Source organism: Danio rerio, chromosome 7, assembly GCF_052040795.2.
Source record: "Danio rerio strain M-AB ecotype USA chromosome 7, GRCz13ab, whole genome shotgun sequence".
In the NCBI taxonomy this organism is placed as follows: domain Eukaryota; kingdom Metazoa; phylum Chordata; class Actinopteri; order Cypriniformes; family Danionidae; genus Danio; species Danio rerio.
In genome coordinates, this window is record NC_141027.1 from 69,172,121 (window position 1) to 69,316,299 (window position 144,179).

Sequence of the window (144,179 nt, forward strand, 5' to 3'; positions counted from 1 at the left end):
GTTATAATTTGTTGTTACTAAAACTTAGATAAGTGACAAGATTTTTGTCATGTAGTGTAGCTCATTTAATTCACCTATACCGCATGTTTTTGGACTGAAGGAAGGGATGCAACCCACACCAATACAGGGAGAACATGCAAACTCCACAGAGAAATGCCAACTGACCCAGCCGGGTCTCCGACCAGCGACCTTCTTGCTGTGAGGCAACAGAGCTAACCACTGAGCCACTGTGACAACCTAATTTATATATATATATATATATATATATATATATATATATATATATATAGATATAGATAGATAGATAGATAGATAGATAGATAGATAGATAGATAGATAGATAGATAGATAGATAGATAGATAGATAGATAGATAGATAGATAGATAGATAGATAGATATTATTTATTTACTTAATAATTATTACTTATTTAACAGCACAGCTGAACTTTTAGCAGTCATTTCTCCAGTCTTTGCTGTCACATAATCTTTTAGAATATTCTGGTCTGGTAATAAAGAAATGCTTTTCATTCTTAATGTGAAAATGATTCTGCTGCTTAAAAAATCTGTGAAAACAGTAAAATATTTTTCCAGGATTCTCTTATAAATAGTTGAACACAACAGCGTTTATTGGAACCTTATGTAAATAAAAAACATCTTTACTGTCCCTTTTCATACTATTTAATAACTATTTAAAAAATATTAATTTGTTTCTGTAAAAAATACTGATCTCATACTATTTGTGTAGTATATGTAGAAATATGATTATGTAAAAAATAGCATTTCTTACATAAGTCAATAAACAACACCAGTAGGTGAGAAGCTAAAAAGTTCCAAACAAAAGACGCCACGTTAGTGAAAGCGTCTTGAAATGTGCTGAACTCATTCCACTCACTCAAACATGTTGTTGAAGGTTTCAGGAAGAATTCTTGGCAGGAATGGAATGGAAGCGTTGATCCAGTTTCCGCGTCTTATGACACGCCGCGCGCTTGGTTCAATCCATCCGGATCGTTCTCCTGGATTTCCTGGCGCTTCCTCCTCCTGCCCTTTAGTTACATTGTATCTCCCTTACAGAAAGGAGCGAGGGATCTAGGACTCAACTCAAGGGAAAAATGAATGAATATACTTGAAAATGGACGTGCCGGGATGTTGGATTTATCGTCTTGGAGTTTAGGAAAGGCGCATTTGACGAAAGCTTTGAGATTTAGATCCTGCGATGCCAGTTTCAAGGCAGTGTTTCCATTTCTGAACGGGATCTTTAGGAGTGTGATGGCTGCTGGCCTTCCCTTTCTCTAGTTGCTTGGATGTGTTGGAAAGTGCTCCGCTTTGGGATCATTTCTGGAATTCCGCAGGCAAATCCAGAGGCCTTTCCACCATCCTCTATGGAATGTACATAAGTATTCTCTGGATAGGGGTTTGCGTGCGGGGTAAGTGGCGCTTGGATTTAATGCATTTTCTTTTGTGTGTGTGTATAAGTGTGCGTGTGTGTGAATGTATGTATGTGTATGGTGTGTGTGTGTGTGGGTAGGGGGTGGTGTTTTATTGGTGCAGATGGAGATTGGAGGTGCTTTAGCCCGTTAGCTTAGCTCGGTTGTCATGGCTCACACATGCTTTGACCATCTTAGCGAGTCATTTCCTTAAGAGAAGCACGGACCAATGCGTTTGAACCGCGCGTTAGGTGCGGCGAATCGAACAACGAGTACCCGTTTAATCGATTACAGAAGGAATATTCGTGTATTTCTTACAAGGTGTGAGAATTAACAAGCACGTCGACTTTTAAAACAGCACTGGCTTGTTTATGCCGGAGTTGCAGTTTTCTGTGGAAGAGCTCGAGTATGTTTTGAATGTCAAAGGATGTGTGAGTATCAGCAGATTCAGAGTGAATCACTGCTTTCAAGCACAGAACTCACTCCAGAACTCCATAACAGTCACTCGTCTTCAGAGCAGCACCACACATTAACAAAAGATACCATGGTATAACAGTGGATATTTGGGCACATTACCTTGATTATGTTTTTGGCACGTGAACCATGATAATATCATGTAAATTTGAACAAGTACTTTGATATACCACTGCACAATCCCAATCCCAAAGTAGAATACAGAGTTATTAACCTTTTATTCCATATTTTGGATATACATTCTTGTTTATTGGTTAAAAAAAAAAAAGATTGAATGGTTCTTCAGGGTTTACCACTGTCTGTAGTATAGAGACCCTATGTATTTGCTTTATGATGGTAGTTATAAACTATGTAGCTAATCTACACTGTCTTTCACTTATTCTCCTAAAAATCCTTATTTATGATATTATTCAATATCTTACAATATTTTGTTTCAGCATCGATATCGCAATGTGATCATTCGCAATAGTCTTATGACAGGATGTATGCAATGTTAAGTTATTACTTGCATGTATTTTTGATGCCTGTGATTGTATAATGATTTTAAAAGCATTCCGGTATAAGAAATTGTTCCATTTGTGACCCTAATTATAATTAAGTTTATAGCTAGATAGTTTTATCATTTAAGTTACTGCACTGGATTATCGTTAGACTCGGAAAACGATAAAACACTTTATTTCAATTGTAAATTTTTTCTTGATTGTATTTATATATTGTTATGGATGCAAATATAGAAATGCACTGCAACAGAAATGTGCAAGGGGACCCCAAAAAGTTTGTAGGTTGTTTATTAGATTTTATGGAGATCCAAATAGTAAACATTAATTAATCAATTTCTGACTAAACGGGTGCATGAACATACTCACAACACATGCAAATAGAGAAACACACTGAGAATAGCACAGACAACAATGAAAATGTGTCAGGGATAGGCATGGGCCGGTATAAGATTCTGAAGGTATGATAACCTTGGAGAAAAAAATCACGGTTTCACAGTATTGTGATTACTGCTCAAAAATATATTATTTTTAAATATCTGGGTAAAAAACAAAAACTTTTTTTGCCATTGAACACAATATATTTTATTTTAAGAAACATTTAAAATAGTTTGGAGCAGAAAACATGTCAGGCTAAGTAGTTCAAATGAATCATGGACTTCTGCTCTCCACATTAGTTTCAAAAACATAGATTTCTTTACAATTTTAAATGACTATCTTTAATCTTGGACATCTTTTCTACCAGAGATACTGTTTTCATAATACAAAAAACTTGCATATACCATTAGAACGATATAGCAGAAAATTTTGGAGGTTTTAAAACCTTGACTTTTCCAAACGGCAGTATATCTTAAAAACTGTATCGTCCCATGCCTAGTCAGGGACCCCCAAAAATTGTATTGATTGTTTATTAGATTTTATGGAGATGCACTCCCACTGCAAAATCATCTAACGTAATCAATATGACATTATAAATTCTTTCCAAATAAAGATATTAAGTCTTCTGGTGAAATTGTATTTATATCGCAATAAATATCGCAGAATAAAAAAATATATAATGCAGTGTTAGATCAAATATCGTGCAGCCCTAGTGTACACTAAATCTAAAATTTCAAAGTCTTTTAAGGTAAATTGGACATTATTTGTTGTTGCAGGCACATTTAAATTTCACCACAGATTTACTTCAAATTTCCAAATTAATTTTGTCCCCTAACGTTGACATAAAATGTTGTTGTGTTGTACCATTATTTCACCATAGTTTATCATATGAACACCATTGAATTCTTGGCCATGGTGTTGACTATTCAGTCATTCAGTACCTTTAATTTTCTTTTCAGCTGAGACTTAATGTGCACTATTCAGTTTTTGTGTGATTGCGAATGAAAATTAAGTGCATTTGGCTAATTGTATCATTTTTAAAAAGACTCAATAATATCATTCACCCTCATGTGAATACCAGGATTGAAACACAGAAAAATAAAACATTTTTAGAAAGTTGAAATAAAAAAAACAGACTTTTATTATCTTTGAAAGAAGTGAAATGCAAAAACTCCATATAATACAGGTTTCAGCAGTCACTCATTTTTAGAGCCTCACCATACACTGTGACCAAAGGTACTAAGGTAATACCATGTGTTTGTGGATATGCTGCAGTGATTACATTATATGATTTTTGTATGCAAGTTACAATAATATCTTGTTTTGAGCAAGTACTTTGTTATTCCATACAAGTACTTTCTAGTACAATGTAAATGTAGTAATATAATCAAACGACCATGGTATTGACATTTTTTTATGCCATGTTTTCCCAGGGTTTCAGAAAAAAAGATTCTGCTTGGTTCATCACTTTTGATTTGCTTTATGATTATTAGCTCTGTGACTAACCAACACTGCTTTTCCTTCAATAAAAACAGTAGCATTTAGTGATATCACCTTTACTTAGAGCTAGGCCGATAAGCGATATTATATCGGATCGCGGTACAATTTATGTCAATAACAATGAGAAGCTCTGGACTTTTTTTCCTCTATATTGATCTAAGATCTAATCACACAGCAGAAATGTGCAACAATCCGCTTCTTAAGTCGTGACATATTGGTGACGTATGGAATTCTGTTTTTGGGTCCAAGCTGCTACTCATTTGTATTGAGAAAATATTTGTTTATGTACACTTTTTGGTCATATCACGCATTAAGGTGAATTTTGTATAAAATCATGGTGTACACATTTGTCTCTGGGCTTGCTGAATTACAAATACCAAAATTTTTACAAATTATTAAAAAATTATCACTTTTTGGCCATCGGATATTAGGCATGCACATGTATATCACGAGTGTGATTTTCAGAAGTATTACAGCGATTTGTAAACCTTTATTATTACCCATTGTTGAGTCTCCCCATACAGTTTGATATAGCGATTGGACCCGAAAGCTGCTTTGCGTGAAATTTCACTTAACAAGCGGATGGGAATCTAAAAGTGTGTTGATATTGCCCTACTTTAAGGACAGTTTGGGAGGGTCTTTTTACCTCCTGTTTCCCAAAATGTCTCTTATTTTCTATTTTTCTATGCTATCTTTCGACTGACCTGTCGTCCCCTGAAATGTGGGATGTTTGTGTATGGTCGGAGGGCTCCAATTTTGCTGCATGTAATAGTGTTGTGACAAAAAAAGGCTCTTCATCATATTCGAGATGTATTGAATTTTCGGCCACCCGTTGAAAATATGTTATGCCATTTAATGGACCCTCTAATTTTTGTGGCTTCAGTCATAGTTGGGGTACTCTTCTAAATGCTTTGGTCATGTGAGTATATTGGTATGTTAATATGATATGGTTATTCAGACCTACAGTACAGCCAAAGCTGAAGGAGCCTATTGTGTCTGAATGAAAATGGAGTGCATTTGTCCTCTTTAAAACACCAATATCTTGGTGTGAACAAGTACTTTAGTGTTGTAAGTATGTTGTAGGACAATATAAAGTTACAATGGAAATGTTATCATATATCAAAGTATCGTGGTGTTAATATTACATGCCATCTTTCACTTAATTTTCCAACTGGTCCTGGATTATTTAATAATTCCACTATGTTTTAATTAAGTAGAGACCAAATGTCTTACTAATCTTCATTGTCTTGTATCCATCTACATAGAAATGTTTGTACTCTTCAACTGTATAATTCCATTGTAATTTTGTATCAAAACCCAGTTATGTCATCATTTAAGTCTACATTTGAATACAATTTATTGTTACAGGTTAAATTTCACTTTCACCACCGATTTACTTCAATTCACTTTAATATTTATTTTGCATTGTTGATGTTTTTTTTAATGAATGTTGTATAATTGTACATATTAAAACAATGGCATTCTTTTTCACATCTTGGCAGTGTAAATAAATTTGTATACCAATGAGCTCTGGCTATTGAGTCATATAGTACAAGAAAAGTACTTTACAATCCAGGGAACCTATTGTCCACTAATTCAGTGTGTGTGAAAGGAAATTAAATGTATTTGTAGCATTTATAAGGAATCTGGATATAGTCTCAAATGAAGACTAACACTTGGAAAGACAAACAAAATGCACACTATATTTTTATAAGGAACCATCAGTTAGAAGGAAACCTAAACGTTGTGATCTAAGAAAGAAGTGTAATGTAATTAAAAAGACAGTCAGTCAATGTTAGACTGATCAAATAGACACCCACCGACATGCCCAAAATATGTTGAAAATCATTTAATGAGCACTTTTGCTGTGCACCTGGGGCGGTTTGACATCAGAGTTTGATTTGTTTGGCTAGTATATGAACACCGTTATCTAATCTCTGATGGCCATTTTTGAGACATACTGGAAACCACCTGAGAGGGGTAGTCTGGGGTACGGTGAGTGTGATTACCTCATAGTAGTTTGATTACTAATACATATAACTGTCATTAGGACTGCACAATATAGTGTCTAAGCATCAATATTGCAATATTCACTACGCAGAATCTATAAATTTGAGTTGTGGTTATAATTAGCCAGGAAATTGATCTGGGCACAAGAAATTATATCATTTGTAGCTTTAACAAAGATTAATTGTATTTTTAATTACAATGATGGCTTTACAGTGTTATTTTACATTTGATTACTTTGTTTGATTGCTTTATATATTTTTTAAAATCGACCTCAATACTGTAAGAATGTCCAGTAAACTATATAGCACTGTCTATTACATTTATGCTAGTAGTTTCTTTATTATACTTTATAACAAGCACACTCTCTATGCACTCCCTGTAAAATTATCACAATACAAAATTTGAATTCTTTCCTAATGGTAAAAGTTAGGGTGTGACGAGATCTTGTGTCACAATTTTTTCTCGTCGAGGTGAAAATTGTGTCTTGTGAGTTGTGATGTTAGCATGATGGAGTGTGAGGGTGAAATTAGTATTAAAAATTGGAGGCAGGATTATATTTGAAACTCTAATCAAGTGCTTTTTAATAAATAACCACTTTTTTCACCAATTATAAGCAAATATTTTGCTAATATTTGAAATTATATATCAAGACTATTTTCTGTTTATATATTAGCTAAATATAGTGATAAATAAAATATAATGTCCTTTACTTTCCTTAATTACAGTATAATAACATTCATTACAAGTCATAAAGTGTTTTTTTTTTATTTTCCATTCATATATTTCATCATTGAGGATTTCCTAGAAATAGTGTAAAAGTCTTGTCTCGTTCACATGAACCCTATTTTGTGTCTTGTCTCGTCGTGTGAATAATCGTTTTGTCACATCTCTAGCAATAGTTATGAAATCATCAAGGTATATCGCAGAAAAACAAATATTGCATTGTCGGTTTTTTCCTTTATCATGCAACATTAAATGACATGCTGCAAGAACAGGTAATATACATTTCTGCTAAACTTAAGCAGAAAACAACTTTCTTCTCACTCATTTGAACCTTTACATCATGTTCATGATAAACTCCTTTTTCACCTTGGCACTTTCAAAACAAAAGTACATTTTTTAATTCCAAAGTTCAAATTTAAGAGACCAAAGCAACATTTCTCCAATAGATTTGAATCTCCTCCCTGACTGTTGTAACCTTGCGACAGCTGTCACTGTGATGACGCAAACGTACCAGGCTTCAGATAACGCAAGCGTACCAGGCTTCAAAACCAAAAACTCGTAATATTCATAACTTTTTGATTTAGTGGCTAATTTGTATTAATTGTACGATATGCTCAGTTAGGGGTGGTGTTTGGGGGTACACCTTTTTTTTTTTACAACCCGTAAAAATGAAATCGTACGACTTTGTACACTGCAAAACATATTTGTTGGATTTACTACTTTTTTTATATAATTGGTTGCAAACAATTTATATAGTATGGTGGCCGAGAGAGACAAACGTGCTGCAATTTAAGGAAACACATGCAACTACAAAAAACGTCAGCAAATTAAGAAAACCTCTTCATTCCGTTTAACAATACAAATGCTAAAAATCATTAAAACGCAAACACATTTTTAAAAAACACACTGCATCTTCTCACAATGTAAATAAATGAATAAAACGCGCTGCATTCTCTCAGCGCAAACTATTTACAAAATGTGCTGCATTCTCTCACAACGCAAACAATTTACGAAACCTGCTGTATTTTCACACAATGCAAACAAATTATTACAACGCAATGTATTCTCTCAGCGCAATTTACGAAGTGCGCTGTATTTTCTTACAATGCAAGCAATTAATAAAATGCTGCATTTTCTAGTAATGCAAACAATTTAATAAAATGCATTGCATTCTCTCAGCACAAAAAATTTACGAAACGTGCTGCATTCTCTCACATTGCAAACAATTGACGAAATATGCTGAATTTTCTCACAAAGCAAACAAATTAATAATATGCTCTGCATTCTCTCACAAAGCAAACAATTGACCAAACGTGCTGCGATTTCTCACAATGCAAACAAATTAGTAATACGCTCTGCATTCTCTCACAACGCAAACAATTGACCAAATGTGCTGCATTTTCTCACAACGCAAACAGTTTACAAAACGTGCAGCATTTTGTCACATTGCAAGCAATTTAATTATACGCTCTGCATTCTCTCACAACGCAAACAATTTACAAAACGTGCTGCATTTTCTCACAATGATAACAAATTAATAAAACGCTGCATTCTCTCACAGTGCAAACAATTAACACAGAACACAATGGAAATGTTTCAAAGAGACCCTAAAACGTGACTGTTTAGGTTATGTTAATTTAGGCTAATAAAATACAAAAGACAAGGGAATCAGGATGTTAAAATAAACAAAAAAAAACTCCCCTTTTAAAGATCCCCTACAACTTCACTAAGCAATAGTCACGACATAGCGGTCTCCATCACGTTTTAGGGTCCTCATGATACATTTGCATTGTGTTCAGATGTTTTTGCAAGTATTGTAAGAAAATGCAGCCCGTTTTTGGAAATTGTTTGCACTGTGAGAATTCAGTGTGTTATATTTATTTATTTGCGTTGAAAAAAAAATGCAGCACGTTTTTTTTTTAATTTATTTGTTATTTAATCTTTTTTTTATTTGAATGCATTGTAACGATTGGCAGCATGTTTTCTCTCAAACAAATGGAGATCTTTTATTAATTTGCTGGCCGTTTTTTTTGTAATTGCTCGTGATTTCTCAAATTACAGCACATTAAGCTCTCTAGACCACTTTAATAAAGGATGAATTTAAACAAACTAGTTAAATTTACCATTACTAAATTTAATTTGTGTGTTTAAATTCAGCCTGTGACAATTGTTTGCACCCAGTTATCTTTAAAAAATGTGTAAATCTAATTAGTCTTTTATTTTGTGTGTGTACGAATTAGCCACTTTCCTGACGATACTCTAAATAGTTACGTTTTTCTTGCCAGATCCGGCTGTTAAAAAAATACAGACAAATTCTTCTTTCAGTAACAATAGCTTTTATCTTTAATAAAGTTGTAGAGAACTCGTGTGAAGATGAGCTGGCAGTCAGCCGGAGGGTGAATCTATTACCTGTGTCTCATACAGATTTTTTTTCTTGAGTTTTGTCTGCAGGCCAGATACTTTCCATACTTTACACTCCAAAACACTTTTGATCAGCTTTGGTCTGGATTGTGTTTTAAGTCCATATAATATGGTGCTTGTATCACAAACAAGCTTTGATATTGAAAGATCTTGTGTTAGGATAGTCCTGAGAAATCGATAGGTCTGAGCCGATGGGAGCATAGAGCTGGAAGAGAGATGTATTGCCGTTGCTGTATAATGTTTGTGAATGCTTAGAAAGATCCATACACTCGTTATGAATTTACTGTTGTGTCACGGCTCAAGCTGTGCACATCATTCGTTTCAGCATTTAAATCCCTGTTACCTTTCACAAGTGGTCGGTTGTGCACTTTTGTGAGGAGTTCTCTTTCTAATGCAGATTAATGTGATTCTTTATCTGCTTGTAAATTCTAGTTGTTTTTTGGCATTGATAGGGCTGATGTTTAGCGTTTTATTTGATGTTGTTTTTATTGGCAGTGTAAGATTAGCCACAGCGTATGCCAGAAATCCAGTCAGTTCCAGAGAACTATTATAAATCTGCTCCAAACAATATTACAGCAATTAATTAGAGTTTTCCAGCAGAAAATTGCTTAAAAAATGTGTGAATCATATCTATTATCATCACTGTATTATGTTTGTATATTGGTGCTCATTTATTGAAAAACTGGTTTGTGTTTCTTATACTTTATATCATACTTTGTATGAAATAAATATGTAAGAAAATATAAGCAGACAATTTCCTGTATTTCCAACACCATTAGAATAATTAGATTATTATAATAGTTATAATTGTTGTTCAGAAATGGTCCAAGAAACCAACATATTTATAAGAAAGCAACATAAATAATTTCAGTTTCATAGAAAAAAAGAGTGATTATCTTATCTTCTTATGCTGAGTTCACATCAGGCACAGAACGTGCGAATAAATCATGCAATTCGCTTGTAAATAGACGCGTGAAAATTTTGAGTTTTAATTCACGCGTCAAATTGACTTCATTTGCGTTAAATTCATTTCACAATAGTCCCGGATTCGGGTGATGGGCAAGGCTTCTGTCTGCTCAGTGACTCTAGCTTCATTGCTTAATGGCTAACATGGATTTTATTGAGAAAATAGTAATGTTTATGTGCTCTATGAAGGCTGAAAAACAGCTTTGATTTGTTTGGAGCCATGTCTGAGTCCACTAGGTCCATTCTAAGGTGCAACCAGCTCTGTGAGTTCATCAACTCATTCAGAAACTATACCTGCATGATGGAGGCTTTCAGCGGTGCTTCTGACTGAGCTGAACCCAGTTTGATGAACTGTTGTCATGTGTCGGCAGCAGTGTTACCAGATTGGGCGGTTTCCCACCCAATTGGGTGGTTTTGAGCACGATTGTGCGGATATAAAATGACATACTAATGAAATACTTTTAATACTTTCAATACCCGCCTCCTTTGTTCTTATAGATGACTGGGCATTTTTTTGTTGTTGTATGTTTTTGCATTTAAGCATTTTTTTTGGGCTGGAATCAGTCAGCTACATCTGGCAACACCTGGTAGGCAGTAGGATTTTCCCCGGGACCACAACAACAGGCGCTACGTCATAATAATGCCCCTACTAGCTCCTGATTGGTTAACGCAGTGCGAATGTCTGCTGAAGTTCAGATTTTCCAACTTAAAGCAATTCACCCTTGTTTTTCTGCGATATAAATACAATTTCACCAGATGACCTAAATAGCTCTATTTGGTAAGAAGTCTGGTACAGAAATGTAAAAATCAAAGGTAAAATAGCACTACATGGCATCTTCATTGTATAAATAATTCAATAAATGTTTTTTTATTAAAGTTTCAAACTACAATTCCTTGTGCCTGAATGCTTTAACTCTTTTGATATGCTCATACAGTCACATGGCTTAAAAACATGTAAATGATAAACAATTGCTCTGTTATGGTAAAAATCTCCAATGGTTCCATGTTCTGAACTGTGGCTCCTAATCAATTATAATCCCAATTTTAAATTGCAGATCCTGCAATGGGACCATTGCGGATACACAAATTGTGGTATTGCTGCTAAAATGATATATTATGCAGCCCTAATTAATATGTATTCATGTTCAGTAACAAAACCAGGTCTAACAATGTGTGAGATGTGAGATATATAGACGCCATATGTAATTTAACGCAAACTATGTTGACACCTTTTTATAAACTACTGGTAGGACTGCACTAAATTTTCGGCTGCTAAATAGTAATGGCCATCTTTCTCTTTCAGTTAAAACAGAAAATGACAAGTTTTTTGGCCAACAGAGAAAACAACCAAAAAAATGAGAGATAAAAAGGCAATTCTGCGTGTTCAGTGTTCTGCACTTTGGTTTCACTCTCTTTACAGTTTTCAGCTTAGTTCCCTCTGATTTAACTTGCTTTCGGTTTCTGCCTAGTATTTTAATTTTGGTGCATTCCAAATTCGCAGGTCCGATATGACCTGAACATATATGCAACATCATTTAAAGGGCTCCAATTTTGGCCATTTAACCATATGTAAAATACTTTTTTAGTGTCATCAGACTGAATTTCAGGTCAAACAACCCCTCAGATAATTTATTATACCTTGTTGAAAAAGTTCATTGTTGGGTCAGAAGGAATTGTAACCGCTTTTGCACCTGTGCCTTTAAATGAAAATGAGCAGTTTCTCCCTGCCAACTCAAAATATTCTCCTTGCCCACCTTTGGGACATTTCAGAAAAGGATACTCTGAGTCGGATGTCATGAATAAACACAGAAAAAAAGACTGAAAGCAACTCAGACATGATATCACAGTCAAAAATTCCACTGTAAGGTGAATGAGCCGCACACAAATGCAGTTATAATGTTTGCTGTGTTCTAACACACAAAAACACATGCTCACGTTTAACACGTTGTGCTGTTTTTGCTCATCTATTCACAGCAAATGTGACAGGATGCCCGCCAAATGGTTAAGTATTGTAGTGTACAAATAAACAGTCCAAAAAAACGTAGACTCCTGTTGTGTGATTAAAGAGTCCTCGTTTATATTCGTTATAGTGTACTTTGCTGATGTGCTGATTCCATCGATTATGAATTATGTAGTTTAAAAAGTATGGTTCAAAATGCTACAAAAAAACATTGTACCAATTAGTGCTTCTTGAAGTGCAGTTTGATCACAGAGAGTTGGAACAGATCTTTTTTCCTAGTTTCTTTGCAAATCCTGTCTTGAGGACATGTTTATACACAATACTATGGAGACATGTCAATACTTACCTTTTAATCAACAACAGTGTGTGGGGAAACCACAGTGCTTTGTCATGTAGCGCTGGGTATAAAAATGGCTTGGGTTTGGATCCTAATTAATGTTGGGAAATTTACAAAAAGAGACTTGGCGTGTTTTTATTACTCCAATTTAAATGTGGATACACTACACCTACACACATTTCTGTTCAAACGCTGATTTTGCTTGATAGATGCCCTTTAAAATGGTTGCTTGTGTGAAAATAAATCAGGAAAAAGTGTTTTGAGTATCCTTAAAGGATTAGTAGAGTTCTGTTCGCTTTCCAGAAGCAACGCATTGGTTTTCCTGTATCTCCTCTAGGACAAAATAATCATGTGTGCTAGTGAGGCTAATAAAAAAAGTAATTTAATTGAGGATATGCTTTTCACATATTTTCTAAAGACTGATTTATATTGAGATTTCTGATCCCCAAATACTCATGTCATGTTTAAGAAGCAGCATATTGAATACGCCGTCCATCTCATGGACTTTTAAAGGGATCAAACAGGATTTTTCACATGAAACCGCAGTGCACAGGTTAGCTACAGATGTTGGAAACTGACTTTGACCCCTTTGACTGTTTGTTCCAGCAGAACAGCTGCAGTCTTTAGATCTGCCCACTGTGGAAGAATGACCATCTGGGATTATGTAGAGCACGTATGGTCGTCAGATGATGGCTCGTCAATTGAAGAATCAATACAAGGTTTTGTGTCTTGTTCTCGGTGGGCTATTGTCATTTACAAGGCACAGTTACAGGGAATCCATGGCTCTGTTTTAGTAGAAGAAACTAATCTTTATATACTGACAATGTTGAGAGAGTTTAAAGGCATAGTTTGCCAAACAATGAAAGCGTACTTATCCTCATGTGGTTCCAAACCATTATGAGTTTCTTTTTTCTGTTGAACATAAATATATTTTTATGAAATCTGAAAATCTTTAACTTTGACTTGATTTGAAAAAAATAAATAAATAAATACTATTAAAGTCAATAGTTACACTCAAAAAGGTTTGTTTCAAGTGAAGGGCAGGTAAATGATATCAGAATCTTATTTTTGGGTGAACTAATCCTTTAACAAGCTTTTGGTTTAATATGATATGGCAACAACATTTTCATTATTTATGTTATCTAATTTGAGCTATTTACCATTGGTTAATTTATAACTTTTAAATAAAATTAAAATAATTTTAGCAAATAATAATGATCATTTTTAAAAACGTAACAATTTATATGATAGTATTCTAGCATTATAAAACTGTAAGTGACATTTCATTTTGGGTTACTTTATTTAGTGTAGTGGAATAAGCATAACATTTATAACATATACACTACCTGACAAAAGTCTTGTCGTCGATTTCAGTTGTAAGAGCAACAAATAATAACTTGACTTCTAGTTGATCACTTGGAAAAGTGGCAGAAGGTAAATTTAAAAAAAAAAATCATCTGTTGAACTGCATCCCAATCATCACAAATACTGCAGAAGACCTATTGGAACCTGGAATCACAAATCAGTCAAGTTTGGTACAGGAAAAATCATGGTTTGGAGTTTCATTTAGTATGGGGACATGTGAAAGATCTGTAGAGTGGATGACAACATCAACAGCCTGAGGTATCAAGACATTTGTGCTGCTCATTACACTAAACCACATCAAAGTTCCTGAAAGCAAAGAAGGTCAAGGTGCTCTAGGACTGGCCAGCTCAGTCACCAGAAATTAACTTTATTGAGCATGTCTGGGGTAAAATGGAGGAGGCATTAAAGATAAATACAAATAGTCTCGATGAACTCTGTGAGTCCTGCAAGAACGCTTTCTTTGCCATTCCAGATTACTTTTTTAATACGTATTTAAGCCATTGCAGAGATGTATGGATGCAGTCCTCCAAGCTCATGGGAGTCATACACAATATTCATTCTTTTTCTGCTGCACCATGACTTTATATTCTATACTGGACATTATTTCTGTTAAGTGACAACTTTTAAAGTCAGACCTTACTGTCTTAATTAAATAATGAAAAATCAAGGCATGATTATATTTTATTTAGCTAAAGTAAGCGTAATCTAGAGGACTTTGCCTTTCATATTAGCCACTTATTATGCCAAATGATCAACTAGAAGTCAAGTTATTATTTGTTGTTCCTAAAACGTTAATAGGCCATAAGACGTTTGTCAGGTTATATATTTTATTTAAGTAGTGGCCCTTGGAATAAAACATTATTTAAAGTATTTCATAATTGCTCTGCTTATCCCTAATAATAAAACGCACACTAGAAGCACAGTCTAATACAACAAGATGCTTAATTATAGAATAACAGAGTCTGTAATAATATTTCTCACATATAATGTTACTCTGTGGCTTTCATGGTGATAATAGACTTGTGAAAACCTATATGAAACTAAATGAAAGGCTGATATAAGCTCCAGCTTATTGAGGAAAGCGTTTCGCTCGCTGAACTGATCTGCAGTAAAGCTTGGTGAAGCATGGATAGACTAACATGAGTTAATCAGATGCTCATAGAGCTGTGCTGAGCAGTTTCTTTTTATTATTGAAAACTGAGGGTCATTTAAGTCGTTTTCTAGCCCTTGTTTTCAGCTCCGAGTCCCTCAGCACTGCAGGACAAATGCTGCAGACTTGAGTGTTAATTATTTACGCCATCAGAGGTCAAAGTGCATGCTCCTTTGACTTGTGTTGGCTTATTTGGCCCTCCTTTCACTAAGCAGAGATGACCCATGGAAAAGAATGGCTGCCTTAATTAGACATCAGGCTTTGAAAGAAGCCCAATGCCAATAGACACATGCTCCTAAACAACATATAGGTCAAAATTTACACAATTTTACAGATCAGTTTCTGTTTAGGTGTGAATAGGTCTGTGTATAAATGTTATCGTTGCTATCTGAGCCTTGCTCTTTGTGCAAAGTCGAAGATTTGTGTTTTTAGTAACATATAGACATTGGTTAAAGGGATAATACATGTAAAACTGAATCATTTTAATTTATTCACTCTTTGCTGGTTTTAAACCTGTTTGATTTTTTTTCCTCTGTTAAACTTGTCCGATCTCGAGGAAACATAACTATTTGTCAGAAAAGTGGTTGGTTGATTTCAAATTCATGTGATTTCAGTTGTTTAAAAATGCCCCGAGCCCCACCTTTAGTAGTAACCCTCATTGGGGAATAAACAGATCATACTAAAACGCATGGTTGAGATTGTACAAATACAAATTAGCCGCTAAATCAAAAAGCTACAAATTGCTGTGAGATTGTTTTGTTTGAAAACAAAAAAAGAGTATTGACTTTTGACTTCCATAATATTTGTTTTTTCTACTGTGCGAGTCAATAGCTATGTTTCCATCCACCTATTTTACTATTTTGCAAATGCGCATAAAAAAGTTGATGGAAACGCCATGATGCGCATAAATTTTGAAAATGTTCATGAAAAACTTATGCGCCTAACTGGGTAGGATAAACTTTTTATTCGTTAAGAAAAGATGCACATAAACTGCGATGGAAACACTTTTACCGCACAAACTCCAGCATGCGCATTAAAAAAGGTCATGTGATTTTGTTAAAAGAGATCATGTGATGCTTAAAATGTGTGTGAATGGACAAAACGTCAGGCTGAGCACATTATAAAACATCTGAAATGTTGTTTTGGTCATTATAAATGTCTTACCATTCCAGTATTAATGTTATTATATTATTAATGACCTCCAGAATCAAGAGCGGCTGTGCTCTGCGTCTGACACCTTCAAACGCCACTGAGCGCTCACTCCTTGTCAGGATTGTCGTCTGAGGTGCATTCATCTAGAAAAGATTGATGCAGCTTCTTCTACTGCAGCAAATGCAGTTTTTACTGTTGATATTTGGCGCCAGTTAATCAGGAAGTGACGATTTTGTTCGCTTTGACTCGTTGGATGAAAACGTGGAAAAGATGCTTTATTCGCACAACTTTTATGCGATAATCAAGTTTTGCGCATAAAGTTTATTCGCATTTTTGGATGGAAACATAGCTAATGGTTACAGGTTTTCAGCTATATTCAAAATATCTTATTTAGTGTTCAACACAATAAAATCTTTTTAATGAGTAGAATAGTTTTCAAGTGATGACAGGTTTTTCAGTGGGTGTCATCTACACTACCCAACAAATGTCTTGTTATCAATCTCTGTTGTCCACTAAATCATTTGTTGAACTGCATCCCAATCATCACAAATACTGCAGAAGACCTATTGGAGCCTACATGGTTCCAAGATTCTCAAAGAAATCAGTCAAGTTTGCTGAAGGAAAAATCATGGTTTGGGGTTACATTCAGTATGGGGCGTGCCAGAGATCTGCAGCATCAACAGCCTGAGGTCTCAATACATTTGTTCTGCTTATTACATTACAAACCACAGGAGAGGGCAAATTCTTCAGCAGGATAGCGCTCCTTCTCATACTTCAGCCTCCACATCAAAATTCCTTAAAGCAAAGAAGGTCAAGGTGCTCCAGGATTGGCCAGCCCAGTCACCAGCAAGAACATTATTGAGCATGTCGGGGATAAGAAGAAGGAGGAGGCATTGAAGATGAATCCAAAGAATCTTGATGAACTGTGGGAGTCCTGCAAGAACACTTTCTTTGGCATTCCAGATGACTTTGACAATCATAATCATTACAAGACTTTATGACAATCAGTACAAGAAAGTAGACAACATATATCATATAAAATGATTTATTATGGGCATCCCTTTCTGTTGTCAGATTTTAGAGCTGGCTCAAGAGGGATATTTTAATGTACAATATTAATGTTCAAGTATTGATTGATATTTCACTGTGCAGTGTATCATATGCAATCTTTATACTTATTAATTTTTTATGTAGTTTGACATGCATTTTGGTTGTGTGAAAAAAATCATCATCATTGTAATCAAGCCATCATCATTTTAATGTTTTAGAATTTTACAAAGTAGAGCTATTATATAGCTTATATACCCTATTATATAGCTTTTTTATCATAGCTGAATCATCAAATGCAACAGGGACAGAAATTATTTCATATATTTTCTAATTAAGAATATTAAACAAGCTAATTATGATACCAAAACCGATGCACCAAATTGGGATGAAGGGATTCACCGAATTGAATATTCTTGGACAAAAATCTAAATTCTGGATACTCACAGAACCACTTTGTAATAATAATTATTTATTATTTTTTCAAGTAATTTAATTTTGTAGGACCTTTTAAATTAAACTCCATAACCACATTTTATTGACCGTAAAAACCTGTAGAGGTGTCATTTTACTAGTGTTGCCATAACAGCACAGTAGCAGCAAGAGCAAGAACTACATAGAAATGTCCTGTCAGCACTTTATTTGACTGGACTTTTCCAGTGAGCATGTGCGGTTCATGCATAGAAGTGTATGGGTTCAGGAATGGAATATCCACAGAAAAGAATATTGAACTACTTTCAACTTTGACAGCTTAGCCTTTGCATGACTCAATGAAATGAATGGGTTTCATAGCACAGCGTTTTCCATGTCTGGTGTGAAAGCTTCTTCATACCATAAGGTACCACAGCTGGAGGGATTGGTGGACTGAACACTGCTGACCACAGCAGAAAATAATGTTTCTTTTTTGTTTTGTTTTTTTAATTTTATTATTCTAGCTTGTATTTTGTCTTGACAATGAAAAATAGAAAAACTGACAAAATTGTGAGCCAAAAGGAAAAAAAATTTCCGCCGCAGTGTTCAGTGTGCTGGTAATCATTTTCGGCAGCCAAAAATTCAGTGCATTCCTAATAGAGACCCAATTTGACATGTGCTTAGTGAGGAGACTGAAAGAGAAATGAGTACAAAGACATTTTTGTATTCTTGTGTCAAGTGCCTTAGTTTATGCATGCTATGAAACAGAGTATACTTTGTGCGTGTATGTGTTTGCGTGTGCATAAAAAGATGGAAAAAAAAAAAACAGGGTTAGGCTTATATTAGTACCTTGTTATTTCTCAGACTTTACTATAAAAACAATGTAGTATTGCACATGAAGGAAAGAACTTAGGTTTGTGGCAAAATTTTAATCGAGTGTTAATGAGTGTAATGAGATGTGCTATACAGAATGCAGGGAATATTGGCTTTCTATTGAGTTTTTAAAGTAACAGTGGTTTAGATTGCAAATTGTTGGAAAATTGTATCACGTGTGTTCTAATATTTATTTAACTGGAGTCAAGAATTCAAGAAACATCTGTGTAAACATTTAGTATAATTTGGTAGCTACTAGGGTTGTCACGATACTGAAATTCTGTACCGATCGATACAGAAATTTTAAAACAGTTATTTTCCGCGAAAATTTGAGCGTGTTCTTAAACAGCGATGTTTTGCCATTGTGTTTACCTGGTCAACAGAAATGACTGTGATTTGGCTGTGAAGGTTATCATTTCACTAAACTCACAACTTTAGCATTTTAAAGCCGCGATTCATCAGGGGATTGCATGTATATCCGCTTATAGACAAACCAGGTGATTGACTTGACTTTAAGATGCTCCAGTGTCCCTGAATCTGTGGTTACATTCAGTAAACAGCGGTGACTTAGCTGAAATTACTACATTCACGGCCAATCACAGTCATTTCTGTTGAGCAAGTGAACACCATGGCAAATCAGTGCTGTTTAAGAACATGCTCCATAGCGCACAAATGGTTGTGCTATTAAAACTTCAGTATCGATGGGTACCGAATTCCAGTATCGTGACAACCCTAGAAGGGTACAGTATTCTTATTGCTCCAAGTAACATGGCATAACAGCACTGTAAACCCAAGTGTTTTTGAATTTTTAGCTTTCCATTATTATCAAAGTAACATGAAAAGATTCATTGTCTATATTTGATGAAGATTCAATGAAATGTTCATATTTAGTGCCACATATTCATTTCCTTACTGTTGCATTTTCAGAATACAATTATAAGACGGATAATTCTTTTTTGTTTGTCTCTCCTTTAGGGCAAAATGTGGGTGACTGGGAAGTTGACATCAATACGTTGAGGATATTGTTCTCCCCGCACCCTGGCAGTCTGAGAAATCAGACTTTACTGTAACAAACCTGGGCCGCTGGCACTAAAATGTCCCTAAGTAGTGGCACTGCAGGCGGGAAAGGTGTGGACTCGAATGCGGTGGACACTTACGACAGCGGTGATGAGTGGGATATCGGGGTTGGAAATCTGATTATCGACCTTGACGCTGACCTAGAGAAGGACAAACTCGAGATGTCTGGCACTAAGGACGGAGGGGGAATGGCAGCTCCTCCTAGCGCAGTAGCGGCTCTGCCTGACAATATCAAGTTCGTTAGTCCTGTGAGTGCCCCTCAGGGCAAAGAGAGCAAATCTAAATCTAAACGCAACAAAAATTCTAAAGACAATAGCAGCAAGTCTCAAGCTGCAGATGGAGCAAAAAAGGACCATCAGGGACGGACCCAAGGGGAGGTTACTGGTGCAACAGGTAGTTCAGGAGGCGGGAACTCCGCTCCTGGCAAAGGCATCGAGAAGGGTGCCAAGGCCTCACGTGGTGTGCCGAACAGCAAAAAGGAGAAGGACGTATCGAGTGGGAAAAACAAGAAAGACAAAAATGAAAGTGGACCAGTCGCAGTTGTGGCAATTGAAAAGGATATAGTGACAAGTGCTCAAGCATTTGGAAGCACACGCAACACAGCCTTTGACAATACACAGAACGCAGACATGGCTGTGACAGAGCAACTTGGGAATAACACTCTGGAAACTGTTGGAATTGTCTCTCCGTCTATTAAATCGGAGCCAGAGGAGCTTGACGGGGAATGCAGAGCTTTGAAGAAGGTGAAAAATGAAAAGGTAAGCATGGATGGTATATTTAAACCATTTAGCAGCTAATGTAAATTGCGTTATTGGAGTATTGATAACATGGGTCAATATTAACGACCTAAACATCTGAATGCAAGTGAGTTGTTTCCTCTGTGGTAATGTTTTCTTTGCATCCTGTCTTTGGCCTTGTGTGTGCTTTTTGTGATTGCCACTTGTATTGATTGGATTGTAGAGGAAGGATTGGATGTGTGAAAGAGGTTGGAACAAATATGTGAGGCAAAATCGAGATTTAAAGACTCGTGAAAGCATGATAGCATTTGCTAATTTAAAAAAAAAACTCATGTGGAGATGTATTTTTACATCACTGAATCAGCATCATTTCGGAGACTGCTACTGTTTTCCAGAGTTTGCATTTTTAGTCGTACCTACATACATTGAGGCAGCCTTCAAAACTGAAATGATATGCGCTGGGTTTTCCACCAAGGCAACATGGGGTGCCAAAATATAATGGGGTGAACTGTTCTTTGTAATTCCGCCTAACTGCCAAAGACAGACATTCCGACACGAAACGCACATTTTCAAAGAAGAATAGCTGAGCATTATCTTTTTACAATAAACAGCTATGTTCACATGTTTCTTAAAGGGCCATGAAACCCCCCCTGTCTCAGCAGGGTGTTTTCACACCTCTAGTTTGAAAAAATTTAGGAAAGGGGGGGAGTCCTGCTTTGTTTAGGTGGGAGTATTGATTGACGAAAGAGGGAAGGGTTTGCATGAAAAGGGGAGTTCCAGTATGCGCACAACATCCGATTTTCTCTGCAGCAACACAAACACAGGCGCAGGGGAGATATACAGTGACATCAGTGGACATTAGTAATTGAATAGACAGAATAGATAGGCAGTGGACATCAGTAATAAAATTATTTGCCTTAATCTGAATAAGCCTTCATCAAGATGATTAAGGTGTTTACTTTTGCTTTTTGAATGTTCTTTTTTTTATAATCCCATTTTACATGTGACAGCACATAATACAATTAACATCATCACATCACTACGCTATCCACATTTTCTCCAGTGTTTTATGTAATTTCGGATTTTTCATTGTTACTTTGACAACTTTAACTGCAGTTTGGCACTTTCACTTTTATTCAGAAACATTTCATGCTTGCCCCCTGTGACAAACGAGATATTGGATTCAAGGAACTGCTGGAAGAGTGTAGTTTTAATGAAATTTGATACCACATGCCGTATGGGAGAAAAAAAACCCCACAGCATTTCTCGGTAGGTGCAGAGAACAGCATGAAATAGCCATGGGCCGGTATAAGATTCTGACGGTATGATAACCTTGGATAAAAATATCATGGTTTAACGGTATTGTGCTCTTTGCACTAAAATATATTCTTTAAAAAATCTGTGTAAAAAACACTTTTTTCCTCTTTGAAAACAATATATTTTATTTTTTGAAAGATTTATAATATTTTGGAGCAGTAAACATGTCAAGCTAAATAATTCAAATGAATGATTGACTTTTGCTGTCTTCATTTGTATCAGCAACACAGATTTCTATACAATTTAAAAATGGCTGGAAATACTGTTGTCCTAAAAAACAAATATAAAAAATTAAAAAATCTTATACACACCTTAAGAACGGTATTACAGAACATTTTGGCAGTTTTAAAACCCTTGACTTTTCCAAACTGCGGTATACCTTGGAAACAGTTTTTGTCCCATGCCTAGTGTGAAACAGTGTTGTGTGCGTGTATAGACTATTCAGTCACAAAAAGTGGTGAAAATCAAACACGGAAAAAATCCTACACTATGGTAATAGTTTGATTAAGGTGCTTACATGTTTACATTCAGAGAGTTGCATTTACAGTGGATCTTTTAGCCCATATTACTGTAGTGATATCAAAATACCGTAAACTTAGTAACTAAATCATTTTGACTAAGGTATGGCTGACGATACTAACTAACTTTGCCATCTGAATAAATATTAACAAAGACTTTGAGGGTACACTAAATCCATAGAGACAGGACAATCAACACCAACTGGAACCGCGTCTTTCTTTAAAAGGAGACGAGTAGCAAATCTGGATTTCACCATTTACAGATGCGAAAAGCTCTTGGGTAAAAAATGTTCCTTACAAACGTATTTTTGTCGCATGTTAGCAGACGACTGTAATCCACAAATGTGGCTCCTCTCTCATTTCAGGGAACTAGAAACAAAATCTTCATTGTGGCACATTTGTAAACACAACACTGACGACCCATGCATGTCTCCGAACAAGGCATCTTTTTGCACTTGTTTTAATTACGGTTGGCAACACGACATGACATCTCTCTGCCGTCTGAACACTGTAACATGTAAAAACTCTCTTCGAAGCTATTATGCATTAGGGCTGCTCGATTATGGGAAAAATCATAATCACGATTATTTTGGTCATAATTGTAATCACGATTATCAGTCAAAGTCAAAATTATTCACCCTTCTGTGAATTTTTTTTCATTTATAATTATTTCACAAATGATGTTTAACAGAGGAATTTTTTTACAGTATTTCCTATAATATTTTTTTTCTTCTGAAAAAAGTCTTGTTTGTTTTATTTTGGCTAGAATAAAAGCAGGTTTAAATATTTTGAAACCTATAGCTCAATATTATTATTCCCTTTAAGCAATATATATTTTTGATTGTCTGCAGAAGAAATTACTGTTATATAATGACTTGCCTAATTACCCTAATAAAGCCTTTGAATCGCACTTAGAATTTGATTGTTTGTATTTAAAAAAAAATATTGTGTCTAATATTATTATACTTTCATCATAGCAAAGATAAAATAAATCAGTTATTAGAAATGAGTGATTAAAACTATTATGTTTAGAAATATATTGAAAAAAAAAATATTTTTATTAAACAGAAATTGGGGAGGAAAAGGGTTGCTAATATTCAGGAGGGCTAATAATTCTGACTTCAACTGCATACATACAGTTATTTTTCTCTCTGCAAAGGAAAGAGAAATAGATACAATAGAATAAAAATATGAAACAAACTGTGCTTTAAGCATCTTCACTGTAAGAAAAACACTTTAGCTACAAAAGTCTTCAGTCAAGAGCAGAGAGGAATTTTCTCGTTTTAATAATAATGATAAAAACAGGCGGCAGTAGGAATTGCGCGCTGTTACTTTAATGGTTTCGCTTTCACATGTCTTTTGATTCTCAACTCGTTTGTTTATTACAAAATGAGGGTAATTATGAATAATCAATAAACACTGTGTTTTGACACCTATTTGATCTTTAAGCGCTCACGTTAAGATGACTTCTGCTCGTCACAGTGTGCGAATGAAACCAAGTGCTGTTACGTAGAATGAGACCAAGTGCAAGTTACGTAGATCTGCTAGCAATGCTTCTGACTGTGTCTGCGCGCCACACACACACACATACACATAAGCATGCTGTCTTTCGCACTTTTAGGAGCAACAAGTGAGTACAACTGGAAAGGGGGCGGTAAATAATGGAATAATTGTTTATCTTGATTAATGGTTTTTCATAATCGAGCCAAAATCAAAATCTGATTTTCGATTAATTGCACAGCCCTAAAACATATTATGCTATTTTTATGCTTTAATACAGTGGTTCTCAAACTGTGGTACGCACTTCCTTTAGTGGTACACGGAGGAATGAAATATGTCATGTACAGGCTACACACATTTAAAAATGTATAAAAATGATGGATATAATATGCCATATATGACACATAGCCTATATTTTTGAGGTAATTGCCACATTTTTTTTTAACTGTGCAGAGTTGTAGCTGCTTTATTGGGCCTACTACACTACTGTATTTCAATACTGCTCATTTTGGTGGTACTTGGAGAGACTATTTTTTTCTGAGGTGGTACTTGATGAAAAATGTTTGAGAACCACTGCTTTAATAGAATTAAAAACTCGCATACAGCACCTTTAAGCAATATTAACTGAATTATGCTAAGATTATTAAATTACTATGATTTTATTAATCATTGCTTCCATCACAGCCTATGAATAGAGGGAGATTTAGGGCTGTTTAACTGTCCATGTTACTTAATCCCTGGAGGCCAAGATGTGGTTGGGGGGTAGGAAAAGAGTTCAGACCCCGCTTACTCCACAGGCCTGAACTAGCTTTGGGGGAAGGGTGGAAGAAGGTCATTTAACTGCTTGTATGCAAGCTTTTAATCAGAACAGAACTGCTTCTGTGCTTCGGGGGATCATTAAAATTGGGAAGGAAATTCCAATTAAAGCTTTAAATCCAGTTTCTGATCTTAAGTAGATAAGTGATGGCGGTGTTTGTTTGTCAACATTGGCCTTTTGTCTGTAGGAAATGAAACGGCGTAACTTACATGCTAAAAGAACAAATACAGATTATCATATTAATTTCAGGGTGATGTTTGCTACTGTTATGCCTCGTTACGCAGATCTGCTAGCAATGATAGTCCAGTGATATCACCAACTTCTGGATATGGTTGTAGGCAATTTTAAAATCACTCTCTTTATTTCTTTGTCTTGTCAATGGCGTGCAGTGACGAGTTAAGTCTGTGGCAGATTAGGTCTGCAAACATTATTTTAGATAGCAAGAGCAAATGTTGTATCGACGACCCAAATGCTTTAAATCAAAGCCAAATCCTGCACTTCCCCCAGATTTCCATGGTACGCAATCTTCTTGGAAAGATATCAGTACAAAATGGATCTTGCTTCCTGATGATTGTTTGAATTCACATGACTGTGATCCCCTCGGGTCAAGTGGATATTATACAGTTTTAACATTTAAAACTTGAAGTAGAATTTAATTGTGTTCATAAATACTACTGATTCTTCACACTCTTTAAATATGAAGCATTTTTCACATTTTATCTTGTGGGAGTTGATTTCACTCTGGCATTAAATGCTTTGGATTCCTTGAAGTTTTACTCAGATGCATTTAGTATATTTTAGGCTTTGTTTTCACCTGGTACTAAGATGTGTTTGGTTGATTGGAGCTTGATGAAGTTCAGATAACGAGACATGTAATATTTTACACTTGACTGTTTCTATTGTCAGCTTTTAACCAGTTTTCTGATTTATTTTAGGGGAAGACCAGTAGGGCATGAATATAGACTTTTAATATCAAGGCAAATGGAGAAAATAATACAGAGAGCAGTAGCTTTTGTTTCTGTTTCCGGTAATCGCTATTAAACTACATTGAATGCTGTGGGTTTTTCACTTTCATACCAACTTGCGAATTCAAACAGTGAAGTTTTAATATTGTCTGGCTAATCCACTTCTGCAACTTTTTACATAATATTGCTCGTAAAACTTTGACGTTCTCTTCTGAAGGTCATATTTATGAGTTACCAAGTATGCAAGTATGATGTGGTAAAATATGATAGGGGTGTTAAAGTTGCTTTATTCAAATGCAAGACGGTGATGTATCTTTGGTAAATAGAATTCAACACAATTTCTAACCATGCTGAATCAGTTTATTGTAAAGGTGCTTTAAATGTAATGACAAAACATAATTTTTTCTAAATACAAATTTTTTATTGAAAAATAACCAAAAACTCATTTTTTGACCATATTTATTGTCAGATTGATTCATCCATTGTATCTAATTTCTCACGGGCAAGCCTCAATCTTGGAAACTTATGGCTTAAAGAGAATTGTTTACTAATTGTGATTATGACTGCATTCATTTGCGTTCAAATAGTAAATGCACTTGACAAGACTTGAATGTGGTCAAAATTGGACAATCGCCAAATGTTGTGCAACTGTATTAAGCATCATCCATTTGTGATTGTATCAATAAAAACACTTCTTAATTACAGGTGTAAACAGGGCCTTGTGTATAGCAACTTTTAATTTTTGTATCTACGAATTACATGAAACTGGAGGAAATGTTAAATAGCGCAATGACGTTAATCGGTCTATATGCTATAACATGTAAAACGGGATCATGAAAGGAACATTCATAAAACACCTTAATCATATTATTGTCTTATTCGGATTATTTCGATTACTGATGTCCATGTAAACGTTGTCGCTTAAAGTGTCAGATGATGTCGCATGCTGTCAAAGACAGTGCATTCCTCTACCTTTAAGTTGACTCTTTGTGCCTCAAATGTTTCTTAAGTTTGATGTGTTTCCCCCTTACAATCAACTTTTGTAAAAGCATCTGCTACACGTTGCTGTGTCATTATGATTGCTCGTAAAATATAGCCATACTTTAGAATACTTAGTGACTTAGAACTTAATGAATCTGAAGGGAGTTGCTCACCAGATGCATTGTATAGTGCGTGTTGCCTTCTCTAAATTGCTTAGAAATCAATAAACACCTAACCCCAATGTCCATATCCCTCAAAGTTATTTAGAATTAAATGTTTAGAGATAGTGTGGCACAGCGCCTACCTATGTGTGCCTTTGATGTACCCCTTAAAGCTTTGTACATCATTGTTACAGCTCCAGTGGCACCAAAATTAGATACTGAAATTCATATACTGATTTGGTCGGGTGTATTTTGGTACCCAACCCTACTTGGCAGGACTGGAAGATTAATCGTAGGCAATTTTCTATGTGCATATTGTCAGTAAAGCCAGTTCTAGTATACCAGTGGTATCCGCGTCCAGTTGGAGCAGAGTTTACTACACAGAATCATAGTTCACTGATAACCTAAGTTCAATCAGCTGTTTGCGAAGCTATTTCCCGAATTTCTCCCGTATTTTCAGTCTTTCTCTGAAGGGTGGCAGTTAACATCAAAGAGCCAATCCTCCCTATACGCAACCCATACCGCCAAACCACCAGGGGCCGCTCCTTGCTCTTCAATGTGAATCTGTTCTGTGCTTTCGCTTTATTTAGGCATAAAAACACTTTAAAATAAATATAAAAATGGCAGGATTCCCTTTCCTTTTCATTACAGGTGCCGTCGCCCCTCCTATGCAATCCTCAAAACAGTCATATAGCGGTGCATGACTGCCAGCTGACACGCTCCATAGTGATAAAAAGACGCTGTTTCCCCAACGGATTCTGTAAACGTGATTGGAAGCGAAGCATAAGTCTGGGTTTTGGGTACATGTTTGAATAGACATATGCACATAATAATAATAAAAACAACATATCTACATATATATAAGGGATGTCCCTTATTATGGTGGGCATATGCCTTATTTTCACATCCCAATGTTGACTGGTATGACAATAACATAAGGTGAGTTTTCTCTAGACTCACCTCATATCTTCAGTCAAGTGTTTGAAATAAATCCTTCTGAGAGATTATTCCTTAATCATTTGTTAATTAGTTCCATAGTCATGTGTTAATTAGACATTTCCCGGGTTTCTGTGTGAGCGCCCACTGGCTTTCAGCGGAGATTTACTGCAGATCACACTGTGCTTTCCTGATAACGTGCATGGCAATCGTTATTATTAAAAAATGGATTGAAAAAAAAAACAGTTTTGTTTTGGCTCAAAATGAAACACATGAGGAGATTCAATTAAAAATTCAAGATGGCAAAGTTCCGCAGTTAAACCAGCGGTAGAGATGAGAAACAAAGCATGTTGCGTTTCTTTCAGCTTTGTACATGGCGATTGCTAGTATGTCTAGATGGGTGTAAAAGCCAGCAGTAAGGGGTGGGGGAAGGGAGCGCGGCGAGCTCACACTGCTAATTCAGCTCATGAAAGGCTTGAGCAGTGAGAGCAGCTGTCCTCCATTGTCAGCCAGCAAATTTCCAGCATGCCTCATTTCACCTCTCAATGTGAGCAGAGAGAAAGCTAGAGGGCAGAACAGAGGGGGATAAACAAACAGAGACCGACAAATGAGGGAAGGAATGAATAAATGAGAGAAACTGTTGAATGCCTCAAATTGCCGCAGTGCTTCTAAAACGGAGGTTGGAAAGATCATGTGCTAAATGCCAGTGGTGAAGTCTGCTCGTAGCTTTGCGAGGGGTTGGAAGGTGCTCTGCTGAGGATATGCTGTGGAAAAAAGGCCACTCGTGGGCCAGAGGAAGAAGAAGGGGGGAACAAATGACCTGGCTAAATGAAAGGAGGGGAGGGGTGTTGCATTGTAAGTGGATAAAGTTTTTAACTTCCTACACACTAAGGAGCTTGTCAGCGCTCCCACAGTTCCACTGAGGCGAAAGAGGACTGGGGAAGAAATCAGGGCTGCTTCACAGTTCACAAACTTGCAGTACTAACAGTACAAGGTATTAAATGGATCATGCTAACACCATTTTAAATCATACTATAATGGCCAAAATATGTAAGGATGGGTATTTGTTTGTTCGGAAAGTAAGCTAAACTACATATTCAAGAAGTTGGGCTTCCTTAAAATAAAAATGAGGTAGCTGGGTGATTACATGGACCCAACAATGGCGCCATTCTTCAAGAAAATTATTGGATTTTCAATTCCAAAAAACAGTGTTGTTGTGTAAACAGGCAAAACAAAACATAACTTTGCAATATTCGGCTGAAAATGTTGTAATGTACGCAGCCCTTTAAAATTCTAGACCTAGCTTTGTTAGAGCATGGTTCATTGCTTTGTGCCATATTGGATTGTAACGGTGCCATGGTTTGCTGTATATTTTAAAATGGTGCTTCCTGAGTTGTTGTTCCCTCATCTTGTTGTACACATTGGAGATGATTCTCTGTAAAGCAATAGTATTCAGAAACTAGTCTAGTTTCACCCTTTTGGTACCACACTGTTGTGCTAAAAAAGTGATACCGCATGGTCTTTGTTTTACCCATAACTAAATCATAAACAAATAAAGATAAGGTACACACAAAATACCACCTGTCAATCACTTTTTCCGCAGGAGGTTGGTTAGTAAAAAAGGTGCAAAACCAACAGTATCTCAGGTTTTCACTGACATTACTAAACACGTGTAAAAGTGAAAGACCTAAGCAGTGTACTGATGCTGTGACACGTTAACTGATAAATTCAAAAGAGCGAAGAGTTGTTAGAGACCAGATAAATTAAATATCACATTCAACAACTATAGTGAGAGGTGATACAGTGGTACATCCTTTATAAACTGTCCGACGTGCACTACTCTCTGGAGCTTAGATGAGCACATGACTGTGTGTGTGTGTGTGTGTGTGTGTGGTCATGCAATGTGCGTTTTCAGCGGACAGAGGGCTGTTCAGAAATGCTAAGTAAAACACGCTGTGGATGTATTACGTTTTCGTTCTAAAATGCCATTTTAATACTAAAACATATTAGTGTAAACACGGCCTAAGTGTGTATTTTTCGCGAGCAGGTTTGCGACGAGGGTGGGGCAAAGGATCGGCGATACTCGCCCAGCATCGTGTTGTCTATTGGCCATTTGCGATTGGACGATGACATCGTCTATCACCTCAAACCTAATACAAACAGAGAGGGTAAATTCTTCAGCAGGATAGCGCTCCTCATACTGCAGCCTTCACATCAAAGTTCTTGAAAGCAAAATGCCAGCCCAGTCACCAGACATGTCTATAGTAAGATGAAGACAGTGAAGATGAAGATAAAGAATCTTGAGAACTCTGGGAGTCCTGCATTAACAATTTCTTTGCCATTTCAGATGACTTTATTAATATGCTATTTGAGTCATTGCAGAAATGTATGGATGCAGTCCTCCAAGCTCATGGGAGTCATACACAATATTCATTCTTTTTACACTGCACCATGACTTTATATACTGTACTGGACATTATTTCTGTTAAATGACAAGACTTTTGTCTAATAAAAGTCAGACCTTACTGTCCTAATTAAAAAATTTAAATCAAGACATGATCATATTTTATTTTGGTAAAATAAGTGCAATCTTGAGGCTGTTGCATTTTATATAAGCCACTTCTGATAGCAGATGATCAACTAGAAGTTAAAGTACTATTTGTTGTTCCTAAAACTTGGATAGACAAGACTGTCGACGAGTAGTGTAGTGTTTGCTATTGTGGTTATAGTACAGTACTGTTCGGAACCTTACTGCTCAATAGTAGTGAACCATAAAACTGAAAAGAGTGTATTAGTGTTGTCACGATACAGAAATTTTTGGTATTAATTAGTAATGAAATTTGAAAAACGTCCATTTCCCACAAACATTTGAGCACTGTTGTGTTCGTACTTAAACACTGGTATTGGTTATTGTTTTAAAAATCTCAGTACCGATTGGTACCAAAAATCCAGTATTGTGACAACACAATGTGCATTGAAATTTGGTACTGAATAACAGGACTTCTTCAATACTCTGGTAATGAGGCAATTTGAGGCAAACTCAAAATCCTGCTCTACTCTCATACTGTGTTGAACTACTTTTATCATTATGAATATATTCACATATTAAAATTGCTCCAGTAAGATTTGAATTGCCATTTTGAATTCTTTGGCTATTCCTATGCACTTATTCGCTAAACGAAATGGCCAACAAGAGTTCTCTCTTTCTCTCTCACTGAGACAGCATCTAATTCAGCATGCTTGATCAGCCCAAAAGGCAGACCGTTCAGAACACAGCACAAAAACTAAGCTGACAGATGCTCAATGATTGTCTGATGTAGGCCGACGGCCGACCTTCCACTTGGTGCGTCAGTGCATGTAAGGATCACAAAATTTATGCAGTGTGAATATTAAAGAAATTGGTTGGAAACGAGTATTCACTATTAAATAAAAAACTATCCAGCATGAATGTTAATAAATAGAAAAAAGTTGTCCTTCTTTCACATCTAGATTCCCATTTGTCACAGTTACAAGAGTTGAAAGAGAAACTCGTTGAACAAAGGATTGTGAACATTACCACCCTGAAGTGAACTTTGAAAAATCCTTCAAGCAGTTTATCATCGCTGAATCTTTTGGCAAACAATGCATTACGTTTGAGATACACTAATACTTCTTGGGATGGTTGTTTAGGATGAATTGGGAGGCAGTTTAGTTCATTTTAGACATTTGATCTGATCATTCGAACAGCTCTCATTTTACACATGAGGGTGGTGACACGCAGTGATTGGTTGTAATCTTTGTAGAGAACGTTATGTAATCTGTAGCATGTGCAGTGCATTGTTTTGCTGAAATGAAGAATTATTTAGCCTTCTCTTTTAGTGAAAACAGCTGTTGTATAATGTAACCCATTGTTGTGGGGGTGGCATTGGACCATCATGAATCTCTTTATAATGGCAGTCCTTTCATTTTGACAAGCACAATACTTCAAGCCTTTGGGCTGCTATGAAAAGTGGAACATTATTGTTTGATCAAGAAAATCACAAGAACTCATTCATATGCCTTTCTTGTACCGCAGAATGTGTAAAGAGCTGCCATTCAGGGTTGCTTAGTCTTGTGGTGTGTTTAACATCTTTGTGCACTGGCATTGTGTGTCGAGTTACTCTTGCTCTAATGAGGTTAGTGTCACTGGAAAGATCCTTTTAAGAAGATTAGAGGGTATTGTTGAAGATTTCAGTGACAGAATGATTTAGGATTGCTTTGTGCGGGAGACAATCCGGGCTGCGTCATGTGCTGCTTTACTTCTGAATTTACAAATAAATGATCATTGGCATTTGAATGTTTCTTCTGGTACTAGTCTCTTTTTAAAAACTGTATGGTTTTATGACAAGCGTATGTTAACAGGAAGCATTGTTGGAGAGAGAGAGAAGGGGATGAGATTGGGAAAGGTCCGCAAGTCTGAACTCTTATACTTTTGCATCAAGCACACGCGTATGATGCGGCAAAGCCTTTGCACGGTTGCATAGCCCTTGCCGTGGCTACCGTTGACGAGTTCCTCTCAAAAAATCTAAATATACATTGCAATAATGCGTAGCACAAGCTCTGTGATTGGCCAGTATGGTAGCGATGACAAGCGTGGGCAGTGCTGAGAGCCACAAGCCCGATAAAGCAAGTGTTAAATAGTGTCGAGTTCCCTGAAGGGGAACTTGTTTTGGGTTCACCTTATGATTAAAGTTGTTGCACGTCTGCAGGTTCCTGCCTCTGAATGAGTGAGTTTGAGCTACTTGTAGTGTTGAGAGAAAAAAAAAAAACACTCGTGAAGAAACTCTATACAGAGGAACATAAAAACTTACTTCCAGCTAGCGTTCCAGAAGTGTTATTGCAGAGCAACACAAGCAGCCCGCACAAGTTTAAATGCACAACTACGTAAAGACCGGTGCCATGGGTCACGCCGATCACTCAACGCAGTTAATCATCCTTAACTCAGGATGCCCACAGTGCAGTAGTGATATGCATGTCGGTGCAGACTAGTTCTGGTACTAGTTAAATCTTAATCTGAAATATAGGTGTATTTAAGTGTAATTGTTCTGACTGGCTCAATTGTGACCTTCTTAATTTGAAACAAATCTCAGAAAAGACTTATGTTTTTACTCGTATGCAAACATACAACATGGCTCTCAGCACCACCCACGCTCATCACAGGTACCAAGTTAACCAATCACAGAGCTTGCGCTAAGCGTCATTTTGATGTATAGTTACGTTTTTTGAGAGGTACGCATCCGTGTCGGCATCAGCCATGGCGAGGGCTATGCGGACCATGCGCGCGCTCTTGACGCAGAACTACTAATCAACCTTACATTTTAGCAGGAAATTGACCTTTTTAATTTCAGTACCTATTGGTAACGAAATTCAGTATTTTGAAAACCCTAATGTTTGCACCATCTGCGGTTTGGTTAATGCTGCAACAAACCAGCCTTTGCATGGTACAATGTAATGAATGGGTTTCATAGCACTCTAAAAAGAATGCAATGCAGAACAGCATAACCCTTTTTTTGGGCTCTTATTTTCAGGCGTTTTTCTCTTTCGGCCAAAAACTTTGATGTCTTGCTAATTATTTGGTGTTATTTAAAAAAAAAAAAAGTTTAATGTTGTCATAGAGGTGACGCGGTGGTACAATGGGTAGCATGTTTGCTTCACAGCAAGAGGGACGCTGGTTCGAGCCTCGGCTAGGTCAGTTGACATTTCGTTGTGGAGTTTGCATTTTCTCCCCGTGTTCGTGTGGGTTTTTCTGGATGCTACGGTTTCCCCCACAGTCCAAAAATCCTTAACTTAGGATGCCCACAGTGCAGTTTCAGTCCAAAGACGTGTGGTACAGGTGAATTGGACATGCTAAAATTGATCGTAGTGTATGTGTGTGAATGAATGTGTATGGAGTTTTCCCATTGATGGGTTGTGGCTGGAAGGGCATCCGCTGCATAAAACATATGCTGGATAAGTTGGCGGTTCATTCCACTGTGGCAACCCCAGAATAATAAAGGGAATAAGCCAAAAAGAAAATTAATGAATGTTGTCATTGACTCTACTACAAACTACATATCACCCTAATCAAAATCATAAAACAATGTGAGCATTTTGGCAATTGCTGACATTTGGCCCCTTCGTTGATTTCCGTTCAAAGATTTGCAAGCTGTATTACATCGGTTTGAAAAGGAAACCTTTCATTTCACTCGTGTGCTTTTATTATAATAATTTCAAATATGTTTTTCACTTCTCACATTCATCCTCTGTTTATTTCACTATTTCACACCCTCTCGTCAGGGGATCTCCTGAATGAATTGAGCACGTTCAGAAACACTAAAGCTGCCTCAGAGCTGAATTGTAGTGTTTTTCCCCCTTCGCTGCACATCTCAGCTACTCATTACATCATGTAATGGTATGGATGGTTTATGTTGAGGAAACGTGCTGTGCAATATGTTTTGCTGCTTGAGGGGTGCAAAGTGCATATGTGAGATGAAAGGCTCATATTCCCATACTCCCATACTCCCATGTTCCCATAATCAGTGTCAGCCTCAGCCATGACCACAGTTCAGGGTGCCACCCTTCCCTCTGCTGGAAGCACAGAACTCATCCACAGAATTCTCCCAAACAATCTGTCTTCTGTAAAACATATTTCTGTGAGCAACTCAAAGGTTTAAAGGGGTTTGCACTCAAAATGAAAATTCAGACATCAAAAATTGGGCTTGCAAAATTGCTAGCCAAATGTTCCAGAGCTATTGTGTCTTCCATTCATGCGAAAATTATAATTCAATACCTCTGCATTTTCTCACTGATATATTAAGGTAATTTTGGTATATGTAATTCCTGTGAATCAGGGAGTTACTATCAATATGTAGGGTATTGGGCCTGCTTTGTTACTTGTTGAGTGATCAAAGGTGTCAGGTGTCACCAGTGAACAAGTGCCCGCATCCTCCACTAAAACTACTGGGAAACCAACAGTTTTGACCCAAAAATGACAAGTCTGCCAGATGAAGAAGACCCCAAGTCAAATATTCAATCAAAGAAAGTTTAGTGTAGATGCGACTGGTGGTGCTGCTGATATTGTGGCTCTAAAACCACTTGTTGATAAGAAAGTAGGGGAGCCACACTAGGAACAATTACTGCCACAAATAATGTTCCTGTCAGTTTAATTGCTTAGTTCTGCATAATTCTGTGCAGCAATAGCAAAAAAGTAAGCAGATTCTTTTGGCAAAAACGAGTAGGCTGCAGTTCATTACGTAAATTAAGTAAACATATAAAAACAAACCTTTTACAAGTTTAGAATGATGACAATTGCTGGATGCCTAAAATGATTGCGTATTTAGATTTTGCACTATAATGAGAGCATCTACACTCTAAAACCCAACAGTCAACTTTATCTAATAAAATAAGTGTAGTTAACACAAAATTGTCTGAAAGTTAATTCTACTCATTTGAAAAGAATTTTAAACTCTCAGACATCATTATTTTAACTTAAATGGAGCAAGTTCACAGTACTCGTATAGATTATTTTTTTTACCCAAACGGTTTGTAGCAATCGGTTTCTTCTAATGGTTTGAGTTGCCTTGACTTATTGGGTTTTACAGTACTCAGTTGGTTTGATTTCTCTTAATTTATTGTGTTTTACTGTGCTCAGATTGCTTTATTTACTCAAATGGATTAAGTTCAAAATACTAATTAGGATTAAATTTTGAACTTAAATGGTTTGTTGAAATCAGTTTTATCTAACGGGTTGAGTTACCTCCTTGGGTTTTACAGAGTTGGTCTGCATGATAGATTAATCAAAAACTATGATTATCATGCACATCTTGTCAGTTATGCACGGTTTTGTGATCAGTAGGCATCCTCCGAAGCCTAGAGGGTGCGGAAACTCCAAAGACATCAAAAAACGTTTATTAAAAATGTATAATTCTGCTAAAGATATAAATGTAAGATTCTGATGGTATGATGTCCTTGGATAGAAATTTCACAATTTTACAGTATTTTCATCCCTGCTTTAACATGCATTCTTTTGAAGTGTCTAGATAAACAACAAAATAAACTTTTTTTTCCCCTGTGAACACAATATATTTCATTTTAAGACTTTTGAAAAAGTAAACATGTTGGGTCAAAAATTAATTATTGACTTCTGCTTCATTATTTACAAAATCACAAGTTTTATTACAATTTAAAATGGCATCTTTGAATATCTTTCCAGCTGGAAATACTGTTAAACTTAAAACAAAATGTAAAAATAAAACTTACATATACGGTAGGAACATTATAGCAAAAAAATTTGGCAGTTTTAAAACCTTTTTTAAACCGCGATTATACCTTGAAAACGGTTATCGTCCCAAGCCTAGTTGTAGTTTCAGTTTAAGTATTCCATTTAAATTATGAATGACTTGACATAGCCTGCAAGGCCCATTGGACATATAGGCCTATGATGGTTGTAGTGAATGCAATTATAACATTTTTATTTTTTATTAAGTATTTATTAAGTAAATGTTTGTAATTAATGAAGAAATCAATTTAGATGACGAGTGAACAAACATAGAAGCTTTACCCAACCCGTTACATGTTCAGAAACCAATCCCTGGCTCATGCACATTAAGCAAACATATGCTTTCATGAAAAAAAAAATGTAATGCTGATTTTGTTGGTTTATACCTATGTGAGAATAAACATTACATCTATCTTGTAGGGGGGAAAAAAGCATCTTTCTGTGAACATTTAGATGGATATATATTTTGGGTGTATATACTTTAAATAAAGGTACAGAAATCGTACTAATTTGATTCAGAACTAAAAAACAAAATAAACTATTTTTTTTTTAACGAATAAGCAAATTTTTGGATTTATTTTTTTCTCACTATTGTTTATGTTGATAATTGAAATCTTTGTATGATTTTTTTCTGATCCTGTAACAGAAGAAACCGCGTCTACAATAGATCACTGGCTATGTTTCTATCCAAAGATCCGAAATAAATTTATGTGCAAAACTGGAATCGCATATATGATGTGCAAATGAAGAAACCGTTCCATCCAATAATTAAAAATAAAACAAAATGTCACTTCCTGATTAACCTGTCACCAAATATAAGCAGTAGAAACGGAATTTGCTGCTGTAAAAGCTGCGTGAATCTTTTCTTCATTTAATAAATGACTTGCGCATCAGAAGACGATGCTGACACACAATAAATGCATAATGGCATTCAAAGGCGTGAGACACAGAGCACAGATGCTCTTGACCATAATATGGAGGTAATTAATAATACTATAACACTAATACTGAAATGTTTAAGGCATTTTAGAATGACCAAAACAACAGTTCAGATGGTTTACAGTGTGCTCAGCCTGCTGATTTGTCCATTCTCGCACATTTTTATCATCACATGATCTTTCATAACAAAATCGCCTGACTTTTTTAATGCACACACTGGAATTTGTTTGGTAAAAGTGATTTCATTGTAGTTTATGTGCATCTTTTCTTATTGAATAAGAAGTTTATCCTACTCGGTTATGTGCGCAAGTTTTTTTATGCGTTTCCATCAAGCATTTTTTTATGCGCATATCCAGAATGAGAATAAAAATAGGTGGAGAGAAACTGCTATAGTCAGATATGTAACCACTACAAAGATGCTGCCAAAAAGGATCCAATGTTCCTGTAGCTTAAACAAGTTAAACTTGCATGGAAGCTTTTTAATTCTATGTAATTGATGTAATTGTTTTTAATTAAATGGAAAAAATGTCATATGTACCGTCAAAAATATGTGAAGCCTACATTTAATTATGTAAATAATTTTGTGTTTGTGTTTTAATTTTGTGTGAAATTACAGAAGAAGAAAAGAACATGTACTTTTAGAATAAAATGAGGTGCTAATAGAAATATTCAATAATTCATTCATTTTCCTTTGGCTTAGTCTCTGTTTTAGAGGACACCACAGCGGAATGAACCGCCAACTATTCCAGCATATACCTTATGCAGCAGGTGCCCTACCAGCCACAACCCAGTATTTTAGCTTGCCCAATTCACTAACACTAACAATTCACCAACACAGGGAGAATATGCAAGCTCCACACAGAAATGCCAACTGGCCCAGTCGGGACCCCAGCATCCTTCTTGCTGCGAGGTGACAGTACTAACTACTGAGCCACTGTGTTAATAATAGAGCTACATTTATTGTTTGTATTTGTATTAGTGTTATGTTTATTGTATTCTCACCTCTAAAGCTTCAGAAACATTCAGGCTGCTAACAGTTTATGGGCTTTTCTCCAACACTCTTGAGCTTGGCTTCATCATAAGAGTCAATAAATATCCAATCAAATGAGGTGAAATCAGAGGACATGCCCATTATGTTTACAGCGTCTGGCCAGAACCAGTTTTCTGCCATTCTATCAGCCCGTGTCAATCTGTATCCAGGCTGCAGTGATGCATATGCGCTGATAAGAATATTTTGCGTGTAAATCACGCTCAACTGTTTAGTCACTGAGTGTTGTACCTGACTGCAGCTGACAGATGATGTTTTAATATGCCTAGAGTCAGTTTGTTTTTCCTCACGTCGTGCGCCTTTCTGTACTCAGCAGAAGGTTACGCTGATTACTGCAGAAGTTATTAATGAATTACTCGCCCTTCCCCCTGGTCTTTAAAAGCGGACGTCTGCACAGTGTTTTCAGCATTAATTGTGTCTCCAACTGCGACCTTCTCAGATTTCATTTGTGGTGTTGTGATTGATGTTTAAGCTTATTTAACCCTTAATTTTAGTTGATCTTATTGAACCCTTATATAGGATGTTCTTTAGTTGACAGAGTTAGCAGAGTTAGCAGAGTTAGTTTTGCATTTTTTAAAAGAGATTTAATTTCAATACTGTTTTATGCTATAAAAGTTCAAGGTTCCACACACAAATCCAAGTTAACTTAAATGTTTTCACAAATTGAAGTAGGCTGGACATAAAACAGTTAAGTTGTTCCAAAATAAACCTTAGGAATTGTGTTGTTTCAACTCATTTTAAATAAGTATTTTGAACAAGCAGAAGAAGTCATTTCAGTTTAGTTTTAGTTGGTTTTGTTAATAGTTTTATTATATTTTTATTACTTAAACTATACATTTCTAACTAAAACGTGACAAATCATGAAGTTTTGAAAATTTGATTTGTTTTTTATTATTTTATTATCAAGGAAAATACAAAAAAAACTACATAGCCCTGTGTTAAAGGGTTTAACCCTCACCCAAGTTAAAACATAACTGGTTTAAAGTTGAATGTTTGCACATCTAACAGCTAAATATTGTGCAAATATCTTAGAAATAAAACAATAAAGCAATTGGTTGAACAAACACTGAATTAAAAGCCATAAAAACATAATGAGTACAATAAAAAATGTATAAACAATTCTTCGTATTAAACTTATGTACACTAAAAAATGCTTGGGACCACACAATCGATTTGTTTTGGGACAACATGGAGGAATTAAGTCAACTTAGTTGTTTTTTTATTATTATTATTATTATTTAAGTGTATTAAATGTAAAACAATTATTTAACTATTAATTCTCGGGATGCTATTTGAACCGTGCCCAGGCACGTTTCCCGGTTCATTTGACAAGTGTGAGTGCTTCGAATTGGGCCAAGGCGTGATTCAGTTGGCCAGCCCAGTTGGAAGAGGTGTACCAGTGAAGAGTGTGGTTTGGTTGGGCTTTGAGGCAGTACTTGTAGTGTGAATGCAAAGCGCACACGAGCCCGAAACTAAAGACGCAACGACACTTTTAGGGGACTGTTTCATATGGTTTTATTCTTACTTTCCAATGAAAGCAAACTGTCATAGTTTATTAAAGACGCAAAAACTTGACTGCATGACAGCTGCACCTTCAGCAAACATTCTAATACGTACAGCAGAAGGACTGTTATGACAATTTATAAGCATCAAAAGTGGTGAATCTTATCAGCAAAATATTTGACTGCGTGTCACTGCATCACAGACAACTAAAACTATAAAAAATATAACTAAAGCAATGTCCACTGTGCTGAACGAGCACTTCTCTTGCTGTTAAACTGAGCAGCCTTATCATCGATGACGTAAGTGGCTAAGTTTCGGAAGGCAGAATAAAGGGGATTTGCAGGCCGTTAGGGGAGAGGGGAGGGCAAAATGTGCTTAGTAAGAGTACATCCATAGATTATGTATATTGAACAAATAGCAAACATCATTTTTTTGGTTGTAGTTAAACAAAGTTAGTTAAAACCCATGTTTTGTTTATATAGAAAAGATTTCTATTTTTATTGCTCTTTGCTGACATGTTTGACTGTAAGGGCGCCATCTACATGTGTTATTTTAAACAGCCGTAAATCAGATTTTCTGCCACATAACGAATGCCTATTAATTCTGAAAATAATTAATTATTTTTGATTATTACTTTATTTCAACTTAATTTTAGTAACTTTTGTTGGTTTTGTTTTCTTTTAGTTTTTCGTTTATTGTAAACTTTGTACTTTTTCAGTTTAACAATTTTTACTTTTAAAACCAATAGTTTTAGTTTTCGTTTACTAAAAGAACATTGGTTATCTGAATGCAAGTTTCCTTTCGTGTATTTTAACATTTTATAACAAAGATTATAAGAGATGCATACATTGAGTGAACTGTCCCTTTATTATATTTGCTTGTTTGTATTGAATTTTACATCCATACATGCCCCATTTAAAAGGGTTTAATCCAACAGATGATAGTGCAGATGATGCGGATAAGAATATTGATCTGAAGCATGCGTGTCTGGTGCTTTATTATAGCTCATCTGTTGTGCTCATTCCAATAACTGCCATTATTGATTAGGCTAGGCAACATGAATAGATTGTTTTGAGCATAAAAGCAAGATTTCTAATGATTGCTTGCCATTTATCTTCATCAAAATATGCTAATCTATGTTTTGTGTTGTTTTTTAATAATGTTTTTGTATTGGTTGTCTGTATTGGCGAAACTAATAAACTGTATATTATGGTTGGATTGTTTTTTGTTTCCATTTTGAGCATAAAAGAATTATTAACGTTAATAGCTGCATATAGCTGTGTAATTGGCTGTGTAATATTGCTGTTTGAAAATTTAAAATATATCTGTAACATTACAAAGCAACATTAAAAAGTCCCTTGCGTTTATTCTGTTAGCACTATTTCTGAATTCACTCAAATTCCTTGATTGTAGTTCTGGTTTTCTTCAGATAAGGTTTAACCCATGTCTGACCATAGACTTTCTGTGCACATGCTCTACATCTGTTTTCTAATAATGCTATATCAGAAGTTTAAACTGACAATGCCTTAAACTAACACTAGGCATAGGCTGGTCTACGTTTCTGATAGTATGATAACCTTGGATAAAAATATCATCACAGTTTCACGGTATTGTGATTACTGCTTTAAAATATATTCCTTTTAAATATCTGGGTAAAAAACAAAACCCCTTTCCCCTTTGGACCCAATATATTTTATTTTAAGAAACATTTAAACTATTTTGGAGCAGTAAACATGTCAAGCTAAATAATTTAAAATAATCATTGACTTTTGTCGTCTTTATTTATTTGTAAGATTTCTTTACACTTTAAAATTGCTTTTTGGATACCTTTTTTGCTGGAGATACTGTTGACCTAAAAAAAGAAAAAAGAAAACATAGGAACAGTAAAGCAGACTATTTAGGCGGTTTTAAAACCTTGACTTTTTCAAACCGCGGTATATCTTGAAAAACAGTTATCATCCCATGCCTAATGAACACATAGGCTATGCAATATGACGATATCTATCATATGGACAAAATAAAAAGTCTATCATTTCATACTATCGTTTATTTGTAGTGTCGCAAAATACATTGTTTACAGAAATACTTTTTCAAAATTTATATAAGCACAATATTATACTTGTTGGTAACAACCAAAGAAATCCATATATGCAAAAAAACAAATCTAATTAGTTTACAAATTAAGTTATGTTTAATAAAATGAAATAACACAGGATAAAATACATGAAGAAAGGAAGGTGTAGAAAGGCAGTGAAAGCCCAGACAGCAGCTATAATCACTCAGTAGTTCTTCGGCAACCCTCTGCACTATTTCATCTAGGTTTTTTTCCAGCTGTGGTGGCAGGTCTTTTACACACATCTTCCAACTACCTATATGCAAGAAGTTGGTTAATTACGAAATGTCACAGGGTTACATTTATTTTACATTATCATTTCGTTATCTAGTCGTTTATATAACGAGTATGTCTCCAACATTTATTAGATTTGCAAGAAATATTTATGAATGGCTCCCATTAAAAGAGATTGTCCAATGGCTCCAAGGCTCTAATGGAGCCAATGGCTTCAAGGCCTACAGAACTGGATTGATGCATCATGAAGTAAAGTGAAACAGCCTTAAACTCCAGCAAGATTAAATAATTGTATGCAGAACCATAGACCTTTATCTATAAGTAAAGCATAATTATAGAAACTGTGTTCTTGAAGTGAGTTTCGTCATGTTATCTATTACAACTGAAAGCTATGTTGTTTGCACAGTCCTGTCAGGCACTCTCGTCGTCAGTCAGTCAGCATCTAAAATCTTAAAGGGTCACGAAACACCAAAACACATTTTTTGAGCTGTTGACAGTCGTATATGTGTCCCACACTGCTAAAAACACTATTAGGACACCTATATTTCACTAAAAAGTGTAAATTGGTTGTTTTTGCGTTGTTTCAAGCAAATTCGTACTTCCGGTTTGAAACAAATTTTTGAAGCTGCGTCACGGTCATAACATAATAGCGTGTATTCCAGCGTGCAGACTGGACGTCTGTGCCAGAGTGTGTTTTATTACGTCTTGCAGTGTGATGCATTAATGCATGAGTAAGGCTTGGTTCAAACCAATCAGCGCGCTCCATTGTGCAACTTCATTAATATTCATTACTGTCAGAGTGTAGACGGCAGAGACGCCACATTGTATTGGCAAAACAAGCGTGAAGTGTTGCTTTTATAGTTTGCTGCTGTTAAGTTTTGTTTTCATTTTCTCTCTGTGAGAGCGCAGCTGGCGTCACGTGTGGATTAACAGTGTATGCGACGCGCGACAACAATAACTTACGTGTCTAAGGAGGAACATTGTTTACCTGAGAGCTGTTCTCATCTGCAAACGCTGAGATCCGGATTCGCTTGTAGTCTCCTCTAAAAAACGATGCGGCTCTAGTTGCTGTGGATTGTCCTGTCTTTACAGATTTGGTAAGTGAGCGACCAGTGCTCTTTGTTTATTCAGTTGTATTTTATTCGTATCAAACAAACTATTGCACCGAGTATACACAAGTTAGCACTAACAGTTACAACCAAACTATAACCTCGTGTTGGATTTTGTGACCGGAATAACACACGCGGCTTTCTGATGCTACCTGCCGTGTGCATCTAAGTTTCTGGGAAATGCTGAGGTTTTTTTTCTCTCATTCGCCTTGCGGTATCAAACATTGCATGAAAAATACACGCTTAGAGCAGTTCCTCGAATCAAATATCATGTTTGTCGGGAGGGACATGAATGAATTCCCTGAATGAAAGAGCCAAACTGCAGTTAAAGTCCACCATTTAATAATTTGGCAAATAATTCGACTACAGATGTCCATGTAAACATAGACACATTGTCCGCTGTGGTTGTGTGTTTTGACTCTGAAATTCAACGCGCCCAAATAGACACTCCCATACCATGCCTCTTTTCTTCCTCCGACACTCCCCCCTAAACAGAGCTGGACACGCCCACTTTTCTGACTTTTTCCAAAGTAGAGGTGTGAAAACACCCTGCTGAAACGAGGGGGTTTCATGGCCCTTTAAAGGGTTAAACAAATAATGCACAGCACTACTATGATTACAGAAAGGTTTGCTTAATTATAATTGACTTACCTTTTAACAAGTTTTGATTCAACTATAACTCGCTTAAAAATAACAGAAACGCTCTCTGCCCTTCCTCATTGTAAATGAATATCAGCTGCTTCAGTCCAACATCTACATTAGCTGGATGATGAAGATGAAAGCAGGGTGGACATTTCAGCAAGACAATGATCCAAAACACAGCCAAGGAAACTCCCACATGCTTTCAGAGAAAGAAAACCAAGCTGTCGAATGGCCCAGCCAATCACTTGACCTGAATCCAAAAGAAAATACAAATCAAAGATCAGATTTGATAGATGAGACCCACCGAACCATGAAGATAGATTAAATAGTTTTTCCCCCACTGTGAATGTAGCCATTAAATGTAAAATGTACCTCAGAGAATCTAGATAAAATTAAAACTTCACCCTAAGTGCTAGGATTCTTCAAAATCTCCAAACACAAGATTCACAATTCTTAGTTGTACAATCAAACTGCCTTCTTTGGTGGTGTGAAGTCCTGTAGGCTGTGTGAATTATGTACAACTGCTGGCGTCTCATGCTCTTGAATATATTTTGCATGACATTGGTGTGTTTTCCCTCCATCCCTTCTACTGTTTTCTTTTTACAACTATATTTCACTATATGGATTTTAAGGCTATATTAACGTACATCTTTTGACATTGATACTTCAACTGAAACGTTTGTGAAGTGATTTTGTGTGGCCGTTGACCTGATAGTCATTGTGTCATTGAGTCATTGTGTTTGAATGGAGCCATATTGGATCTCTTTCAATGAACGTGGCATAGATCACTGTTAAAGATATTAGTCTACTAGCTGTGTTTCAGGGTGAATAGCTTGGAGGCCAACATTGTTTTTTTTTTTTCCTGAAGTATTTCTTGGCTTTGGCTTGGCAGTATTTCATAACCACTCTTAACCCAAAATACTGTTTGTCTGTCTCTAAACGTAAGTTTCAAGCGTTCAAGAATGCATGGTACAGTTTTATTCAATGAAATCTAAAGTTTCACCACTCTTGAGTTGATGGCTTGGGTGTTTTTTGACACATCTTGTCGCGAGATGTGATCCCTGTGGGAATGCCCCGTAGTGAAACTTTGCACTGTTTTCATTGCCATGGAAGCATAACAAATTGTAGATCATGTGACAACGTTTTTATGGAGTGTTCATTGTAAAGTATATCTAATGCAATAGAGTTTTACTGAGTTTTACAACTATTTTTCTGAAGTATTTTTTTTTTCACAATAGTATAAATTACGTTTCAATGTGTATTTGATTTACTCTGTTTTCAATTGTGCCAAAGTTCTTTAATCAGGTCTTTAAAATAATTCTACTATCTGTCTTTCCACTTTCTTGCTTGGTTGCACCAACTTGCAGCGTTTGTGTGCACTTCTCTAAAAATGTAACTACATGTCGCATGTTTGCACTATGAAGATGATTGAAAGCTGCACCAGGGATGCATTGAGACGGCATATTTTCTATTACAATAAAATTATTACTTTAAAATATTTGTGTACAGACAATTCAAGAAATGTACTGTTAAATATTGTTTACAGGATATACAAGAGTTATTTTATTTAGAATATATTTGCTTTTGTCTACTTTTAATATGAAAAACGTTGAAAAAAATTGTTTTGTTTTCAAAAGTTATTTATTTGTGACTGTTTGCTTTAGGCAATGTGCGTTTTAATTTCAGTTATTTAACAAAGATATTTAATAAGTAATCATGGATCGTAGATAGTGTGTTTCCTTCAATTATTTTTAAATCAAGTAATGCACCCTTCATTCAAAAATCTTTCACTTGTAATATGTAAGCATATTTACTGTACAAAAAGTATCAGTGAACTATGAGGGCAAAAAAATTGAATAAATTAATAAAAGATTGTTAATTAACCGCAATAGAGTTAAAATGTATAACTAGTCGAGATATCGATTTAGGCCAAATCGCACAGCCCTAACCTTGCATTTTTATTGACCATTTTGGCTATATGTAAAGATCGACTGTGACTAAAACTTTCAACACACATTAATTTTTATTAGAATTGTATGATTTCGACATTTTATAATCCTTTTATAATCCTTTTTAAATCTACAATTCACTTTTTCGTTGGCTTGCATTTAAAGCTAGATACTGTCAATTTTTTGGAGGCGTCAATAAATTGCTTCACTATAGTAATGTCATTTTACTTGGTTTTAAACCTAAAAATTTCAACATATTTACTTTAAACTGCATAATAATCATTTAATAATCCATATCTTTATCATTATATAGAATCCACAAAGCTTTTTCATGTGTGTCAATGTGATCAATTCGGAAAATGAAAATACATTCATGTGTTAAAAAATAAACTTTGACATTCTGTAAATTAAACAACTGGTGAAAGTAGAAGTAAAAGAAGTGAATTGATTTTGATTGGTTAACAGAGTACATGATTAATCCATAAACCTATGGTCATATTTATAAATGTGGAGTACGCACAAAATGGTAGTGGAACTGTGCATACACAACTTACCATGCAAAGTTTGTGATCTATAAAAAAAACTTGATTAGAGAATATGCGCAGCTGTAAATAAACACATAAGTAAACTAGACCAATCGATACTGAAAATTTAAAAACACCCATTTCCTGCTAACATGAAAGCTAGACTAAAAAATATGGTTGCTCAGACCCTCCTTATCATTTACATTTACATTTAGTCATTTTGTAGACACTTTTATCCAAAGCGTCTTACAAATGAGGACAAGGAAGCGATTTACACAACTATAAGAGCAACAATGAATAAGTGCTGTAGGCAAGTTTTAGGTATGTAAAGTGTAAGACGCAGAACATTAGTATTTTAAAAAAAAAATTTCTGTAATACAGTTAGCGGTGGAGCCAGAGAGGCAATTGCAGATTAGGAAGGAAAGTGTAGACTAAATAGTTGAGTTTTTAGTCGTTTCTTGTAGACAGCGAGTGACTTTGCCGTTCTGATGCAGTTAGAGAGTTCATTCCACCAACTGGGCAGATTGAATGCGAGAGTTCGGGAAAGTGATTTCTTCTCTCTTTGGGATGGAACCACGAGGTGATGTTCATTCACAGATCACAGGTTTTTGGAGGGCACATAAATCTGCAGAAGTGAGAGCAGATAAGAAGGAGCAAAGCCAGAAGTTGCTTTGTAGGCAAACATCAGAGCCTTGAATTTGATGCGAGCAGCAACTGGCTGCCAGTGCAGACGGATGAGTAGCGGAGTGACATGTTCTTTTGGGTTCATTAAAGTCCACTCGTGCTGCTGCGTTCTGAAGTCTGGAGAGAACAAGAGCTTGAACAAGGAGTTGAGCTGCATGTTCAGATAGGAAGGGTCGGACCTTTCTGATGTTATCAGTTTTAACCATTGTGTAAATGAATTTGCGCCACCTCTGACACTTTAACGTCACCTCAGATGTGCTTCTGTGCAGGCCCGGATTGGCTAATCGGGAGCACTGGGAGAATTAGCGGTGGGCCGGTCCGTTTTCCATTTTTTGCTGCTTGCACTTGCCGTTGCACTTTTTTCATTTTTTTATTTATTTGACCATAGCCACACTATTTTTATTTATTATTTTGCCACAGCCCCGCTCTTTATATTTATTTTCTCGCAGCCCCGTGAGCAAAATGCAGCCCCCAGGTTTATGATGATGTTACTATCATTCCTCCAAAAAAAGCGGCACCTTGGTGAATATTAATTAATATTAAAGAATATTACACCTGCTCAATGAAAATCAGATGATTCACTACATTAATAAATCTGATATAACTTGATCAGAAATCTAAAAAGGGGAGAAGAAGAGTAGACATCAATAGCAGCAGATAACAGTGCAATTATACTTATTTTTCATCCTGAACACATCTACTTAACAGGGCCTACTTGATCTTGTGGTTAGCACGTTGCGTTATGACGCCACCACTCCAAGTTCAAACATCACCAGCTTAAGAATTTTTTTTTTTTTTTTTTTTTTTACTGTTAAGACATATAATACTGTTTGGGTTACTTATGTAGAGGTACACATTTTTTGTGTATGTGTGTGTGTGTGTGTGTGTGACGACCATTACAAAGGACTGGATATCTATAAAGAATTAATGTTCTCATATTATGAAAAACATTTGAAGTTCTAAAGTAGCTGTGTCCTTGAAAAAAACGTGTTAGTGTCATTACAAACTGATGCTAAATTGTGTTAAACAACAGCCCTAAATGTTGTGACACAATTTCAAGAATGTGAAATATAGACAGGCTGTCGTTCACAACTGCATTCCAACAAAGAAAATATTTTCAGCTTCACTATCATTTATCTTGTTTAAAGTCTCCCTTCAACAAATACCAGTATGTGATATAAACATGGCCTAGTGTACAAAATCCCAACACAGGTGGTATAGTAAAACACTAATCTTCTTAACCCCGGCTGTTTTGCGTGACACATATAATAATGTCTTGTGAGCAGAATGAAGGTTTGTGCGTGTGCGGGTGGGTTTATCTTTATAATCACCAGCCAGCATGTTTTGTTCACTAGACCGAAGTTCAGCTCAGAGTTCAGAGAATTGTGGAAAGCTGTTCCTCCACTCAGTCTGTATATATGTTGTATCTGTTCGACGGAGTACCACCCACATAGAGTCTTTCCTCTGTTTAGAGGAAGCAGCAGAATGCATTACTTCCATAAATAGTTGGCTTGTGGTTCTCCAGGGAAATCTAGCAGCATGAAAAACAACTTGTCTCGTGAGTGGGTATATAAAACATTGTTTTGGTTTTGTCATTGTGTACTGTTGTACACCAGACGTTTATAAGGCACACAAGAGTAAACATCTTATTATAACAATCAAATTCCAGCATTCTTAAATCATACTTTGACTTGCCATAGTTAAAGTTCACTACAACACAACTGAGCTCATAAACCGAACATTTTCTCTGAGAATTGTTGGTAAATTCAGACCACATCTCAGCGCTGGATTGCTTTTAAAGGCATTTTGTGCATATAATGGTTTATAAAATTATGTTTTATACGTTTTTGAGAGTACTTTATTTTGTTCATTTTATGGCTAGGATTTTCACCCATCTTGAACATTTTTAGACAACTTGAGTACATGCTATAAAATCTAGTTCTTCTAGAGCTGAAGTTGTTTGCTGTGGAAATATTGGTCTGATGTTAAAGACTGTGGCATAGTTCCTGATAACATAATATTGTAAAATAATAATAATTTTTAGTATGCAGTATTTAGTAACCGTCTTTCAGATGAGATGTTAAACCTGAGGTCCTGACTCTGTGGTCATTAAAAATCCCAGGATGTCCTTCGTAAAAAAGGAGTTTTAACCCTGGCATCCTGGCCAAATTTGCCCACTCTGTCCATCATGGCCTCCTAACCATCCCCATATCACTCTGTCTCCTCTCCACCAATCAGCTGGTTTGTGGTGTGCACTCGGGTGCAGTATGGCAGCCGTCATTTCCTCCCCAAAAAATGTGTAAAGAGCTTTAAGTGTCCAGAAAAGCGCTATATAAATGTGAGGAATTATTATAAAATAAAACAAAAATTAATAAAATAAAAATAGTCAATCGACATAAAAATCTTTGTAAAAACTTCTACAGTTGTAGTGTAACCAATTGGTTAAAGTTGTTAAATGTTCTCATACTTATTTATAACTATTACATTTGTTCCACCAATTTGAATTTTGGCTAGGGAATTGTGCAATATACAGTCACTTGCATGCAAAATTCAATATTTCTGCATGGTGCCACCTTGGCCAAAAACACTGCATGTCAAATTTTGAGTCAGTTAAGCTGCTTTCATGTTGTTCTTTTTTACATTTTAGTACCACAATTGTGGTCAAACCATGCTACTTTTTATAATGACGTCAGATCAAGCTCGTACATACACTTTCTGAGTGTGGGGATGATGTCTCATACCATACAAGAGTTGTTGTGACTATTGTAAAAGCAGCCCTGGCCATTTTTGACATTTGGTTGTCCCGTGGCAAACCTAGATGGGAAAAGTCTACTTTTTTCATAACTTTTGAAATTCAGACTCTGGGATCTGACTATGGCAATTTGGTTCAGATTTGTAAAAAATCTAGGACTAGTTAGCAAACCTAAGTTGTTGAAAACACACAAAATTGGAAAATTTTTCCAATTATCTGTTTTGGGCAGCTGTAGCCCTACTAGGGTAGTCACAATACTGGAATTTGATACCAATCAGTACAAAAATTTTAAAAACATCCATTTCCCTCGAACATTTGGGCACTCTGGGCACATTCCTAAACACCGCTGATTCGCTGCTGTTTTCATATGCTCATCATAAATCACAAATTAGCCGTGAAGGTCATCAGTTCACCAAACTCACCGCTGTTTTCTGCGTGTAACAACAGATACAGTGACACTGGAGCATTTTAAAGCCACGATTCATTAGCGGATCGCTTGTATGTCACCTTTATAGATAAACAGGCTGATCGACGTGACTTTGAAACGCTTCAGTGTCCCTGTGTCTGTGGTTACACTCAGTAAACAACGGTGATTTTGGTGAGACAATGACCTTCAGTGCCAATCACAGTCATTTATGTTGAGCGTGAGAATACAATAGCAAATTAGTGCTGTTTAAGAACGTGCTCAACATCGCTTAAATGTTCACAGGAAATGGATGTTTTTTTAAAGAGCCCATATTATACATGAAATAGGGTCATATCTTGGTTGTAAGGGTCTCCAACAACAGTCTAATATGCATGCAAGGTCAAAAAACACTTTCATGGTCTTGTAATCTGCATTTACTTTTACCTAATTATCCCAGCGACTCCTGTATGAATCGTCCAGTGATTCATTTGTTCCCAAACCCCTCCTTAGCGCGAAGCTAATCTGCGCTGATTGGACCGATGACAGCCTGTTGCGATTGGTCGACTGCCTTCAGTCAGATAGTGAAATGCCAAACAGCTAATCAGCAATATAAAAGTAATCACAGTTGGGTCAATGTAAATACAGACGATGGACTTGAAAATTCAGACGACTAACTATTTTATTGAGCAAAAACTGTCGAGGAGATCTCATAGCTTGTCTCACTCTGCTCTTTTCACAGACACAAACACACACACTTTGCCCTCGTCCGCGCACACACACGATGAAGTATTCTTTGTAGCATGTAGTTTGCAGAAGTTTCCAGTAGTTTCCAACTGCTTGGTTATAATGCTGAGGTTTCATCTTTGGGTAGAGACTCGATGATCTCCATCTGCAGTGTGACTTCAATCAATCGGCATGTTTGTGTGCGTGTGTGCGTGTGTGTGTGTGTGTGTGTGTGTGTGTGTGTGTGTGTGTGTGTGTCTGGGTTTCTGCGTCAGAGGGCGGGGCCTCTGGTTTGAAATCTGCGCGTGCACGTGAATAACTTGGTTTCGTTCGTACGTCATGGCGAAACACCTAATGACTCGGTATCAAGGCGACTCGTTTGAAGCACTATGAGTCGACTCTTTTATAGATGAATCAACCGTTTTAAACACAATACTCTTACAGATTTAAGCCTTAGCTGGATACTTCACTTCACTTAGAGCTGTGTTACACACTACATGGAGGGGAATTTTCAAAAACCCATAATATGGGCTCTTTAATGTTTAGTACCGATTGTTATCGAATTCCAGCATCTTGACAACCCTAAGCCCTACCATGAGGTCGATCAAGGTGAGCTTTGGTGACTTGGCAAAGTCGATACTACCATCTGACAATGTTTCAAGTCTACTTGATCACATTTACACATTTACAAAAGTGACCTTTGTATTTTCTAACAATTACAGGAGGGTTTCACCGCTACACTTGAACCCTATAAAGGATCATAACAATGGACATTTGGGAAAATGTCTTATAAATAGACTTGTTTTTCTCAAGGATTGTGGGCCAAAGTTCTAGCTCATGTTGTTGGAGTGTTGGATGTTGATTCTGGCAGCCAGCAGCGAGTCGTGTTGCGCTTTTGCATTTGTTGTGAAAAGGTGTATGACGGAGCCGAGTGCTAGAGACGCTGTGCTTCTGAGCTGCTTATCTGGATTTCCTCTCAGCCCAGCCTTTTCCAGAAAGGGTGACCTTGACAAGAATGTGGATTATTATTGTAATAGATACCGTTGTTAGTGAATGACTAGTCACACCAGGAGGTAGTATTATGGAGGAGGGGAAAGAATTTGCTATTCTGCCCCCCTCCCCCATGTCTCTCTTACTCTTTATCACTCTCACTCTCTGATCTGTTACACATTATTAGTTCTTGGCTTGACATCTGGATCTTTTTTTTCTTCTTCTTCTTCTTCTTCTTCTTCTTTCAGCCCTTTTTTGCATTTAAGAAAAGAAAGCAAGATGTGGTTTGACAGCACTCAAAGCAACATGAAATTAGCTGGATCTCCTGCGTCTCGAACAAGCAAGCTGAATTTGTGTTCACAGAAAACGTTCGCTAGCTGACAAGATTGCTCATCATTAAAGCCGTGTGTGCTGTCAGTTATTCTAAAAGACCTGAAAGGTACCACATCATCAAACATCTAGCATGAGCCATGGTGCTTTCAGCAACGAATCTTCTGGGCTTTGTAGCTGCGTTTTATTATTTATAATTATTTATTTATGTGGTAATGCATTTTTCATATGGGTCAATTAATGTAGAAGCTGGTACTTCTACTGAAGAGTGGTAGGGGTCTGCAGAAAATTTGTGAAATGTAGAACTGCCCTAGAAACAGCTTGACCATGTGAATCTCTTTGCTAATTCCTAAGTATGTGGACATTGTCAGTACTGGTATTTAGTTTTTATTGCATGTGGTTGACAGCGGTGGATGTCATTCTTTTACAGTGGAAAAAAATCAAACCACTCTGACACCAGTCTTGCTATGCGTGTTAATGCATTATCATACTGATACACAGAACCACCTTTAGGATACAGTGTTTAAACTGTTGTCTGGACATGGTTCTCAAGAATGGTTCAGTAGTTCTTGGCAGTGACTTGCCCATCTAGCACAAGTAATGGGCCTAGGGAATGCCATAGTATTGTAGCCCAAACCTTTACTGATCAAACTCATGCTTTACTCTGGGCATGCAAGAGTTTGGGTGGTACGCTTGTTTGGCAAGGTTATTATAGTTATCAAAAACAAACGAAAAAACGTAAACAAAAATTTACCATTTTTGTTAACTGAATTAAAAATAAAAATTATTTATTTTTTATTTTTTTACTAGAACTAACTGAAACTGTATGGTGTACTTACAAAACTAACTACAACTAACTAAAATTATAGTAAAAACTTAATTTTCATCTATATGAATGTATTTAATACATACTGTAAGTCTTATAGAAGTAAATCTATTTACTTTTGCGCTGCCGGTGTTTGACCCGTACGGCACTTCAGAGTATGTAATCCTGATGCCATTGGCCAGATCCAGTCAGTCTTCGCTGTCGTGACCCGCCACAAAAACAATGAGAAGACATGACAGCAGCATGGTGACAGGATTAAATATGACCCGAGCAGACAAGTAAAAGTATTAATTTAGCACATTTGTGCCTGATAATTGGTTTTATTTCTGTATTTGTAATCACAATCATGAACGAATCGTTCTTTTTTTTACCGGATATTCTAAGTGAACCGGATAACTAGTTCACTAAATCGAACTGAAACATTTGAAACAACTTTCGTCTCCAGTAAGCACTTATCCAGAAACGACTTACATTTGAACATGCCCGATACCCACCTCTGTCTCAAAATAAACCAATACTGAGTTATTCAGTTATTAGAACAGTACACTGAGATCAGATTTGAGAATCTATGAACCGATAATACTGCAAATGCGTGATTCAGCAGGTGAACCGAACACAAACAGTACATGACAGCCTGCCGTGACTGAACTAAACTTGAACAACTGCAGTGTGGGTAAACCGAGGGCTAGTTTTATGTTTTATGTCGTAATGTTATTTAAATGAGTTAATCACATTTCAGTTGTGTTGCAAAAATTCATCGTAAAAAACTTTTTTAGATCATGGTGAAGTTTTAACTGACTGATATTATGATTGCTGACTACATATTTTGGATTTGCTAAGTCTAAACATGGGAGAATTGTCACAAAGTTCCAATTTGCGTTAAAGTTCTGAACTTCACATCGCTACTGTGTATCTAATCTCAAAAGCAGCCTTGCGCACATATTGTACTGTACTTAGTGCATCTTGTGGGCTGTTGTATTTGACTTGGATGGGTAGATGGTGTTAATGCATCCCCTGCATACATGCTTCAAAAAATGTTTCTTTGGTTGAGTGTTTATTATACAATATTTATTCTGATGATTTTCAACCTTGCACCTAACAAATATTCTTATTTACAAAAGAAATAAGATAACACTTTATTTTGATAGTTCATTTGAGAATTAGCAGACTGTCAGCTTAATTTCTGTTGATATTGCTTATTCAAGAGAGATATAACTGACTATAAGAACCTTTTGAAATGCATACACAAACTTGTAGTAACCCCAACCTAACAGTCTACTTATAATCTAATGAGAATTAGTTGGCATGTAGATGCGATTTAACCTAAATTCAACAAACGGTTCATTAAATTAAGTGTGACCAAAAAAAAAAAAACTGACACTGAAACTAAAAACTAAACTAAAATAAAAACTAAACTAAAACTAAGCAATTTCAAAATAAAGAAACGAATAAAAACTAGTAAATCTATCTTTAAAAACTAAACCAAATGAACTGAATTTGGAAACAAAAAGTCAAAACGAAATCAAAACTAAAAGTAATGAAAAATCCACAACTATTATAACCTTGTTCTTTGGGGCTTCTCCACACCGTAACTCTCCCGGACATGGGAAAGACAGTGGAGGTGGACTCATCAGAGAATAATACATGTTTCACATTGTCCACAACCCAAGATTTTTGCTGCTCGTACCATTTAAACCAATGTTTGGCATTGGCACAAGTGACTAAAGCTTTGGCTTTAGCAGCCCAGCCATGTATACTGCAGTGAGTTGGGCAGCTGTGGTTTTATGTTTTAATCAAATGCCTTGTTTCTAGCTTGTTAGCATCTTCAGATACATCTCTTGTGACCACTTTTTTGTCATTTTGACTTGGATCCCTTCCCTCTTATTTCATCACATTTTACATTGGTCACTTTGGTAGGACCATTCATAGGGTGTCCTAATAAGTGAATGAAACCATGTTATGCTACTTACTAGTGAACAGAAAAACAAACAAATTATTAAAAGTTTTCATTGATAATCTGTAGTGATGTGCTGGCTGTCATATTTAGATATGCATACTGAGAACTATTTTTTTTAAAAAACTGTACAAAATTAAGTCAATACCAAACCACTGATAAGCTTCAGGACAAATGGTACTGTATTTTGACTGCTTTGGCTCCATATACTTGGGTGATAATAGTAAACTAGAATCTGCTGCTTATTATATTACACTTCAGAATGATATCATCACTTGATCAATGAAATGTGTGTGTTCATTTTGTTTGTCATAACTATAAACAGTCTTTAGAATTTTAAATGTTTTTTTTATTTTCTATTCTTACTAATCATTAAAGGCTAATATATGACAATAATTGATAATTTTGAGACAGTAATTAGCAAAATGTTCAAGTTTTGGTTAAAGGGTATTGTTTACATCTCTCCAAAATGGCTGACTGGTGACATGTAACAAAAGCATTCTTTTATTTGTGTGTTTGGTTACCATATGAGGACCTTGTTTTGTTGCACTTTATCTCAGCATTCATAATAATAAGATTTTGGGTCACTAGGCAGAGAGTAGGTGTTTTTATATGCCTGTTCGAATGCATGTGCGTTAACACTATTAAAACAATTTGATTGAATGCGTTTGACAACCCCTGAAAGTAAACAAGCTCAATCCTTTAAGACCCTATTTACACAAATATTAAGAGGCATCCACTTGTGATCAGATCGACAACACATCTAAATAACAAGCATAAACAAGGCCAAATATAATACATATTCGGCTTAACGAAAACTTGCATCGATAAAACTGTAGACGAATTTTATCCTCCTAAAGCAGTACAAATAACTATTAGTGCAGCAACTTGTAGTGAATTCATCCCTCTTATTAATAATCATGTTCCGTCTAAAAAATCATCATCTGTAATGCTTTATCTTACTTAATCATAATGAAATTCCAAAGGCACATTTTAGAAGATTAGTTCAAAATCATTTGCTCTGCTTCTGAGAAACCAGTTTCTTCATTGCTGGCTGTTCTCTTAGGCATCCATTTTCTCCAGCAGCAGCAGCTATGAGGAATGCAGGTCGCCACTCTCGCTCAGCTCAGGGGCCTTCCCTCTTCCCCTTCAGCCTCCCACAGGCCCGTAAACAATACTGGGCATGAGCCCAAGCTAACCAGCTGCATGGAGGAGGCCAAATGAGGCAGGGTGGGAGATGGTAAGACACGACCCAGCCATGTTGAGAGAACAGCACTCAAAACACCTGCTGTGCAGAAGCCAGTCCACTAACTAACCACATTTATAAAGCAGAAGGTGCACTGCAAGCAAATGCTGTCTGTGGCTGTTTGTGGTAGTAATCGTCGATTGTTGGGGATTGGATTGGTATTATTTAGATCATTTTAGTGTATTCGAATATATTGGCATTGTTGCATAAACACTGAAACTTGGATTTGAATTTTATGTAATTACTGCTACAGTCAGTAGGGATGTAACAATTCAATCAACTCATTATTTCATGATTACCTAAATTTGCTAAAAGAGTTAAGACAATCTAGAAACAAATAAGCACACTTTTATTGCTTTCAAATGCTGCACATTAATTTGTAAAATAAAAATATATTGTTTAGGGGTGAGAGAAAATGAAAAGTTTGATTTTAAAATGCTATAAATTCATTTGGATTATTTTGAGTAAAACAGCTTTTTTCTTTATCAAGAAAATGGCACGAAACCACTATTATCCATTTCAAACTTTCACATATAGCATATGTTTTTTTTTTTTATAATTGCATTAAAAAGTAAAAGCCGATTTAGATGTTCAAAGATTTATTTAAAAAAAAAACAATTTTATTTTCCCCCAAAATACTATAAATCTGACACTTTTTTCCAAACTGCAATAAATGTAAAACGCACACAAAGCAAGTTCATCCACAGCCTCTGAGACAGCCTCTGAACTTACAAAATTCATATCTTATATACAGGCACAGGACTAAAATTCAGTCATTTAGTTAACTATGTTATATTACCAAAAAGTTTAATAGTATCAATCAAACAAAACTGTCATAATATTCACTCTGTACAGTAAGATTCACATATTGTAATATAAATGGTATATTACTTGGTAGGGTTTGGCGATGTCGACCAATTTGGCATTGTACGATGGCTGATATAAAACATCGTGATGGGCATCGGCATCGTCGTCATTGGCGCGGTGAATTAATTATGAATAATTAATTAATTCATAACATATTAATTATTTGTAGCCTACCGTTTTAACTACCTGATCCGCATGGTCTTTGTTTTACCCATAACCAAATCATAAATGAATAAAAATAAGTCACATACACAATTGCCACCTGTCAATCACTTTTTCCACAGGACTCGTGAATAGGCGTAAATAGGCAGAGTGATCTGTGTCGTAGAGCTGCACAATTAATCGAAAAGAGATCGCGATTTCGATTCGACCCCCTAGACGATCTTAATTCAGCATTTCTACGATTCTGTCAATCATATTTTCAAGTTCAGGAGAGAAGAAAAGGCGGCCGCACGAGTCTTTTCATTGTTTCACATACGTCGCTCAGTGACATGGACACCTCTAAATGATGTTGAGTGAGTCACATACTGTATTTATGAGGTATAATTCACCTAAAATTTCATTTTTGTCTTCCTATAATGTTTTCGGGGCCAGGAAATCACTTGTGACGTGAGCTGCTGACCGTGAGCTGTTATCACAGAGAGAGCGCGTGCTTTACTTAATGATAGAAGCGCGTGCGTCTACTTTAGTGAATAGAACCTGCATGTGCAGTGAACAGGTAATACTGTTGTAAATAATATTCAGTTTGTGGTACAGAGTGATCGTTTGAGAGTCGCACGCGAAGTATACACAAGCACTTAACAGTCAAAATGAAACCGAAAGTGTGCACATCATTAAAATAATCTTATCGCAATTTAGAGTTATGATTATGACAAGCATTTGTCGTTATTTCTTTCATAAGGAACAGAGTTGTGCAAGAAAATAATTGTTTACAGTGTTAGTATAGCTACTCTAGCCTTTATTGTTGAATATAATCTGATAATGACAAATGTCTGATTTTACCAGTGAATAAAATAGTCTAATAATGTTGTCAATGACAGATTGCAAGCATATATCTCAAACATAATAATTCAACATCAGAATTAATATAAGTAGAATAGAACTATTAATTGAAACCAGTAGACCTACACATAATATTATTATCGATGATGTTTGTTTTTACCATACCTTTATTTTACATCTACAGAATCGTGAGAAAATCGTGATCTTTATTTTTAGCAAAAAAACAAAAAAAATAACGATTCTCATTTTAGCCAGAATCGTGCAGCTTTACTGTGTCGTTATAATTGCGTCGACAAACTTGGTTGGTAAAAAAGGTGAACAACCAACAGGAACCGGCCAACAGTATCTAAGGTTTTCGCTAAAATTACTAAGTACAAGCGTGAAAGAGGAAGATTGAACCAGTCTACTGACTCGTTGACTTCCTTGACAGCGGGTCAAGGAAGTCAACGGGTCAGTAGACTGGTTCAATCTGTAGACTGGTTCTGGTTCAATGTCTCGAGCGCATGACAGTGTGTGTGTGTGGAAGTGTGAAAGGAGGGCGGCTCAGAAATGCTAATCGCCAGTGTGGATGTGGATTGTTTTCGTTCTAAAATGTCATTTATAAACTAAGACTTAGTAAGACTAGTGTAAACGGGGGCTGGGTGTGTATTTTTTGAGAGCTGAAGATTGTGATGCTGGCTCAGCATCGTGGTATCTGTTGGCCATCGGCGATGGACGATGGCATCAACTATCGGCCCAACCTCAATACGATCTTCGGTGTTTGTTTGTGGCCTGATTCTGTATTCAGATTAGATCGTAGTGCTGTGCTTCTCGTCTGGCTTTAGAATCACTAAACAACCTAGACAGGGTGGCATTAACATGATGCATGGACACTGATTACAACAGAATTGTATGTCACCATTACAGCAAAATAAGTGGAGGCTTGCGGCTTGTGTTCTGCAAATGCAGACAGTGAATGAAAGTGAACTACTGCACAATCTTGCCAATGAATGAAGCATTGTGTACTGCTTTGTTTTAATGATAGTTCTCTGTGGATCTAAACTAAAAGCAATTCCAATATAATTTGCAAATATGTTATTTTATATACAGTTAAAGAGGTCAGAATTATTAGCCCTCCTGTTAATTTTTTTCACCAATTTCTGTTCACCGTAGAAAGATATTATTAACACATTTCTAAACATAATAGTTGTAATAACTCATTTCTAATAACTGATTTATTTTATCTTTGCCATGATGACAGTAAATACTATTTTACTAGATATTTTTCAAGACACTTCTATAAAGCTTAAAGTGATATTTAAAGGCTTAACTAGGTTAATTAGGTTAAGTAGGCAGGTTAGGGTAATTAAGCTAGTCATTGTATAACGAGGGTTTGTTCTGTAGACTATCGAAATAAAATATAGCTTAAGGGGGCTAATCATTTTGACCTTAAATGTTTTTTAAAAAAACTAAAAACTGATTTTATTCTAGTCACTATAAAACAAATAAGACTTTCTCCAGAAGAAAAAATATTATCAGACATACTGTGAAAATTTCCTTGCTCCTTTAAACATTATTTGGGAAATGTTTTAAAAAGGGGAAAAAAAATCAAAAAGGGGCTAATAGTTCTGACTTCAACTATATACTTTGTTATAGTATAATAAACTTTTTTTTTTTAATTATAACTGTTTGAGGCTTAAACGTCCTAAACATAATCTTGAACTTTGTTAATGAACTGATTTATTTTTAACATGGCCATACTGTCATACATTAATTTCAATGTTAACTAAAAGCATAGAAACTCAAATTCTGGAAAAAATGTAGAGTTCGAAGGATGTATTTGCAAACCCAATTAAATGTAGGTCAAGAATCATTTTGGAATTGCATCATGACTCTCAAAATTGGATCTAATCAAGAAGTCCCTAAAGGTCCTCCCCCATATATTTTGTCAAATAACACCACTTAAAAGTCTTCATATCACTGTCATCTCCAGCATCTACAATTGATATAAATCATATTAAGACAATGAGAGCAAACCAAAAGCATGATAAATTGTGTGTCGCACTAGGGCAGAAATAAGCAGTAAATTTTATATCACAATTAGGGTTGTAACAATATACCGGTATGACGGTTTACCACGATTTGAACGTGCACGATTATCATACCATGAACAATTGCATATCAACGGTTTTAACCTTTAACGGTTTTCTGTCTCCTTAAAGACCGAGACAGCCGCCCGCGGCTAAAAATAAGTTTAATAAGTCTTAAATGTTTAATAACTTTTGATCCGCTGATCCGATTCATACAATTCAAAGATTGGCATAAAGAAGAGAATCTCAGCTTTCCAGTGCTGTATCACATAACATTCGCGGACTTTCAGAGGCTCCGGAATCAGTGCGGTTACGTCATCAACATTTGACAACGCTGATTTGACAAAGAAACGCTCGTCACTGTGTCTCCGGACAAATCAGACATGATACATTGATGCATTGTCCCTCCTCCATGCCCAGATTGGTTCAAACTCGCTATATCACAACCAATAAGCATAGGTTTCGCTTTTGTTTGTGGACCAAGCTTTTTGAACAACACGGAATGAGAGATAGGCATACATTTATGCGCGGCTAAATAAAACGCAAAAAAAAAAAGTTTTGCATGAAATAATTCTCATACTAAGTACTTTTGCATGCACAGCAGCACAGAAACATGACAAAACAGTGACACAGCAAAGACGAACTGCTGCTCTCGCTGTTTTCAAAAGACGCAAATGAAGATGCAGCTGTTTGTCTGCATTGCAGACAACCACATCCAAATCCATATCGATAGACAACCATATCCATGCTGGCACATAAAACCTAAGGATGTTCCATATTGAATCTAGTTTCGTTATGTAACTATTTATAGTATAGTAAATATTTATATCTATTTTTTACTGAGGATGTGCACCATGTTTATTTGGACTTTATTTGGACTTTGACACATTATTTATTATTTTCTTATTTTTATTTGTTCATTGTAAGTGGTGTTGTTTATAGTAACTAAAAATATATTATTTGGAAAAAGTCAAATTTGCTTCACTGTTCTATTATTTTGTAACATTTGTAACATACCGTATACCGCGAAACCGTCAAACCGTGGTATTGTTTTAGACGATTATCATACCGTGAAAAATTCATACCGTTACAACCCTAATCACAATATGTTTATTAATTTTGGTCGCTACGATATCAGAAAAACTACCAAGACTACCTATTATGTCTGGTCATTGTCTGAAAAACCCAAGAATACGAAACCTCCTCCTATAAAACTATAATATTTTATAAATAAAAACTGTCCAAAATTAATGAATGCTCTCTTTGTATTTATCCTTCATAAAAACAAGAAATGTAAAATAAACAGTCAGTCTCACCATTCTTTAACGTTATACTCTAACATAGACTGATTATTCTTAGACTGAAATAACTAATAGAATGCTTCAGCCAGGATAAAAAGAGAATAGAATGAACAAATGAAGACTAACCAATAACATAAACACATGGACTTCTCTTTTTAGAGATAGTGCTGATGTTTCAGAGACAACTTTTACAGTACCTCATCTTCTGACTAAAAAGTACAGACTTTTGTTCCAATCAGTAATGAAAAATGGTAGATTGCAGCATTTCTTAATTACTTATCGAAGGCTGTTGAGTGGCTTCTTAAAGATTGCTAATTGGCTTTCGTGTTTCTAGTTCAGCCGAAATGTGATTTGTCCAAATGTGTCTTTCACATCAGATGCAGAAACCAATTCAAACCTATTCATTTCAATGGCTGTTTGAAGCTTCGCCAACCAAAGTGCAAATGTGCCATGGTCAAATTTCAAAACTGTGCTACTTTTGCAGCTGCACTTCGTGATGTTTATCTATGCATTTAGTGTCCTGCATGAAAGAGCCTTATGAAGACTGGAGAGTTAAAAGACGGCATCATTTAGAATATCTATCTATGAGCAAATGTATATGATGAGATTGTGTTTGGAAGACAAACAAAGATCTCTAAGGGGTTTGGAATGATATGAGGCTGAGCGAACATGTTATTATGTCTCTTTTTAAATCATCTGAAATTTTCTAATGAATATTTTTTTTTATGCAAATAGTTATTATACATGTTAAATGGTTTAAATATTTTAAATTAAACTTAAATTGTGACCATTTGTGTCTGTCAGATTGTGCTAGTATGTGATGGCAATTAATTGAATTATTGGTTCAGTCGATTTATTCAAAACCGCTGATTCATTCAGGACTGAACTAAATGACTGTTCTTATGAATGGCTTAATAGATTATTGATCAAGTTTTTTATTTAATTAAAAAAACTGATTTGTTCATTAACAAAGCTATGATTCTAGCTATGATGTTGAAAGCTACTTCATTCAGAAAATCCATCTATAAGCAGATGTATACAATGAGATTGACTTGCCTATGGAGGATGAGGGAGCTCTCGGATTTCATCCTTTATTTGTGTTCCGAAGATGAACAAATGTCTCTAAGGGGGTTGGAATGACATGAGGGTGAACTAACACCTTTTTTTGTCCACTTTCGATTAATTTTCAGGATTTTACAGGTGGATGGTGTATATCAGTGTGTATGTAAAGGCTTTTTATGATCAGTTTTTTTTTTAATTTTGCAAATTAAGTCCTCAGAGTTTACACATGAAACAGAACGCAACATAAAGAGCAGAAGCTTTTGTGTACTACACCAAATGCTGTTTGTTTGTCCTAGAATCAGGACTAAAAAGAGGACATTGTGCTTTTAATGTGTTTTTTGCTTTCAAACTGAACTGTTCAGATGGCATAGTTTAAATCCCATCGGGCTAGTGTGCTTCAACAACACATTCAGTAATGTTTAGGCATTTGGTCAGCACTTTGAAAGATTTGTGGTTGTTTAAATGCATTTGACCACATTATGGAAGCTGTCCGGGTGAATGTGATATGACTTGAAGTGATCAAAGTGGACAAGCTCAAAACATTTCACACCCTGTTTACCAGGTGTAAACAGGGCTTTTGACCCAGTATGAATTCTAATCCATTGTGACGTTTGAAGAAAGTAATCATTTTTAATACCAAAAATAGGTCTTTGACCTCTTTTTTTTTCATTTTTATATGGAGGTGTGATCCTTTATAGATATGTTAACACTGGGAAAACAATCTTTGTTTAATTTTACCTTGCCAAAAAAAAAAAAAAAAAAATTTCCTGAGCAATTCCTAGCCATTGCCCTCATTTCCTCCAAACTGTCCAAGTGTATCAGTTTTTAAACCAACAGCCTTCCAACGTAAAAGCCTTTATTTTCCCCTCGCCATCTAGTTCCAAGAACAAAAAGGACATATGAAAGCATGCTGATCGACAACATACTGTTTTGGGTGCTTGAAATAAGCCTAAGCTCTGTTGATCAGCGTAGGTCATCTGTTATCTTGGAAAGAGCAGAAGCAGTTAAGTAAAGCTGACAGATTACTGCCTCAGAGCCACAGTCCAGCTGCTATCAGAGCAGAGCAGTTGAATTCAGTCGAGGTTTGGTTTAACCGACTCTGTGCTTCATGTTTTTGTGTGATTACTTTGTGCAGGGCAGTTTCACACCAGAGGCCATTTGACATCTTTCTACATTTTTTGGTTTTTGTGCAAGCTGTTTGGTGAAACATGTGTAGATGTACTATTAGGGGCTCGCTGGTTTTCATTAGGGTTTCGCTGATCTTGATTTTTCTGATTCAGGGTTCAAATGGGCTGATTCCAAATGCTGTCAAGTCGAGAAAGGTACTAAAGTTATGTGAAGCAGATGTTAATGGGCTCTGTTATAGGCTGAAACATTTGCTGTTTTTTAAAATTAGAGGCAAGCACACTTTAATCATAATTCAAACAAAGGCAATATAATCATTTGCACGGACAATTAATAATTTAAATATTTTGCATAATTAATAAAAAAAAAACCTGAAGAACACAGTGGTCTCACTTTAGCTTTTTGAAATGACGCCGCATAAATCAGACTATACAAACAAATACAGGTTGAATGAAAATGAGATCAAATTTTTTTCAGTAAATGGCACTTGCAATGTAGCATTTCCTAAATTAGGACTGAAAACAAAGCAAGAGTACTCTAATTTTTGCAATGACAAAAAGTCCAGACAAGAAATAATTTTATGTTGCTTTAACTTATCTTAATAAGTTAATCAGGTTTCATCTGTTGTTGTTGTTACAAAACTAAAATTCAGTCGGTACTGACATTTTAAAAATGTCCATTTTCTGCGATTATTTGATCGCTGTTGAGCACATTCTTACCGTACGTTCACACCGAAAGCGGCGACAGCGTCAAAGTAGCCGGAAGTCATTCATTTTCAATGAGAACCGGCGGCGATAGGCGATGATAAGCGGCGAGGAGCAGCGCGGCGCGCCTTCGCCGGCGTGAGCGTCGAGGAGAGTTGAAATGAAGTCAACTTTATGGTAATGAGCTATGACGCGGTTCGGCGGCAAGCAATCAGAATAAAGACGTCCACCGCTTGATAGCAGTTCAGAGAACACAGACCTGTGAACTTTGGTTCCGACCACAGTTGTTCCCAAGGGTTTGATTATTGCGGTCGCCGGATTTCCAATTATTTAAAATGTTTTCTTACAGGAACATACATTAAATAAGTTACTGGCGAGTTACTGATGTTCATCAATGTTATATAAATTTATCTTTAAAAAGCGGGAATCTCCCGCGATGTGACAGTACAAAACAGTACTGCTGCTTCAGGATATTTCAGACATATGGACACATATTGGATAAATAGAGCAAAGCCACACCACATGCAACTTGATCTTCCATTGTTATATGAATTTGATAAGAAGTGCGCAACATTTTCACGCTAAAAACATGTCTTATGCAGGAATGTAACTGATAATGCTGCAACGGCTCCTTTAAGTATGAGATCAATGTAGCGAGTTTTGACGCTCTCGCCGCCGAAGCTGAAGGCAGAGAGCGTTGTCGCCAGGGCTAGAGCGACCTTGGATGCTCTCGCCGCTTTCGGTGTGAACGTACGGTTAGACAGCGCTGATTTGCCATTGTGTTCACTTGCTCAACAGAAATGACTGTTATTTTTCTGTGAAGTTCATCAAATCACTGTTTACTGAGTGTAACCACATGTACAGGGACACTGGAGCATTTCAAAGTCAAGTTAATCAGCTGGTGGATATATGTGCAGTCTGCTGATGAATCGCAGCTTTAATACGCTCCAGTGTCCCTGTATCTTTGGTTACACTCGTTAAACAGTGTTGGGTTTAGTGAACTGATGCCCTTCACGGCCAATCACAGTCATTTCTGTTGAGCACATGAGCACAATGGCAAATCAGCACTGTTTAAGAACTTGCTTGACAGTCTTCAAATATTAGCGGGAAATGGACTTTTTTTTAATTTTCAGTATCGATTGATACCAAATTCTAGTATCTTGACTACCCTGGTTTCAACTAAATATTTTAGGATATACGAAGTTTAACTTGATATTTTTTGTCAGTTTGATTGATGTAAGTTGAGATGACTAGAATAGTTAATTTGATTCAACTAAAGGTGTGGCAACCCTTCATGCATACTAATCTTCAATGCATCACCTTTCATCTGAAATTCTCTAATAAATATTTATGTTTCTATTATTTTTATTGTAAATAGTTATTATACATGTTAAATGGTTGAAATATTTAAAATTAAACTTAGATTGTGACCATTTGTGCCTGTTAGATCGTGCCAGTATGTGATGGCAATTCATTGAATTATTAGTCGATTCATTCAAAACCGCTGATTCATTAAGGACTGAACTAAATGACTGTCTTTATGAGTGGCTTAATAGATCATTGATTCACTTTTATTCATTAAAAACACTGATTTGTTCATTAACAATGCCATGATTGCAGCTATGACTTTAAAACATGTGAAGCAACTAGTGAGAAGCTTTCTTTCCACAACTCTTTTGACTTCTGAGCACTGAACAGTTAAGCGTGTATTTTTGTTGTCTAGCATTGAGTGAATCCCTAATAAATATGAATGAAGGAGGTCTTATTTTACTATTTAAAACATGTTAAAGGTTTACATTTTGGTTGCCCGAAGACACAGTAACCCCAGGAGATCAGGCTGCTAACTTTACGATCTCTGAAAAGTCTAGACCATTCACAGATCATACCCTGTGGAAACAAACAGATAACTTGTGTCCCTAAATGATTCACAAGTGACTATTGCAGACCTAACCTAACTCACAAAGTAATCTGTAAGCTTTCTCTTCTTTCACAATACCAGTAAAATATAAAATGATGAAGTTCAGACAGGAAAAAAGGGGTTTTATGGCTGGTTTATTCATCTCTAGTCTTCAAAATACACAAATAAAAAATGAAACATCATTTAGGATTAGTTTTTATGTTGTTTTTTTATTATTAACATCAAAATACTTGTAAGAATTCTTAATTTTAAAGTGATTAACTCTATCAGCATGCATTTATTATTATTTTTTACATGTTCTTGCTAAAAATGTCAAATAAAATCAGAGTGTTTTTCCTTTATTACTCAGCAGTCTGTTTAAAGTAAAAATGTAATCTGTAGCAATCGTAATCCTACAACACCAGCAGCACACAAACTAACAGAACAATTCACCGGTATACAAGGTCATTATGTTTACTACAAAGCTGAGAAAGTTAGTTGCACCAGTGTGATCAACAGAATGGAGTGAGTCTAGAGCTCTGCTAGGGCTGTGAGATTAACCGAAGGTGATTTTCATGCCAATTTTGTCAGTAAAACTGATTTTAGTAAACCTCCAGCACATGCTTTCAGATGGAGCAGCATTTAATATGCAGGTGTAGTACTCTTATAAGCCACACAAAAATTGATTTCTAAACAGAAAAGAGAAAAAAGTGTCCTCTGTTAATGACAGCTGGTTGTGTGTAGCTTCTCATGAAACTATTGCTGTGTGTAATAAATGTTGCATTAGAAATGACCACATATATGATCATTCACAGAAACTCACAGTATGGCAATTGCAGCTTGGCTCAATCGTGTTTTCGCCCAGCACTAAGCCTTGCTTTAGTGTCTTTTTTTATTATAATGTTATAATATAAAACTGCATGTAATATTTATAACTGCATCTTTTTCCATTAATAAAACCAGCTTAATTTGATAAAATGCAACTTTTTTCTTTTGGCCTAATTTGTGGTCCTTTGTGAAGCTGAGCAATTTTATTGAATTATTGATTTCCTGGAACTTTTGACCGATTCAAGAATTTGATTTAATTTTAAATCAGAATAGTCATCTTAACTTCACTGCAACATGATCTAAATAAACATTCTTAGTACCAAAACCAGCTTGAAATAAGCCCGTGCTAAGCCTGTTCCAATAATCCTGAGCCTGTGTGTTTCAAGTTAAATCTTGCAACCCAAAGTTTTTTTCTTGTTACATTGCCTTTTTGTTTCCAATGCAGCAACAACAATCAATTCTTAGCCACAAACCCTGAATATGTTCGCAACAAATATGAAGTTTAGTTCATTGGCATCTAAGTTTAAAAATCTATAATGTTGTTTGGTATATTTAAGGCCATGTCCACACTAATACGTTTTTTTAAATTATTTTTTAAAAGCTTCCACCTTCTGTCCATATAAAGATGACTTTTTAGACACATTTTAGTCACGACACCATTATGTAATTAATTAAGTTAGCTTTGTGAATAACGTTGCCAAGCAGATATTTTGAATGTGGTCCATTTGGACAGCTTTATGAAAGATTAATGTCAGTTTGAACATGCTCCATATTGCCTCTCTTCAATGTTTACTGTGAGCAGTTGTTCAGCGGAAGCACATCACAGTTGCAACATTTTGCCACAACTTTTCTAGGCGTCGGCTAATATAAGATTTTGACGGTATGATAACCTTGGATAAAAATATCGCTGCATCACGGTATTGTAATTACCACTCCAAAATAAGTAATTTTTTAATGTCTGGGTTAATATAATAAATTATAATAATGCATTTTATTTAAATGCGTCTTTCTTGACACTCAAGGTCACCGTACAAAAAAGCAAGGGCAGTCAGTTCACACAAAAACACAATAGAAAAGTTAATAGAATACAATACAATTTAAAAAAAAAGTGCAGTTAAGTTAAAGAGAGTAGGCTGTTTTAAACAGATCTGTTTATATTTAAATTGTGAAAGAAAGTTTAAATTTCGGAGATCAGGAGGAAGAGAATTCCAAGCAATAATGGTGTAACAGAAAACTTTGGCGCTTTTATTACCAAACCGCGGTTTCCTTGAAAACAGTTATCTGCCAATGCCTAAATGTTTCAAAGAGACAGAAAGTAAATTAACGGCAGGCGAATATGACCAAGTAAAAAAGCACATTATATCTGTACGCGTGCACAGTACATGACAGAAAGAATTGAAAATTAAAGTGTGGACATGGAGTGTTTATTTGGATTAGTGTAAATATAGCCTAATGTGCCTGTTTACACAGTGGCTGGTTGTTGCTTTTGATGAGTCATTTCATATTAGAATTTTTTTTCCAAAATAATTTTTCTTATTCATGTTCAGCTCAAAGTAAACAGGGACACAACAACGATAAACCCTAGTGATTTAGCATCAAAGTTTAAAATCGTATCCAACATAATCCTAGTGTTGACTCAGGTACTATCAATCATTCGCCTGTTTTGTGGAATTAAAACGCTGTTCGGTACATTTAATTGGCCTGTTTACAAAATGGCTGGTTGTTGCTTTTGATGAGCCACTTCATGATATTGATTTATTTTCCTCCCACATAAGTTTTGTAATTCAGGTTTAGCTTAAAGTAAACAGGGTCACAACAACAAAGATAAAGTCTAGTTCTTTGGCATCAAAGTTTGGAAACGTATTTGAGATTCTTCTCATGTTGACTCGTATACTATAAACGGTTGGTCTTTTTTTTCCAGAAATGAAACACTGTTAGATGCATCTAATTTACCTGTTTTCACTCTGGCTGTTTGCTTTCGATGAGCAACTTCTACATATTGATTCTTTTTTTTCTTTCATTAAATTTTCAAACTCTGGTTCATCTCAAAGTAAACAAACCAGGTGTGAAAACAGCTTGAGATATTCAGGCGGATCTGCAGAGGTTTGCGGTTGAGATTGATGGGTCAAGGACGTCACAGAGCCCATCATGCATGCGTGCTGATTGCCTGTTTATTAGGCTCCATCGATTCCATCTCCACATCTCGCCCTCAGGCGCTGCTATCATTCTCAGATTGATTCGTGCTGTTTTTGTGTGTGAAGTCGTAAAAGGCAATTGTTTTATTCTCCCCTATTAGTTTTTTTGTAGCATGTCTTATGGGGAATGCAGAGTCTGTCCTCTCAGCAACAGGCAAATAAGCGCCATCAGGCTCTACAGGCTTTCCATCCTGCTCCTCCTCTTCATCATTTATAAAAATCACTTCCATATTTGTGACTCTAACTACAAGGTTAAGCATCAGTGAACTAGATGCAAAGGAGGGGCGATTATTATTTTTTAATTAGGCAAGAATAAATCTTTTGCTGCTATAAATTGTCCGCTGTTGGTCGGCTTTTGAATCTTGTCAGGAATGTAGAAATGCTATTTATTAAAGCAATAACTGGTTTAACGTGTTTGCTGTTTGTTCAGACTACTTATTTTAAATGAGCTGAAACAGCACAATTTTTGAGCTTTTTTAGGACAACTTAATTGTTTCATGTTCAATCCACTTAAATTTGGTGCAGTGATGGGTTTGCGTCTTTAATAATCTACGACAGTTTGCATTTAAGAAACAGTAAAAATTATTAATAAATGCATATGAAACAGTCCTGCTTAAGTCACGTCTCATCTTCAGTTTCATGTTCAGGCACGCTTTGCTATCACACTACAAGCATACCATGCCAAAGCCCAAGTGAACTGTGCTCAGGCACACCTCTTCCAAATCGGCCAGGGACGGCCAACTGAACCATGCCTGAGCCTGATTCAGAGCACTTGCACTTCTCAAACGATCTGGGAAACGGGCCTGGGCACAGTTCGGATAGCATATTGTGAATGCGCCCTAAGGCACTCGGCCTGCGGCCTCAAGTCAGCGCACGCCTCCCACCAGTGCTGATATGCAGCAATATCGCACTGCTACTCATGTGATATTGCTCATATATATATTAAACGAATGAAAGCACAGATGAAAACAAAACAAAAAAAAGATTATATTATCTAATGTAAACTTAATCGTTTTTACAAATTTAACTGGATTTAACATAAAACAATTGAATTGTCGTCCCCAAAAAATGTAAAAAATGTGTTGTTTCATTTTAAAACAGTAGTTTAAACAAGCAGCAAAAGTAATTTTCTGAGTGTAAGTAAATGTGTAAATTGAGTGTAAATATATGTAGAAACAGGGCATTCTGACTCTATCTTGGAAGGGTGATGATAGAATCTTATCTCATTGTTTGTAAAGATGTCGGTGCGAGACCTCAGGATGATTCTGTTTTTAGAGCCTGTTTGTTTAGTGCATCTCCACAGACGGCTGCAGATTAAGCTGTTTCATCTGGCAACCGCTGCGAAGATTCGTCGTCTCTCCTGTGGCCTGCTTCGCCTTTTTCCTGGCTTAGTGAAGTTATTGGTTTCTCTGCGAGTGAAATAGAGTTGAGCTTTGAACTCTTAAGTATGCATGGCTTCTGCCTGCTTCTGCATTCCTTAGTACTGAGTGTACTTCTACTCTTGTGGAACTGGCTCGTAGTTTGTTCTCTGATATTTGAAAGTGGTGGGACTGCACAATATATCGTTTCAGCATCGATACTGCAGCGTGCAAATCTGCAATATGTGTAGTCATTGCAAGGTTGAACTCTAATCTAATAGTGTGACTTCTTTTTATTTGGATGGGTTGTTTGTGGCAGATTTCAATAGGCCTGTCACAATAATTAATATATAGACTTATGGAACAGCACATGGACATGACCTCAATCATTTTATATATCACCCATACATAAACCAATTATAGAAACATTTTAGCTGATTGCGCAATCTTTCTGTCTCTATTTGAGATGTCAGTGTCAGTAAGGTTAATAAAACACTAGTATTTAAAGTATACATTTTTATAGTACAATTTCTTGTGGGTATCTGATGATTGAAAATAGATCTGGTAGTAGATATTGCAGCTTCTGTTTGTTATCTTGCACTTCTTTTGTTAACATTATTAACATATTTATTTGTTTGGGATATGTGTTTTCCCATTCTGATTCCAATGGCTCATTATTAAATTATTAAAATACCTGTAATTAAATATAGTTTTATTCTATTAAAAATAAAATATGATAGATGACAATAATATTATATATATATATATATATATATATATATATATATATATATATATATATATATATATATATATATATATATATATATATATATATATAAAATAATTACAATAATATTGTTTATCGCAATAAATTTCGGTTCAATATATTGTACAACAAAAAATAGGTATCGTGACAGGCCTAGTTTTTAAGCGAATATAAACCATTTGTGCACAAGAAATGTTAGAGTTTACCACTTTAACTAATTTTAATGGTGTTTATTCACACTACAAAAATGACTTTTGCTACTTGTTTAAACTACCTATTTAAAATGAGTTAATACAATTTGTATGTTTTTTTGGGACAACTTAATTTAATTATATTCAATCCACTTCAATTGAACATAGAAACGGTAGAAACGGTTATATTAGTTTAATAGATTTGTGTTGGGGCTAAATGAAGGAACTGTGTTGAACCCAGCATTTTTTACAGTGTTTACAAGAAAGACTATAGAGTGTTATTTTACATTTAGATTATTGCGTTTTTAACTCCAGCGAAAAATATATAGCGCTGTTTATCTCAATTTTATCTTTATTCTATTTCTTTAATCTGTGCTTTAATTAGTTTATTGAAGTTTATTACTTTTATAAATTAAAATTCTGAATTCTTTCCAAATAGTCATCTTGTGAAATTCTATTCATATTGCATATATATATATATATATATATATATATATATATATATATATATATATATATATATATATATATAGCAGAAAAACAAAATATCGCAATGTCAGTTTTTTTCCAAAATGCGCATGAACTCATTGCTCCTCATTGTAAAGGTTTATGAGATCTTATAACCTGATGTAAGGTGGAACGGTTTCACTGGTTATTGCTTTAGTTTTTGACATGTAACAAATAAGCTGACACTTGTTTATAATGTATGAAATACACAATACATTTTCTAATTTATTTATTAGCTAAAACCTATTTTGTTGGTCAAAATTTGCAGAAATTGGCACCTAAATTGTGGAACTCTTTACTCTCTGATATTCACAATGCAGAATCCCTGATTATTTTTAAATAATTTTCTTATAAGGGTAGCTTTTATTGGATTTTATTTTTATTTGATGTTTATATCTAGAACTATTATTATTATTCTATGTCTTTTAAATAATTTTGCATTATTACATATTTTCTTTGCCTACAATTTTTAATGTATCTTTAAACGTTGCACATTTTATATGTCTGTTAAGTCCTTTGAGATGCTACTTTTAATACTTTTAATATTAAAAAAAAGTTTATTATTATGATTAAAAGTATTTGCCCTGTGAAATAAAATATTTCTTAAATATATTTCCCAAGTGTTGTTTTATGGAAAGAAGATCTTTTTCAACATATTTATTAACATAATATAACTAATTTCTAGTTTATTTTGTCTTTGAAATGATGACAGTACATAATATTTTTAAAATATTTTGTAATATGCAAAAAATTAAAAACAAATCAAAGACTTGTTTTTGTTGCGCGCGTACTGAAGAGCGTTGTTGTCGCGCGCGTTCTGATCAGCTGTGTTGTCGCGCGTACTCAAGAGCGGTGTTGTTGCGCGCCTACTGAAGGGCGGGACCGAGGGTGTGCCGCGTCGCGGGGGCACTTTTGATCATTTTGGAAGGGCACTTTCTATCCAAGACTTAAGAAGGGCATGTGCACTGCACAGGTTGAGCCCTATGTGTGCACGTGCCTGCACAGGAGTGACTTCGACTGTACATAGGATTTTAATTAGGCTAAAACTATTAAAAAAAAACATTATTGCAACTCCAAACTATATACTCAGAGGTAATAAAAAGATTTTTTAGACAGTGTTGCCAAATTCCTTCTATAAAAAGTTGTTAAAGCGTAGTTAAGAATTTGCTACATGTTGGTAGATGATGTCATGTGCTAAATAGCATATTCATTACATCATGTTGTTTCGGCCTTTTCAATCTGTTCCAACCCACTGGTCTAACAAATCACCATAATCATAGAGTAAAGGGATAGTTCACATACATGCACTTAAACAGAAATAAAATTCTGTTACTCTTTAATTGTTTTAAACCTTTTATTAGTTTCTTTTTTTTTTTTGTTGTCTTGAGCACAAAATAATATTTTTTAAAAGCCTATGACTATTAACTTTCATAATAAAAGATACTGATGAAGTCAATGGTTATAAGTTTTTAAAATATATTCAGCTTTTCTGCTTTCTTCATAATATTTTCTTTTGTTTCATACAGAAGAAACTCAAGGTTTGAAACTACTTGAAAGTGAGTAAATAGTAAGAACACTTATTTTTAGTGAACTATCCTTTTATAATAGTGTCTTTACTACATGACAAGCTTTGGTCTTTCGGATTTGTGATTTAGTTTTATTTGCTAACCGAATGCTTTCATTTTAGCCATCGAAAATGTTATTGTAGATCTTTTAATACCACACAATTCTACATGTATTTAATAATTATACAGTGCTCAGCATATATGAGCACACCCCTCACAAATCTCTCTTTTAAATTCATATTTATAATAGGAAGCTATCTAATATTATATTTGTACCTATACATTAGATTAGTCAGTACTGAAGCAAAACCTGGGGCTTATCTAACAAAATAACTTTCGATAACGGCCCCAAAACTAGTGCACTCATTTTTTTATGTAATATAAAAATATTAAATACAAATTTAAAAGAGTGAAAAATCAAGAGAAGCAAAAATATGGAAATATTTAGTTGAAATTTTGTAGTTTGTAATTTTGATTTTGCAATATTTTGGTTGTATTTAATTGTATTATCTTTCAGTTTTTAAATATGTTTGGTGACTAAAATATTATTTTAATAAATATATCTATTTAATAAATCAGTTTTGTTTTAATGCACCAAAATACATTGTCTATATTCACAGAGAAATTGATAAAAATATTCATTTTCAAAATAGGGTGTACTCGATTATGCTGAGCACTGTATGTGTATTATCATTGTTTAGAAGTTTTCAAAAACCAACCCATTAATCAGACAGTTTTTGAACATTTAAAATTAGTACCTCTCAGTAGCTCTGTCTGCAAATCTTTTTTCTCTCTCTCTTCTAGAATCATTAGCTAATCTTAATTGCAGTCATTTAATCAGTCAAACATCAATATAAAATCTTCAGTAGTCAACGGCTACTTGGTGTTACGAAGTTCAGCGGATGCATTTTGGCTCGCAGTCAGCATAAACTTTTCCTTACACTGCAGTTTGTTTTGGTCAGCAACCATCATTTAAACACCAAGGCACTGTTTGAAGTGTGAAACTAGCAATCAAATAAACTAATATTACCTCTTACGAGTGACTTACGAAAACTCTTTGTTAAAATACTTTAAACATACAGTTGAAGGCAAAATTATTAGCCCCTTTTTTCATTCTTTTTCAATTATTTCCCAAATGATGTTTAACAGAGCATCAGTTATTTCTTATAATAGTTTTTTCTTTTGGAGAAAGTCTTATTTGTTTTATTTCGGCTAGAATAAAAGCAGTTTTTCAATTTTCTAAGAATTTTTTTTTTATCGTATACAGAACAAACCACTGTTATACAAAAGCTTGCCTAATTAACCTAATTATTGCAGTTTAAGCTGAATACTAGTATCTTGAACAATATCTGGTAAAATATTTTGTACTGTCATCATGGCAAAGAGCAAAGATATCAATTATTAGAAATCATTTGTTAAAACTATTATGTTTAGAAACGCATTGTAAAAATCTTTCTGTTAAGCAGAAATAGTTGAAATATCCAGGGGGGGCTAATAATTTAGGAGGGCTAATAATTCTGACTTTTACTGTACCTACATGATAACAGGATAACCTACATGCAAATCCTCTGGCTAATTCTTTCCTCAAAAGTGCTCCTTGTAAATATGCCTGTTTCCAAATCGACTGAGATGAAATAAAAAACTTGAATGACTCCCAATCAGATTAAAGGTTTATGAGCATAAAAGACGATTTGCGAATGGACTTTCTAAGGCCGAGACTGCAAAAGAAAAAGAGTTTCTGGGTATTTTCTTCAGTCTCTTTCATTTCTTCGGTCTCCTTTCAGGCTGCGTTGATGCTTTGCGTGTGTATTGAAAGCATCTGTGCTTAACAAAGATGACTGACATTTGGGCAAGATTTGGAAATCGCTCTCAATTCGCATCTCAGGAAAAGATTAGGATGAAGAACTGGAATTTTTTATTTAATCTGTTGGCCTTCATTTTTTCCTACCCTTCTCTGAATGCTGTGACAGTTGTTTTCTGCCAAGGATCTGCTGGCAGTGCATTGGGTTTGGAGCACTTGGCATCAAAACCATTTGAACTTTTTTTTTTATTTTTTATCTAACTATACACAACGCAACAAGATTGTAGCGACACGCAATTTGGCTGTCCACACTAAACGTGACTTGACATAAAAGAAATATTTAAATACCAGCCAATTATTTAAATATCAGCCATGGCACCTTCAATGAAATGGTAAAGATTATAATCAAATTAATAAATATCAATTAATTAAGTGATCGGTGTACTTTGCTGCTTGTTCCAACTATTTATGTAAAATGAGTTTAAACAACACAATTCTCAAGTTGTTTTGTGATGACCTAATAGTTTTTATGTTGAATCAACTTAAATTTGTAAACTATTAGGTTAGCTTACTTGATTTGTGTGAAAAAGTTGTGTAGAACCCAGCAATTTTTACAGTGTTTGTAATGTGTCAGTTCTGACTTTCATTTTTAAACAGTTTTCTAGTGTTGCAACCTCCTGGCTCAATAATGAAGTTACAAAACCAAATAAAGATCCAAGCCATGAAATCAGATCCAGTTAAATATATATTTAATCAAAAATTTATTGAAATGATACATAAATGTAAAGAAAAGAAACAAAAACTCCAAACCTCTTTATCCAAACTCATATCACAAGCAAAACTCCGCACCTGGTTCAAATGCTATCTTGGCAAAACACTGCACCTGTTTAAGACACTTTGTTTTCGATATCTGAAGTGAAATTTGCTGCTTCTTTCAGCAGTATGGTGATAAGTGTCACATAAAACGGTGTTCAAACTCCCATTGGTAGCATTTGACACTGCACTGTAAAACCCAACAGTCAACTCTATCAAATGAAATGAGTGTAGTTAACTCGGAATTTACTGAAAGCTAATTCTACTCATTTGAAAAGAGTTTTGAGCTCAGAGTTATTAAATACCTCATTACTTCAGCTTAAACAGAGTAAGTTCACAGTATTCATATAGATTAGTTTCTTAACTAATCTATAATCTGGTTTGAGTTCTTTTGATTGATTGGGTTTTACTGTGCTCAAATTGCTTCGTTTACTCAAATAGATTGAGTTCACAGTACTTAGAATTAGAATTAGTTTTTAAACTTAAATGGTTTGTTGCAATCGGTTTCCTCAAATGGATTGAGTTACTTTAACTTTTTGGGCTCTACAGTGTGCATAAATCCATAATCAGTACCTGAGGTTGATCATTGTCATTGTGGTTTATGCTGGTTTTCTGCGGCAATGTCGCATAAATAGAAACCCTAAAAAATAAAATAGAAAATAGAAATTTTGTCCATCACCAGTGCAGATAGACAAAAAAAAAAGGAGACAAAAACTCCTTTTAACATGGAAAAAGATTTTTTTATTGGACGTCTAGTTAGGATATGGTGGTAAAGTTCACTGCAAAAAATTCCTTCAAGTTGTTCCAACACAAATTGATTAAGTTAACTTATTTGATTTGTGTTGGCACAAGTTGTAGGAGTTGTGTGAAACCCTGCATTTTTTACAGTATGTGATTTCATTTTAAAATCTTTGCTAGTTACTTTATTTTCAAGCTCTAAGGTGAACTTTCTGCTGCTACATTCAGTAGTATGCAATAAATGTCATGTAAAATGTTGTTCAAGCTCACGTTGTTAGCATTTGACACTGCATTAAGGCCATAATGAAGTTGATCATTGTCGTTGTGTATGCTGGTGTTCTGCTGTGATGTCGCAGAAATAGAACGTCTTTCTAAAAATAGAAAATAGAAAGTCTTTTTAAAATAGTGTCAAGGCTCACTGTAAAATTCCTTCAAGTTGTCCCAACACAAAACAATTAGGTTAACTTAATTGATTTGTGTTGGCATAACATGTAGGAATTGTGTGAAACCCAGCATTTTTTTTTTTCAAGATGTGAAGTGAATTGTCTGCTACTGCTTTTAAGTAGTATGCCAATAAATGTCACGTAAAATGGTGTTCAAACTTCTATTGGTAGCATTTAACACCGAATTAAGCCCATAATCAGTACCTGAGGTTGATCATTGTCATTGTTGTTTATGCTGGTGTTTTGCTGTGATGTCGCAGAAATAAAAAGCCTTCCTAAAATATAAATTTTGTGCTTCGAAAGTGCAGATGGTTAAGACAAAAACCTATTTTAACATGGAAAAATATACCTTTTATTGCACGTCTACTTAGGACATGGTGTTAAGGCTCACTTTAAAAAATGCAGGGTTCCACACAATTCATTCAAGTTATCCCAACACAAAACAGTTAGGTTAACTTATTGTGTGTAACCCTGCCTTTTTCACTGTGTGGGATTTTATTGCTAGTTATTTTATTTCCAAGATCTGAAGTGAATTGTCTGCTGCTGCTTTTATAGTATGGTAATAAATAGAGGTGTGAACCTACACTGGTCTCACGGTTCGGTTCGGTTATGATTATCATGCCTTCGATTTGGTTCAATACGATATCACGATGCATTGACGATGCCTTCCATATACAGTGTTATATGTTAGGGGGGAGCCTATAACAAGCTGTCTGTATAAACACACAGACACACAGTACCACACTGTCTCTCATTCAAACACATACACAAACATAGACAGCACCAAAGAAACAAACACACACGCACGCGCACACTCACACACTTAAGCCCTCGCAACAGGGAGAGCTTGCGATGAGCGGAGCAGAAAATCGAAAAAAAAAACGAAAAAAAGAAGCTCTTTTGCGACGGTTCCTTACTGAGAGCAGCTCTCAGCGCGAGCTCTCCCGGCTAAACACATATTTGCGAGGGATTAAACGGAGCGTTGCTCGTAATGTCAAGCGAAAAAAAGAAAGACAGCTGTGAAACAAAACCAGCTTTGTCTTTTTGTAGGAAACACACTTTACATCTTTTTAGGGTAAGAGGTTTTTGAGTTATTGCCGTCTATAACTGAATGTGTGTCAGGAATATCGAAAACAAAACCAACTGAACCGCGCTCCTTTCTGGCACCCCCCTGGATATACAGCACCCTTAGCATTTGCCTATGGTGCCTATTCCACGGACCGGCCCTGAGTTGGCTGAGTGTTGTAAATACCGGCGCTCACCACCCTCACGACAGAGCGCATAGTAGATAAATGACGTCACTACATAATAACCGGTTATGATTATTACTGAACCGATACCAAATTGTCCGCGTCTGCATCGCGATGAACCAAAGAAACAATTAATTTTGACACCCCTAGTAATAAATGTCACATTAAATGGTGTTCGAACTCCCATTGATAGCATTTGACACTGCATAAAGTCCATTATCAGTATTTGAGGGTGATCATTGTCGTTGTTTATGCTGGTGCTCTGTTGCGACGTCATAGAAATAGAAAGCCTTTTCAAAATAGACATTTTGTGGATCACCAGTATGGATGATTAGGACAATCTTCTTTTAAAAACTATTTTTTTGCGCATTTAGTTAGGACACAGTGTTAAGGCTGAATGTTAACTTAATCGATTTGTGATGTCAAGACATGGAAAAACATAGATTTTATTGTTCGGCAAGTTAAGACACTGTGTTAAGACCCACTGTAAAAAAATGTAGGGTTCCACACAATTTCTTTAAGTTGTACCAACACAAATCGATTAAGTTAGCTTAACTAATTAAAGTGGACAGAACATAATAATTTGAACAAGTAATATTTTGAATGTGTTATGCACTCGATGCACTCATTATTGGTCACTATTAAAAGTAATAAATGTGAGTCCGTTCAGATCTTGTGAGGTAATGGCTTGATGAATGAGGTACGTTGGATATTAGGGCTGTAAGTGTATTTGAACGTCCTGCAGTCTGTGTGTTTTCTGGGAGAGCTGACAGCTGGATGTTTGCTCGTCTGTTGTGTCAGCGCACCAGCTAGCACTCTGGCGAGTCACGCATAATCATAAATCAGCAGGCGGTTGAGATGACATGAGCTTCTCTCACTGGTGTGATGTTTCATGCAGGAGGTAAAAACAGTCATGGAGCTTTTGAACCTGTTATCATCTCAATCACAAGTGATAACAGGCCATTAGGCGCAAGTCGAACATGCTTTGCTATTTTTCACATCGACTTTCTCCCGAGGGTATGGCATTTAGAAGTTGGAACTGTTTGTTTGTTTGTTTTTTAACGTCAAGTGTGATCTCACCCCACATTCATTAAGTGTTACATTATATTCTATTTCATATATAGCACTATAATTTTAGAAAATACATTACTGTTCGGAGTTTGTAAGTATTTTGAATATGCTCTCCAGCACTGTAGTAATGTGAGTACAGATGTGAAAAATTATAAGTTAAAAAAACTTATTTTTTGAATATGGATTAAAATGTATTAATGTAAACAGAAATTTCATCAATAATTTAAAATGAGGATTTACATTAGGAGCATTTCCAGCCTGATCTCATGAGGAAACGTAAGTATTTTACGTTTTGTCAGTTTAGTGGCTATTTCGTACGATGTTCAGTCGTATGAAAATGTACGATTTTAAAAAGGAGGCATGGCACCCAACCCTGCTCCTAAACCAACACAATCTCACGGCAATTCGTAACTTTTTCATTTAGTGGCTAATTCGTATGAATTCGTACGATCTAATTCGTACAATTTAGTATGATTTGCTTATCCCCCAATGACGGTTGGGGTTAGGGGTGGGGTCAGGTGCCACGCCTCCTTTTTAAAATCGTACCATTTCGTACGACTAAACTCGTACGAATTCGTACGAATTAGCCACTAAACTGGCAAAACATAAAATACTTACATTTTCTCGTGAGATCAGGCTGCCTAAACCCAAGTGTCATTGGGGGATGAGCAAATCCTACTATTTGTTCGAATGAGATTGTATGACTTCGTACGAATTAGCCACTAAATCAAAAAGTTACGGATTGCCGTGAGATTGTGTTGGCGTTTCATATTAATAAAGATTTTCAAACAACATTTTTTAGAAATTCATGCATTTTCTCAGGATTCTTCGAAAAAAGTAAAAGAAAAATAAATGTATATTTAAAAAAAATTAAATATACTAAATTAAATTAAATTAAATATACTATTAAATTTACTAAATTTTACCTTTAATAATTTATCGATTTATTTTATGGTTTTATACAGACTTAATGAAACAACCAAATTCTAAACTAAAAGCGATCTTCAAATGCAGTCAAAAATCTAGTTTATCTAATCTAATAAATATCTAATAAATCTAATTTAAATCTGAAAAAGGTATTTAAATGTTACATTTTAGTTCATTTTAGCTTTAACTAGGGCTGTGCGATTTGGGGAAAAAATGTAATTGCGTTTTTTTTTTGTTTTGTTTTTTACAGATATTGTGATTTCGATTTGATTTGCCATTCAATTCTTTGGTTAAGCTTCAGCTCAATCACACATGCTTTTTTAGGTGCCGGTTGTTGTATTTCCTAGTGCTGGCAACAATTCTGTGACAGCTCTTACAAATTACTTGTTTTTGCTTGGTGTCTGTGACTTTGAATCCAAAGTATCCCCATTTTACCGATGTGCTGTTTTTCTTTTATATGAATTTGTCTATTAAAGCTTCTGAAGCGGCAGATGCCATCATCCCACTTGTCCGCACTTTCCTGTTTGTTTGTTTGTTGTTTTTTGTGGGTGTTTATCATGTTCGGTTGTGCAATTCTAATTGGGCAGAACAAAAGTGTGCTCACTCTATTGTCACACACATTTGCTCTGTGTGGGGGAAATTAAATACTATAGATTTCATAACGGAGCCTCTTATGATTAGCTAATCTCAACATTTCAAATCGCGATTGCAATTCTATTTCAATTAAATGCACAGCCCTAGTTTTAACTGCATTAAAAGTGCAACAAATATGTCTAATTCTTTACTTGAAGGGGTGTTCATGAGACTTTTTTATGAAACCTTTATAATTATGACAAGACATGCCATGAATGTAAATGAGATTTTATGCATCCTTATGACAATTGTTAAGAAGTGTCATTTCCTTTGTTATGTCATTTTAAATGCAAAGATGTCATTATGACAACAGTTATAACAACAGCCTTTGGTGAGAAGGTGAGAAGCAGTAAAGTTCATTTTACACTCAACTTATACTCCTGAAATGACCTGAAATGTGTTGATGAATAATTGTGCAGCCATATTTAAACAAGCTGGCTGGTCTAGTCTGAAATATCCCAATCCCTAACAGCAAACATACTGCTAGAGCATTTTCATTTCATTTTGCTGGTATTTATGATACTAATAATATCAGATTTGGAGTAACCCTAGTTGTAAGTGTGAGTTGGACTTGATTTCTTTTGGATGCTTTCTCTTGTTGGGAGTTTACAATTCAATTTGAAACACGTCAAGTTCAATGTAGTCACAGAAGCTTCTCTGTTGTTGCTTAGTCAAGGTTTATTTAGGTCTTCAGCTTTTCTAAAGTAAACCACTCAATATAATTACAATCATGTAATATTCCATCTCCATTTTCATTTGTGTGCCAATGTTTACTCTTCCACATGCCAGTGGTGGCACACATGCCCTAAGCCAGGGGTGTCCAACCCTGTTCCTGTAGAGCCACCTTCCTGCAGATTTCAGTTGCTACTCATATAAAACACACCTGAACCAATTAATTAGGACCTGAACACTACGTGATAATTACAGGCAGGTGTGTTTGATATGGGTTGCAACTGAAATCTGCAAGAAGGTGGCTCTCCAGGAACAGGGTTGGCCACCCCTGCCCTAATCTATCTATATTAGGAGTAGGTCAGTATAAGATTCTGATGGTATTATGACCTTCGATAAAAAATATTACAGTGTTATTTTAGATCAGTAGTTACATGTTCTTTTTTTTTTAAATGTCTGACTTTTTCGCCATTGAATACATTTTATTTTAAGAAACTATTCTTAAAAAATATTTTGGAACAGTAAACATGTCAGGCTAAATCATTGACTTCTGCTCTCTTTATTAGTTTCAAAAACACAGATTTTGAAAGGCATCTTTGGATAACTTCCTTTTCTTTGGATGTAAAGTAAGCCACTAGGGCTGTCACAATATCTATTTTTGCTGGGCGATATATTGCACCCAAATTAATTGCGATAAGCAATGTTATTGCCACTCTATAACTTATATCACTAATAAAAAAATAAATTTTTACAAAATAATCGTGTAATAATTCAGGTGCACTGTTTAAAAGGATGTTTTAATTTTAAGAATATTTAGACGTTTGAAATTGAAGCATGAAAAAAATATCTTAAAACAATCAGGCAGATTCTGACACAGGACTGTTTGTTAAATTTTGCAGCATATTATTTAAATGCTTTTTTTTCCAAGGGTGTTTAACGGCTGCATCTCTTTAGCTAAATAATGGTACCTGTCTGTGAGTGAGTTTTGTTTCTAACACTTCAGGAAACGCTAGCTGACAGTAGGTGCTTATGTTCCTCTGTGATTTCTTCGCTGGTGTTTTGTATTTTTCTGAACACTACCTTGATGTACAAGTGGCTCATTTTGAGGCTGGAATTGGCAAACATGCAATAACTTTAATTCTAAGGTAAACACAAAACAAAACTTTCCCTCTGGAGCTCCTTCTCGGGACTCCACACTTGTAAACCCTCAATGCATCGGGCTCGCTCGGCTCACAGAGCTTGTGCTATGCGTGTGCAATGTGTTAGTTGTTGCAATGTGTTCGTTTTTTTGAGAGGTACGTGTCAGCGTTCCCGACAGCCATGGCGAGGACTGTGCCTCCTTTTTCATTCAGCTTAAAGCCAAAATGTTCCCACACTGGAACTGAAGTCTGTGACTTTGAAACAAAGTCCATCGCGACTTGTTTATCCTAGCTTACTGTCAAAACACGAATCAATGGGTTCGCGGCTTGCCTTCTTCACCTCCACTATCCATTCCCTCTCGCTCTCTGTCTGTGTGTGTGCGCGCACGTAGCATGCGTAGAGATGCTGCATAAGCCCTGCCTTCAACACAAAGCAGAATGCAGTGCGGTTGACAACTTACATTATGTAGCCTAATCATCATCATCCTTAATTTCATTATATAAAATAGACAATATATCGCGCCTCCAAAATTAACTGCCCTCATTTTCATATCACGCAATAAGTCAATATTTTGACTATCGTGACAGGCCTATAAGACACTGCACTGTTCAGGTCTGTAACATGCTTGGATGTTGATGCATCTGTCTTCAAAATGTGTCCTGAATCGTGGACTAAATAAACTAAACTTCTCTACCATGACGACCATATAACAGAAAATGTTAGCGATTTTTAAACAATTCTTGACTTTTCCAAACCATGTTTGTCTGTTTTGGGGTCTGTCAGGATCACACGTAGCTAATTCTTAAGACTGATTTATACTTCTGCATCAAAAGCATGCATATGGTCCGGCAGAGCCTACACGTGTCGTATAGCCCATGCTGTAGCCGTCGCTGACATGCACCTCACAAAAAAAGTTAACTACATGTCACAACAACGCATAGCGCAAGCTCTGTGATTGGTCGACTTGGTAGCCGTGATGAGTGTGAGTGGGACAGAGCCGCACGAACCTGTTGGAGCTAGTTTTACAAGTGTCAAGTCTTGTGAAGGAGCTACATATGGAAACTTTTGTTTTGTGTTTACCTTATGATTAAAGTTGTTGCACGTCCGCTGACGCCTGCCCTAAAATGAGCTAGTTTGAGCCATTTGTACATTAAGTTAGTGTTCAGAAAAAACAAAACACCAGCAAAGAAACTTGACACCGAGAAATATAAAATCTTAGGCCCCGTTTACACTAGTGCGTTTTAGTTTTAAAACGGCGTTGTAGAATGAAAACGATCCGCGTCCACACTCGCGTTTTACCCAGCGTTTCTGAACTGCTCTCCGTCCACACCAAAACGCTGAAAACGCACATCACGTGACCACACACACACTCTCGGGCAAGCGCTCCAGCATTTCTACCCAGATGAGAGCTCTGCTTGTCGGACTGCTCATCAAGCATCTCCCGCTGGATCTAATCTCACTATATTTGCTAAACGTGATATTTCATTCATGTTGTTGTCTTTATCTAACGACATAGGCCAATTCCCTGACTTTGGTCATTGGAATCTACTAAGTTACTTCACGGGTAACATGTTTTGGTTAAGCGCAAAGATAAGTTAATGATTAATCCAGGTACATTGACTGATCGCTTGCCTTTATTTCTTACAATGTATAAACTTATTGTATGTTATACTTTTATAATTATCGATTATTAAAACTGATATTCAGCAAAAGAGAGGGTGCGTTTCGTATTGTCACTGAAATTGAAAGAAGGCAGTTGTTATCGGCTCCGTTTTGTTATAAATATCCACACAGTGAAGATGACGCTCATATATGCCTCAACATTTCTGCTGTCTGTTAAGTTTTCTAATATTAAAAAGAAAATAGGCAGTTCCTTAAATCATGTTTACATTTTATTGTTGAGAAAGTGAAACAACGTAGCCAAGGTGATGTGAATGAAGTTATAAAGTACACTGTTCCCTTTGAAGATTTACGCGTGTCCTCGGTATGTTTTCCATATCAAACTGAGAAGGGGGAGACTGCAGCCTTGATCAAACTTGCGAAGTCTTAACTTACAAGAAGAGGATGCGAGACTGAACTGTGTGTGGGCTACTTAATATTGAGGAAAAGCCCCAATCAGATAGGCGAACGTTTGCAGCCCCGCCTCCGTTTTCAGATGTCTCCGTCTTTCCCCATCCACACTGAGACGGAGCAGCAGCGTTTTAGAATGAAAACGGCCTCTCCAGCGTTTTCAAAAAGCTCCGTTTTCGGCGCTCGAGAACTCCGGCGTAGTGTAGACGGATGGCGTAACCGTAGCAAAACTTATACGTTTTCAAACTAAAACGCACTAGTGTAAACGGGGCCTTACTGCCATCTAGCATTTTGGATGTGTTATTGCAGAGCAACACAAACAGCATGCAGAAGTATAAATGCACGGCAACATGCAAGGCATGCACCGTGGGTCACACCGATAACTCGACGCAATAGTATAACCCAGGCTTTACTAAATTACTGCTACTCATTTACCTGACTGGTGTCTATCCTGGTCCTAGACTGTAGGTAGGGTCAATTAGAGCGCCTGAACCCTCAGCTCCAGCCCTTTAATGAAATAAAGGAGCCTGTGTTCAGCCGGTGAGATGATGATGATGTGGTGTCAGTGAGCATGCTGTGTGGGCTCTGTTCCCCCTGAAGTGAGCCTTAAGTAGCTCAAAGCATCTACGGCTCTTAATGAGGTCCGCCATCCAGCAGGGTGCAGGTCAGGTCCTCTCTCTGTAACAACCTTCATAAAACACAGTCTAGCTCAAGGCCATGTGCAGCTTTTCTCCAGGTGTCATTCATTTCCTGTCTTAATGCACCAGCACTCATCTTCCTTGTTTTGTCTCTCTTGTGGTTTCAGATGGAGTCTCCGGTCTCCACCCCAGCTCCTCCTCCGCTTCACCTCCTTGCCTCTATGGGGAACAGTGACATTGCATCTCCGTGTGAGCAGCTTATGGTGCGCACACGCTCAGTGGCGGTTAATACTTCTGATGTGGCCCTGTCCACAGAACCAGAGTGCCTGGGACCCTGTGAACCAGGCACCAGCGTCAACCTGGAGGGCATCGTGTGGCAAGAAACTGAAGACGGTAAGAAAACTGATTATATCAAGTGTTGATTAGCCAAGTTGTGATTGATCTTTTGACAAAGTGAGACTCCTAATAGCAAGTAGGGGTGTCAAAATTGATTGATTCTTTGGTTCAGTGAGAGATCATAACTGAATGTTACATACTGTCATTTATCTGGTGTGCTATGCCGCAGTAGTATACTATGGCGAAGAAAACTTAAAACTAGGGTTGTTCCAATACCCTTTGATTCCTTCCCGATACCAATTACGATACCTAAACTCAAGGTATCGGCTAATACCTGACCCATATTTGACTGTGTATCTGTAGATTATTAGTGCATCTGTGGTTATTACGTACTGACATCATATATCTGCTGCACTACGTTGCAGCATCATATTTTGGCAAAGCATAAATAAAGCTAGGGTTGTAATAATACCCTTTTTCTATTCCCGATACATATACCTGAGCTCAAGGTATCGACCGATACCAAGTACCAAACCGAGACCTGAGTGTTTATCTGTGAAAACAGTTGTATACACTACTAGCCCGTTATAAATTGACATAAATATTTGATGGTGTGCTTTAGACTTGCTCATTAATAAAACAACATAAATTATGTCATAATTTGAACAATGGAGACATTTAAATCATTGGTTACAGAAAATCTGGAAAAGCTATGCTGATTGTTGTGGTATGTTCTAACTATTTTGCAGACTTGGCTCAAAATTATTTACTTTTTGAAATAATTTGCAGTTAAGATATGTAGTTTACACTAAAAAGTCGGATTACTAAACTGCCATGGGGAAATAAGTTCTTCCTCAGGGCTTACTGTAGAGCAAAAACACAAATACTTTGGTTCAGTAAGAGATCGTAACTGTTTATTACATACTGACGTCATTTATCTGGTGAGCTATGTAGCATACTATGGGAAAGCATACTTAAAACTAGAGTTGTTACCTTTTTTTTCCCTTCCCAATACCGATACCTGAGCTCAAGGTATCAGCCGAGTGTGTATCTGTAGAAACAGTTGTGTACACTACTAGCCCTCTATAAACTGATAGAATTAATTGATGGTGTGCTTCAGACGTATCCATTAATTTAACATGACATAAATTCAAACCACAATTTGAACAATGGAAACAATGAAATGATTGGATACAGAAAATCAGAAAAATATATAACGATTTTTGTGTTATATTCAGACAATTTTTGCTGACTTGACTGATAATTTAATTATTTAACTATTAAAAATTATTTACTTTTTGAATTGATTTGCAGATTGGATATCTAGTTTACACCAACAAAAATCTGATTACTAAATTACCTTGAAAAAAGGTCTTCCTCAGAGCTTACTGTAAAGCAAAACAATACAAAAACACAAGAGATCATAAGAGATCATAACTGGTTATTATTTTGTACTGATGTCTTTAAACTAGTGCGCTAATGTCACAGGAGCATACTATGGCTAAGCATACTTAAAACTAGGGTTGTTCTGATACCCTTTTTCCCTTCCTGATACTGATTCTGATACTTGTGCTTAGAGTATCGGCCGATAACGAGTATCGAACCGATACCTGTGCATGTATCTGTAGAAACAGTTGCGTACACTACTATCTCTGTATGAATTGACAGAATTAATTTACGGTGTGCTTCAGACTTATCCATTAATATAACTTGACAATTCTACCACAATTTGAACAATGGAAACATTTAGATGATTGGTTACAGAAAATATGGAAAATCAATAACAATTTTTGTGTTATTTTCCAACTATTTTGCAGACTTAACTAAAAATAATTTACTTTTTGAAACAATTAGCAGTTTAGATATTTAGTTTACACACAAAAAAATCTGATTACTAAATTGCCCTGGGGAAATAAGTCCTTCCTCACAGTGAACTGCAGAACGCAGTACCTATTTCTCAACACAAAATGACAAAAACAAGATACTGTTATTTTGTATGCATACAAAAATGTAACTTCTTCAGATCAAAACATTATTAAAAATACATTCATTTTAATTATGAAACTGCTTATGTTCAGTTGCATTAGGCCAGATATTTATAGAATCATGTAACACCTTTTTTTCCATGCTCAGTTTAATTATTTATTTTTTATGCATATGAGCTTGTCAGTTCATTTTAAAAAGAAAGCTGTGAAGAAGCCAATTAAGAGTAGCAAAAGCTGAAACTGTTGACTCATAAGTCAAGGTGTCATTCACAAAAATAGATGCTTAAATGTCTTTTTATTTTCAGCCTTCATGGTAAGCATTTCTGACAGCACAATATATATTCCCATTAAATCAACAAAATAGCTTCCATGTGCAACTGACTCACGTTCCAGTACCACTTACACAGCAGGCATAAGCTAAAATCAATCATAACGACATTTTAGAGTTAGTTTTCCCCTATACATAAACTGTATACAAAAAAACTAGAATAAACACCTTTAAAAATAACAGAGAAGCAAAGGCACAGATTTCTTGAAGTGATTGCAATTTAATTGGTAGATTTTTATTTGTAAAACATCAAATAATTGCCTTACATAAATAAGCTTGTAAAGCCCTCTCATTCGGTTAGATTTCAAGAGTAATTATAGGAGTAATCCTCATGGTACACGCATATCAAAATAATCGTTTGTTCCTGCCCTATTTTACATACTCTCTTCCTGAATGCCCCCAGGGATCAATAAAGCACCTCTATCTATATATCATAGTTGAAAACACCTGCTTCCTAATGATTTCAGACCCACCACGCATAGTGGCTTATACTTGCCAATTAATGTATTTTCATTAGATTTGTCCAGATTCTGTTGTTTAAATTTATTTATTTATTTCTCAACTATTCATAGCCCACTGCAGAAGCATCGTGTGCACTGCTCTCTACTAGCCCCAGTCTTGATCAGGAGTGCAATGGTTCAAACTAGAGCTGCACGATTCTGGCTAAAATGAGAATCGCAATTTATTTGCTTAAAATAAAGATCACGATTCTGTAGATGTAAAATAAAGGTATGGTAAACACAAACATATGGCACAACATCGATAATAATGTGTAGGTCTACTGGTTTCTATAAATAATTCTATTCTACTTATAATAATTCTGATGTTGAATTATTATGTTTGAGATATATGCTTGCAATCTGTCATATTAGACAATTTTATTCACTGGTAAAATCAGACATTTGCCATTATCAGATTATATTCAACAATATATAGGCTAGAGTAGTTATACTGATACTGTAAACATTTATTTTCATGCACAACTGTGGGTTCGCTATGAAAGAAAAAACATATCAAATGCTTATCGTAATCATAACTCTAAAATGCGATTTGATCATTTAAATGATGTGCACACTTTCGGTTTAATTTTGACTGCTGTTCATACTTCCTGCACGGCTCCCAAACGATCATGCTGTTCCACTAACTGAATATTATTTACAACTGTATTACCTGTTACTCACAACATATGCAGGTTCTGTTCCCTAAAGTACACGTGCGCGCGCGTGCCTTTTTGGCTCGCCGTCAGCAGCTCACGTCACGTGTGATTTCCCGGCCGCGAAAACATCATTATATGAAGACAAAAATGACATTTTTAGGTGAATTATACCTTGTAAATACAGTATGTGACTTACTCAACATCATTTGGAGGTGTCAATGTCACTGAGCAACGTATGTGAAACAATGAAAAGACTCGTGCGCCCACCTTTTTTTCTCTCCTGAACTTGAAAATATGATTGACAGAATCGTAGAAATGCAGAATTAAGTTCGTCTAGGGAGTCGAATCGAGATCGCGATCTTTTAACGATTAATTGTGCAGCTCTAGTTCAAACTACTCACGGTTTTATAGTATTTGGGTTAAGGCTTATTTATACTTCTGCATCGAGTGATCGGTGTTACTCACAGCGCATACATAGCGCGTAGTCAAGCATTTATACTTCTGTGTTTTGCTTGTGTTGCTCTGCCTGTATGAAAGGCTAGCTGATAGCGGGTTTTTATTGAGTATTGAATTTGTTGAGTTTCTTTGCAAGTGTTTTTAATGCTACCTTATGGCACAAGTAGCTCAAACTTTCACATTTAGCTTTAATCATAAAGTAAATCTGGAGCTCCTCCACAGGACTCGACACTTGCTTTTTGTCCATGCTTCTCAGCTCCACTCACACTATTCAACGCTACCAATCCAACCAATTACTGAGCTTGCATTACAGCCACATCGAAGGATATGTGACCACACGAAGGCTGTGCTGGATCAAATGTGTGCACTCTATGCAGTAGTATAAAAGTTGTTTATTCTTCTTTATCAAGGCATCAGCATGACCCATGGCGCCTGCCTTGCATATAGCCGTGCATTTACACATCTGCGTGTTGCTTTGCAATAACACTTCCAAAACGCTAACTGGCCAAAGGTTTTTATGTTTATCTGTGTCGAGTTTTTTCTAAACTCTACCCTAATGTATAAGTAAGTAAACTCGCTCATTCAGAGGCGGGAATCGGCTGGCAAACAACAACTTAAATTATAAAGTAAACGCAAAGCAAAAGTCTTCATCTGGAGCTCCTTTACAGGACTCGAGACTTGTTCAACACTTGTGCCAACGGTTTTGCTCCTTGTGCATGCTTCTCAGCTCTGCCCACACTTGTCAATGCCAAGCCAACCAATCACTGAGCTTGCATTACGTTTCGTCAGCCACGTCGAAGGGTATGTGACCATGCAACGGCTGTGCTGGATCAACCATGTGCACTCGACACAGAAGTATAAGAGCTGATTTATACTTTTTGCGTCGAGTGATCGCTAAAAAACCACAGCACCTGCTTTGTGTAGCTGTGCATTTATACTTCTGCGTGCTGTTTTTGTTGCTCTGCAATAACACTTCTGAAACGCTAGTTGGCGGTGTCCAGTTTCTTTGCGGGTGTTTTGATTTTTCGGAACGCTACCTTAATGTACAAGTAGCTAAAATTCGCTCATTCAGTGGCAGGAACTTGCTCAAATGCAACAACTTTAATCATAAGGTAAACCCAAAACAAAAGTTTCCATCTGTAGCTCCTGCATGGGACTCAACACTTGTTAAACACTCTCATTATGCGACGAAGGTTGTTTCAGACAATCTGTGTACACTCAATCCAGAAGTATAAATCGGTCTTTACTTGCCATGCTGAACTAATAAAGCCTCATTCTTATTACAAGTAACTCACAGCGACAAAATGACAAGTGTCCGTTTATTTCAATGGAGAGTGAGCAACAGCGACTGTTGATGATCAGGCGACACGACAAAGTTGAGAATTCTTCAACTTTATGCAAATGAAGAGCGACTTTCTTGAGCGACAGCCAATAAGAGCACCAGTAGAGCTGTATTCCCCCTGCTGTAGATCTACACAGACCTGCATTTACACCCAGAGCAACAGGCAGCTAGTGTCACTGCTAGTGTGAATGGGGCATCAGAAACTCAACAAACCGACATGTGAGAAAGCTTGATGTCAGCAACAGATTACCATAGTAAGAAGTGCTTGGCCAGTTCTTCACGTTCAGTGCCTGTAAAAGATAATCGGAAGGGTACAAAGGCGGAACTTTTTTTCATTTGTTGCAGTTGTTTTTCTGATGAAACCAATATTAATAATGGATATTTTGGACCATGGATCACAGTGCGCACCAAACCGTGGGAAGAGGACAGGACGGTTTAATTTTTTTAATTATTTTTGTTGAGAACTGTTCCACCCCTAGTTTTGATTGTCAAAAAATCTTTTTCAAATCTCTAAATAAGAGCATATCTAGGCTATGGGTAGGCATTGGAGTGTGTGCCGCCCACTCTCTGCCTGCTGCCATCCTCCCAGTGCTGCCGCATAAAGGGCTGCCTCATCAACATTCAATGCGCATTGGCTGTCTAAGTGTTTTCTATTCCTCTTGCCATGGGCATACTGTGTCTGATTCACCCTGTTCCTCTGTGGCCACTATTATGTGTGTGTGTGTGTGTGTGTGTGTGTGTGTGTTTCTGACATGGAGAGAGAGAACGCAGTTGAAGGGTCAAGTGGGAGAGAAAACCAAGACCGTTTGTGAGGCCATTCACAGCCCTGACCAACTGGTGCCATGCTTCCACAACATCAGCTAGTAGGACTGGTCCCAAACACAAGGCTCCAATCATCTGCTCGTTCACTTGAGAGAGGGAGCCATTGATGTGCAGGTGTTAAACACACGCTCCCTCCTTCTGTTTGGGATGCGAGAGCTGGTTCCACTGGTGTACATCTCTGCTTTTTGATGTGTTATTTTTTCTCATGGTGGTGTTGGGCAGATCTGGATCATGGTGACACTTTGTGTGGGAGGAGAGTAGAGCAGCAAGATCCCGTGGCAGAGAACACATCTCTCAAACACTTTGAGATGTTTTTCCGCTGTGCTGCACTCTCTTTGAGACACCGCAGACAGTCCGCCCACACTTCTCATAAGGATGACTTCCTATGTCCTAACACTGTCAGTGTGCCAATGTTTATTTTGGTTCTGAATCTTTAACGCCGGGGTGATCGGCAGGGTTGAGATCAAAGTCTAATCAAACACACTATCATGAAGGCTTCGGAGGTTTGTTAAAAGCTACGGAAAGACCTCCTAGAGGTGGTGGATCTCTGTTAAGTCTAGCTGAGACTGAGTAATTGTAGCTGAGAGATTGTAGCTTGTCAGACTGTATAGACAGGATTCCCATATCACACTGTAAGATCTCAGTTGTAATAATGTCAATCTGAAAGCACCAAAACAACTGACACCCAAGAAAACTCACCTGGAGTTTGACTTCATCCATCTTTCGCATATTTAGTAGCGTTCTGAAATGATACCTCAGGGCAAACATAAAAATCTGCAACAGTAATTTTTCAATAAATGTTTTGACATTTCCAGCACTGGTTCGACGTTGTCGCACTGATTGCATCATCAGATTCGACATCCCCATTGGTTCTTGGTTTGACGCTCATTGTAGTTGAAGTCACACTGTAGGAAAGCGCCTACAATCTTCTGACACTGCCAGAACTTAATTGGACGAAAAATCGCAATGGTAATTTCGCTGCTGTTGTTGAACATGTCAAAAAAACAATCAAAGACCACAGATTTCAGCCTAGTATTACAGGAATCTTTTAGGATTTTCCAAATTTGTCTTAGACAACCAAAATCGAGGCTCGGTGTGTGAGGGAAAAAATATCAGTTGATCATAAATCTTTCTTTAGCAATTCTGAGTTGATTCGCAAATGTTTTGAATTGAATCTGCATTCAAATTAGATTGTGATAAGCGTTGACATGCACAATTATGCAAGACCTTCATAATGCTGCAGAATTCGCTTAATTAGGACAAAAATGGACAAACTAAAGAAATTTTAAACAGTGGCCCGGTACTGCGCTTCATAAGCGGTGTCTGCTTTCAAATACCTGCTGCACCACAGAGCAAAACCTCGATTCGTCATAGATGCAGTGCTTCTCGACTATTATGCAACTGGCTATAGAATCACAACAGAGTGCATAACATGACGAATAACTTGATGCGTAGACATTGAATAAAGCAGAATTGTTTGTAACTCGCGACTTGTTCTTGTTCAAATGCACACAGTAAAAACTTGAATGAAAAAGGCAAGACAAAGTTTTGAGTCATACAAAGTTATAGAAAGTTTATTATTATTTTAAGTCAGTTTGATGTAAGTTGAGATGACCAGAAAAGTTTATTTCATTCAACTTAAAAATTGAAGGCAGCAAGAATTAAGGAAAGTGTTACAATGAAGGAAGCATTGTTAAAGCTTGGTGGTTCTGAACTAAAAGCAATTCTAACAGAAATTTTGATACCATTTTTATATGAACATTTCTGCTTTGAAAACATTTTTGTAAAAGGCTATCGATGGTATTAAAACTTCCGATTCAGTTGCCTATGGGAAAAATGATTAGGAATAGTAAACGGAAGAAAACGGTCAAACTAATTGCTTTACAAACAAGCGTGTCTGTGACTTTACAGATAAAGCAGAATAATATAATGAGAAAATATCATTTTGCAACATCAAGCAGACTAACAAGCTGTTTTGAATATCTAAAAATGAATAGAAGTAAATGAGACTGGAAATCCCGAGCTTCGGCCCACTCGTACACAAAGAATAAGGTCAATAAACAAACTAAAAAAAGTAATGGTTTCTTTTTGGAATAAGAATTTTTTTTAATATAATTTCTCTTTGTTATCTGGCATTTCAGTGTTACATTCTGAGCTTATAGCTTTGAACTTGAATAACTCAGTTAATAAAATACAGTTGTTGTTTTTTTAAGATGCCAGTACTTTTATACCAATTATTGAATTGCAATCTCAAACAACAGTATAAATTCTGGTTAACATACAAAGTTGCAAAGATGTATTTTCACAGTCAACGAAATAGGAAAAATTGTAGTTTAGGAAACATTTTAGAATTGAATTGACTTGAAGTGTCAAAAGATTCCCACACCTACTGTTGGTTAGTTCCAGTTATGGGAAGTTCATATTTATGGGTTTTAAAGTTTAAAGTCAGAATATCAGGTCAAATAATGCCGGTTAACTAAGATGGCCAAGTAGCTTCTCTGCATGCAATTCAGCTATGTGTTTAAATTCTACTGTTTTAAATCTGTATAAGTGATTTTACTTTGGTTTTAGTTTTAAAATTCCTTTAATACAGACTTGATTCATTCAACTTTGAAACTGTAAAATCCTATGAATTTCCCGCCCATAATTAAGATTTAGCAAAACATCAATTTCTGTTTTTCTTGTAACTGTTTTTAGTTTGTTTTTGACATGAATGTTGTATAAAACCTGGATTGAGCACCCTTACATCTAGGATGTAGTTTATTTTACACCCGTTTTAACAAATGATTGTAAGAAAATTGTTATGTTGCCTGTAGAACTGCTTGAGCAATAAATTAGTGCTTTTGGGTGCACATTCTTAATCCCATTATTACTAATAGGCTGACATTGCACTTGGGTCATATAAATGCATTAACCTGCTTTCCTTCATCAGAGTAACGTCTCAAATGTCTCATGCATAAATTGATTGTCATTCATCTCAGTTAGATTTTTGCCCTTTACACTGATTTCATTCTGCATGTAAACACATTAACCTGCTTACTGCCAGTTTATTGAAGAGCGCATATATGATATGTGACAGGAACACGTACTTACTGCTGATTTAAGCAAATCCAGATAGACCAAATATTCTGTCAAGGGAAGAGAAAAAGTACTGCAAACATGAATATTTCTTGCACCAAAGAAGTATAACAAGGTGTTCTCATCTTGTTCAGCAGAAGTAGAACTGGTTCAATCTAAAATCAAAATGTGACATCTTGAGAGGATAATATACGATCCGTTTAGACTTTTCCTAGGTGAAAACCAACATATATGAAATACTAAATTAATGTAAACACAGTGAGCATGTTTGCATGAACCCCAATAATCCGATTTTAATACGATTAACACAATAGATTAAGAGTCTACCATGTAAACAGTCATTTTTTGATGGCCTTTATACGATTAAAGTCATAATCAAACCAAACAAAAATTGAATTGAGACATGTGGAGTATGCCGATTTTAGTTGTATTATTGAAGTGCACTGCAAAGATTTTCGCCGCATATTGCGACAGCATAGTCTATAGACACACGGCTGGTTAACACTATTTTCTGTACCTACTGAGTCAGTAAAGGACCACAGACACCTGCATAATGCAATGCCGAGTTTTTTTTCCCCCATACGTCATGCGTGGCTAAATTCCATTAAAACTACACTCTTCCAGCAGTTCATACTCGCATCCAATAACTCGTTTGTCATGTGGGCATGCATGAAAATGACCTGAATGGAAGTGAAAATGCCAAACTGCAGTTAAAGTCGACAAATTAATAATGAAACACCCGAAATTAGATGAAACTCTGGAGGAAACGTGGATAGCATGGTGACGCAATTAAGTTAATCAAATTATGTGATCTAACATGTAAAACGAGATCATGAAAGGAACATTTAAAAAGCAAATCATGAAAACACCGGAATCATTTAGATAATCATTTATTGTCTTATTCAGATTAAGGCTAATAATTCGATTTCTGTGACTTGTAACGCAGAGATACCAATTAGCATGTGAACAGGGTCAACAGTTTTCTTAATTAATTTAGTTATTTCTGAACTTATTTTAGTTATCAACATATTGATATGAATGTTTAATTTTTTTATTATAAGGAAGAAATGGAATTGTAGTCATTTGCGTGTTTTCCTTTTCATTTTCTGGCATAGCTAATTTACAGGTGCTATAGGTGATTGCCAAAATGCTAATCGTTAGCATAATAGCTTTGAAAACAGTCCCTCCCTGCCGTCCAAAGTCACACCTCCTGAAATCCCGAATGCGCACATTAAAGATAACAACTAGACAACTCAATAGATCATGTCATTTGCCAGTTATCTTTGTAGTACTTTATAATTTTACAATTCTGAATGAAAAACTGTATTATATCTAGCACGTTTTCAGTTGTGTAGCAAACAAAACTAATGTGCAATATTTCATGCATGCCAGAATTGCTGGTCTCAGTCTCTCATGCGCATTGTCCTAAAGCGACTACTGTTTGCTTATTTGTTGGCGGCAGGAATAACACTTATTACTAAGCTATGCTTGCATGCTATTTGAGGCTGAATATTCAGAGTAGCATGATAAACAATATAGGGAGCGCATCACAGGTTGTGATTGTTCAAAAATGAACCAATGTGATAAGAATATAAAACCAACTTCACCTCAATAAAGCAGGCTAGGTGGAATAGCATTCTTATGTTTTGTTTTTAAACTAAATAAAAATCTACATTATCGATTCTGTAAAAGGTCCCTTATGAAACTGAAATATTCACATCAATCTATCGGAAGATTGCAGTGGCTGAACAACACTTCTGTGCATGTAACCCATTCGTAAACAACACAACCTACATCAGCTTTGCCTGACTAAAATAGTTTTAAAACATGACATTATCTGTCTAACAGAAATACTTCAGCCCTGGTGTCATCCTTCCTCCAGCGTGCAAACATAACTCCAATACTGATTCAGGATTTTAAAAAGTTTTGATTCAGCATTTGATTTTACTGCTGTCACTCTCTTGTGTACACATGAATATGGCGCACGTGCAAACAGTTGATCTGCATGAATGGTGTGCGCAGATGCACAAATGTACATTTGTCGACAGACAGTTTGGGCTACTTATCAGAATTATGAGAATTGTCGGCCCGACAAATTTTAATTGGATGAACATTTTTTAGTCTTATGCCTTACCCAAAGTAAAAATACATATAAACTCATTTACTTTAATTAGTACTATTGGAATGTGAAGAAACTTTCAATCAGCACAACAAAAACGGTTTCTAAAGACAATCACCTACTGGAACTTTTATATTAGTTTTTTAAATGATTGTTAAATAATGTTTCCTGTAGGACTATTAATGCAAACCAAAAGGCTAAAGCAATGCTTTGGAAAATGTTTTTTTATGAAAGAAGGAAATCTCCACTGTGAATAAGTACATTTGTGTTCCATTCATATATCTGTGAGTGTTTCTTTTTATGCTGTTTCTGGTTTGACTTTAGTAAGTTACTAAATTAAAGAGTCAGGATTCTGAAAAGAGTCTTTATAGCACAAGTTCTCTGATGTTTTAGTGATATATAATTTTCATTAGCATTTTTTTAATCATTGTTTCTTATAAACTAGTAGAATACATAATTAACATTCCTCAATATGCCTCTGTGTCATCTTGGCATTCAATACATTGTCTTACTGACACTGCATTGCATGACTTGTCACATCCACTAAGGATGCATACCTTAGATTTAAGCCAAAAATAAGGTATCCCGTAGGAGAGCATTATTTAGAGTGGCATTTGTGTCAGGAGCACAACTAGTAAAACAACAAATGTTGCCAAGGAAGCTCGCTAGGCTTTAAAACGATCATCCATCTTCCATGACTTACTGCAGATCAAGTTGTTGCTGAGTCGCAATGTCCTCTCCTGACTTCCTCGAATAAACAGTGCCGTGCATTATTTCAGCCAAAGCCCAGTGTGGAAATCTTATCTCGTGTGCTGCAACCTTTTATTTGCGGACAGACATATTGACTTGCTCATGTTTCAGCCCAATGCGTGAATCCCAGAATGGCAGGAGGTTAAGGGCAGACAGCTCTCGGTTCATGATGAAACAGTCAGAGGCAGATTGGAGCAATATTTCTAGGCATCACTCTGACACAAATCCCCTCTGCAGGACGCTGGAAGCGAACCAGGGTCGTGTTGGTGTGGCATCCACTCTCACAAGCCATGCATGCTGATGCCTCCAAATGTCAGCCCTAAATCTTCTGAAAGTTTATTGCTCTTGAAGTAGAGCCCAGAAAGCCCTCGCCCACAGACTATGAAAGGCTCGGTGCCAGCAAACACAACCATGCCAGACAGCAAGGCTCATATGCCAGTATCCTGATTCAACCCTCTTTCCAGGGCCACTTCAACAAGCTGTTGGATCAATGTGTGATTTTATTGCCAGAATTACCTGTTTAAGTAAAACATAGTTGATTGTGTCATTACCGTTTCTGTTTTCATTTGTGAACTTGGCTCGTCCTGGATTCCACCACGAGGTCAATGAAGTGTTTGCGTTTAATGTAAAAATCAGTCAAGCCTGCCTTTCAGAGTTTTTAGATTCTTGTTCTTTTAAAGAATCCATGAATTCCTTCCTTGAGGTTGTGTTAATGTTTCTTTTTCTGGTGTAATTTCCATCATCAAATCAAGAGAGAAAGGATTTATCACTGGACCAAAAATATGTTTCATTGTGAACCATGTTAGTTTTGCTAATTTAGTTTTTTAATCGTTAATTGCTTAAGGCTGGTTTATACTTCTGCGTCAAGTGTCCGCTGTAACCCATGGCACATGCAACGTGCGTAGCTGTGGATTTATACTTCAGCGAGCTTTCTCTGTTGGTCTGCATTAACACTTCCAAAACGCTAGTTGGCAGTGAGGTGTAAATGTTTCTCTGTGTCGAGTTTTTTCGCTGGTGTTTTGCTTTTCCTGAACACTTCCTGAATGTACAAGTGGCTCAAACTCACTCATTTTGAGGCAGGAACCGGCGGACGTGAACTTTAACTATGAGGTAAACACAAAACAAAACTTTCCATCCGGAGCTCTTTCACAGGACTCCACACTTGTAAACAATCACTCCATCGGGGTTGCGCCATTCGCATGGCTCTCGGTCTCGCCCAGACTCATCAGCGATACCAAGCCGACCAATCACAGAGCTTGCACTACGCGCCGTTGCAACGTGTAGTTACATTGTTTGAGAGGCGCACGTCAGCAACGCCGACGGCCACAGCATAGGGCTATGCGTCAACGCTGTAGCATACGTGTGCGTTTGACACAGAAGTATAAATCAGCCTTTAGGGACTATTTACACAGAACATGATCTTTGCATATAAAAACACAAGAAGCAACACTCAGGAATGGTTTTAATAAAAAGTGCGGAGTACTCCAAAAAGGTATCAGCAACTTAGCAACTGTTAACAGAAACTTGACACAGCCACATCACCCTGCAGCACAAGATACTAAGCAGGGCTGAGCCTGATCAGTACCCGGATGGTAGACCACATGGGAAAACTAGGTTGCTGTTGGAAATGGTGTTAGTGAGGACAGCAGGTGTTGCACAACCTGTGTGAGTCCTAATGCTTCAGTAAAGTGAAGGGGACACCATACTGTCAGTGAGAGCTGTCTTTCGGATGAGACGTTAAGCTGTAATCTTGACTCTCTGTGGTCATAAAAAAAAAATCCATGGCACCTGTTGTAAAGAGTAGAGGTGTAACCCCGATGTCCTGGCCAAATTCCCTCTATCGGCTCTTACTCATCATGCCATCCCAATCATCCCCATCCACCGAATTGGCTCTATCACTGTGGTGTGAAGAGACCACCCTAATGCTTGTGAAGTGCTTTGGATGTATGGCCATAGACATTAAATGCACTATATAAATACACAATACTTACTACTTACTTACTTGCAACACTTCCCCTCTGAGTTCGTCTGATTAGTCCACTGCATTGGAATTGACACTGTTTAACAGTTGAAGTTGTTTTAACTTAACACAGCATATACATAATTCCATTGGATCAATGCAAAAGTAGTGCATTGTAATGGAAAATCACATTTTGTGTGAGCCCTTAGATCGTCTTTACTGGTTCAAGCTGGTTTTCCTGCCTGTCAAGCTAAAAGTGCTGAAAATCAAGCAGGGTGGAAGCCTTTAGTGTAGCATTCAAAGTCCAATGTAGCAGGTTTTAATGGGGTGTAAGAGTGCAGCAGTGCACATGCTAAGCTTCTGTTTGCTCCACTCTGACTTCGGAAGGGCAATGAAGGTGAAATGCTGGCCATTTAGCCTCATTTAGCCTGGGTTCAGACAGGTGGCCAGAGGACCACTAATGACTGCAAGTGAAATAGGAAGGGGCCCCACTAATGTGCTCTTCAACTGACCTCCATTGACATTTTTCAAAGGAACAGTCATGATTTCAGCTCTCGCATTCAAATGCCCACTCGGTGAAGTTTGGCTTGGTGGAAAACTGACAAAGGCTTTTTTTGTCAGTAAATAAAAACATTAAAAAGCAATGTTTTACCAAATATTGAATTTTTTATGTTTACATAAACATTTAGATGGTTATATGAAAGTCTGACTGAAGCTATGTCAAGGTTACACAACATTATGCAGTCTCTCCTGAGCGGTTAAGGTCATACATTTGTAATGTAATATGGATTTTGCTTGCTATTGTGGTAGTGAAAAATCTTAGAAACATCCAGCACTTACCTGTCCAAGATTCTGTAGCAAAGCCTATGAATCACTGCCAGACACAAGCATTTTCATTTGCTTCAGCTGTTTTCACACAATTGCAAAACCATTTGCAGAGGCGGCTCACAGCACTGCAAAGTCAGATGGAGGACACCATCAAACAATTTTCCTCCCAGAAACGACACACTCTGCTTCTTACAGCTTTTAGCTGGTGCAATCATGAAGTACACCATAAAAATAGCAGCAATTCTTTGAGAGTGCTGGCCTTAGAGAACCTCCATATTAACTGTGTAAATGGAAATTGTGACTTCTGCTAGGAATGAAATGGATGTGCAGACAAATTAATGTGCTCCCAATCAGCAAAGGTTGTCATAACTATATAGTGTAACTTTGAATGAAACCTCTAAACAAAATAGAGATAAACCCAAATTATTATTAAGGGTCCTTTTTGTTTTTATTCTTTTAAAGGAATGCTGGTAGTCAATGTTACTTGGCGGAACAAAACATATGTCGGAACACTGTTGGATTGTACCCGTCATGACTGGGCTCCTCCAAGGTATGTAAAATGTTTTGAGTTCTTGTTTCTGATTGTCAGTATTCCTCCTTTCCTCCCACACCACTCTCTCATACTCCCTCTGGAATAGCAGTAAACCAGGTGCATCTCAACATAACCGTTACACACGAGGTACAGAATTAAAAAGAGACACCATCAGGTGATAAGTCTAGAATGAATTGATTTATAATTAGAATATTCAGATTTATTTATTTGTTGTTGATTAGTGACCTTATATTATTCACAATAATGTATTAGTGCAGGGGTGGCCAATCCTGTTCCTGGAGATCTACCTTCCTGCAGATTTCAGTTGCTACCCATATCAAACACACCTGAACCAATTAATTAGGACCTGAACACCTCGTGATAATTACAGGCAGGTGTGTTTGATATGGGTTGCAACTGAAATCTGCAGGAAGGTGGCTCTCCAGGAACAGGGTTGGCCACCCCTGTATTAGTGGAATTAAATGTTAAAATGTTAGTAGTTCTGTATTGGCTTTGTAGTTAGTAGTTTCCGATATTAGTAACAAATCTGCACTTACTGTTAGTTATTTCACAGTTTAGACTAACTAAAAATGTTCTTTACATATTACAGTCTAATATATTTACACAAATTACATTTATCTTCCTTATTTTCCATTAAGGTTTTGTGAATCTCCCACAAGTGACCTAGAAATGAGAAATGGACGTGGCCGAGGTAAAAGAATGCGACCCAATAGCAACACCCCAGTCAACGAGAACAGCAACTCGTCTGATAACAAGGGCAGCAACAACAGCAAGACAAGAGCAAGTTCCAATAGCAAGGGTCGGCGTGGAAGCCAAAACTCCTCTGAGCGCAGAACTCCCCCCAATAGCAACACAGAAGACATAAAAGCCAGTCCATCCTCAGCCAGTAAGCGCAAAAGCAAGCCTGCATCAGACATGGAGCCCAACTCCAGCTCAGAGGATTCTAAAGGCAACAAACGTATGCGCACAAATTCAAATGGTGGAATGACCTCCTCTGCACTCCCAATTCCCATCATCAAAACGGAGTCCCTTCCTCCTCCTTTAGACCGTACCTGTCCCTCACCAGTACTGATTGATTGCCCACATCCTAACTGTAACAAGAAGTACAAGCACATCAATGGGCTGAAGTATCATCAAGCTCGTGCTCATAATGATGACGATGTTAAGTTGGACATGGATGGAGACAGTGAATATGGGGAAGAATCTTCTCTCCACCCTGAGCCAGGAAGTTGCAATGGAGCTTCGATTACGCAGAAAGGCTCTCTTTCCCCAGCAAGATCTGTCACACCTAAAGGAAGAGGATTTGATGCTCAAAGTCCATCTCCTTCTCCTGGAAAGTTTGGCTCCAAGTCAAAGAAAAAGAATGGTGACACTGAAGCAGACGTTTGCAGCACATCCATGGAAGTTTGTGAGGACGGACCTTGTGTCACTGCGGATGAGGCTAGCAATGATGGAATGGAGGACAGAAAGTCCAAAAAGCCAAACAGCAATGTGAAGTCTGAGAAGATGTCCCAGAAGAACATGAAATCCTCCAGGAACATGGCTCCATCAATCCCTTCTCAGCAGATGTACTCTCTACAGCCAACATCATTCAGTGGTGGAAGCCCCAACCACCCTCCTGTTATGGCCAATATGCTGCAAGGCATACCCAAGAGTCCCCAACTGAAAGGCATACAGTCAAAGTTAGGTGCACCAGGGGACTCATCGCCAATTAATCCAGCTTTGAGCAGCTCCAAGGATAAAAAGAAAAAGGACAAGAAAAAGAAAGATTTGGCCAAGGATGCAGACAGTCCTAAGCTCCCAGGGAAAAGTGGGAAAACTGAAGAGGGGAAAAGTCCATACTCTGAGTCCTCTGACCCAGGAAACAGGAGTGAGGGTCATCTCAATGGCTCCTCAGACCCTCATCAAAGCCGCCTTGCTAGCATGAAAGCAGAGGCAGATAAAATATACAGTTTCACAGATAATGCTCCCAGTCCATCTATTGGGGTAGCCAGTCGTGTGGATAGCAGTGGACAGCCTCTCACTCCCCTGCATGTTGTCACCCAGAATGGGGCTGATAGCTCCTCTGTGAAAACAAACAGCCCTGCATACTCTGACATATCTGATGCCGGAGAGGATGGTGAAGGCAAGGTAGAAGGAGTCAAAGTCAAGACAGAAGATCAGTCAAGCAGGGACGGTGCCAAGAAAGCACTCTTTCCCTCTCAGGCATCCTCTAAGGAATCTTCATATTATCCTGGCTATGACAACTACTACTCTCCCAGTTACTCTCACCCTAGCCCCGGTGGTGCCACTGCAGGTGGACCTCTACCGGATGGGCAAGCTGTGAAACTAAAGAAGGAAGAGGAGCAAGAATTGGTGGAGGAGAAGGTGAAAGTGGACATGCAGGATGAGCGCAAAGCTGAGGTTGCCTCAAGTCAGCCGCACCAACAGCAGCAAGCCTCTGTCATTCAGCAACGATCCAATATGTACATGCAGCCACTTTACTACAACCAGTACTACGTTCCCCAATATGGATACCCTGACCAGGTTTATCATAACCACCTCATGAACACTAATCCAACCTACAGGCAGCAGTATGAGGAAAGGCAGAGACTTATGGCTGAGCAGCATAGGTCTGCTGAAAAGAAGCCAGATTCAGGTTTAAAGGACAGGGAATCCTCTCTAAAGGAGGACTGGAAACAGAAGGGGCCTGTTCCTCCAGGCCTAACAAAAGCCCCCAGCCTTTCAGACCTAGGAAAGCCACAGGCCCCTGGCAAACAGAGAGACACTTCCTCTGAAGCTGCCAAGTCAGTCATCATCCCTAAAGGGGAGGAGACCAAGCTGCAGCCACAGCAGGCCGAGGGGCTTAAAATGAAGCTCAGTGAAGCTGGCCATCATGGAAAGGATGACTCAAAGGCAAGTGTGGAGTCTGCCAGGCTGGGTATGGAGCAAGCCATGTGGTATAGACAGGTGAGGCAAATATTTGATTCTTAAGGTAAAAGCCTGTACAGTTAACATGCTGGAGGGATAATTCACTCACGAATGAAAAATTACTCATTTTTCAGACCTTCATGTTGTAATGGAGGGTGTTCAAAAGGACCAAAACAAGTGCACTTAAAGTCTTATTTATAATGCAAGACTCATTGGTCTTTGTGTGTTATTGTGACCATTTAAATTAAATTAAAGATCACATATTTCAGAGTTTTAAACTGATTTATCATCTCTCAAAATCAGTTTTATCATCTCTGTTACTTCTTTGTTTCAGTACCCTGACAGTCAGAGACCACCAGATGACGACCGAGATCGGGAACGGGAGCGGGACAGAAAAGGCAAAGAGGAGAGGTCTAGGCAGAAAGACAGTAGCTCCAAAGAAGATAATAAAGATGTAGTTGATGTTTCGTGTCCTCCGAGCATTGAGGACCAGCGAAGTGGAGGGAAAGATCCCCGGCCCAATCCCCACATACCTTTCGGCTCCCCTTTGGCACAGCACCAACCCTACCTGCATTACATGCATGGATATCCTTTTGGGCAAAGCTATGATCCCAACCATCCTGGATACAGAGGCATGTCCTCCATGATGAACTATCCGGGTAAGACAAACAACAATCTCTAAATGGTGACTTGTATCAATGAAAATGAACATTGTTTACCTGTTCCTGAACTTCATGCTTTTTATTATTGGTGTATGGTTTGGCCAGTAACATACTGTATGCAAGTACAAAATTTGGATTGCTTGGAAGACACATTTTGAGTATGCAGTCTCAACCTCTGTACTCAAGATGTCAGTAAAGTTACTTTAAAGTATGAGTGCTGTTAAGCCTAAAGTATTATTATTTAGGTTACTAACAACAGTTTCACCTCTCATAGTTGACCCAATGCCCACTATATTGCCCCTTGTGGCAAATTGAGAGTACAACACATATTTGCATTTCGTAAAACATTTTTAACATATTTTGGAACAATGAAATGCAAAATCAACTTGATTAAGTGAAAGCGTTGGCATTCCTGCAACCTGCATAAAGTATGTTTGGGGCCTTAATGTGCATTTTAAGCGCATAATGGCAGTAGAAACACACTATGGTCTCCTTATCTTTAGGGTCCTATCTGCCAGCGGGATACCCTTTTTCGCCTTATGGCAGTAAAATGATCAGTGGAGAAGAGGGAGAGAAATCTCGCTCAAGCCCCACAGTCAGCAGCAAGTCGGCTTCAGAGTCCAAAGCACTGGACATATTACACCAACACGCCAATCAGTACAAGAGCAAATCGCCCACCGTTGCTGACAAGCCCTCCCATGAAAGGGAGCGAGGACTAGGTGACCGAGAGCGGGAAAGAGAAAGAGATCGAGAGAGGGAGCGAGAAATCGATAGACCTCGATCATCTCCCTCCCAACGCATAATGGCACCCCACCACCACCTAGGCTATCCCCTTGTAGCCGGGCAGTACGATCTGTCTTATGCCACAGGTCAGCAGTTTAGTACTCTTTCACAGTAACTTCAAATGAAAAGATTAGCACTGAGCTAAACTTACAATCTGTTGGACAACAGTATCTATGATTAAATGAATTGTTATATATTTTTAATGGTATAGAATATGTTTATGTAGGTGTATAGTGTATTTTGGCCTTGTGTTAAAAGGATTTTTTTTTCATAAGGTTTTTTTTAATTAGGCTCATTTTAAAACTCACCTCGAGTTAAACAGTTGAGTTTAACCCTTTTTTGATCTATTCATCTGATCTCCGGATCTGGTGAGGACACTTTTAGCTATAGCATAGATCTTTACACCAAAATGAGTTCCTAAACATATTGGCCTACAAAATGACAACTTTTCAATTTCTTTAGTCTAAGTAAATGATGCAACTACAAAAGTGTCAAGCTTTAAATAGAAAATTTTTTTAAACTTAAGACATTTTTGTGTGCTGTCTAATCTTATTTAATGATTTATGCTAAGCTAAGCTAAGCTAAAAGTGCTTCTACCAGACCTGAAGATCAACTGACTGGATTTAAAAAGAGTTAAAGTCAACTGTTTAATTCTAGGGCACTTCGAAAGAAGTGTTCTTTTAATAATGGTGTTAATAGAAGTTCTGTATCACACTGATGAAATGTATTTAAAATATATTCAGTAAGGAGATGGCTAATGTTAACCATGCATTTCTTAATGAAATTTAAATGCTTCATCTGAAGTGTTTAGGGTGGGAAAAAAAGCAACAAATTATTGCTGCTATAAAACTATGTCAATTCCACAAGGAAACGCTGAGAGTAAACAACATCTTTACTGAATGTTCCCTTAATTGCAGGCCTTTCATCGTCAGCGATTGTTGCCAGTCAGCAAGCCTCAGCCCCTTCCCTGTACCCACCAGCACGGAGGTGAGAATGGTAAGACAAACAAAGATCAAGCAATGTCATAAAGAGGGTTGAATTGTGGTCAAACAAAGAGTACATTACACAAATTGCTGTAAATGATAGCATCGGTATGTCCCCATTTCAGCATATAATGTGTAACTTAAAAGCTTTTTATTGTTCCATTTGCTCTGAGGCCTTGCAGTTTAAAGATTCTGTAGACCTCAGGCTGTTTTAGGGGATTATGACTGGTATGAACTCCTAGATTAAGGCTAGTGTTTTGAGGACAGTAGTTCTTTCCAGGATCGTTTTGGCAAATGAGGCCTATACTGGCCTCTGGTGGACAAACTTTGTATAGCATTAAGAAGACGAAGATTTCTCTGTTAAAGTCAGGGGTGTCCAAACTCAGTCCTGGAGGGCCAGTGTCCTGCACAGTTTAGCTCCAACTTCCTTCAACACACCTACCTGGAAGATTAACACTTAGAAAGAACTTGATTAGCCTTTTCAAGTGCGTCTAATTGGGGTTGAAACTAAAATATGCAGGGCACCAGCCCTCCAGGACCAAGTTTGGGCACCACTGGGTTAAGGCATGGTCATAATAAATATAGCACAATAGCTATAAAATAATAAATACATTTATTAATTTAAATAAATACATTTTTAATTAAATAAAATAAATTAATAGATATGTTTATTTAAATTAAATAAATGTTTACTTAATATTTTTTAAATAACTATTAACATGATTTATTATTAATCATATACAATTGTCACTCTATAAATTAAATTATAATTCTTAACTGTAAAGATGCCTTTCGTAGATGAGAATGGGGCATACGGTATCTATATTTGAAGATGTGTGGCATCTAAAATGTATGAACACCCCTTCTCTAACCAGTTGTTTCTTGTGTTTTCTTTCTGCCTTTAGGGAAACCTGATTGTCTCGCCGTTCTTTACAAATAATCATGTGACTGGATCACATGGGGAAGTATATGGAGCTCATTTAGACATCAGTTGAATGGTGTTTCTATATTTTTAGTTCTTCTGCCGGAATGTGTGGCAGATTGATGTTTTCCTAGTATCTGTACCTCGTACCCCACTATAGACTGTGAGACCAGGTTCAAAGCCATCCCGCCCTGCTCAAAGCCCAGCTGGCCACTGAACTAAGCCTGTGAACCGGTGCGAAATGATCGAAAAAGCAAAGGACTTGTCATTCCGCTCACCCGACACAGGATGGAGGCCAGACAAGAGGCAAGGACTCGAGGGGACACATAAGAACACAAAGACTGAAAATAGTTTTATCACACTGAGATAACTAAAGTTGTTTCCCTTTTTTTATTTTAGTCTGCATCCTCACTTGAAAACCAATCAAACGACAACAGAAACAAAAAGATTTTTGAATTGTACTCCACAAGTGAAAGCTGCGGATAATAATCTAGCATTGTCTCATATCTCCGTCTTTCTGCCAGTGGTTCCTAAACGGTTCTCACTGCCACATGCCTCAAGACTGCTATTTTTTCCTTTTATATGACTCCTTTCTCTAGCATCATTGGTTCCGTGTAGCAAAAAACGATCAATCGTACATTCGATAAGTTATAGCACTCAGCTTAAGATGCATACTAAGTTTTCCTAACGCTAAGCCACACCATCAAACTAGCATATCGAAGAAATCATCCTGTATCAGTTTAAAAAATTTCGCGACTGCTTTCAGCGAGACATTTCATATTGCGAAATCTAATTTTAGCGAGCACTGTGTTGCCAGTTTTTCTCCAAAACATCACTGGCGGAGGTCCGTTTACTCCAGGGAACCTTTCTTAGATTTCACTTGGTTATCCTTCAACTCGAATCCAAACATCCTCCTTACCTCATCACTAACAGAATTTCCCATTTATTACTATGGTTCTTGAAAAAAAAAAGTGGATGTTCGTTAACGTGGCAAGGTATAGTAAGTTGTTTTAGCCAGACGCTTACGTGGTGGCCGTTCTGCTACAGCGGTTATGGGGTGCGTGACACCAGAGGCCCAGTAGTTTTGTTCTAATTGTTCTGAAGTTCTTGCATGGGGCCGCTCTATCCCTGAACACTTATCGTGAAAGTGTCGTGATAATCTCCAGCGTGTTTTTCTGAAACCAAGTGAGCGTTTGACCCCCAAAACATGCTTTCATAGCCCATCATGCTCTGTGTATTTCACGTGTCGTTCAGCATGGTGTATACTATAGCACTAGAAATGTGACTTTGAACAGTGTCTCCTCAGGCAACGCAAACTTCGGGTTTGCACCAAACGCTGTCGATATTCTTGGTTGCGCACACTATGTGATGTCTGTATATGATGTACAGAAGGGACTGTTTTAAACTGCAATCAAGAAACCATCCGATTACGTAGATGTTTTGTTTGGGAATCTGTCACTAGGGTGTTTTTTTTTTCTTCTTCTCCTCCATAGCTTTTAATTGGCTTGCTGTCACAATGCTTGCTGTTTTTTTTTTTTAAACATTCGATATGTCTGTGAAACTTTTCGAAGAGTCTCTCAATCCAAAACTGGTTGCAGCTCTCAGTGGATCTCAGGCAGTTTGCTTTCTGCTGAAAATGCTGTTTTTTTTGGGTCATGTTTTCACACTAAGTGATTCAAGCTGGTGGATTTTAACAGGCTCTGTTGGAACGAGAAGGACAGACAGGTGTTCTGGGGATTACGTTGACTCATCCGCTCCCTCTCATGCCTAAAGTCGCAACGAAAAACGCAAACTACAGGAGTGAAGCACTATGGTACACCGAATACTGAGAGAAAGAGGGTTTTTACATTACACGTCTGAATTCATCGGTATGCCATTTGATTTTAGGGCTCGTGGGGATGCTCAGACAACTCTTTGGAACACATCATGGTTTTTTATTTGTAAGTTATGAAAGATTTTCAGTAAAGGTCGTGAAAGTTGTCTGTGCGTTTAGTTTCAAATGGTGCTCCGTCAACACACTTTGATTTGATTTGGAAAGAGGATGCAGTGCACTCTTGCATGCTTTTGCGTCATTTTCACTGCAGACTACCAACCCTTTCCTGTCGCGCTTCATCCCAAGCGTCTCTCGAAAGACAATTTATTATCACCAAGTGTCAGGCCCCGGTACTTAAAGAATGTTTACATTTTTTTTAATGGCTTTGTTTGGAATATTTTTGGCTGTATCACCCAATTCCTCCTGTTCTCTCTCGGACTGTTCTCTTATGTAAAGTGTACATTACCACGTTTCTTTTTTTTATACAATACTGTAACTTGCCTTTGTACATTTAGGCAAAAAAAAATAAATCTTTTTATGAGACAATCACATCTTTCCTTGCTTCGCTCTGTTTGTTTCCATTTTAGTCATCTGTTGTCTTTTTAAAGGGATAGTTTACCCAGAAATGTAAATTCTCTGATCTTTTACTCATTCTTCATTTGTTCCAAACCTGTTTGAGTTTGTGGTAACACTTTATTTTAATTGTGCCTATTGCACATTATGTTGACTACATGCTAATTACTTCTCATTTAAGTATTAGTAGACTGTCTACATAATATGATACTGCTCCTTCAACAGACATTTATCTGACTCTAGGAAAATTTGCAAGCACATTTTAACTTACACTAAAGGCTAGTTTATATTTCTGTGTCAAGCCCATGCATGTTGTTTTGGCGCAGCCTTCACGCGGTCGCAGAGCCCTCGATATAGCTGACGCCAACGATAAAGCGCACATTTCAAAAAACTATGTGTCGGAACGACGCATAGCACAAGCTCTGTGAATGGTCAGCTTGGTAGCTGTGCTTAGTGTGGGCAGTGCTGAGAGTCGTGAGCCCAATGGAGCGAGTGCTTACAAGTGTCGAGTCTGTGAAGGAGCTCCAGATGTTTTGTATTTACCTTATTAGCGCCAGACAGAATCTGCGGACAGATTTTTGCGCAGAATATTGTAAAATATGTGGATTTATTCTGAATGATTTTGGGTGTATTGTAACTAAAAACTTTATGTTGAATAAAAGATGATACATTTAACTTTTATTTAATGTTTGCAATACAAATCCTATTAGATCCATTTATTTGGCAAATAAAGCAAGTCTCCCATGTAATAAATCTCTATATACTGTATCTACTAAGACACAGAATTGTTTCTTTACTAACTGTATTGTAAGTAAATCGTATGAACATTTTTATATTAGTCAGTAATATTCCTGAAATTAGTTTAAAAGCTAAATAAATATAAATTTACACACAACTGAATAAATAGACTCAATGATGGGCTGAAAGTCTGCAGCTGTCTGCGTGCACAGTTTTCGTGTGGGCCTACTTACTGTACGATTGAAGTTGTTGCACATCTACCGGTTCTCACCAATGTTGCCAACTATTTTCAATGAAAAGATGCTAAGCTCTGCCTGGAACGTCACTAAATATCACCAGATTGTCAAACGTCAATTAGCATATTACACTTTATTTATGCATGTCAGCAGGGCTTAATTTATGCTGGAACACATCGGATCTGGATCCGGCACCTAATTTTACCGATCCCCCTCCTCAACCCACTTCACTGTCGTCCACCACACCCCCCACCCAGCCCGCTCCCCACTTTCGTGCGCCATCCTCGGGTATGCCGGATCCCTTACCTTAATCTGTTCCAGGAATTGTGACCTCGCAATTCACAAATTAAGCACTGCATGTCAGTTTAACTACATTTATTGCTTTTTGAATACAGTAAATCCGTATAGATGTGTAGTGGATTTGCAGTAATCTCTCAGACATAATAAACTCAGAGTTAAACTTCAAGTTTTGAAACTGTTTCACTAAAATATAAGAATAAAAACAAACGACTCACGAAGAAACTTGTTACAAAGGAGCATAACACAACCTACTGCCAGCTAATGTTTCAGAAGTGCAGAGCAACACAAACAGCACGCTGAAGTATAAATGCACGGTTATGTGCCAGGCAGGTGTGCCGTGGGTCACTCCAATCATTCGATGCAGAAGTAAAAACCAGACTTTACCCTAACCCCAACCTAACAGTCCACTTATAATCTGATGAGAATAAGTTGGCATGTAGATGCAATGTAACTGAAATTTAACAAAATGCATTAAAGGGACCATCAAAATGAGGGCTGTGCAATAAATCGAAAATCCAATTTCGATTTTGGATTTTAACGATTATGATAAAGCATTAATCAAAATAAATGATTATTGCATCATATACCGCCGCTTTTCCAGTTGTACACATTTGTTGCTCTTAAAAGCATGCGGTCAGAAGCATGCGGTCAGCATTCGTTCTCATTCGCACACTGAGATAAGCAGAGAGCACACATCTAAAGTCATTTTAACGTGAGCACTTTAATGGTCAAATAGAAGTCAAAACATGGTGTTTAGTGATTATTCATATTAACACTCATTTGTGTAATAAACAAACGAGTTGAGAATCAAAAGACATGTGAAAGAGAAATCATTAAAGTGACAGCACACAATGTTCCTGCTGCCACCTGTTTCCATCATTATTAACCAAACAACAAAAGGAGAAAATCCCTCTCTGCTCTTGACTGAAGACTTTTGTAGCTAAAGTGTTTTTCTTACTGTGAAGATGCTTAAAGCACAGTTTGTTTATTATTTTTATTCTGTTGTATTTATTTCCCTTTCCTTTGCAGAGTGAAAAATAACTGTATCCAGTTAAAGTCAGAATTATTAGCCCTCCTGAATATTAGCAGCCCTTTACCCCAATTTCTGTTTAATGGAAAGTTTTTTTCAACTTATTTCTGAACACAATAGTTTTAATCACTCATTTCTAATAAATCATTTCTTTTGTCCTTGCTATGATGACAGTACATAATATTTTACTAGATATTTTTCAAACTACAAGCATTTAGATTCAAAGTGCGATTCAAAGGCTTAATTAGGGTAATTAGGCAAGTCATTATATAACAGTTTCTTCTGCAGACAATCAAAATATATTGCTTAAGTGGGCTAATAATATTGACCTTAAAATAGGATTCAAAATATTTAAACCTGCTTTTATTCTAGCCAAAAATAAATAAATAAATAAATAAGCCTTTCTCCAGAAGAAAAAATATTAGAGGAAATACTGCAAAAATTCCTTGCTCTGTTAAAGATCATTTGGGAAATATTTATTTAAAAAAAAGTTCTCAGGGGCGCTAATAATTTTGACTTCAATTGATAATTGTTTTGAAAAATCGTGATTACAATTATGACCAAAATAACCGTGATTATGATTTTTCTCAAAATCGAGCAGCTCTAATCAAAATAAAGTGATACAGAGTTTCTCTCTTTTGTTAAACACAATGGAAACTATTTTGAAGAGTGTTGAAAACCTGTAACTATTGACTTCTATAGTATTTATGTTTCAAACTATGGAAGTCAATGGTTACATGTTTACATCATTCTTCATAATATCTTCTTTTGTGTTCAAAAAACTCAAAGTTCTGAAACCTTTTGGTAGAATTTTCAACTTTGAGTGAACTATCCCTTTAATAAAAAACACTGTAAGATCAATTTACACCACTAGAGGACACTCACTCCCATTGTGCCACCGATTTCTTACCACATTCGTTTACTTTATTCCCTTTCTACACCATTTTATGATTTCTAAAAATGATTTTATTAAAAACCCATTTATGAATTAACCAAATTTACAGCCAATTCAACACAGATTGTACAAGCACTTTCATATTTATCAAATTCATATAAGGATTCCTATTTATCAAATTAATTTCCATGGTATATCCAAACAATGTTCTGCTATTTCAAAGATTTCCCTAATGGTGGCATTAGAAATCAATAATATGGCCTCAAAGAATTGCTCTAAATATGCCAGATGCCGTACGGTGAAATATGTTGGATGCATGAAAATTCCAGATTCCTAGCATTTTAATTCACTTCCCTTATTGCTCTCTAATTCTGTTAGGCAGTCATATGAATGCCTGGAAGGGTAATTGTTCTCAATCACTCGAGTATTCGCACAGTAAGAGCTTATGTGAAGGTCTTTGTGTGCAACAAAAGGGTCTTTTTATGTGCATAGTGATGGAGCGGCGGAGATTATGCGGGGATGTTTTTGTGGAGTGTAAATGTAAAATCTGATTATCGCTGCTCTGAGAAGGGGGAGGGTTGCGATGGAGGCAGGGAGATGCTGAGGCAATGACTTTTCCTCTGATATCCTGCAAGGGCATGGAAGTACACTTTTCCTCTCGCTGCTTAGCAAGTCTGCATCGGACATCTGGGATTTAATGGGATGCACTATATACGCTGCCAGTTCTGAGGCTCCTTCAGCGGAGGGGCCCGAGCTAAAGAGACGCCCCCATGGTTACAGCAGCAGGACCTCTCGCACCCGTGTCCGGTGAGGCTACAATGCGTTGATCACATGCTAAGTCGAGAGTGGTGGGGGTTTTTTCATCAGTTAACAACTCAAATGTGATATAGTGTGTGTGTGTGTGTGTGTTTGCTGGGCACTTACAGATGTGTCTTTAATGTGCAATTGTAAAGGGACACACACACACACACACAAAAAATACATTTTGAAGGCAATTAACCAAGGTGTTGATAGTAAATACTGACTCTAATAGTTGGAAAAATGCAATGGAAGTCAATGGTTTCCATAAGCTTAGCATTTTTCACAATGCTTTGTTTTAACACAAACTGCAGTACTTTATTGTAAATACTATCGTGATTTTGAACCATTACTATAGTAAAGTGTATAATACTGTATACATTATATTTGCAACTCTGTTAATGAATGCTACATAACATACTAGTATTAAATGCAGTTGTAGTAGTAAACACTGACTCTAATGGTTGGAAAAATGCAATGGAAGTCAATGGCTACCATCAGCTTAGCATTTTTAATTCTTTTTTTATTTAAACACAAACCCCAGTACTTTATTGTAAATACTATTTTGATTTTGAACCATTTCTATAGTAAAGTATTATACTGTTTGTGTGTGCGAGCGTACGTATGAATTTATATATATATATAGTTATTAAATATATATATATATATATATATATATATATATATATATATATATATATAAAATGGTATTTGCAACTCCGTTAATGAATGCTACATATAATACTCGTATTAACTGCAGTTAACTTAAATTCTGTAGTGTAATTTACTTTTTGCTTCAGTAAACTGTAGTGTATTGTGGTAGTAAACACTGACTAATGGTTGGGAAATGCAATGGAAGTCAATGGTTACTATCAGCTTAGCATTTTTCACATTCTGAACTATTACTATAGTAATGTGAATTAAACTCTAGATATTATGGCATTTGGAACTGTTAATGAATGCTACAGAGAATGTAAGTATTAATTGCAGTTAATTAAAAAATACTGTAGTACAGTTTAGTATTTGCTTCAGTAAAAGGTGTGTTGTAGTATAATAGTATACACAACATAGTTGAAGTCAGAATTATTAGCCGCCCTTTGTTTTTTTTTTCTTTTTTTTTTCTCTTTTAAATGTTTCCAAAATGATATTTAACTGAGCAAGGACATTTTCACAATATTTCTGATTATATTTTTTCTTCTGGAGAAAGTCTTATTTGTTTTATTTCAGCTAGAATAAAAACAGTTTTTAATTTTTTAGACACTATTTTAAGGATAAAATTATTAGCCCCTTTAAGCTATTTATTTTCTCGATAGCCTACTGAACAAATCATCGTTATACAATAACTTTCCTAATTACCCTAACCTGCCTTGTTAACTTAATTAAACTAGTTAAGCCTTTAAATTTCACTTTAAGCTGTATAGAAGTGTCTTGAAAAATATCTAGTCAAATGTTATTTACTGTCATCATGTCAAAGATAAAATAAATCAGTTATTAGAAATTAGTAATTAAAACTATTATGTTTAGAAATGTGTTGAAAAAAATCTTCTCTTTGTTGAACAGTAATAGGGTACTAAAATAAACAAGGGGCCTAATAATTCAGACTTCAACTGTATGTTTTGTGTTCAGCAATCCTTCAGAGGTTTGTAATGTGCAGTTGAGTGAATTATGACAGTCTTTCATTCTTGGGTGATCTAGAATTAGTTTAAGCTATTAAAAACATGCTTTTTAAATTTTATTTCTGTTAATCACCAAACTCCAAATATATACTTTTATTCAGACCGGATGCACTTTAAAATAATTCATTTGAAGTCATTTAATGTTACAAAAGTTTCTAATTCAAAGATGTACTGTTGTTTTTCACTTTCTTTTTAAATTATGATAAATATTGATTTTAGGCCACACTGTATTATTTTATCTATCTATCTATCTATCTATCTATCTATCTATCTATCTATCTATCTATCTATCTATCTATTATCTATCTATCTATCTATCTATCTATCTATCTATCTATCTATCTATCTATCTATCTATCTATCTATCTATCTATATATGTATATATATATATATATATATATATATATATATATATATATATATATATATAGTATTTTTCATTTTTGTGAAATGTATTTACATTTTGCTGTTTAATTAGTTTCAACATACCAATATCAAATTAAAATCAAGCTGGTAATGTATTTTCAGCAACCATTGTGATTATGAATAACTAAATGAATGCACAATTGAAATTTAAAAATGTTGCTCTTAAAATACTGATATTTTCCTCATTGCGGTACACTTTAAAACTGCCCCTTAATTTTTAAGCAAGATATTATTTTTCATACACTGCTACATAACCCTGTAAACAAATAGCCTATGTGTAGCTTAAAAGTGATTGAACTTATAAAACGAACTATAAGGAGCCAAACGAATGTTTATTAGGTTTCTCCACAGTGTCTTTCAGTCTGTGTAATGTGTGTGCGTTGATACTGAAGAGTAAATCCAGCGAGAGTTGCCGGAGCTTCTTAATAACACGAGTCGCTAATGCTGCTGACGCTTCAACCCTCATAAGACATGACACCATAACGCTCACTGTCACACTGATGACCCTTTACATTCATAAACAAGTACTCTATGCCCAAGGACTGTAATAACGCCGGTAATAATGCCGCTGTTTTTACACTGACTCACCTCTATGGGACACGTTGAGCGAGGCTTTGGATATTTCCTGTCAGCCAGGTATGTGTCTCAACTCACTGTAATGGCGACGTGTTGACGTCTTACCATTTAGAGTTCAAATTAATGAATGCAAGGTTATTTTGGTGCTTTGAAAGGATTAAATTGTTGTTTAGTCGGATAATATAGATTATTTTTTAGTAAGTGTGATATACTGTGATGGAGTTTGATTGGTTATTTATTTGGTTAATGATAAATTTGCAGTGCATTGACTTATTACAGTACAGATAAATAGCATAATGCTTACATTTTTTTTTCACACGTCTAAAGCCATTGTAAAATAGATATGTTTTTTTTATATACAGCAAGTAAATGATTACTTGGCAGAAACCGTTTAGATTGATATTATTGTCAGTATTTAATATTAAAGATGATTTATTTCAGAATTGTATTATATCCTCCAACATTGCATAAACCAAATCACTAGAAAAATTACATTTTGGTAAGTTTACCACAATATGAACCTTTAATTTTTTTTATTAACCATAATTTTACAACTAATATAAAACAACCCATATATATTTTAGCAAAAGCACTAGTACTTTATGATAAATACTGTATGTTTTTTTTTATCAATACTATAGTAAAGTGCATTGTACTGTATATATTATTAGTATTTGCAACTCTCTTAATGAAAGCTACAGAGAATACTAGTATTAGCTGCAGTTTATACTGTAGTATATTTCAGTATTTGCTTCAGCAAACTGTCTATTGTAGTATAATATAACCTATACTTGTAGAATATTGGATAATTGGATATTGGATAATAATTGGATTTGTTCATATTATTATAGTTGTGTTGCCATAGCAACTATAAACAAATATAATAAAATTGTTGTTCAGTTGGAAAATATAGATTGGATTTAGTTTTATATGGCATTTCATTGGTTATTTAATTGCATGATGATACATTTTCAGTGCATTGACATATTGTATTACACGAATAGCCTAAATTTACATTGTATTTCCCAAGTCTAAAACTGTTGTAAAATAAAGGACATTGTACAATAAATGTTAATTGTATATGCAGAGTTACATAAACATCACACTCGCAATTTACTTTGTGTGTTTAGATGGGTATTATTATAGATAATAATGATATAATAATACTTAATTTCACAATTGTAGGCTATATTGCATTAAATTCTCCACCATTGCATAAGCTAAATAAAAAATCAAAAAAATGACATTATAATGATTTTAACACAATAAGAACCTTTACAAAAAATGTACAATCATTTTACAACTAATACAAAACAATTGACATTTTTAAACAAAAGCCGTAGTACTTTATTGTAAATACTATAGTAGTTTTGAGCCATTACTTTAGTAAAGTGTATTATACGGAATATATTATGGTATTTGCAACTCTGTTTATGAATGCTACTAAAAATACTAGTTTTAACTGCAGTTAACTTATACATACTGTCGTATAATTTAGAATTTGCTTCAGTAAATGGTAGTCTATTGTGGTATAATATACTCTATATTTGTAGAAATGTACAGTATTGGGTTATTTGGTAATACTGTTGTTGTTGTGTTGCCAGAGTAGCTATAGAATTGCCACAAAAGATTAATAGAAATGTTTTACTATAGTATGGTTTACAAACACACACTAAAATATTCACTATAGTATTTTTCATGTGGGAAAATACTACAACTACTAGGGCTGTATGAAACTGGAAAACACTGACATTGCGATATTTTATTTTGCTGCGATTTATATTGCAATATGAATACAGTTTTGAAAGAGGACTTGAATGGCTCTAGTTGGAATAAAATGATTAAATTTGATTGGAATAATCTTGTAGAGGAATGAATCAAAGAAATTGCAATAATAAATAAGGTAGAGCAAAGATAAGTAGTCAGATATTCAGGTACAGTAATACTATATGATACGATATTATCATAATACTTTGCCCACGATAAAGGTCAATATCAGCGATATATCACATGAAAACCATCCACAATATAGCATGATATTTGTAAATGAAGAGGGGAAATGCATTAAAAAGTTATAAGATGTATTTCTTTTATTAACAGCGCATATAGAACTGCAACATTGATATATGTTCGATCCACCATTATGAGAAGCACCACCTCATGCATATCGCTATTTTGTCCTGCCCCATTATTGAATAATCAAACGTAATGTAAAATGTAAACATTGTGCAGCCTTAACAACTACCATGTTTTTTTCTACCATATGGTAATTTTAATAACAATCGATGTGCAACTAAATTATTAAATAATCATTTGTTTAAGTTTTTACTGTGAGCATGTATATCAAGCTGTGCTAAACTGTTGTAACCACAAATTTTGAATTTATTCACTTTGAATTTGTTTCCTATGCTTATTTCTTTAAATATCTACTTTGCTGTAAATATAGATCAAATTGTAAAACAAATATAATTAACAAGTTAACACACACTCCGTATGAACTCAACAAAGCGTTCTAGAAGTTTATTAATGGAAAGGGCAGTGGAGCAGGTCCTCAGAGCTAAGACTGAGTTAAGACGGTTATGTAGGTCGCTTACAGGGAGAATCCACTGAGTCCACAAAAACTGACAACAATGTGCCACCATATCTGATGTACTTGAGATATGAGAGCTTCCGGAGTAAAATACACACGTTAGCATACTGTAAAAAAAGTACCTATTACATTAAAAAACTGTAATATACTTGACTATTTGCCATTGGATGACAATGTTTTTGTGCACTCAAAATAGTCCTATATAAGCTGAAATATAATGTTATTTTTTAAAATCACAATGTTGTTGATATATAATCAGTGGTGGAAAAAGTACTGAAAAATCATACTCAAGTAAAAGTACTACTTGCCTAAAAACGTAGTGCAAATAGAGTAAAAGTATCTGTTATAAATATTACTTAAAGTATGAGTAAAAAGTAGACCTTTCAAAAGTACTCAAGAGTAGTGAGTAGTGAGTATTACATTGTGAAAAACTGGTGTGTTTACATGCGATTTGTGCAGGGATGTGTAAACGAAACATTCTGTAGTGCATTTAGTGATCTTCCTACTGTATATTCAATTATTACTTCCATCCTTCTTTTCTTTCTTCCTTGCTTCCATTGTTTGTTCGTTCTGTCCTACATTAATTCATTTATCTGTTTGTTTGGTCCAAGTGTCAACCTCCCGCTCTCCCTCGGGAGGCCAATACAGAAGTAACTGAAACTGCAATTCATCGATATTCCGCTAGTCCTGGCTCCATAATAGAGCAATTATCATTTGAGCCCACTGTTAAAGTGGCCAACTTTACAGCAGAAAAAAAGGTGTTTACAGCCTGGTACAAAGAACGATTTTGGTTCATAAAGCTAATATCACCCTCCATGACAACTGTGAGGGGGGTGAATTTTTTTTTAGAACTCATCAGTTTCCTTTATATTAGGTTATATTAAGTTTGCATAATTAAGGGCGTGGCCACTTGATTGACAGCTAGGTCTCGCTGTCGCCGTCACTTCACCTCAGCCGACTCCGGCAGATTAGCCACTGATTTCGGCATATTCATAATATTTTTGTTTTGTTTTATGTGGCTTTACACACTCAGTTGCCTTTTTGGATTATTTCCTACAATTATCAGATGATATGGGATGCTGTGTGCACTTAATTGTGCTCACAAACCATTCACGTGGCCTTCGTTTCCCATGTGAGTAACATTAAAGTTATATACTTGTATACCATCACTTTTAATGCATTTGTTTTATTTAAGATCATTTATCATGTATAATGTTCTTTAGAGCTGTAATGCACTGCAAAATTTGACAGATTGATTAGATGTGGACTGTAGAACAGTCATCTGAAGTGTTATTATACAGTGTTATGCTAGATTTCATCAATAGTCTTGCATTTACTAACACAGACTATATCTGAAGTGTTTGGAACTAATTCTTGTTTTCCTCCTGTAGGAAAACATCATTAGAACAATACTTAGCGGCTCAGTGTTACAGCAGTGTTTTTAAAAGACTAAACACTATTATTATAGAGTACAGCCAAGCACATGTGGTCACAATACAAACGAGTCGCAGGTGATAAAGTATTAAGCGTTTTCCCAAAGTAAAGTGTGTCTAAGCCAGGTCCAAAGCAAAATGCCAGCAGGTGTCTGTAGCTCCGCTCACTCTCCACCTCTTTGCCCTTGTTTGGGATCCCGCCGTGAGTGCGATGACGCGCGAACAAAATGGCGACGGTTGGCCGCGCCTACTTGTGGCTTCGTTTGCGCTCTTCAAAAACCTATGGGTAACGTCACGGATACTACGTCCATATATTTTACAATCTGTGGTTCGGTCCTTCTTTCATTCTTTTAATTCTTCCTTCATTCCTCCCTTCATTCATTCACTTATTCATTCATTAGTTTGTTCATATTTTTGTTCCCTTCTTCATTTGGTCCTTTGTTCAGTCATTCATTCATTGGTTCGTTCTTTCCTTCCTTCCCTTCTTACTTCCTTAGTTTGTTTAGTCCTTCCTTGAATGCTTTCATTCATTTGTTTGTTCATTCACTCACTTGTTCGTTCACTCATTCGTGCCTTTCTTCCTTCCTTAGTTTGTTCAGCCCTTCCTTGAATCCTTCCTTAATTGGTTCCTTCCTCCATTCCTCTCTTCATTAATTCGCTTATTCATTTATCTGTTCATTCATATTTTTGTTCCTTTGTTCGCTCCTTCCTTCCTTCCTTCCTTGATGTGCGCGTTTTCGGTTTCATTTTCACTGCCAAGTGAGGTTCATACTTCCTTTGCGGCTCACAAACGATTGCTCTATGCCACAAACTGAACATTTACAAATTTTTTTCCTGTTAATAAAGGCCGCGAATACATCATTACATGAAGACATGAAGAAATTACCTTTTTGAGTGAATTGTATTTTATAAAAACAGTATGTTACTCTTTCAACACCATTTAAAGGTGTCCACGTTACTGAGCAACATATATAAAACAATGTGAAAACTTGTGCCTTTATGCTTCTCTCCTTGAAAATATGATTGGCAAAAGCAAAGAATCGGACTTAAGAAAATGGATTAAGATCGTCTAGTGTGTTGAATCGAGATCGCAATCTTTTTTCGATTAATCATGCATCGATTAATCATTTTTTTTATATATTTATTAACGTGAACAAACAATAAACATTTATTACAGTATTTATTACAGTAAGTAGTGTAACAGATCATGAATCTCACGTTTCGGATCACATAATGTTTTTTGAGTCACTTATCGAACCATTTTTTGGATTAGCCAAAAAGGGGAGGAGACAAATGTAATTTGCTTTTAATTTATTACACAAACAGCACTGCAAGACGCTTTTGGTTTTAACAAACAGAACTTAGAACCTGTAATTGTATTCAAAACAAAATAAAGAAATAATCAGCCGAATAAAACTAAATTGTGAAATATTTTGTGAAATACTGTGAAAAATTCACTATTACTGTTATTGAAAAAATGTAGAAATCTAACATTTTTACAAACTATATTTATTTTTAGTCTCATTTTTAATAAATGATTCAGTTATTTACTCATAAATCTTCATGTTTGATTGCTAGATGGATAATTTTTGAATAATTATTCAGTGGCATATTTTGATGGCTAATTGTCGCCACCTATTAATTAAATAATGTAATTGCTGCCTAAAACTTTCACAACTTTTTACAACTTCTTTTTAACGTTATCAAATATGACAGTGTATATCATATCTAAACTAAGCTGTTATCACAGTACTTCTGTGTTATTTAACTGTTTGTAACTTCATAACTAATTCAAAAGACTAAAGACTCGATCACTTAGGGATAATGAACATATGCAAATCACCATCAGTTATAATTTATGTTGGGTTAGTCATGCAGCTTACATTAAACACATGCAGGATGCAGGCTAAACAAGTAGTGACAGAAAACACCTTTAATAACCTAAGAAACCCACCATATTACAAATAACCTACAAATAACTTCTTCAGTCATCTTTATATTTTACAGGAAAGCCTACATGCTTTCATACATGTGATTTGAATGATGCGAGAGACCTTTAATTAGGATTAATCTACCAGTAAAAAAAATATATTATTAATTTGTGGGCCATTTGTCTTCCGAACCATGGGTTGTGATCTGTTTGAATCACTGATTAACCATAATATATTATTATTCAGCTGATTATTTCATCATTTTATTTTTAATAAAATGACAGCTTTTAAGTTTTGTTTGTTAAAACCAAAAGTGCAGAACTGTCTACATTTGTCTCCCCCCTTTTTTTCTTGATCTGAAAAATGGTCTGATCTTTGACTAAAAACCATTGTGTGATCCGAACAGTGAGATTCGTGATCTGTTACACCACTTATAAATACTGTAATTAATGTATTGTTCATTGTTTGTTTATTTACTATATATAGTATTTATTTACCTTGAGGAACATCAGTTAAAAGTTGTTCTTTATTCATGTAAACTAACTGCTATCGATCACAACTCTGGATTTTAATAATACATTCGTAAATGTTGAGCTTATGATTAAACGATGGACGAGATGTTTCATACTTAGTTAATACATTAACATAACATTATAACTAATAGTCCTTTATTACAACTAATGGTCCTAACGGTGTTACTTTTTTAAGAGTGTTTCAGCAAGTCAAAACGAAACAAAGAATTGTTATCTGTGTTTAATCTCTTATTTAATCATGTTGTGACTGCTGTTAGCATAAACCACCACGCAGGTGTTTTCCAACAGAATTAAGCCTATACCTGCATGTCCTCTCACGATACAGTCTGGTCACAATAAGTGCATAATGCGGTGTGAATGCCTTGCAAAGCCTCCATCAGAAAGCTCTCTCTTGTGTGTGTAAGCGCCTGGGGTGCTAGTCCAGCCTGCAGATGTACATGAGAAAGGGCCCATTAGCCTCCTGCAGTACAGCTGCCTCTCTGTTATTGCAGTAAAGCCCCTGAGGGCCCTTTACACAAATACAGCCAACCTCCTGTCACTGCACACGCCAAAACCATTAACACCAACACTTTATAGCAGCTCTTTTCTTTATGAGATTTTCTCAAATATTTCACTTTCTGCAGCTATGTTTGTATGGGCTGTTACACTTGACTGATGTACAGTACAACATTCATGACATATTATAAAAAAGCAGTGTTGTAAATCCAACATTGGGTTATTTTTTTCAATTGAAGTCTGTGATATTTACAGTGTTTATTTTGCTAGCACACATTGTTATTCTTTAGGTGAACTATTCATGTGTGCAAGTTAAAGGTCCCATGAAATTAAAATACATTTTTTTTAGATCTTAGTTTCAGGCTGTTAGTTTAAAGGATGTCTATTAGCTGGTCTGCTCCAAAACAGTGACAACATTTGCATCTAGAAACTGATATAAACATCCAAAGCTTGGAGTTTGTCACTTTCGCCTAAATCAATCAATTTTTACATTACCTCGTACTTCAGTTTCATATCAAATCTTGACCAATCAAATGCTCTCTAGTATCTGCCATGCCCGCCCCCTTTTATGATGCTTCTCATTTGTTTTTCATTTGATGTGCTTGAGCTCAACCACTCTCACTGGCAGAGCTGTAACAAAATCAAAAGGCTCTCTGCTGTTTTTCAAAAGAAAAGGAACTGCTTTGGCTCAATCCCAATTCTATTTTTGTACCCCTACCCCATCCCCTTAGCCCTTGAAACAGAGTGTGACGGGGAAGGGCTTCACAATTTACCCCTAAGACTTGGGACAGCACTACAGCACCTGCACACGTCATCATATGTCATTGCGATCTCTTCAAATGAGATCAGACGATCGTGACTGCTGTAGTGATTCCAGTTGTGTTATTTTTTGGTATTTATATTCAGGAAATCACTGAAGGCATATATTATGTGATCATAACGATCTAATATGGCAATAAGATCGTAACTGTTCTGTGCATTTACACAGTGGCCATATTCATCTATGTAAACAAACTAAAAATAACATTTACATTTTGGCAGACACGGTAAAAAGCTCATTCCCAGCCACTAGAGCTTTCTGACAGAGTATTTAAGTGTCATCGAGTGTCAGAATGTTGTGGGACTGCTGTACAGGAGCACATGATTATGAATTATAGATAGCGAAATTTATCGCTTTTTATTTTAGCGTTTTTTTTAAGCATGACGGTAAAACAAGTACGCAGTTATGAATATATTAAAACATGTGCTTGTTTGTCATAAAAATTTGTAATGACAAAGAAATACAAATTTTTGGATCTCCTGACATTTGGGTGCAACTGCTGCCAATGTGGCTGATGTATTCTGGGAAATTTTCTTACCCCTTGGTTTCAAGTGTGGTCCTGAAAAATCTCTGTTCGAAGGGCTATCTACCCCTTCCCCTAAGCCCTACGCCTTCCAGCTAAAGAGAATTGGGACACCTCTACCCCTTCACGTGAACACGCAAAATGAGGGGTAAGGGGAAGGGATAAGGGGTAGAATTAGTATTGGGCATTTATGTCCCGCTCTCTTTTTCATTTTTCAGATTATTTCAGCCCTTGAATAAAAAATGCACATTTCAAAGCACTTCATGGTACCTTTAACCACTAGAATTACTATAGCATTAAATTGTTAGCACGTCTCTTTTTGTGTTTTGTCCTTTGGAAGTCCAAATATTGAAACAGAACACACTCTGTGAAAATAGCAGCATTTGGATAGCATTTTAGCTTTCTCTGCTATACCATTACGGCATCTCTGACCACGCCCCGTTGCTGTGCGGGTTGTATGCGCATTGGGAATGATCGTAACCTGAAGTGTTTGTGGTCTCACTAGCCCGATGTTTTTTTTTTTTTTTTTGTAGCTGAAACACCCTTAAAAACCCCAAATTACATTCGCTGTAGGCTTTGCTGAGCTAACTCTGTAAAAGCAAATGTCTCCCTTTGCATTGAACTTTGAGCATATTACATTCAGAGATGCTGTTTATGTTGACACAGCTACATTACACATCATCAACTAAAGTTTAAAATATGATATCATAGTGGACCACCCCTTTAAGCTTAGAATGGCATCATATTTTATGAAGTCTTTCCCGTAAAAATATAATAATTTGGTAATACAGCCTCTAAATCTATACAAGATAATAAGTTGCTCACAAAGAAACGCACCTCACTTTCATTTTCACCTTCACAAGCAGGAGAGCAAGTTTTTTCACAGAGCTGAAAATGTTATTTTGAAAGACATGTCTGAAGTGCTATGGTAATTAAAGATAGACAAACTCATACTGTAGTTCAGGTGTCTCAAACTTGTTCCGGGAGTGCCGGTGTCCTGTAGATTTTAGCTCCAACTCTAATTAAACGCACTTGAACCAGCTAATCTAGGTCTTCCTAGGTATACTTGAAACACAAAAGTGTGTTGCGGCAAGTTGGAGCTAAACACTGCAGGGACACCGGCCCTCCAGGACCAGGATGGTGACCTCTGCTGTGGTTCAACACAAAAATTTAGCTAAATAAATTTTTAAGTAGTTCTATAGGCAAGTCTTGCATTACAGTTCCATATAATTAGCTGAATGATTTTCTAATCATTCAGCCTAAATCTAATTAAAATAAAACAAGGCTTTGCATGAGATGTGCAAGAAACTAGTACATGCATGAACTCTCTACAAAAGACTCATCACAGAAACCTAAAAAATGTCTTGAAATAAAACATCTGAGCAATGTTGTTAGGTGCGGAAGCATAACTTTAGCATAAGCACAATAATTCTGAGCAATTGAATTATTAGGAAATAATGCATAACCACCTCTGATGTGCATTAGTTTCTAGCAATTTAACAGTTCGTCATCAATAATTTCTCACTTGAATGAATTAAATTCAAGTTTATTATATATACATATATAATTTCAAAACAGCTGGATTCTACTTTATAATTTTCATCATCATATGACAGAATAATTTTCATATTTCGGTGAACTATCTTTTGATTTTTCATAGTGTTGACATTTCACCTGGCTGGGCAATATATGACTGAGTATTATCAGCATTACAGTAAAAATATGTAATATTTAAAAAAAAAAAAGTATCTGTTTTGTTTTATATATCATATATCATGGCTTAAGAGCAAACATATACAGTTAAAGTCAAAATGATTCACCCTCCTGTAAATTTATGTTTCTTTTCAAATATTTCTCAATTCATGTTTAACAGAGCAAGGATTTTTTTAAACTGTATTTTTCTGGAGAAAGTCTTACTTGTTTTATTTTGGCTAAAATAAAAACAATCACATTTTTATAGCCATATTAAGGTTAATATTATTAGCCCCTTTAACCATTTTTCTACAGCAGTGGTTCCCAAAGTGGGGGTCGTAGGACAATGAGGGGGGTCACTTAGTGATTTTCAAAAAACATTTTTTAAACTATTAGAATTTGCATATTTTATCCATAACCTACAAAAGAAAAATAGTAGTTAATAGTTACCTTAAAAAACAACATGCAAATAAAAAGCCATAGGCCTTTCGATTTTTTTGTGAGCCATAGGGTGATTATGTTATATTAAAGATACAGCACATTGATTTTATGGCACCAGGTTAAACTCTCTGACACCTTTACGGCACTTACGTACATTAAAACAAAATACAGGCCACAACTGAACATGGAGGATGGTCTCTGAGTGGAGTTTTTCAAAATTAAATGATGAATAGGCTTGGGCCTATGTTGTGTGCGGTGTGTAAGGTTTATATAGTTATGACCACCTCACAGGATATTGGGGGGTGTGAGTCACTGGCATTGTAAGTTTGGGAACCCCTGGTCTACAGAATAAACCATTGTTTTACAATGACCTGCCTAATTACCCTAACTTGACTAATTAACCTAGTTAAGCCTTTAAATTGCACTTTAAGCTGAACACTAGTATCTAGAACAATATCTAGTAAAATATTACGTACTGTCATCATGGCAACGATAAAAGTAATCAGTTATTAGAAATTACCTAATAAAACTATTATGCTTAGAAATGTGTTGACAAAAACTTCTCTCCATTAAACAGAAATTGGGGAAAATATATACAAGAAGGCTAATAATTCAGCTGGGCTAATAATTTTAACTTCAACTATCACCTTTGTTCTGTGGAAATATTGTCATCAATGTTGTTGCCAGGTAGCAAATAAATACACATTGTGTCTTTAAGAGAGGCTTGTGTTGCTGTAGGTCAAAGTTGATTTGGCTAAATGGATTAGCAGTTATCCTGTGATGCTGAAGCCTGGTAAATGCGCTCTAATGATGAGGGAAAGAAGGAGGGCACTGGTTATTGTTATTGTTAATTTATTGTCCATTCGAGGCTGAAAATCGGTATTAGTCTCGCTTTACATACAACAAAACATTCTCATATCACAATGCATATACTTAAAAATATTGACCTCACCTAAGAACATTACAATCCTATTTTATTCAAAAGATTAAGTGTGTATGGCACAAAGATTTGTTTGAAGGTTGCTTTAATTGCCTTCACTGACCTGTAACGGCATCCAGATGGCACAAACATAAAGGCCTGGTTTTGAGAGTGCCTTACATCATCACATATGAACCATCACATATGTTAACCTTCAACATTCAAGGCAGGTTTATCATTATTGGAGGAATATAATAGATATAGAACAGTTTATACAATGAAACTGGAGCTCAAGGACGATCTCTCACCACAATCACTAAACAGGTGTCATTGATGTGTACATGAAGACAATCGAGTGTTGACATGATTCTCTACATTTACACATTAGTGACACCTCTTTAGAGATTTGCCCTGCAGTGGAAACAAGATGAAAAGAAAGGCTTTCCCTAATAGTTAGTCAGAAATACAGTACATCTAAGGACGTTTATCATCAGTTAAAAAAAAAAGATACACCATAACATCACACTTTCTTTGAGATTTTGTTCGATATTGTTAAACTTGATAAGCCTCGTACTATTAACACAAGACACACACAATTGTAATAAATGAAGCTTTATTAACACATGAATAGGCAAGGGTAACTAACAGCTACTAAATGGACCATGCAGTTGTGATGACTTACTCTGAGTTATCTTGAGGAAAGATAAACTTGAGTCTAATTAAGTTTGCATGTTCTCCCTGCATTCGTGTGGGTTTCCTCTGGGTGCTTCGGTTTCCCTCACAGTCCAAAGACATGCAGTACAGGTGCTTTGGGTAGGCTAAATTGTTCGTATTGCACGAGTGTGAATGAGTGTGAATTTGTAGATGTTTCCCAGAGATGGGTTGCGGCCAGAAGGGCATCCGCTGCGTAAATACGTGCTGGATAAGTTGGCGGTTCATTCCGCTGTGGCAACCCCAGATTAATAAAGGGAATAAGCCGAAAAGAAATTGAAATACCAAATTCATGTAACACCATGAAGATCCATTCTGGAACATGTGGAGAACTGGATCCTTAAAGTTGAGGGTTATAAAGTCTTGAGAAATCTGGACAATCTGGAACACACAGATGTGGATTTCAGAAAAGTTACTGAAGGTGAAGTTGCAGGTCGATCTTACAAGGAACACTGATTTACATGTTGTCAGGAAATTGGATTTGTACAAATTCTTATGATTTTATTTGTATAAAACGTGCCATTTTTATAAGGAACCGCACTCCTAAAGCTATCAGTCAAATTGTACTCAAATGTACAAATGAGATCATAAACAATTCATAGGAATTTGTAACTAAATAAAAAATAAAATAAATTTACAAAATGTTGGGAGATTGCATTGGAAGTTCTTGAAGATAGTAGGAATTTTGTTGCTTTCCAAACCCCTGTCTTGCAGACTTTCAGGGGTGCTCAACTCTCTGTACAACCTTAACAACACAACAGTGACAGTCTGTATCAGAAGGAACACTCTTTTTGTAAGGAGGGATTTGCAGAAATTGGGGCTTTCAGATCCTGCATTGCGATTGGATAACACCAACAGTAATGCTTTTAACTGTAGATTCTACAGGACATTGTTAACAGTGTAGGCTAGTAATGTTTACAACATTAAGAAATAAAGTAGTCAAAAACATGCTAAAAGCCAAAGCAAATTTTCTCCTGACAATAATAGAAAATGCAAACAATCTGGAACCAACTGAAAAAAATGTATCCGCTTGTTAAGTGTGACATGTCGCGAAGCGGCTTCCAGGTATTCAACTGAATGGGGAAACTCATGAAATGGTAATAATAAACGTTTACAAAGCAATTTAATGCTTTCGAAAATCACGATCGCAGTATATTTGTCCATGCTAATATCCGATGGCCAGAAAGTGATTAATTTTTTTATAAATTGTTACATTTTTGGTATTTGTTATGCAGCAAGCCCAGAGATTATTGTATACACTATGATTTTATATAATATTAACTTTAATGTGTGATAGGAATAAAACGTGATCATAAATGAATGATTTCTACACCCAAATAAATGGTGGCTTGGACCCGGAAACAGTATTACATACATCACAAACACGTCACCACTTAACAAGCGGATAGGACTGAATGAACACACACACACACACACACACACACACACACACACACACACACACACACACACACACAAAACTTTTATATTATATAATATAATATACGTTTTTATTATCATATACAGTACTCATATTATAAGATGATATTATAAGATGATTTGCAGATGTGTCAGTAATTTCTTTATTAATTGTGAATCAATTGTAACCTGTTGTTTTCTATTTAAAATTTTTATATTTCTAAAAAAAATAGCTCAGAGCCAAGTTTCAGCATAGACAATGTCACCGAATTTGAGGTCTTACATAAAGTAAGGTCCTTCTTATTAAATAGGTGTGCATAAAGGTTATTAAAAGCTTTATTAAAGATGAACTATCTGTGATCCAACTCAAGTTTAAAACACAGAGGGTTTCCATACCTTGCACTCAGGCCTCTTCTGGTTTCTGTCCTGTGTGCATTAGCACAAAGCCTGCAGGAGATCTGCTAGTTAGGCGATTTGGAGCACATCAGCAGCGTGTATGCTCGATACAGAAGTGTGCTTTAAGTCTCAGGAGTGCATTAAGCTGCAGATCAAATGCTGTGACCTTCAAAAACAGGAAACGGTCCGTCTGCACACAGAGATGACTCAAACCTAATGAACCTCCCCAATTAAATATAACAAGCGCAAAAATAGGTCGGGACAACACGCGGCGATAATGGTGACCGTAATTCAGTCTTCTCAGCAGCAGCGGTGCTCCATTTATCACACCTTTTAAATTGAACTCCATAAATAGCGTGTGTTTTTATTTATTTTTTGCTGAGGTTAAAGGCTGAATGTTGATGTTTGCTCATTATGAGTGTGTGTGACACGTTTTAATGTGTGTGTTTGTTTACATTGCAGGCCTAAGAGCATGAGTGATCATCAGGATCAGGCTGAAGATGTCGGGCTCCTGACGCCTCATGATCAGTCGGAGCCCTCGAAGGACGATGACATGCATTTCAGGCAAGTTCTTACGTGACTGTATAAGTACACTAAGCTTCATCGTTATATAATCAATAGATAAACTGTTTTAGTAGTTTATGCAAGAACAAAATAAACAGACAGTTCACTCAAAAATGAAATTGGTAACTTTATAATACCTACACACAATGAATCATTAAATAAGCATTAGCAAATAGTTAATTCATTATTTGTTAAGCATTAATAGATGTTAGTAAGCAGTTTTTAACCACAGCTACAAATGCTGTATTCTTGACTTTGAAGCACGTGTGTAATGCACTTAATGATTGTGTTTTCATACTTTCTTCATGATTCAGTTTTCATTACTAAATAAAAAATTGCATTGTTTACAAACCAGTTGTTTACAATGGTATTTTTAAGGTCATTCAGAATGTGTATTTAAATAACTAATAAACTATTCAAATTAGCATTTATATATGTTATTAATCAGGCATATATTAATAGTATGTTAATAAATGCTTTATTTACTTAACTTCAACTAGTTTTCTGACCAAATCTAATGAGGAGTTTATGCTTTGTAAATCCCTTATAAATGGTAATTAAAGGCTCATATGACACATATCACTCATTCTTGTTGCCATAGTTATAAACTGCTAACTTCTATTAATATATAGTTAATGCTTAACAAATAATAAATTAACTATTTGCTAATACTTTATTGATGGTTCATAATGTGTGATTGGAAAGTGTTGCCTGAAAATGTGAGGTCTGGGTGCAGACCTAGTGCAGTGCAATCTGGGCTGCATCCAATGCTTTTTAATGGGCTCACCTTTCCCAACACCTAACCCTACCCGTCACAGTGATGTCACTAGCTCCATTTGAGTGCATTGTGTCTGACATTGCATCGCAGTCTCAGCTTGCATCAGAAAGGCTGCATCCAGATACTGTTGGATAATGTAATTATCCTCTGGTTCCAAACACTTATGAGTTTCATTCTTCTGTTGAACACAAAACTAGATATTTAAAACAACTGAAAACCTGTAACCATTGACTTCCATTGTATGAAAAACAAATATTATGGAAGTTAAAGGTTCTAGGTTTCCAGAAGTCATTTAACATAAAGGTTTGGAACAAGTGCTGAAATTTTTGTTTGAACTTTTCATTTAAGTCTGCAATTCAAGTTCAGGCAGAGACAAGTTGTCTTTGGTTTTGGAAAGCGGATCAGTTAGTAAATTATCAGATTAGTCTGTTTGTCATATAGATGTCTGGACCACATCTATATGTTTACATTAGGGCTGTTGAATGATTAATATGAATTGATTGCATTATTCTCAATCATGGTCTTTGATTAATCTCGATTAATAGCAAATTTAAAAATATATAATTCAACTGCCAATTCGCAGTTGACAAAAAAATAATGCTTCTTAACATCTATTAATTTCCAAACTGGGGCGAGGCAGTGGTGCAGTAGGTAGTGCTGTTGCCTCACAGCAAGAAGGTCTCTGGGTCGTTGCTTCGAGCCTCGGCTCAGTTGAGGTTTCTGTGTGGAGTTTGCATGTTCTCCCTGCGTTCGCGTGGGTTTCCTCCGGGTGCTCCGGTTTCCCCCACAGTCCAAAGACATGCGGTACAGGTGAATTGGGTAAGCTAAATTGTCCGTGGTGTATGAGTGTGTGTGTGTGTGTGTGAATGAGTGTGTGGATGTTTCCCAGAGATGGGTTACGGCTGGAAGGGCATCTGCTGCGTAAAAACTTGCTGGATAAGTTGGCGGTTCATTCCGCTGTGGCGACCCCGGATTAATAAAGGGGCTAAACCGACAAGAAAATGAATAAATGAATGAACATCTATTAATGTAGAGTCAATGCTTAACAAATAATAAGTTCACTATTTGCTCATGCTTTATAAATGATTTATAGTGTGTTATTATGAAGTGTTGCCTGAAAATGTACTTGTCCTCAAGTGGTTCCAAACACTTATGAGTTCTGTTCTTCTGTTGAACACAAAACTAGATATTTTGATAAAAGTTGAAAGCCTGTAACCATCGACTTCTATAGTATGAAAAACAAATACTATGGAAGTTAATGGTTACAGGTTTCCAGCATTTATTCAACTCATAAAGGTTTGGAACAAGGGCTGAAATTGTTATGACTACTATAACTTTAAGTCAGTAATTCAGGTTCAGGCAGAGACAAGTTGTCTTTGGTTTTGGAAAGCCAGTTAGTTTTTGAAATTCTCAGATTTTTTGTTTGAATGTCTGGACCACATCTATATGTTTACATTAGGGCTGTCGAATGATTTATATGTATTGATTGCATTATTCTCAATCATGGTCTCTGATTAATCTCGATTAATAGCAAATTTAAAATAAATGATTTAACTGCAAATTCGCAGTGTTGTCAAAAAAAGCTTACTAACGTCTATTAATGTAGAGTTAATGCTTAACAAATAATAACTTCACTATTTGCTAATGCTTTATAAATGATTTATTGTGTGTTATTATGAAGTGTTGCCTGAAAATGTACATGTCCTCAAGTGGTTCCAAACACTTATGAGTTCCGTTCTTCTGTTAAAATAACAAAACTAGATATTTTGATGAAAGTTGAAAGCCTGTAACTATCGACTTCCATAGTATGAAAAACAAATACTATGGAAGTTAATGGTTACAGGTTTCCAGCATTTATTAAACTTATAAAGATTTGGAACAAGTGATTACATTTTTTTGTGTGTGAACTATCCCAGCAATTCTGCATCTCAAGTTCTGGCTGAAAAGCAGATCAGTTTTTGAAATTCTCAGAGACTTGCAATATTTCTCAAATCACCTTTCTTCATCATTCAGATTTTTGGTTTAAATGTCAGCAGGTTGTCTATACCTCATCTATATCTTTAAATTAGGGCTGTCGATTGATTTAAAGCAATTGAATGCATTAATCACATTCATGGTTTGTGATTTCTCGATTGATAGCTAATTTAAAATATATGATTCTGCTGCACATTCGCAGTGTTGACATGAGGAAATGCATGACAATCTAGTTTAAGGAAGCAGATCTACAAGTTGTATTATCTTATAATTGTTATAATGGATTGTTTTTCTCTTGTTTTAAAAGTGAATAATCGATTAGCTGCACTATTAGCAGAGGTAGTTTTTGGTTACGTACTAAAGTCCAGTGGTCTGCAATGAGCAATGAAAGTACCTTCTGCAAACTGACTCACCTTTTTAGTTTTTTTCAGTTTCATACATTAACGTATTCTTGTATCAGTAGATTGCCTTGATGGTAACTGGTACGGTCCTCAACAATGTTGATGCCTCTGCAATCTGTGGCGATCCATGTAGTGATGGAAGGAGTTTGCTTTGCAGTTGTTGTTTTTTTGTTGACAGGCTTGCGCTGCTGCAGTCATCTAGTGTCCTTTTGACGTGCACAGCTTGTTGATGCTGTCTCGGCACTCGCATTTTGCTAACATCTGCAAAATAGTACTTTAAACTTGTGCTTCAGTAGAAGGACAGTTCATCACTACAGTTAGTTTACTCAACTTTGGTTAAATGCAACCTACCATCTTGAAGCTTTTTAGAACAATTCTGACTGTTCAGCACACATGTCTTGATTCAATTCAATTCAATTCATCTTTATTTATATAGCGCTTTTACAATGTAGATTGTGTCAAAGCAGCTTCAGATAAAAGATCATAGTGAATTGAAACTGTTCAGTTCAGCTTAGATTAGTTCAGTTCAGTGTTTTAATATTCACTGCTGAGAGTCCAAACACTGAAGAGTAATCCATCGATGTGCAGTTCTACAAGTCCCAAACTATGCAAGCCAGTGGCTAAAGCGCTGAGGAAAAAAAAAACTTCACCAACTGGCAAAAATGAAGGATAAAAAACCTTGAGAGAAACCAGGCTCAGTTAGTCACGACCATTTCTTTTACGGCCAAACTTATTGTGCAAAGCTGCAGTCTAGGCCATGGATTTATAGATTTATTCAAGTTCAGAGATATAACTCATTTATCTCAGGAGTTTTCCCAAATAAAACGGTGAAAGTAAACAAACATGAAACTCTTTATTAATCAATAAACACACTAAGGCTGTTTTTTTTTTTGCTAAAATTCATATTAAAATCTTTTTTAATTTGTACTGTGCAATGTATATTTGTAAAGCTTTATGCATAGTGTATATATTGTTAAAAAGGGAAAAACAATAACTCGTTGTATGAATGCTGTAATGTTTAAATAAAATTCCATTAAAAACACATGAGGGTCACTTGACCTCAGGAAAAACGCATGCATCTCATATCTCAGGGGACGCATTCTCTGTTCTCGCGGTCTCGTATATGTCATCATAATATCCAGCACACAATAAATAATATGGTTGTGATGAAGGTCAAATCTTATCAAGAGTTTCAAACTGTTTCAAACATTGAGTTGCTGTCATTTGATTGGCTGATTTGGCAATACGCAGTTTAACAGATGCTCCTTGTCACATGAAAAATGACTATATCAGGGCTTGCTATAAATGTGTGTTTAATGTTGAATGCAAAAGTGAAAGCATGCTAAAATATTAACGAGTGCTGTTTACCCATTAACAGAAATTACAATCTGATAAATTTTGCATATTTTAAACGTATTAAATTTTGTATTAGGCCTATTGTTTTTTTCATTTCTTCACTGACACCTGGAAAGAAAGATTATAATGCATGCATTCTATAGCTAATGTTTTTTTTTTTTTTTTTTTTTTAATAGATTGATTAATTCAAAAGATAGATATTTACAAAATTTGACATCTGAAATGAGGCTGTGTATGAGAAATGCTGACCTCTCTGATATATATTTAGTGAAAAAATTAAAGTGCACATTTACACACACACACACACACACACACACACACACACACACACACACACACACATACACAATTTTTTGAACACAAATTAAGTTTCATCTCAATTAGTGCTGTCGCTTCACAGCAAGAAGGTCGCTGATTCGAGCCTCAGCTGGTTCAGTTGGCTTTTCTGTGTGGAGTTTGCATGTTCTCCCTGCGTTCGCATGGGTTTCCCCTGGGTGCTCCGGTTTCCCCCGCATTCCAAAGACATGTGGATCAGGTGAATTGGATAAGCTAAATTGTCCGTAGTGTATGAGTGTGAATGAGTGTGTGTGGATGTTTCCCAGAGATGGGTTGCGGCTGGAAGGGCATCCACCATGTAAAAACGTACTGGATAAATTGGTGGTTTATTCTGCTGTGGCAACCCCAGATTAATAAAGGGACTAAGCCAACAAGAAAATGAATTAATGAATAATATTATAGTCCCATCAAGAAAAATATATAACTTTTTAAAAGGATAAGACTACACTGAATATGTGCTGTGTCTGAATTTGTGGTTTTGTTAGTTAGTTGTTCCTAATGTTTTTCATACATTTAGAAATAAGTTTCCGTTTCAGTACAATACAATAATGGTATCGATACTGCCTCGATACTAATACTATAGTCGATTCTACCTATATGCAAAGGAAATCTGCTGCGTAGAGCCCCCAAACCCCCACTTGCTATCGAAGAAAATACAATGACACTAATGCTTTAACTTTATTTTCATTTTTTACTTCATTTTTATTTTATTTTTGGCTTCCAGCTGTTATGAAAAAAATATGATTATGAAAAATATGATTATGATTAAATACGTATGAAAATTAAAGCCTGATCTCACAAGAAAACGAATTCGTACGAGTTCAGTCGTAAGAAAATGTACGATTTTAAAAAGGAGGCGTGGCACCTAACCCCACCCCTAAACCCAACCGTCATTGGGGGATACGCAAATCGTACTAAAATGTACGAATTAGATTGTACGAATATGTACGAATTAGCCACTAAATTAAATAGTTACGAATTGCTGTGAGATTGTGTTGAAAAATTACCCTGTTGTGTTCCTTTAACAGGATAGTTTTAGAAAAATAGATAATTTAATCACTATTTACTCTCCCTCTAATAGTTCAACCCATTATGACTTTCTTTCTTCTGTTGAACACAAAAGAAGATATTTTGAAGAAAGCTGCAACCCTGTAACAGTAACCTCCAAAGTAAACAAATTCCTTCACAACATGTTCTTTTGTGTATTTTCATTTTGAATATGATCCCAATTAAATCATTATACTCCAAACTCAGCTAATGTTTTATACAGAGAGGGATTTTTAGACCTGTATATGTAAATGTGCTTTAGCTTTACAAAATGCTAACCACTATTTATATCAGATGGATGCAACTTAATCTTGGTAAAGCTTTTTTTAGACAAACACACCAAGGAAGTACTGTAGGTGGTTTTGATATCGTCATTGCTATAAAGTCTTTTTGCTTTGAGGTGTAGCTGTTGTGTCTTTAAGTGCATTTTACTATATATAGAAGTAGCCTGACCTACTTTCTTATTCATGAGTGTGAAACAAAAACCTATGGACAAACGAAAGTACAGACATATTATACTTGTGCAAACAAAGTTATTGCGTTTTGCTGTTGCCTGACCTCTTAGCTAAATTAAAATCTTCTACCTAAATTAAATAATATGTTATTGTATTTTATTATTTTCAAAATTACAGCAGTGCTATAATTTAAGTGGCATAAATTGCATATTTTTGCATTTTGGATTTGTTATTTGGTGAATTTAGTTCATGTCATATAATCAAAGCATTGTTTTTCAAAAATTGTTCTTGCTCACAGTGAATGTTCTAAATGTTTGCTATTACTAGTGGCTTATTACATGTTGGCTATTCATTCCTTATGGTTCCACTTTATATTAAGTGTCCTTAATTACTATGTACTTGCATTAAAAATAGATACAATGTACTTACTGTGTTCCTAATGTATTTCAGAACACTTGTGGTGCTTTTGAGTTGGGATAGAGGCTGGGTTATGGACAGGTTTGGTGGTATCGGTAGATTTAAGGGTGGGTAAAGGTGTAAGGGATAGTCAACAGTATATTTACAAATGTAATTACATAAGTTAAATGCAGATGTAATTACATACAGGTATTTGATCTAGCATACGTACACAATAAATACATGTATTTACACAATAAGTACATTGTAACAAACTATTAATTTCTGTGTAAGTACATATTAGTTAAGGCCACTAAATAAAAAGTGGGACCGTACTTATATTATTCCACATCCCTAATCCTACCCTATATATAAACCAAAAACTATTAATAACTATTAATAAGCATAAAGTTAAGAGTTTATCGAGGTTTTAGTGATAGACAATTACTCATAGGCATGAACAATCTCATTCCAAGCAACAACTAACATTAAAAAGGTATAAATCAAGTACATTAAACACTTTGTATGTCTATTTATTTAAGTATGAAACCATACCTTGACAAATGCTCTTGCCTGAAACGTTGGTAATAAAAAAGCATATCAAGCTAGAAAGTGTGTGGTCATCTTGCTACTGGGGGAAGGGGTATTAATTATAAACCTTTTATTTTGAATCAGTCGCATAGTGTAACTTTACAAAGTAAAACTTTAAACTTTGTAACTTTACACAGTGTCATATCCATATCATCTAAATGGTTCACAGGTTAATTTGGTAACATTCTGCATCATTTGTCATGTTGCTTGCATTTAGAAATATAAGGCAATGTAACAGAAAAACTACTACTTTTTCAGTATGTTTTTATATTTTAAATATTCCTAAATTATGTTTCACAGAGAAAGTACATTTTCACAGTATGTCTGATAATTTTTTTTTTTTCTGGAGAAAGTCTTATTGGTTAAATTTTGGCTAGAATAAAACCAGTTATATATATGTATATATATATATATATATATATATATATATATATAAATAACAATTTAGGATGAAAATTATTAGCACCTTTTAGCTATATTTTATTCGATAGTCTACAAAACAAACCATCGTTTTATAATAACTTGCCTAATTCCCCTTATCTGCCTATAACCTAATTAACCCAATTAAGCCTTTAAATGTCACTTTTAGCTGTATAGAAGTGTCTTGAAAAATATCTAGTCAAATGTTTTGTACTGTCATCATGGCAAAGATAAAATACATCAGTTATTAGAAATGAGTGATTGAACTATTATGTTTAGAAATGTGTTTAAAAAAATCTCTCTGGTAAACAGAAATTGAGGAAAAAAATAACAGGGGGCTAGTAATTTAGGGGGGGTAATTATTCTGACTTCAACTGTATATATTGTGTATATTTTATATATTTTATCAGGGTTATTAAAAGTCAAATTTTTTGGGTACCCTTGAAACATTTCCATTGCGTTCCATTGTGAGAAAACATGGCGTGTTTTTGAAAACTGTTTGCGTTGTGAGAAAAAGCAGCACATTTTATAAATTTGTTTGTGTTGTGTGAAAATACACCATGTTTTTTATGTGTATGCATTGTGAGGACTTGCAGCATGTATGCTGTCAAACGGATAAAAATATTTTCTTAATTTAGTTTTTTGTAATTGTGTTTTCTTAAATTGCATCACGTTAAGCTGACCCAGGCTCATTCTGGAAAAGTAGTACCGCGGATGTTTCTGAAGACCGTGAAATACGTCCTGGGGGGTACGTATTTGTGCAGTTTTTGTTTTCGCGAATGCACGAGAGGCCGCTGTTTGCGCTTTTTTGCATCTTGAAAACCTCTCACGAGCGCTGTTTGCGCCTGCACTGTTTTCGTGTAAAGCCGCCGGAGGCCGCTGTCAAGTGACCGTCTGTTCGACTAACTAAATGACTGAATGAATGACTGGACGACTAACTAAATGACTGAATGAATGACTGGACGACCAGCCAATCGGCCAACCCACCCTCCTCCTCCTTCCCTAAACCCAACCGGTTTTGACCCGCTCGCCTGCTTGCTTCCTTTAACCTTCAACGATTTACAAAAGCTGTCCAGAAAAAGAAAAGCCCTCGTCTGATTTTGACCACGATTTCAGATTTCACCACATTCCCACTTTGTTATGAACTCGTTCACTTTATTTTTTGAATTCTGTTTTTGTCTTACCTGATTTCTGGAACCGCTCTACCTCAGACTCGAACCAGGTCGTAGCCGTCAGCTTCCCTCTGGGTCTCCACTACACCAACACACATGACGAGCTAACCGGACAAACTGGTTGTGGTGGGAAAGCTCTTCACACAGAGGGGAGCTGTCAACTGGAAAGCGCAAAGAGGAGCGGCGTCACACCGGCCCGTAGCGTTTGCTTAAAAAAATGAAATGCAGCCATACGTACCTCCGGCTATGTAAATTCAGTCTTCAGAAACGTGCGCGGGAATACGTTTTCAGATTGAGCTTGGGTTGTGTTAAGCTCTCTCGGCCACTGTAGAAATAACACATCTCTTGAGATTGTTTTGGGACAAATCAATTGTTTTATGTTCAATCCACCTTAGTTTTTTATGTTATTTAATTGATTTGTATTGGGACAAAATAATTGAATTGTGTGGAACCCAACGTTTTTTACAATGTATGATGACTGTTAAAATACCTTGAAGTCTGAAAAGCATCTATTGGGAGCAAGTACAGTGCTAATTCACATGTTGGTTTGGATGATTTCATTTTATGGGCTCTATTTTAACAATCTAGGCGCAAAAGCACTAAGAACGTGTTTGAATCCACTTTTTCTATTTTAAGGATAAAAAAAATATGGTTTGCGCATGGTCTAACAGGGTTGTGCTTTTTCTCTTAATGAGTTATAGGTGTGTTTTGAGCATAATGTCCATTAAACCATTCATAGTCTCATCTCCCATTCCCTTTAAGAGTCAGTTCTGTTGCGCCATGGCTCATTTGCTATTTATATGGTGGACTTTGTAAGTGGAAAAACTGGACGCTTCACTAGTGAGAAAACAGTAAACAAACCATCTGCAGCGAGAGGATAAAGAACAAGCCTCCTCTATTCAATCTCTTTACCTTCTCTTTCTCTTTACTTTTTACTTTTACTCCTTTACTTTTGTGAAAAAGGAAATAAGACATCCATTAGCCTACATATTTATTTAATTTACCAAGTGCAAAGATTTGTTTCAAAACTATTTCCAAATTCAGTTCTAGTTTCCAGCAAATAAATAAATAGTAACAAAGTGTGGTCAAAAAACGGATCTATATCCAAACACGCGTCCTATTCTAATGCCCCATATGGTGATGAAGACGTCTCCAAAACCCAACAGGTGGACAAATCTAAACTAGTTTTTATTAAAACGAATATAAATATACATATAATAAATAATACTGCTAATATTAATAACATTTTACAAATGCAAATGTCATGAATGAACTAAAAAAAAGCCCCCTGACCTGAGGCATGGAGGCAGTGGTTTTTATATTTACTGTATTAAGAAAATAATATGTATTTTTTAACATTTTAATCCTTTAATGTTATTCATATGCAAATATATTTGTGTATTGCAGTAAATACTGTGTGTATTAAGCAATGTGTAAGTGTTTGGACCCGCATAGGCACATAACTTACGCGCTCTGCTCTAGACTTTAGGCTAGCTTTTAGTTAGTCAATGACAACAACGATGCACCTTTACACACCTCCTTTATAGACCAGCACACCCATGAGTCCACAAAGTAGCACAAATGAATTTGCTATTTAAACAAAGTGACAAAAATGTCAAAATTACTGTTGCGTTGGTCTGAAAAAAGCAACAAATCGCTCCAAACAATTCTTGCGCCTTATTGCACCCGGTGTATAGGCCCTTTACCACTTAAACCTTTACGGTACCGGGTCCATGACGTCATCGACTTTCGCTTTCAGATTTAAAGGGCTAGCGTTACACCATACCCCCGTAAGTGGTGTCGTTTGAAAGTGTAGAATCTATATTTTATACACATATGCATCACTTTGGTTTTTATTCTACTGTATAAAAGTTATTTACACTTAAATACACAGTATTTTGGATACCCGAGCTGGGTATTTTACATTGGTTCATTTTCATATTTTTTTTATATGACACATGTACAAGTTATAGCTTAAATGAAAGCTCTTGCCGGTGCTCATACAGTTCTAGCATTCTTTTTACTGAATTATATTCATATGCCAAACAGTTGTTGAATGAATTGTGGTGTTTCCATGGCGCAGAAATATAAACAATACATTCATGATCAATAAGCAGCCCCAGATAGCACAGACAGCTTTCATCTCTTACTCTATGCTGTGCCCTTCAGGGCCATTCTCCTCTGTTTTTGAGGTGATGTGCATAAGTAATCCTTTTATATGTCTGATGTGGTCCAAACACAGTGAATTATGTTTGATCAAACAAAAGAATAGTGAAATATGTAAACAAGGATCGGTCTCTGTGGCTTGTACAGCACCTTTCATCAGTTGGAATGCAATAACTTTTGCATAGATTATGGTAGAGACATTTTTCTTTTTTCCTATCATTACAGACATGTGCAGGAACCACCAATATTAATTACAGCACGCTAGACCACACAGAACCTAAAAGGTACACTTTCAAATTTGAGTTTATAAAAAAATACAAAAAGCGCCTCTTTTTTTTTAGGTGTTTATTATAACACAGACAACATGTACAGTTATTTTAAACACATTCAATAGTGTTTTATGAAAAGTCAAAGTTTTTTTTTTTTTTCCTTTTTTTGTTTTTTTTTTGCTTTTACACCTCTGCATGTGAGTTTGGGAAGCTTTTAAATTTGGGCAAAATCCAGGCGGAAGTCCCCAAATAGCATCAGAGTTTAAGTGGTTAATGTTTTGGACCTTCTACATAATCCGTCTCTCTGAATGCAATTGTAGGAATGTGTTTCCAGATTTATTTGAGCACTATATATCATGTGCTCACACAGTCATCTATTCTTTCCAGACAGCTGACTTCCACAGGGCAGAATGACTGAACAGCTCACCATCACAAAGGCTGTATTGTGTTTCCTCTGTATAAAAAATCCAAGTTTGACGATCTTTGTCCCCTTTTACTTGCTTCTAGATGAATTATTGACCGTATCGCTGCCACTGGGACATATTCCCTTTCTGGCTCTAAATGCATTTTGGCCGTTAATCATGCCTGCCTATGCAGAACCCCAGCCAAGGGCACACAGACACCCTGCCAGTCTGGTAACTCTCCACCTCCGCAGGCTCAAGATGAGCCCACAACTGTGACAAGCTGCAGTCACCATGCGCCAGAGCACAGCATAATAAGAGCGCGTGACTCATGTCTGGATAGCTCAAAACACACAGCAGCAATTGTATTATGCCTCTATTTATATCTTACTGTCATGTTTAAAAGTACCTGCAAGCAGTTGATGACTGCTGTTTATTTTCCTTTAGAAGAACTAAGAAACTATTCAGCATATTCACAGTAGTTTGAACTACACTGTATATACACTCACCGGACTCTTTATTAGGTATACCTTACTAGTAAAAGGTTAGACCCCATTTTGCCTTCAGAGCTGCCTTAATTCTTCGTGGCATAGATTCAACAAGGTACTGGAAATATTCCTTAGAGATTTTGGTCCTTATTGACATGTTGCATTACGTAGTTGTTGCAGATTTGTCAGCTGCAAATCCAAGATGCGAATCTCCCATTCCACCACATCCCAGAAGTGCTCTTTTGGATCTGGTGACTGTGGAGGCCATTTGAGTACAGTGAACTCATTGTCATGTTCAAAAAAAACAGTCTGAGATGATTTGCGCGTTATGACATGTCATTCTGCTGGAAGTAGCCACCAGAAGACGGGCACACTGTGGTCATAAATGGATGGACATGCTCGGCAACAATACTCAGGTAGGCAGTGGCGTTGACACAATGCCCAATTGGTACTAATGGGCCTAAAGTGTGCCAAGAAAACATTCCACACACCATTACACCACCAACAGCAGCTTAAACCATTGATACAAGGCAGGATGAATGCTTCATATTGTTAAAGCCAAATTCTGACCCTACCAACTAAATGTCACAGCTGAAATGGAGACTCATCAGACCAGGCAACGTTTTTCCAATTTTCTTATTTTCAAAATTTTGGTGAACCCATGTAAATTGTAGCCTCAGTTTCCTGTTCTTAGCTGACAGGAGTGACACCCGGTGTGGTCTTCTGCTACTGTAGCGCATCTGCCTCAAGGTTGGACAGAGATGCTCTTCTGCATACTTCGGTTGTAACGAGTGATTATCTGAGTTACTGTTGCCTTTCAATCAGCTTGAAGAAGTCTGGCCATCCTCC

The 144,179-nt window shown here is 36.2% G+C and overlaps 2 protein-coding genes and 3 long non-coding RNA genes across 10 annotated transcripts in view; 3 read left to right on the forward strand and 2 right to left on the reverse strand.

Annotated features, from left to right (window-relative positions):
- The first annotated feature begins 1,048 nt into the window (after positions 1–1,048).
- znf609b (zinc finger protein 609b) lies at positions 1,049–109,913 on the forward strand. 4 transcript variants are annotated; one of them, XM_087259421.1, is made up of 9 exons: positions 1,049–1,425; positions 19,665–20,524; positions 85,746–85,971; positions 101,201–101,288; positions 101,930–104,240; positions 104,536–104,860; positions 105,367–105,732; positions 106,564–106,633; positions 107,535–109,913. In XM_087259421.1, exons 2-9 carry the CDS (start codon positions 19,784–19,786, stop codon positions 107,542–107,544), a joined length of 4,137 nt encoding a protein of 1,378 aa, XP_087115547.1. In that variant the 5' UTR covers positions 1,049–1,425; positions 19,665–19,783; the 3' UTR covers positions 107,545–109,913.
- Positions 47,503–51,835, reverse strand: LOC147843256 (uncharacterized). The gene is made up of 2 exons (XR_015496446.1): positions 50,338–51,835; positions 47,503–50,081 (listed from the first exon to the last, which is right to left on the reverse strand). It is a non-coding gene; the product is annotated as an uncharacterized LOC147843256 (long non-coding RNA).
- LOC147843257 (uncharacterized) lies at positions 93,554–103,031 on the reverse strand. The gene is made up of 3 exons (XR_015496433.1): positions 101,733–103,031; positions 95,288–101,351; positions 93,554–95,154 (listed from the first exon to the last, which is right to left on the reverse strand). It is a non-coding gene; the product is annotated as an uncharacterized LOC147843257 (long non-coding RNA).
- A 3,833-nt stretch (positions 109,914–113,746) lies between the features above and the next one.
- gramd2aa (GRAM domain containing 2Aa) overlaps positions 113,747–144,179 on the forward strand; it is a 77,206-nt gene continuing 46,773 nt past the window's right edge. For 2 of the 3 annotated variants that reach the window (XM_087262116.1, XM_087262117.1), the window contains exons 1-2: positions 113,747–113,943; positions 130,979–131,080. In XM_087262116.1, coding sequence (XP_087118242.1) covers positions 113,834–113,943; positions 130,979–131,080 — 212 coding nt within the window. In that variant the 5' untranslated portion in view covers positions 113,747–113,833. Of the gene's footprint in view, positions 113,944–116,528; positions 116,674–130,978; positions 131,081–144,179 lie in introns of those variants that run through there. The other variant, XM_087262118.1, reaches the window with a different exon arrangement.
- LOC147843258 (uncharacterized) lies at positions 131,890–134,896 on the forward strand. The gene is made up of 2 exons (XR_015496440.1): positions 131,890–133,633; positions 133,689–134,896. It is a non-coding gene; the product is annotated as an uncharacterized LOC147843258 (long non-coding RNA).

Coding starts and splice junctions, on each gene's coding strand:
- znf609b (XM_087259421.1), top strand. CDS start 19,784: ATGTCCCTAAGTAGTGGCACTGCAGGCGGGAAAGGTGTGGACTCGAAT. Junction 104,861..105,366: donor CTCCATGATGAACTATCCGG/GTAAGACAAACA, acceptor CCTTATCTTTAG/GGTCCTATCTGCCAGCGGGA. Junction 105,733..106,563: donor CGATCTGTCTTATGCCACAG/GTCAGCAGTTTA, acceptor CCTTAATTGCAG/GCCTTTCATCGTCAGCGATT.